Source organism: Amphiprion ocellaris, chromosome 4, assembly GCF_022539595.1.
Source record: "Amphiprion ocellaris isolate individual 3 ecotype Okinawa chromosome 4, ASM2253959v1, whole genome shotgun sequence".
NCBI classification, from domain to species: domain Eukaryota; kingdom Metazoa; phylum Chordata; class Actinopteri; family Pomacentridae; genus Amphiprion; species Amphiprion ocellaris.
The window spans coordinates 34,411,701-34,555,879 of NC_072769.1; the positions used below are offsets into that span (position 1 = coordinate 34,411,701).

General features: G+C 39.2%; 7 protein-coding genes and 1 long non-coding RNA gene across 17 annotated transcripts in view; 4 read left to right on the top strand and 4 right to left on the bottom strand.

The window, feature by feature from the left end:
- Positions 1–2,314: 2,314 nt before the first annotated feature.
- Positions 2,315–48,217, bottom strand: LOC111569983 (protein AF-17-like). Its single transcript, XM_023272491.3, has 20 exons — positions 47,709–48,217; positions 45,429–45,508; positions 45,250–45,304; positions 45,052–45,161; positions 39,455–39,558; positions 29,403–29,496; positions 29,009–29,119; positions 27,525–27,614; positions 27,211–27,361; positions 25,965–26,771; positions 23,998–24,197; positions 21,558–21,675; positions 21,245–21,311; positions 20,793–20,941; positions 13,995–14,195; positions 13,288–13,364; positions 11,490–11,860; positions 9,776–9,875; positions 7,361–7,573; positions 2,315–6,059 (listed from the first exon to the last, which is right to left on the bottom strand). Exons 1-20 carry the CDS (start codon positions 47,815–47,817, stop codon positions 6,024–6,026), a joined length of 3,243 nt encoding a protein of 1,080 aa, XP_023128259.2. The 5' UTR covers positions 47,818–48,217; the 3' UTR covers positions 2,315–6,023.
- An 895-nt stretch (positions 48,218–49,112) lies between these two features.
- On the bottom strand, positions 49,113–97,359 carry LOC111569990 (zinc finger protein Aiolos-like). Of its 3 annotated transcripts, XM_035949175.2 has the most exons (10): positions 97,159–97,357; positions 94,926–95,011; positions 65,228–65,294; positions 64,398–64,472; positions 64,042–64,152; positions 60,874–61,212; positions 57,035–57,202; positions 56,599–56,715; positions 55,729–55,839; positions 49,207–54,663 (listed from the first exon to the last, which is right to left on the bottom strand). In XM_035949175.2, the coding sequence occupies exons 4-10, from the start codon at positions 64,456–64,458 to the stop codon at positions 54,047–54,049; spliced, it is 1,524 nt and encodes a 507-aa protein (XP_035805068.2). In that variant the 5' UTR covers positions 64,459–64,472; positions 65,228–65,294; positions 94,926–95,011; positions 97,159–97,357; the 3' UTR covers positions 49,207–54,046. The 3 variants fall into 3 exon arrangements, with proteins under 3 accessions (XP_035805069.2, XP_035805068.2, XP_023128274.2); XM_023272506.3 differs by lacking the exons at positions 94,926–95,011; positions 97,159–97,357 and adding an exon at positions 65,442–65,721; XM_035949176.2 differs by lacking the exons at positions 64,042–64,152; positions 64,398–64,472; positions 65,228–65,294 and having other exon boundaries at positions 49,113–54,663; positions 97,159–97,359.
- Positions 71,032–92,226, top strand: LOC111569980 (insulin-like growth factor-binding protein 4). 4 transcript variants are annotated; one of them, XM_055009946.1, is made up of 4 exons: positions 71,032–72,067; positions 81,439–81,691; positions 83,648–83,773; positions 87,623–92,226. In XM_055009946.1, the coding sequence occupies exons 1-4, from the start codon at positions 71,710–71,712 to the stop codon at positions 87,684–87,686; spliced, it is 801 nt and encodes a 266-aa protein (XP_054865921.1). In that variant the 5' UTR covers positions 71,032–71,709; the 3' UTR covers positions 87,687–92,226. The 4 variants fall into 4 exon arrangements, with proteins under 4 accessions (XP_054865921.1, XP_054865923.1, XP_054865922.1 ...); XM_055009948.1 differs by having other exon boundaries at positions 71,034–72,067; positions 81,439–81,676; XM_055009947.1 differs by having other exon boundaries at positions 71,040–72,067; positions 81,442–81,691.
- On the top strand, positions 96,491–106,686 carry LOC111569984 (SWI/SNF-related matrix-associated actin-dependent regulator of chromatin subfamily E member 1). Of its 4 annotated transcripts, XM_055009944.1 has the most exons (12): positions 96,491–96,508; positions 96,613–96,681; positions 97,332–97,385; positions 97,677–97,720; positions 99,160–99,264; positions 100,136–100,216; positions 100,548–100,679; positions 100,895–101,066; positions 103,386–103,558; positions 103,676–103,777; positions 104,286–104,547; positions 105,482–106,686. In XM_055009944.1, the coding sequence occupies exons 3-12, from the start codon at positions 97,379–97,381 to the stop codon at positions 105,685–105,687; spliced, it is 1,284 nt and encodes a 427-aa protein (XP_054865919.1). In that variant the 5' UTR covers positions 96,491–96,508; positions 96,613–96,681; positions 97,332–97,378; the 3' UTR covers positions 105,688–106,686. The 4 variants fall into 4 exon arrangements, with proteins under 4 accessions (XP_054865919.1, XP_023128264.2, XP_023128265.2 ...); XM_023272496.3 differs by lacking the exon at positions 96,491–96,508 and having other exon boundaries at positions 96,515–96,681; positions 99,160–99,258; XM_023272497.3 differs by lacking the exons at positions 96,491–96,508; positions 100,548–100,679 and having other exon boundaries at positions 96,515–96,681.
- A 5,405-nt stretch (positions 106,687–112,091) lies between these two features.
- ccr7 (chemokine (C-C motif) receptor 7) lies at positions 112,092–116,105 on the top strand. Its single transcript, XM_023272502.3, has 3 exons — positions 112,092–112,169; positions 114,175–114,224; positions 114,471–116,105. The coding sequence occupies exons 1-3, from the start codon at positions 112,154–112,156 to the stop codon at positions 115,533–115,535; spliced, it is 1,131 nt and encodes a 376-aa protein (XP_023128270.1). The 5' UTR covers positions 112,092–112,153; the 3' UTR covers positions 115,536–116,105.
- Positions 116,106–120,090: 3,985 nt separating this feature from the next.
- On the bottom strand, positions 120,091–131,617 carry LOC129348633 (uncharacterized). Its single transcript, XR_008601256.1, has 3 exons — positions 131,481–131,617; positions 128,379–128,424; positions 120,091–120,215 (listed from the first exon to the last, which is right to left on the bottom strand). It is a non-coding gene; the product is annotated as an uncharacterized LOC129348633 (long non-coding RNA).
- LOC111569989 (tensin-4) lies at positions 120,273–136,496 on the top strand. Of its 2 annotated transcripts, none has more exons than XM_023272503.3 (12): positions 120,273–120,338; positions 121,811–122,072; positions 125,502–125,838; positions 126,904–127,313; positions 127,452–127,583; positions 130,740–130,832; positions 131,307–131,384; positions 131,497–131,559; positions 134,023–134,188; positions 134,304–134,372; positions 135,620–135,649; positions 135,743–136,496. In XM_023272503.3, the coding sequence occupies exons 2-12, from the start codon at positions 121,832–121,834 to the stop codon at positions 135,873–135,875; spliced, it is 1,752 nt and encodes a 583-aa protein (XP_023128271.2). In that variant the 5' UTR covers positions 120,273–120,338; positions 121,811–121,831; the 3' UTR covers positions 135,876–136,496. The 2 variants fall into 2 exon arrangements, with proteins under 2 accessions (XP_023128271.2, XP_023128272.2); XM_023272504.3 differs by having other exon boundaries at positions 120,284–120,338; positions 121,814–122,072.
- A 621-nt stretch (positions 136,497–137,117) lies between these two features.
- krt222 (keratin 222) overlaps positions 137,118–144,179 on the bottom strand; it is a 42,373-nt gene continuing 35,311 nt past the window's right edge. The window contains exon 12 of the mRNA XM_023272499.3: positions 137,118–140,650. Within this exon, the coding sequence (XP_023128267.2) occupies positions 140,437–140,650 (214 nt within the window). The 3' untranslated portion in view covers positions 137,118–140,436. The remainder of the gene's footprint in view (positions 140,651–144,179) is intronic.

Below are 144,179 nucleotides of genomic sequence, written 5' to 3' on the forward strand. Positions count from 1 at the left end.
ACCAGCTGTCGGAGTCCTTCAGTGTCTGTTGGTCCAATCAGCTGAAGGACTGAATTACTGAACTGAAAACTGATTAAAACAAGACAACGGACAGTAAAACTGTCTGTGGAAAATGTGCTGCTGCTCCACCGATAAATACCAACAAACTAAAACAAAACAAATGAAATGAAAAAGAAACAAAAATAACAAAAATAATCAAATACTCCTAGGATCAGCCAACATTCAGAAAAGCAAAACAACATGATAAAAAGAAAAACAACTAAATATAAAATGGACTGAATTCTATAAATAAATGGACTCAATTAAAAAACGAATTAAGGATGATACTTTGCAAATGTTAATTATACTAACAACAAATGAAATACTAGTACAACCAACACTACTACTTATAGGAATAATAGTTATACTACTACTACTATTAAAATAATAAAAATAACACAACTTTTATAACTAATAATAATAATGATGCTACAACTATTCATAATACTAATAAATAAAATACTACTAGTTAACACTAACTCTTACAATAATAACTATGCTACTACTAGTGTTAAAAATAATAATATTGACACTACTACCAACATTATCAATACTACTAATAAAAATATTACTACTAATGACAATAATGATACTAATACTACAGCAACAAATAATACCACCACCACAAATACTAACAACAATGAAAATACAATAACAGCAATGTTACTACTACTACTTTAACTACTACTAATGATAGTAATACTAATACTTTGAGTTTGCTTTTAAAAATCTCTCTGCATTTCACCATAGTTCAGCTTGAACAGGCTCCATAATAAAACCATAGATGCTGCATTCATATCTGCTCAGTTGAAGCCCCTGTAGACTCTTCCAGACTGTAGAAATAAAAACCTTGTACTCTCCAAATATGAGACCAACTTACCTCAGCAGCACTTCTTTTGATTTTCTCTTATCAGTAAATGATCAGTTCTGGTTAAAAGATGAGCCACTGTGACGCTGCAATGTAGCGTCAGGAGGGGGATTAAAACAATCGTTTATCATTCTGACTGAATGAATCTGATAATGAATTAATCCTCAGGCAAGTTGTGACTCCTTCCCCAGTACATGTATAATTGAGTTTCACTTTTTGCTGCAAACTGAGCCTCGTTTTTTTAGCCTGTATGTTTATAGTTTATAAAATTAGCTATGGTGAATTTAATATAAACTGTCACAAGCTATAATTACAACATCCAGAGCAAATTCTCGTTCTTGATCCTGACTGTGAGACAGTTTTCGTAATATTATGAGATAATGTACAATACTTTAATAGGACAGGAAGTCAAACAGTTCAGAACTCGACTGAGAATTTTGAGATTTTTGCGTATAAATTATAAAAAATAAACTGTTAGTGACTAATTCTGCTATCTTCATTTTCCAGAATGTAAATAAATATTTGATACATCCAAGGCGACTCTTCCGAACATCCACAATATTGTTCTGACAGATATTAGTTTCTGTATAAAATCATTCCATGAGCTGTAAGTCAATGAGTGAAATGTTTTTTCCACCTCATGTTGTCAGTCAAGTGTTCCGGTCTGTGATGGTTGTGTGTGGGAAAAGAACCTTTGTACACCCTCGTGTCTGGACGGCGTGGATCGATTACACCTGGTCGACGACTGAGCTCCAGATTCCCAGCTGGCACTCATGAAGAGCGATTAACCTGGAGCTCCAGACCTCCTTCCCGCCTTTGGATTGGTCCACCACCGTGACTCCTCCTCCCACAATCACTGCACATGTCCACATAACTGCAACCAAGCTCTTCGTCTGGGTGGCTGGTATTTGCGACTGGTGCCTCTGAGTTGTTGTTGTTGTTGTTGTTGTTGTGTGGTGGGTGTTACGGACAACTTCGAGCTTCCGTTGGCAGCTGCTGGTTTGGTGTGGAGATGGAGGCTCCAATCAGCAGTCTGCCAACTTAGGGAAGAAGCTATTCGTTATTTTGAGTATTTGTGAACCGTATGTCCAGTGTGTGTATTCAGAGGCACCAGGTTTGCTTAGTTCGTCTTTTTGCACTCTTTATATTAGTTTTTGTTACTCGTGGTGGATGTTGCTGATGTACTTGTTTGGCTATAGGGAGTTTAGTTACTTTGCTTGTGTTTAGATATAGAAACTCTGTTAGCCTTCGTTTTATGTTATATTCTGTTCTTTGATTTAGCAACACCCACCAATCTTGTGTTCTCTTGTCACCTTTATGTCCCATTTGCTACGAAACAATAAATTCATTTACCTGAACCAATAGGTTGGATCCTAACACAAGTCATTCAACATCAACGAGAAAATGTGAAACAACTCAGTAAAATACATTTATTGACAAAAAAGTCGTCTTAATTCGTCCTTTTAATTTTACACACAAAAATATCAAAATACTTTACAGGGCTTTTAATCTGAATATCGTCAAATTTGTTTCGATCAATTCTCTCAAACTAATACACTGTACAACGACAACGTGCTTGTCCTTTTCAAAAGTCAGTGCTCATTTCATTTAGTTTCTTTTAGTCAGGGAACAATGCATTTAAAATTATGCATAGTTATTACTTGGTATTTAGCAAATACATTTGAGAGACGTCACTGCATTTCATGCAATTCATATCCCGATATTTAAATCGCTCTCTGTCAGACCTCATTCTGAGTCAGGTGCTTAAATGTTGCAATACATAAAAGATACACAGTACGACATTCATAACATGGATTATCTTGGTTACCCAAACTTCAAAGCTTAAAAGAATGAATGTGTCTTTACACAAACATATTAAAGTATACAACTCGTATCCCAACAAAATTTGAAAAGGTACTAAAAAACGATTTACAAGCGGGCCCAAAGCGCCCCAGTGCAACATGAGAAAGAAACCGCTTCAGAAATCCTTCGCTCCTCAGTCCGACTCGTGGACGTGATCGAGTCTGGACCCGAGAGGTCCGTCAGTCACGCTCGGTGGACTGCAGACCTTCCACTCGGAGTCGGCTCATGTCTTTATCAACATATTCGACATTCCCCTTCTGTCGCTGCTACAGTATTTATAACCAGCTGGTGAGAGCTGCTCCAAGTTCCTTTCTGACGTCTACATGAGCTGCTAATAAAACAAACTAGAGATCACATGTGTGGGAGAAGGTCGCGTTCAAGATTGCAAATACAAAAGTGGGAAAATATATTGAAAAGGAAACTAAATAACCCGGAACTCTGGGGGAGAAGGATGAATTGGTGAATAACGTTTGTTAGTATAACTGAGGCTTCATCCACACGAATAAGTTTTTATTTTAAAACCGTTTTAATCATCTTAACACCAAAACCTGCTGGCTGGTTTAAAAGCAATTTATCTTTCAAAAAATGGCAAAATTAAATAATTTATCAGATTTCCAACGGTCCTTGAACTACTCATCAGTGATACTCTGTTCATCCGCAAAACTTTCTGAAATCTCAGCTTTAAATAGTGATATTTCATCAACATCACTTTAGTAAACATGCCTCATTATAATTTTAAATAAAATAAACAGTTTGCGCTAAGCAGAATCTGTAAAAAACAGAATTATTTTGCGCTCCTTAAGCCATTAATTACTCTGCTGTGACCAACAGTCACATGACAAAAATTTATAGCTCTTGGTTGAACTGCAGGCTGTGTGACAAATATGGAAACAAACTGATTTGTGGTATTATTATTATTATCATTGTATTATTTATTTTTATTATTATTAGTGTGGTATATCACATACCTATTTAGATCTAAGGGTGTTAATAACTAATTTGCTGTCTAATAACTCTATTTGCACAAAACTATGGTTGACTGTAATTGTGCAGTAAAACAGTTTTTTTAAAAACATATTTATAGTTGTACATAGAAGCTAAACATTTACTTTCCTTCTGGTTACTGTTGTTTAAATGCATGTGTGTTTTATGTTGTGTTACTACTTTGAGAGTAAAGAAATCTCCTTGTATCTGCTCACATACTTGACAAGCAAGCAGATTGTCATTATAATGGTAGTAAAAATGAAAACAGTCAATAGCAGAGCTGACATTTTTTTTCCAGTGTTGGTTACACCTGTGGAAACTTGTTGCACATGTCAATTTCTTTTTAAAAATTTTGGTCACTAAATAACCCAATTGTACTTTTGCTGTTTTTTATGATTTATGTCCTCATAACTGTCAATCTGCACAGAAAACTGTTTTAAGTCTTCTTTTCTTCTAGCCATGTTTGCTCTGCTTCCATAGAGGTGCAGGACTTTATATGCTGCTGAAAAATGAGCCCACAGTGAGTTTTATTTTTTAAAGTTCTAACACAACAAAGGCTGTGTGGATGCTTAGTTTATATGCAGCAGATCTATTTATTTAATTTATTTGATCAGGGACCATGCAATTAACACAGACAACATCTAATGTCTTGCATATAGAGTGTATAGCAGTAAGCTAATTTTCAACTCCCGTCCCTGGTTGGGCTTTTCAGTAAAAGTAGACAGAAGACCAACAACACTGATAAAAAAAACAGATGCGACGTATTTCAAAATAAAATCCTACTGGTGTGGATGTAGCCTGAGGGAGTGGAAGGAGAAGCTCCATGTTTGCAATTCACCGTCTTCCTTAGCACTGCGTTTCAAACACTGTTGCTGCAGCACTTTAACACCAGCTCACACCTCTCCTATGTGCAGGATTCACTTAAGATTCACTACAAGTCCTTGTTTCTCTGAAGCACAAACAACTAAAGAACATCCGAACACAAAAAAGTACAATAGAAAAATGCTTTGACACTTTAGTTACCACTATATTCACACATTTCAACTGTTTGAAATTATCAGTCTGCTATCAAAAGTATAAACGGGTTTCAGGAAGAGTGCTTCAGTTTAACTCCACGTACCCGAGATAAAAAACACTATCAAAGAAAGATGACGAGAGAGAAGAAGCCTTTGGGCTCGGGGTTTCTCTGTAAATCTAGCATCATTAAGGCATTATCTATCCAGTATTGCTAAAATAACAACTAGACATGAAAAGAATATCTATGTATGAAAGAAACATAAAAAACTGACACTTAGGACAGAGTGCAAAATACTCATAGAAATCAAAAACCTGTTAGTCCCTAGGGGCCTCTAGAAAGTACCGAGCATCCTTTAGAAGGTACTGTGACGATGGCTAATTTGCTCTGTTAGCTACTAACATGCAAAGTGCACACTTGTTTAGGAAAAAAAACCCATTTCTTACTTACAGTTTCCAAATGTTTGGTTTAGTCTGCTTAATCTCGATAGCAACTGGAAGGAAATAAAAGTCTGTAGAAACTCTAGTGATTAAACCTGCTGCTCTGATGATGCCTGTCTCGTTTAGGACGATTTTTTTTTTAACAAAAGCTGATACCTTGAAGTGAGACTTTTGGTGGGCGTTTCGTATCCAGTGAAGGCTGTCGTGGTAACAAAATGTCGACAAATAGTTGGCAGAAAGTCTGAGGTAAGAACTAGCTTAATGTAGAAATGCCACTAACCACACGTTAAAAAATGACAGCGTATTTATCCTTTTACATAGTAGGTGCCTGGAGAGGCTTAGAAGGATGAAATGCGGGGGTGAACACAAAGGGAAGACAAAATATCAAGGAAGACAGTTGAGGTTGCAAGAAGTGGCAGAAGTGTGGAAACTCTGGTTGGAGCCGAGGAGGGAAACTTCATGAAGCGCTCCAGAGTTCAACCTTCAAACCAAACGGCCGTCGCAGCTCCTGCAGGGAGCAGCTCCGGCTCCGCAGCCCCGCTGGTCTAGCTAACAAATTAGTGCAATTTAAGAAGAGACCACTTGAATTCATGCTCTCTGAAAGCTGCCTACGCAAAAAAATCCTATGAGAAGAACCTCTGATATCGAGAGAATTTCCAAAAACACGAGAAGCTTCACCTTGAGTCCATCCTGTTGTACATTCATAGAAGAGGCTGGAAGATGAAGGTGACAGAGAAGGAAAAAGTCGTGTGAGTTGACCTCAGTTCTTCAAGGCGGAGACTCATTTTTTTCATCTGAGCTGCTCCAGGATTCGTCACCCGTTCTTGTCTCCACCCTTTTCACCTGCAGCCTGAAAACAAAAGCAAAGGACAGTTCGAATTTCCAAAACTAAAAAAAAAAATGGGTGCACATGGAGCCCTGGACCTCCACACAAGAGCCGGTTGATAAAGGTTTATCATGGTGACGTGTTTTAAACATAATTTCTAATTTAAATTTAGTCATTTATAGATCCATACACGACATTTTACATTCATATATCAAATACTTTCAGAGATGAAACATTTTTTAATACTGCCTGTCGACCCACTTTCAGCAGGGTTTTTCACACACTGAAATTTGAGGATGTTTGAACAACAATATCTCAGAACTATTGAAGATAAAAAAAACGTTTTCACAGTTACTTCTCATCATGTCATTGGATCAGAATCTGCAATATTGCACAAAAAATTAAATAATCTCTGATAATGAGTGAGATGAAATATGGAAAAAACATTGATGCCAACATGAAAAGTCCCATCTTTAAGCACATTAATAAAAAACTGATAATGCAGAAGATAACTAGTGATATTTTCTGAACCATATGTAGCTGTATGTCACAATAGTAACTAACATGAAGGGATGAAATCACATTTCATCCCTTCATTCTAACTGTAAAAACAGAATTGTCAGACTTTCAATTTTCTGAAAGTCTTTGAATTTATCATGTGTGTCTTTTTAATGAGCTCACAATTGTGATTTTTCATCAAGTTCCCTTTATTCTACGTGTCATATTTAAAATCTGCTAAAAATAAACTTTTTGTTCGAACTAGAACGAAAACAAAAGAAAAAATTCTCCAATTCTCTGCTGAACCATGAAGGCATCGATGACAAAGCAGCTGTTAGGTGACAACAAACGGGAAACTTTTCAGCTGAACTGTTTATACAGAGCAGAGAGGAGACAAGTATAGAAGTAAAATATCTGTAGTATGTAGAACCACTAGTTTGTCCAGTTGTGGTAACGCCTGCGAGCATTTAACATTTTTTACTTATTGATTCCAATTTTTAAACATTTTTGTAAAACAAATAAAAACATTAGTTTTTTCTCGTTTTACTATAACTTCAGGGATTCTAACTGTGTCACGCTGCACATAGAACATTTCCGAGTTCTCTCTTTTTCGTGGTTGTCCTGTTTCCATAGAGATACAGGACTTCATATTGCAGTGAAAAATGAACTCACAGTGAAGAAAAATGTGCATAAAGCGTCCAAAAACAGTCAGAGGGTTAAAACAGACAGACTTTCCCGATGTTTTACGGTTTTATTCTTAGCTGTGCAGCACTCTGGCCTGTTGTTTCTAAACATGCTAATAAAACCAACCGTGCAGCGCTACTGACCCCGGGCTTGTGAAGTGCGTTGTCCTGCAGGCCGAACAGGCTTCCTCCTTGGCCTCCCTGCAGCGGTGAAGCCGTGGCCGAGGACAGCAGGTTGGGCGACTGGCCGATCAGGGGTGAGTTTGGGGTGGAGGTGAGAGCTCCGGTCAGGGTGAGGCGCTGCAGCTCCCTCTGTCTCTGCTGCTGCAGCATCTGGCAAACCACCACCTGCTGCTCCTGCACAACACACAGGGTTTCACACATTTCACTAGCTCATTTTAGTACATATAAAACAGAGATTTCTATTATTTCATTACATTAAAAACAAACATATTATTTTTGTTGTGTAATTTATTTGCATTTTTAAAATTTGTTAATTTTATTCTCTTTTACCGTTTATTTATTTACCTATTTATTTTATTTATTAATTACTACTATTATTATAATTATTTTAGCCTTGTGTTTATGGTTTTGCCCTCTATTTTCTTTTATTCCACTAGTTCCTTTCCCTTACTTGGATATGGCATTTTTGCTTCTTAACTGTTTTATCTGTTCTTGTATTAATTCATTTTGAAAATCTTTTATGATGTTTAACTCTATTTTCTCCACTTCTGTTGTTCAAAACATCTTCCTGAGTATCCCTGTTTTCTTTATCTGTCTGTAAAGCGCTTTATGAACTCTGTTTTTAAAGTTATTAATTATATTTAAGGATATGAGGTTCATTTGGGCTGAAATGTTTCAATCAGTGCCTTCAGGCTTTGACAACAGAGAACATCTCACTTTTTTTCTCATCAGTTTGAAAGCTAATGTTATATATTAGATTATTATATAAGATTATTCTATCTGAGAGTTACACTGAAAGCACATCTGGATTCCCTCACAGCTGTTTAATAAAAACCTTTCTGCAACTCAGGAAGCAGCTATACAGCTTCACCTCAGACACCTCTCGCCTTTTATAACTTCAAAAGGGAACATTTTCACCTCCTTTGTGTCTTGACTGAAGCACATCACAATGAAAACCTTCACAGTCACACGTACAACAAGCTGGTTTCTATGTTTACTTGGTGTCACTTTGTCTGACTGGTTTCAGCTGGAACAGAGCAGTTTGCAAGTCAAATGAAGGCGTCTGCTGCTGGAGAAGACTCTCTATGACTCATTTGTATTTTACAGCCTCTAGGTGTGATTCGTTGTAAACTGACAATACATTCAGTATCCCAGCATTACATTTTATATTCTAAATGCCACGTGTTCAGCTGTACGTTAGTGTTTTTCTTTGAACACGTTAGTTTGTATTAGAGGTAAAATCTAAACCTGGTCCGGCTTTGTTTTTACCCTCAACTATGACTATGAGCTTAGTTTATGGGTGTAAATTGAAGATTTCTATCAATTTATTCTGTGTCAGTTCAAACTGATTTCAGGAAATATGTTGCTGCACTGTCTCAGATTATGTTCAGAGTTCACTTATTTGTTATTTGGGAGCCAAAACTAAGTTCTGTAAAATGCGGTGGCTGAATTTTGAGAATTTTCTTTGATTTCAGACCTTTCTCTTCTATAAATTAATTTTAAGGATTCAATATCTTAAGAAATATAACTCTCCAAGCCGTGATTTTTTTTTAACAACACAGATTGAATTGTTTCCAGTAGATCCAAATGACTGAATGGCACCAGAAAAAGTCACACTTTTAATTTGTGGGCCTTTAAAAATGGAAAAAAGTGCTAAATGTTCAAACAAATATGCTATTGGGATCCCAGAAAGTTCCTGTAAGTGTATACAAATGGATGAATTCATATTTCCTACTAAAAATAAAGTCTTTGGTTGACATTTCATCTACTTTAGAGGCCTCTAACATCAGTAGAATTTGACGTTGAGCAAGTATGGGGAGGACAAAATGGTAATGTTGACTCGTGAGCAGGGCCACAAAAACTGGTATGTAAAGGGGTTCAAAATATTGCAATTAGATGTACAAAGTTAAAAGCTGCTTCTATGTTCTCTTCATGTTTAAATTTAACAGTGTAAGGTTTTTTGGCTTTACTGAATGTTCCCATACACGCACACATCACAATAAACGTCACGTTCTGAACTCTTCAAATGGGTTCCCATGTAAGAAGTTATTTAAGGGTGAAAATACAAAAATGTCTTGGTTTGACAATGCATGAAATGAAATGAAGGAAGTACAGCAATAACATGATGGCGATGCCTTCTGACATTACAGGATTTTGGTGAGAATTTACATTTTCTGTCCACAGCTGCATTTAACAGGTGAAGTGTTTGTTTTCTTGAATATTACAGACATAAAATGGTGAAAAAACAGATAGTCATACTGCAGAAGGAATACTTCAACTCATCAACTAATTAAAAGACCAGAATCTCAGAGAACCTATGAGAAAACACCTGAATGCAAAAGTGAGAAAAAGGAGTGATAAAGAGAGTGTAATTACAGGTGTGAAGTTCTGGGAGGTGAGGAACTGCTGGAGCTGCTGCTGCTGTTGCTGCTGCTCCAGAAGAAGCTGCTTCTGCTGCTCAGACAGGAGAGAAGACCTGAAAGAAACATCGACACACAGCCACATTATGAAGAAGTCAATGCAGAAACACAGTCTAAACACAGACCCAGAGACAGTGGCTACCAAAAGTAAACACCTGTAGCCCTCGAAACCCCAAAAACCACCAGCAGGTTCAATAATCATGTCTTAGTTTAAAAAAAAATGGCCAAATTACACCATCTGTCGGAATAAGAAAGTGTAAAAAGCAAGAAGAATCGTCTGATTTTCAACTTTCCAACAGTCCTTGAACAAAAGGTGACTTTTAGTTTTGTTGGGACAAACAACCAATTCTAAGCTAAAACCAACAGGATACTTAAACAAAAATCATAGGGTCTCATTACCTAGAAACTGTAAAAAATGTATGAAAAGAAGTATGAAAATATCCATAGTATGTAAAGCCCTGTAGAAAATGTTGGACACGTTAATTCCACTGATGTTTAACCCTCTGACCCAAAAAACTCACCAGTAGATTTGAAAGGCAGCTTATAAAAAATGGCAAAATTACTCCAGAAATGGACTAAAAATAATGAAACGTCGGATTTTCAACTTTCGAAAGTCCATGAATTTTCATGCATGTCCATTATAAGCTTAGTGATATTTCCATGAATTTACTTTATTCTATGATTTCTTTTTAAATTGGCAAAAAATAAACCCTTTATTCTTACCAGATTCTCTAAAAAACAAAAAAAAATCTGTGTTCTTCAGTGCAACCGTGAACTCATTAGTAACTCAGCTGTGACCAACAGCCCTGTGACAAAAACTGGAAAAGTGGAACATACTGCAACTAAATGCAGCGTGGGCCATAAATGGTGTCCATAAAAGCAAGTTGTATAGTGTTAAGGTGCAGAGTAAAGTGAAAAACGGTTGTAAAATGTCAAGAGTAAAATATCTATAGTGTGCAGAGCTAAAAATTTTTCCTGTGTTGGTATCATCTGTGAACACTTGTTGCACAAATTAACTCCTCAGTTTAAATTTTTATGTTGCAAATAAATAATTAAATGAATTTCACTTTTTTCAATTATATAGTTCATTCTAACGGTGTCATATTGCACAAAGGACATTTTTGAGTTCTCTCTCCTTTTTCATGGTTGTTCTATTTCCACAGAGGTGAAGGACTTTGTATTGCAGTGAAAAATGAGCCCACAATGAGTAAAAATGTCCATCCATCCATTCATTATCTATACACTGCTGAATTCTCATTAGGGTCGCGGGGGGCTGGAGTCTGTCCCAGCTGAGTGAGGGTGAAGGCAGGAGACACCTGGACAGGTAACAGTCTATCACAGGACTACACATAGAGACAAACAATCACTCTCACATTCACACCTACGGGCAATTTAGAATAATCAATTAATCTCAGCATATTTTTGGACTGTGGGAGGAAGCCGGAGTACCCGGAGAAAACCCACGCATGTACAGGGAGAACATGCAAACTCCATGCAGAAAGATCCCGGGAAAGCTGGGATGCGAACCGGAGATCTTCTAGCTGCAAGGCGAGCCTGAGTAAAAATGTGACATGAACTAAAAAAAAAAAAAAAAAGTAAAAAAACTATCTCCCAGACTTCTTGTGGTTCACAAGGCTGAACAGAGAAACTGATCTAAAGAAGGTACGTACGGGCTGACACTCTTGGGCAGCTGGAAGCCCTGAGCCAGGGCCTGGGGGTTGAGCGGTGGCGGCTGAGGCCTCAGAGCAGGAAGTGACGGCTGAGGAGGATTCTGCACCGGAGACTGGATCACGCCGTTCAGACCGCCCAGCACGCCATTCACGGTCAGCTGAGGACTTCCTGCGAGGGACGCCATGAGGCCGCCCACCACGGGCAGCGAGGAGCCGCCGGCCTGACTGATGCCCCCCAGACCGTCACTCAGACCTCGACTCAGGCCGTTGAGCAGCGGCTGGCCGAAGGAGGCGGGGCTCTGCTGGGGAGGAGGAGTGCTCTGGAAGGACAGCGAGGAGCTGCTGCGGGACGGACTGCCAGAGTGGAGCTCCTGAAGCAAACACAGGAGGAGGGATTGTTAGCTGCTTAGCTGGTTTTCATCTCTATTTATGTCTGAGCTTTTTATTGCACACCACTGGGTATCACTGTACTGATGACAACATCTGCACATTTCTTGGTGCAAAGAAGCTTAAAAAGCAACAACATATTCATTCCATCTCAAATCATTTTTTTAACAATTTTGACAATTTCTGCTCGACCATCTCTGATTTCCCTGAAGATACTTTCTAAGATAGTTTGTTTTACAAAATTTCCTGTCAAGCCACTTTTAGCTTGTTTTTTCGGGGATTAAAATGTTACGTTTCTGCTCAACCATCTCTGATTTGCTTGAAACTTGTCTGTAAGTTCAGATATTTATAACGGTATCTGTGAAATTTTATCTTCGATTATCAAATATTTGACCAGATTTTTCAATTGCCTGTCGACCCACTTTCAGCATGGTTTTTCAGAAAATAAAATTTGAGGCTTCTGCTCAACCACCTCTCTGATTTGCTAGAAACTTTTTTTTCCACGAACTAAAATATTTAAAATTGTCTGTTAAATTTTAGATCACCATATCAATTACTTTCTGATATGAAGATTTGTAAAAAATTGCCTATTGACCCACTTTCAGCAGGTATTTTTTTCACATATTGAAATTCAGGCTGTTTAAGCAACAACATCTCAGGAACTATTAAAGATAAAAGCCTGAAATTTTCACTGGTATTTCTTATCATGATATTGATTCAGAACCTGCAATACTGAACACATAGATCAAATAATCACTGATTATGGGTGACTTGAAATATGGAAAAATAACTGAAGGTGTCTTCTTCTGTCTACTGAACAGAAATGAAAAAACGGTAATTTTTGTTGATTTAAAAATAACTAACTGAGCAGGTATGGCAAGTTGTACCACAAAAACAAACAAACAAAAAAACGGTTGCTAGTCTGATCCAAGTAGGACAGACTTCTGGAGTTTTAAAATGGTTCTCCAAATCCAACTAAGAAAAACAGCAATAAGAAAATGATAACTTTTTTGTTAATGTGAGAACAAAGGTGGGACGTCTCTAGGTGGATAGTTATTTTTTTCAACTCAGGCACAATCAGAATTTTTTTGACCTTCTTGTCCAATATTGCAGATTATGAATGAACGACATGATGAGGAATAACTTCATAAGTCCTGAGATATTGTCATTTGAACGTAGCTTCAAATTTCAAGGTGCGAACAAATGTGCTGGAAGTGGGTCAACGGGCAACTTCAAAAAAACAAAACAGAAAATACTTTATATATCAGCAGCATTTTAAATATTCAGAGTCTATGATGAAAACATTTGTCTTGCAAAAGATGGTTGTGCAGAAGGCCCAAGAACATTTCAGATGGAATAATGCAGGTGTGTGTGGTGCGTTCAAGGTAAGACAGGATCTCCGGTTTCTCACCTCAGACGAGGTAACAAAGGAGGTGTCATTTAGGAAGCAGCTTTTGGACAGGGGGCTCTTATTGGTGCTCAGGGGGTCTAAAGAAACCAAAGGCAAAGTCACAGGTGAGAACTACGAAGTCTACGGCTGCACCTGCACGGACACAATTTCATCTTAAAATGTACAACTTCTGCTACGATTATACCTAATTTAGAGACTTCTCCAGTGTTTTAGGACCCTAAAACCGAGCTTTTTAGAAACACTGCTGACCATGTTTAGTTTGAAATGCCAAGGTTGTGTTTTAATTGGGCAAAATTACACCATTTATCAGAGCTAAGCTAGTTATTTTTGTTTGAAGGACAAAAAATAAACAAAAATTCAGATCAGAGGGTTAAACCAGACTGATGACAGATTTTTCAAACTAAAATGGAGTCAGAAATATTTCCAAAAGTCTTTGTTTTAAAACTCTACAGTAGTGTGGATGCAGCAGAAGTTACACATTTTAAAACAAAAACATAAAAACTGACTACTGTCACAACTGTCAGTACATACAGCATTTAACATCAATATATCATCTTAGCTGTGGTCTAATGAGCAGATTATACGATATCACAGTTTAGGACGGAGGGGAAGGAGGGACACGGATGTAAAGGAGCAGTTCTCTACATAGGAACAGTGAGTCCTACAGTTTGGATATGAAAGAGGACGGAGGAGGTGGAGAGTCTGACCTTGGCTGGACGACAGGAAGTTCATCTGGGCGGACATGTGCATGGAGCCCTGGGCGGAGTGAGCGTGAGGAGGGAAAGGCACGGCCAGCTCCGTGTTGAGCAGCTGCAGACGCTCCTTCTTGGCCGACAGGCTGAGGATCTGGTCCTGCAGACGCTGGTTCTCCTGCTGCAGAGAGTGAAGAGACTGGAGCATCTCCACGACTGCACCAGCAGAAAGACAAGAAGAAGGGATGCTTCAGGGCTTGTACAGGTTAGACGGGTCATCGAAATGATAAAATGTCCTCCACAACAGCAAGAAGATCATTTAAGTGCATTATATTTACACAAACTGTATGTCATTGTATAAAGCCACACAGCGCAAAATGGAAACAAAGATTTATATGTAAAGGGCTACATTTAGAGTAAAACTGGAAACTCCAACATGGCAAAAAATAAAGCAAGAAGAGGGCTTATTATGTAAGTTAGTAGTGCAACGCCAAATGAAATTCAAGTGTCTATAAAACCCCTTAACAAGGTGAAAAAGTTCAGTCTGTACATTAAACAAGGTCCAACATGACACTGGATATTTTACAAACACAGAGGTGCTAAAGCAACTCTTATTCTAGTAACTGTGCTATAGTTCTCTGACTTTAGTTGTAGCTTCGAATTCTATGTAAATATGACTGAATTCAGCTGTTTTAAACTTGTGTTTGGTGAGTTTGTCAGACAACGTTGTGGATATTAAATGAGGATTTTAGCGTTGCAGAGCAGCAACATGTTATCTTACAGAGTCACATTTCAGTCACTATTTCATTCTCGTTCTGTTGTCTGAAAACAGAAACAGATGAACCTGTAAATAGGAACAGTTTAATTGGGAGTTCATTAAAGTACAGTTTATTCAAGCGCAGGGAGCAGGAGAGAAGTTCAAGGATTTTAAGTTCCTCCTGTGTGTTTTCTCTTCAGGTGTTAGTCAGGCCCCAGATGAACTTTTTCACTGGTAGCACCGGTGAGACCAGCTGGTCACAGGGAAAACACATCACTTAGTAAACATCTGCTTTATTGATAGACTACATTTACCGATGTTCCCTAAACGCCCCACAGTGCAGTCTGCGGTAGATGCTGATTGGTCACTCAAACTGAGTGACTTTTTTCAACTTTTTTCTGAAACTACTTGAAATTTCAACTTGCACAATTAAAAAAAAAAAAAAAAAAAGCTCGCAAATGCAACCATCTTGATTTCCAAAAGCGAACCAGTTCAGTTTGGATTCACGAAGCAGACTTTTAAGATGGATCTTTTCTTTTTGATAAAGTTTATAGTTACAGCTCCTCAGGTGACCCCGAACATCCTTTACTTATGCTGCTTTTGGCCAGGATGCTAGGAAAGCTCCTGAAGTTTGTTTTATGACAGCTAAAACATCAAACGCTTAGATCTAAACAATAACATCAAGATTATCTGCACTATTATTTTTCTCAATAGTGCAATATTGGTTTTTGTATGTTGTGTAGAATTGAATTTCATGTGTAATATGTAATGCGCAATATTTCAGATTTTCATTTCTCAGGTGTAATATTTCATTTTCATGTACAAAACTGTCAATATTAAATTTACATCTCATTTTTCAGGTGCAATATTTCATTATCATGTGTAATACTACCTATTTCCTCAGCATAATTGCCAGCATTACTTTCTGTCTTTCTACTCGAGCTTTATTTTAGTTTACTTATTTTTATTTCAGCAATGTATCATACTTACATTAAATCACTTTTCTACGTTTTAGGCACTGCATTTCCTATCTTGCGTTATTTAGGGTTTTTTTCTGAGCAATATCTGGCATAAGACTTTCCTTGAGGATTAATAAAGTTTTATCTTATTTTATCTTATCTTTTGGGGCTTTTCGACCGACAGAACACCAGTTTGGCTGATCGCAAACAAAGTTGCTTGTTTTTCCCTGGCAAGAAGCAGATGTCTGTCGGACTGGAACAGGAATCACAACGGAAACGACAACCAACGAGGAAACTGGAGAGGAAATGTGTTGACTGGTCATCTGAAGAAGCTCAACTTTTACTGTGAATGTGGTCATCTGCTGAATTTCAGCAGAAGTTCAAAGGCTCTGCTTGAAAAGCAAATTGCTGCAGCTGAAATGTGCTGTTTGGCTTCAGGGCGTCTGGATCTGAACTGGTGCACAAACAGAAACCAAATGTTGGTCTCTCTCCTCGGACCTTTCTGCGGTTACAGGCCTCATCAACCTGTTTGGTGTTTATGTTTCGCCGTTTCTTGACGCTAATCTAGTGTTTTAAATCTCAGGAACATTTTACTGATGCTTCCTGTCTGATTTGTTCTGATGAAGCTCTTTGTAATCCTGGTTTTGAATTAATAAAGTTTTATTGATCTTCAGGTTAATGTTTAACTTTGTGTCGTTGCAGATTCTGAGGACATGACGCAGCATGCTGTGGTAAATACCTATGCTGGCAGACGCAGTCAGGTCGATGATGTTTCTATTCTAAAGTAGTATTTTGTGGTAATGACGGTTCAGTAGCAGCGATGTTTGCAACAGAAATACTGCATGTATTTTAGACGTATTCTAGTACATGCAGTAATCTAATCTTTAATTTCTTTGCTCTCCTGCCGTCTCAACCGGTCGAAGCAGACGTTCAACCTCTCTGAGTCTGGTTCTGTTGGAGGTCTAATGCTGTTAAAAGGAGTTTTTCCTCCCAACAGTCGCTCAGTGTTGCTCACACTGAACCTCACGTTGCTGGAAGTTGCTGATTTTATATGATTAGTGTGACTTAGTGTAAAGAGTTGAGGAGCTCCATTGAAACCTCATGAAATATCCATAAGATGTGGCAGATTTGAAGATTCGTACTGATAACAAGAGACATATGAAGACTAGAAAAGAGGGAAAAAGCAGATTTGTGTGCCTGAATGGTAAGGTCACTGGGTTTCCCCTTTAATTCAAACACTGGAGGGCTTTTTACTGTAAAACAATATCTATAATTCCATGTATATTTTATTGTATGTATCAGGATCAGGATAAATAAGTTACAGTAAATAACCACTAACAGGGGATATATCTGACGAAAGCAGACCCAGTAACCTGCACCGAGTTTTCTTTTAGTCCACTTGAAAAGGTCCTGCACCCCCACACAGGTGTTTTCAATTATTCTGGCAGTTCGGGCCCCTGCTCGGGTTGAAGCTGGGCAGAGTTATGCTGGAAAATATAAGAGGTCACAAAACTAAGGCTATGTCCTGAACCACTCCACATGTGCTGCCTTCTGCACTCAACTTGAAGCGACTTTATTCTTTATTACTTTTTTCCAAACATCCCACAATGCAAAGCTTTGAATTTGATTGATAACCTGCTAGTTTACTGTTAACTACAAATGATTGTGTGTACATCATGTGGAGAATAGTACTAAAAACAGTTCAACACTGCATCTGGACACTAATGTGCTTCAATATGGTGGGGTTTCACATACCTACAGAAAACCCTACATATTTAGTTTTATTAACTGTCCTAAATTATTTATCTCATAAAGAAACGTTTGTAACCCATTTTAATGCACAAGGTGCAATCAAGAAGTTCCTATAATAAGCAGAAATAGTGATTTTCTCTGATGACGCAGTCTCCTTGTGCAGCAACATCCTGCCCCTACTGCTCTTGTAATGCTTGAAACAATCTCTAGAAGTCCCTCTCTAATCACTTGCAGTGTAAATTAAAAATCTCACCATGGATTTTATATTTGCGTAGAGAGCAAGCACCAAATTCTCCCTGAAACTCACCCAATCCTTCATACCAAGGATCACTGCTGGTGATGAGGTCTACATCTGTGACTGCAAAAGCTTTTTAAGGTTTTGTGTAGTAATGCTGCTCAGAGCAGTAATTATATTTTCTGTAGAGGTAATGTGGGATGAGGTTTTTGCAAATCGGATGTTTTATCATCGGAGTACGATCACTTACATAAAGTAAGTTTGTCTGCCATCCCCAAATCACCAAATCCAGCTGCTCTGCTCTAAAAAGTGAAACTGATATTCTGAACGAGTTCAGATGATACTCTGAATTTCAGATTGAATTCATGAACTCAGCCACAGTTCAACAAACAGCTTCAGAATCCTGACTTTTAATCATTAGCCTATGTTTGTATAATTTAGTTCACTCTGTGTTCGGGCTGCTAGAAAACATAACAAACCTTGATAGTGATGAACTACGAGCTCAGCAGTCAATTATTTCCGCGTCTGTACGTGATGAACTTTTACTCAAAGTTTCAGCAGATCAGATTGATTGTGTTACTTTTGTAGCAACGAGGATTTTCTGCTTCAGCTGTAGTGAATTGAATCAGACCACTGACCATTCGTTCCCTGTGCATTGCTGCACAAAGCTGCTGACTGTTGGAGCTACAGACTCTGACAGAAAAAAAACTGTTTTGGATTTAGAAAGTGAAAGTGCATCATAGACATAAACATCAGACACGTGTCTTAATGATAAGATAAAATGTGCAACCCAATGTTCTTCTTAGGTTCTGAAGAACCATTAGTAGAACCGTTAACGTCTGAGCTCATCGATCCTCCAGTATTAAAACATTTTTGCCGTAGGCCTTGTTTAATACCTGGGCTCCATACCCATCCCTGTCAAGAAATGCCTATGAAAAGCAACAATTTTATTTATTTTCTGTTGAACTAGTATCCTTGTGCAGCAATGCCCTGCTCCCAGTGCTCCTGCCACGCTTCAAACACTCTCTGGAAGTCCAGTTCAGAGCACTTGCAGGTAGAAAAGCTTATTCTTGCCGTTAGTCAGCTTCGAGTGCCGTTTTTAAAATTTCAACACCAACAACAACAAAAAACATTTGAGCAACACTTTTATGGCAACTCAGACATAGCTGGCCCCGCTTGGCTGTTCAGTAACTTTGTGAAGAAATTAGACGTCCCTAATGACGTTCTGACACTAACCAGGGATCCACTCGACCAGGTTTCCTATCAAGTGTTACTGTGCAGCAGCACCAGTCTGCCAGTCAGGAATTCAATCCCATCTTCTAAATGCCTTCTAACCGATTTTCTATAGAGCTGAGGATGCGACGTGCCCAGCATCACAGCCACAGAGAACAAACACACTCCTCTTTCTGAAAGGTGCAGAGTGGAACAGCAGTAAACAGTCGCTGGTATGAAGTGAAACAGAGTACAGATAAATGCATTTAAGATGGAGAATGTGAAGGTATTTACTTGGACAGAGGATGGAATGGAGAGATGTAGAAAAATATACAATGCAGTTCAGCTCTATGAGGGCAGAGAGCGAAAGAAAGAAAGCAGAGTCTGATTTTAGGAGAAGCAAATATGGGAATAAAAAGAAATATGTGTGAGGCAAAACTGAAAACATTGACAGCGCTGGATGTGTTTAAGGAGAGATTAGAAAACAACTGTCAACTAATGATGTCCCCAGAGAAAATAAACTAAAACAGCACAAGCAACAAAGCTGCCTGAGCTGTGTTCAGTGTTGTCACAGCGTGTTATCCGTTGCTGTGCTATTTTTTGTCCTGAGGTACATTCATCATCTCTAAATAGAAGCACAGAGAGAACAGCAGCATGGAGGTAAACTGAATCCTGTGTACTGCAGCACTTTTCTACCCTTTGGGCCTAAAATGAAGGAACTTACAACTTCTCATCAAAGTGGGAAACTGTTTAACTAAAAGAGAGTTTTCTTTTCTCGTTACAGGAGAATGATTTTGACTGGCCTGATAGTCTTTTATAAGAGAATAATCAAGAAAAACATCCTGAATACTGTGTGGTACATATTTTTAGGACTTTAGTGTCCTTGTGGACTGGTCAATTGGTTGGTCCATGTGGCAATATATGACCAAATTCTCAATAGACCTCAGTACTTCCACATGAAGAAATACTCTAATTCAATAACCTTCCAGGATTTATCCATTATGTTTGGCCGTGAGACAAACAAACCAGCATGTTTTCACAACTTTGAACTGGCCCAACCTAATAGAAACTGTGAAGTTGAACTTATTTAACATTAAGTGAACATCCACTCAGAGTGGGATCCAAACTGACACCAAGTCTGACAGAGTTCTACGAATATTCTATGAACACAAGTAGCTTGTTTGCTCTGACTTTGTTATCGTTTCAATATAAGTCAGATAAAAATGATGAACCCCAAGTAGTCTCTGGGCATTTTCTGCTCTTGTCACATTTTTGCTCACTGTAGGCTCATTTTTTTTTTTTTTACTGTAATATGAAATACTGCACCTCTATATATGAAAAAAAAAACCATGAAGAAGGAGAGAGAACTCAGAAATGTCTTTTGTGCAGTAGGACAGTTATAATGTCATGAATCATAAAAAAGAAGAAAAAATATTTTGAATATTCCTTTCCAAAAATGGAAAAAAATCAATACGTACATTATTCCAAGTGCTCACATAAAATTAATTGAATGAAGTGATCTTGATGAGATATTAAGATTTTAACCTTAGATTTGGTTAATCTTCCCAATAGAACTGCACCTCATGCATGATTACTTCAGGGAACGTCAGAAAGTTGAACACCTGCTGATTCTTTCTGCTTTTACCATTCCTTGCTCTGATAAACGAAGTAACTTTGGTGATTTTTTTAAGAATAACATGCCTGTTGGTTGTATGAACAATTCATTTAGGCAAATAAGGTGAGCAGCTAGTGACTTCAGTGCATTTACAGATAATGTGCATTAACAGATATCGACCAAGACTTTGTTTGGTTCACTACAGCCCTACAAATTCTGTCCTGTGGCTCTCTGTTTTATACTTGGCTCTTTGGAAACCTCTGCTGTGTTGTACGTCACTCACTGTTGACTCCCATCTCTCCGTTGCCGTGTTTCTCCAGCAACAGCTCGATGTGGGAGCTGGCCGGCGGGACGTTCTCCGGCCGGGCTCGGACTCCAGCGCCGAGTCCGTCTCTCTGGTCGAACAGAAGGGGAAGACAGCTCATCGGCGACCTGAGCGTGGAGGAGGACAAAACCACCATGAAGTCAGCCAGCAGCAAGACGCGACAGATGGGAAAATACCAGCAGCACACTTCAGCTGTGGTTAGTCACTCTGGTTACCAGTTTGCTGGAAATGAAACTGACTTGACCACAGCCACGATAGTTTATCCAAGTCATCGTTCATATGATGGGTGAAAGATGAACCGTCATAACTGAAACTTACTCAGTCATCCTCATCAGCAAGAGAGTCCAACAATCACATTAAGGAATTTACGTAAAAAAAACACCAACAAAGATAAAAGAGTGAAGACTTACTGCGAGGAAAGACTCTCTCTTGGCGAGTTCCCCTGACAAGGGAAGCGACAGTCATCGAGGTCGGACTCTGACAACAGAGACAAACAGTCATAAATATATATATATATATATATATATATATATATGTATATGTATATGTATATGTATATGTATATATATATATATATATATATATATATATATATATATATATATATATATATATATATATATATATATATATCAGGAAATCTGACGTCAGTTTCTGAGAATATTTGTGTCAGTAGGAGTGTTTCCTGTGGAAATTTTAAACCATTCATCTGTGATGCTTCACCTGGCAGTGAGGTCTGGGCTTGGCTCAGTAGTGGCGGCAGTGTCGGGGCTGTGGACAGACAGCTGGCGAAAGGCTGAGAGGAGGTCAGACTGTAGGAGGCGCTGGAGCCTGGATGGACCTACGAGACAGTGAGCATCAACATCTGGCGACCAAAGAAAACATCTGGACAATGTGGGGACAAAACTGGTACAAAAATCCTGCTCTTTGTGCAACAAAAACACTTGTTTACTTCTGTTACAACCCACATATACAAGAAACAGCACAAGCATAAAGCAGGGTTTAGATTTATCCAGAGATTTTGGGAGTTATCAACACATTCAGCTTTCAAAATCATGTAAAGATTCAGTATTGGCTGCAACAGCAATCGATAAGCTTCCACCAGAATTTGCAAAGCCCAAGACTATACATGTAGTAGCTTGTTTTTCCTAATAAAACACACAATCATGTGCCAACACATGCAGAGATCAGATTAAGTTTTTTGGTAGAAAAGCTCCACACTGGCAGCCTTCCAGGATTAATCCATTATTATTGACAGCAGAAGGAACAAACTACCTGTGAACACTTCTGTGTTTTCACATCTCTGAACTCTCCCAACCTACAGGAGGCTGTTGGGTCTAAATTATTCTGAACATTTATTTAACTCTAAACTAACTGATTCCATGTCAGAGAAGTTGTCGGTGTGACTACATGTTGTTCCAAAAAGCTGAGTGTAAACTTTACAAGCAGCAGTTTGTGTATCACAGCTCAACAACCAACACGTCAGATCTAAAAACAGCAGCAAACTTGTCTGTTTTTAATCCTCAATAATTCTTGTGCTGCATCACCAGTTGATATATTTTTAAAAATTAAATGAATCTGTAGAGCTGTTCAGCTCCCAGTTTGCACTGATCATTTCAGTAGAAAATAACCAGGTAGCAATGATTTAATATGCTGCAAATGCTGGATTATTATGTTAATTTAGAATTCATTTGGACTAATAACGGTGGCAGATAAAGTAAAACTGTAAACACTTAGTTCATCTACCGATAACATGCAGTTGTTTTTCCCTGAAACCAACTGATTGGTTGAAGATGCGGTCCTTTGGTTCAATTTTTGGATATTACTGATTAATCTGCTTGTCATTTTCTTGATTTACTATTTGCTTTTGTGAGGAAAGAAGATCAGAAAATTTCTTTGCAGCAGACTGACTTGTTATGACAAGGAAAGGACTGGTGGAAATAATGACTAATCACTAAGCCACGAAGATGAACCAGGATGCAGAAAAAGCAAAACCTCCTCTGAGTGGAATGTAGCCATCATTAATACACTAATGCTGTGACAAGCAGGGAAAGCAGCTCTACTATTATTTCCCAGAGACCACGGACAACAAGCGGCTTAAAACCCAAATATTATAAATTAAGTCAACTGTCATATATGACAATCCAGAAAATGTTTGGCCTTTCTGCTTGCATTGTGATTTCATCACTTCCAGCTCTGTAATCGTGTGTTTATTATCAGGAATTCCAACAGTAAGTTTTAAACTTTTACCTTCAGAACCCCAAACACTTTCTGTTTTATATTTTTTGCTCGTGTCACATTTTTACTCACTGTGGGCTAATTATTTACTGCAATATAAAGTCCTGCACCTCTGTGGAAACAGAACAACCATGAAGAAGGACAGGAAACTTAGAAATGTCTTCTGTGTCGGTATGACAGCTAGAATGGCCTAAATCATCAAAAATTAAAAACAAAAGTTATATGTTTTTGTTAGTTTTCACAGGTGCTACCAATGCTGAAGAAAGTAATGGTGCCTCTACAAACTAGATATTTTACATTTTTAATGTAAACACAGCCTGCAGTTCAGCAGAATTTTTGTCATTTTACTGCTGGTTGCAGATGGGTCACTAATGGCTTCATGGTTGGGCTGAGAAGTGCAGAATTATTTGTTTTTTATTTTTTGCAAAATCTTGTTAGAAGATTATTTTCACTGAATTTTTTTTATTGCTACATGTAGAATAAACAGATTTTGATGGAATATCATGATTTCAAGCTTAGATTTGGATACTTTTCACAGATGAATAGTTCAAGTTTACTGTCTGTTCTATTTTTTAGGTTTTCTGAGTCACTAATGGCTTCAAGGTTGCGTCAAGGATGAGACTTTTCCTGATGAAACCGGAATACGCACATGAAAAGTTCAAGGACTGTTGGAAGGTTGAAAATCTGACAAATTTCCAGTTTTTACAGTTTCTGGCTCTGATATGTGCTGTAATTTGGCTTTTTTTTTTTTTTTTTTTTTTTTTTTTTTAAAAAAAGATAACCTGCTTTTTAAATCCAGTTGCGGGTTTTAGGGGTCCAGAAGGTTTAACAAAGTCACAAAATGTTCTAAAGCATCAAAAGGGTGTAGAAAGTTGTCCCAGATACAACCTTAATGCAGCCCAAACACTCCCTCTGTCTGAAGTACCTGTGTGTTGGAGACAGTGTTGATTGAGGGAAGCGACAGCGAGGAGACGTGGGATGGAATGAGTCCTGAGGAGAGCGGGGTGCTACACATGCTCCCTCCCAGGGACAAGGAGGTGCTGCAGACTCCTCCACCCAGAGACAGAGGGGTACTGCAGACACCCCCGCCCAGCGTGAGAGGGTCCTTGAGACTGGAGTAGATACCTGAGAGAGAAAAGACAAAGAAACGACAGAGAATCAAGGGGAAGGTAGGGCAGGAAATCTACTCTACACATAAAAAAAACCTCTATCTAGGATAAAATTTCTGCCTCACACAGATTAAATCAAAACTCAGAGACAGATCTGCTAAATATTCAAGATTTTCAACTCCTTGATTTCTGCATGATCACTGTTTTTGATAATGTGAGCTCAAAGATAGGATTTTTCATGGTGGCTTCAATTATATTTAATATTCCAAGTCAACCATAATCACAGATTATTTGATTTACTTGTCCAATATTGTGGATCCTGAATTAATATAATGATGAGGAAACACTACACTGACAGTGAAAATGTCAGGCTTTTATCTTTAATAGTTCATGAGATATTGTTGTTCAAACAGCCTCAAATTTTAATGAGCAAAAATGTAAATAAAAATAAAATAAAATGCTGAAAATGGGTCTAAGATCAAAAACAAAAAAGCAGCATAAAATATGGATATTTATGAAGAAAATTTAAATAAATATATGAAAGAACACGCATTTTATGAAATGTACTTCAGAGAATTTCATCTGTCAACCTAAAATTTCAAACCTTTATAAATATCCACATTTTATGTGGTAAAACGTGTAAAAATTTTCATGTAAATAAGATACTAGATTGTTTTTAAAAACTGCTGACAAGCAGTGAAAAAAACATATTAAATATACAATACAATAAAATATGTAAATAAAATAGATCATATTTTGTTAATCTAATATTCCAATAGACCAGATGTATCTATATTATCAAATAGTAGTAACGTATATACCTTGAAAAGCATTTAATACATCAAACTAAAATTTTACAAATATTTTTAAGCATATTTATTGCTATGAAAATTTCCAGCAATTGGTCTAAAAATGTTATGATTTGAGATTAAACTATCCTATATAAAGGGGGAAAAAGGTTTTACTTGATCCTACCTGAATCGTTGCTTTTAAGAAGCTTTTTGCTTTATTTTATCTATTATTGATCACAAATAAATCACTCTTAAGGCCTCATAGAGATTAAGAAAATTACTTAGATTTAAAAACTTCAAAATTGAATCTGCGAGAAATTGTACTCAAAGTGGATAAATGGACAATTAAAAAAATAAATTCAAAAGTATTAAATAAATCAAATTAAATTTTGCAAAATGCATTAATAAATATTCATATTTTATGGAATACAATTTTCAGGCAGATCAGACTGTTGAAGTGAAATAAAAAATCCTGACTTGAAGTTTTTTATTGATTTATATGATTTATTATAAATCATAGTCTAAGTTAAGTTTGCATCATTTTCAACAGTTTTTTCCTAAAAAATATCACCCAGACCCAGAAACGGATTATCAAAATTATTGGTGATTAACTTAATAGTTGAGCAGAAATCACCTAATTGTTGCAGCTCCATATGTAAACAGTGTTGAGCTCTTTATCTGTGTGAGCTTTTGGTTTATTTTTTCTATTACTGTCCGCAAAAAACACTGAGACAAATGCTTAAATACTTAGAGACAGACTTAGAAAATATTCTGGATTATAAATGCAGTGCAGCGAACAGGATTTGATTCGTTCTGCTTTACTTCTGCTATACTCTGACGCTCAGATAAGCTGCTGAGTGTCATGGAAACATTTCAACACTTCAGAGTCGACACCAAAGTGCAGACAGATAATGACGCAGTTTGTTTCCCACCACACAAACACACACAGGAAGCTCGAGGGCTACCACACACACATCTTCGCTCACACTCACCAGAGCCGAGCAGCGAGTTTCCGCGGCTCGTCGAAAAACTACCGGCAGAAGACGAGGAGAAGGAAGAGGAAGAGGTGGCGGCAGCGGCGGGCGGCAGCGAGGAGGGGAAGGCGGGGTGGGGGGGGATGGAGGACGGGCTCGTGTACAGCGAGGAGGTTAAAGATGGAGGAGGAGGAGGAGGCGGAGGCGCCGCCGTCGTGTGGTGATGATGGTGGTGATGCTCCTCGTCCCTCCTCTCGCGGTTCTTGCTTCCCTTAGGACGCCCCGGACCGTGGCGGCTCTTCTTGTTGCCACGGTGACGTCTCTCCCGGGGCAGCGGCGGGGGCGTGGCCTTGTCCTCAATGTCCGCCTCCTCCAGGATGGGCGGCGTGCTCAGCTGCTTGCAGAGAGACTTGGAGGGCTTGTAGTCGCCCGATGACGAGATCTTCCGGATCTTGCTGCTGCTGCCGAGACCCGACGACGACGTGATGCGCATGATGGAGCCGAATGTGGAGATGGTGACTTTGTTCTCAAAGGGGCTGGAGTTGCCATCGGATCGGTCGTGACTTTGCGATGCCGCTAGCGGTCCATCGGCGGGCGTCAACGCCGGCGGTTTGTGGTATTTACAGTCCTCCTCCTCTTCTTCTTCCTCCTCCTCCTCCTCTTTATCCTCCTCCTTCTCCTCATCCTCATGGACCGCCGGCCTCCGGTGACGCTCCTTGCGGTCCTCTCCACTGTGGTGGTCGTCGCCACCACGGTCATGGTCACGTTCGAGGCGGGAAGAAGCCGAAAACTGATGGAAATCCTGAGCAGAAGACAGGGAGCCGCCTGCAGGAAAAACACAAAGTTGTAGTCTAGGGATCGAATGAAATGGATTTATTGTTAGAGCATAAAGTGTTATTAACTATGATTTTCCAGACTCTGTTTCAGGTTAATCTGTGGCTGCCTTCTAACTTAGCTGCTAGCCATTAGAAGAACCTTAGCCAATAGAGAGAAGCTAATTTCCTGGTTTGTGGCAGCAGCTTGAGTTTCTTGTTCAGCTGTTGCTTGAGAGACATTTCTGAGACCACAGAGTGACGACAGAGAGAGAGAAGCAGTTGTATCAGACCTGAAGTAGTAGCATTTAATTGATCAATAAACAGATGAAAAAAATACTTTTAACTGGAAAAAGGCCAAATATCTGCCACAATGATCAGTCTGTGCCTACTGCAATCAAACACAGAAACATGTGAACATCACACTAAGGGTTTAATCTTTAATATGCTACCTGTGTTGAAGGGACTGGAGGAGCAGGAGGACGAGGAGCAGCTCTTGCCAGTACTTCCTGTCTTCTTACTTCGATGACCGTGACTGTGCGAGCTCAGTTTCTTGGACTTTCCCTCGCTGTCTTTGCTGCTGCTGTGGTGACTGGATGAAATCTGCCCCAGCCAAACCAAACCAAAATGACCAAACCTGACATTACTTGGCAAAAATGATCGCTTTCATAACAGTGACTGATGTGTCATGGCATCGGGAATTTTAACTTCCATCCCACAGCGGCCAGCATGTCCTGAGTCACACTGTGGGTTGGATGTTTTTTACCTTTTCTATGCTGCTTGACGTCACAGATGAACCCAGGCTGTCAGTAGACTTCTTGTGCCGCTCTTTTTGCCTGATTTTGTCCTTATGGCTCTGAAAACCAACAAATAAACATGGATCCGGTGTTAAATAGTCAAAGTGTGTACACACAGTTACAAAGGCTGGGTATCGTTTGAAGTTTTTTTAATACTCCTGCCAATTTAGCTATTTTAACACTAATGGCAAAAGTGCTTTTCAATACCCTCTGAACCCCAAAACCTGCCATTTGGTTTCATATTTTATGCTTGTTTTTTTAAATGTTCAAAATAACACAATTTATGGTTTTCAGATAGCTCAAGTGGTTGAGTGAGTGACCGATATACACAGTGGCTGAGGTTCGATTCCGGCTAACGGCCCTTTACTGCATGCCTTCCCCCTATTCTTCTCCCTAGTTTCATGTCTGACTCTCAACTGTGTTTATCAAATAAAGCCAACAAAACGACAAAAAAATAACTTAAAACAAAAAACAACAATTTATCAAAGTAAGAAACTGTAAAAAAAAAACTGATTGAACTGTCAGGTTTTCATCTGTCCAAAAGTCCTTGAACTTATCATGTATGACTTTTGCTTTTACTGGAAAAACAACAAAATCTAAGCTAAAATCAGAATATGCTATCAAAATCATTTTATTCTACGTGTCTTATTAAAAAATCACAAATAAACACCATTTAGATTTATCAGATTCTGTAAAAAACAAAAAATCTGCACTCTTTGAGGCAACTGTGATGCCAAATGTGACTCACCTGTGACCAACTGTCATGTGACAAAAATTCAGATATTTTTTGGCAATACTAGGATGAACTGCAGGCATTGTTTACATAGAGCAGATAGGAAACAAAGATGGGAGAAAATTAATAATTTAAGAACAAAAGCCCATCTATAATATGTAGAGCCATCATGCTTTTTCTGGTACTAACAACTCCTGTAGACACTTGGAAAAAAATGTGTGTGTTTTTATAAATATTAATTATCAAAGAACTTTAACCGTATTTATGATTATGACATTATAATTGTATTATCATGCAGACAAGACATTTTCAAGTTCTCTCTACTTCTAGTCATGATTGGGCTGTTTATATAGAGGTGTAGGACTTTAAACTGCAGTGAAAATTGAGTGCACTGTGAGTAAAAATGTGACAGGAGAGCAGAGGGGTAATCCATGAAAATAATCATTAGTTCCAGCCTTAATGACTAATGCTACATGCTGATTTGATTTATAAACATATGCACGTAACTCCTAAAATGTCTTGAATGTTGCAGCAGCAATTAACTGCAGGACGACTATCTGTACGATTTTCATAAAGGATGTGTACCTTACGCTAAAATAGATGAGAAAAGAAGCTTTGAAGCACCTTTCAAAGATGCTTCCTGGTCATTTCATTCATTGTTTCCAAAGCATAAAGGACTATTGGACCGCAACCCATGAATGCGTCCACACTCGTACTTACCTTCCTCTGTCTGTGGTGGTGATGCTGTTTTTCCTGCGACGGCGAGCTGGAGCGTCCCCTGGAGTGACTGAAGGAGCTGCTTGTATTTTCACTCGAGCGCAACTTCTTCTGCTGCAAAAACCAAAACAGGAAACGAAACCTTAACACTCGCTGGTTCAAACAAACAGTGTGACTTGTTTTTTTAGACTGCAAACAGCTAGCCCCGCTTAATTAGCAATAGTTTGGTTAATCCGCGAGTGTGAAAACAATGTGTCGGACTAGTTACTTATACGCAACAATTGCACAAAAACAATCAGTTTGTTGGTCAGCTAAACCAGTGATGTTAACTGTAAACTCCACCGTGGATTCAAAGGACACACATGAGAGTAGATTTGTTGTGGGTTTTTTTTTTTACCATTTTGTTGTAGTGATGCTTGCAGTAGCCACAATATTTCACGTTATCAGCTTCTGGGCCTTCCTCCTCACACAGCAGACCGGCCATCTGAGCACTGAGAAGAAACAGGAGAGCAAAGATTACAAAATACACACACACACACACACACACACACACACACACACACACACACACACACACACACACACACATACTTGTATTTCTTTCCCCGTGAGACCCCCTGACCAGGACCCTCCTCATGGGATCCACCCTTTCTGAATGGTCTAGAGACACCATTTTAACTCCTAAATTTTTTAAAAATTCCTGTGAGGTTGAAAATCACTTGAAACTTCAAACACTCTCACAAAAATTTTAGACCTGAAATTTTGTCCCCTCTGGGGTCCAGTCACCTCAGTCAGATTTGTAGCCCCCCATGGGGACTAGTAACTCCACCACCACCACTCAGTCATGTTACGTCTGTTAGCCTCACAGAAGCAGAGAGAAGCAGTTCTTCAGGTCTCCACTGATGGAACCAGAGAGAACAGCATCTCCTGTGACCATTAGAAGGATCATTCTTCTCTGTAAGGAAGTGTTACTGAACAAAAGACAGGCTTCTGAAATCAATCTGCTATGATTTTATTTTGTCCCCCATGTTACTCATAAGTAACCATGGTGATAAGTCAGCCATTTCACAACAACAGCTGAACTGAAAGGTACTTTAACAACACTAGATGGTTTAAGTACTATATATGTCCATACAGAGCTTTACAGTACTGTAACAACATCTCTTCAGTCCTCAACATGTCAACCAAACATGCACAATCAGTGCATACAGAGCTACACAGAACTGTAGAGAGAGGACAGACAGTGGAGAGGTGAGACAGTGGAGAGGACAGACAGCAGAAACAGCAGGGAGGAGAGACAGAGAAGAGAGACAGGAGAGGAGAGACAGAGAAGAGAAACAGAGGAGAAGAGAGACAGAGAAAAGAGAGAGAGGAGAGACAGCAGAGAGGAGAGACAGCAGAGAGTAAAGACAGAGGAGAAGAGACAGCAGAGGAGAGACAGAGGAGGAGACAGCAGAGAGACAGAGGAGAAGAGGAGAGACAGCAGAGAGGAGAGACAGCGGAAAGGACAGACAGCAGAGAGGAGAGACAGCAGAGAGGAGAGAGGACAGACAGCGGAGAGGACAGATAGCAGAGAGGACAGACAGTAGAGAGGACAGACAGTAGAAAGAGTAGAGAGGAGAGACAGCAGAGAGAAGAGACAGCAGAGAGGAGAGAGGACAGACAGCGGAGAGGACAGATAGCAGAGAGGACAGACAGTAGAGAGGACAGACAGTAGAAAGAGTAGAGAGGAGAGACAGCAGAGAGAAGAGACAGTAGAGAGGAGAGACAGCAGAAAGGAGAGACAGAGAAGAGACAGATGAGAGGAGAGACAACAGAGAGGAGAGACAGAGAAGAGGAGAGACAGCAGAGAGGTGAGACAACAGGGATATCGGAGAAGAGAGACAGCAGAGAGTAAAGACAGAGGAGAAGGAGAGAAAGAGGAGAGAGAGGAGAAGAGGAGAGACGTAGAGAGGAGAGACAGAGGAGAAGAGGAGAGACGGCAGAGAGGAGAGACAGCAGAGAGGAGAGACAGGAGGAGAGAGGGAGAGACAGGAGAAAAAAGGAGAGACAGTAGAGAGGAGAGACAGGAGAAAAAAGGAGAGACAGTAGAGAGGAGAGACAGTAGAGAGGAGAGACAGCAGAAAGGAGAGACAGAGAAGAGACAGATGAGAGGAGAGACAACAGAGAGGAGAGACAGAGAAGAGGAGAGACAGCAGAGAGGTGAGACAACAGGGACAGCGGAGAGGAGAGACAGCAGAGAGTAAAGACAGAGAAGAGACAGCAGAGAGGAGAGACAGGAGGAGACAGCAGTGAGGAGAGACAGAGGAGGAGGAGAGAAAGAGGAGAGAGAGGAGAAGAGGAGAGACCTAGAGCGGAGAGACAGAGGAGAAGAGGAGAGACAGCAGAGAGGAGAGACAGCAGAGAGGAGAGACAGAGGTTTAGAGGAGAGACAGCAGAGAGGAGAGACAGGAGAAGAGGAGAGACAGCAGAGAGGAGAGAGGGAGAGACAGGAGAAAAAAGGAGAGACAGTAGAGAGGAGAGACAGGAGAGAGGAGAGAGGACAGACAGCAGAGAGGAGAGAGGACAGACAGTGGAGAGGAGAGAGGCCAGACAGCGGAGAGGTGAGACAGTGGAGAGGACAGACAGCAGAGAGGACAGACAGCAGAGAGAGTAGAGAGGAGAGACAGCAGAGACAGCAGAGAGGAGAGACAGTAGAGAGGAGAGACAGGAGAGAGGAGAGAGGACAGACAGCAGAGAGGAGAGAGGACAGACAGTGGAGAGGTGAGACAGTGGAGAGGACAAACAGCAGAGAGTAGAGAGGAGAGACAGCAGAGACAGCAGAGAGGAGAGACAGTAGAGAGGAGAGACAGCAGAAAGTAGAGACAGAGAAGAGAGACAGATGAGAGGAGAGACAACAGAGAGGAGAGACAGAGAAAAGGAGAGACAGCAGAGAGGTGAGACAGCGGAAAGGACAGAGGAGAGACAGCAGAGAGAACAGACCGCAGAGAGGCGAGACAGTAGAGAGGAGAGACGACAGGGACAGTGGAGAGGAGAGACAGAGAAGAGGAGAGACAGCAGAGAGGAGAGACAGAGAAGAGAGACAGATGAGAGGAGAGACAGAGAAGAGGAGAGACAGCAGAGAGAAGAGACAACAGGGACAGCGGAGAGGAGAGACAGCAGAGAGGTGAGACAGCGGAAAGGACAGAGAGGAGAGACAGCAGAGAGGAGAGACAGCAGAGCGGAGTTGATGTCTGAGTGGATGCTGGTACACACTTCCTGACTTTTGCGGCACCGAGTCAGAGGTAAGGGAGAAACACACACCTATAGCGGGCCCCATGCCGACTATGGGGGATGGGCATGGTCGGCGTGGGGCCCGCTATAGGTGTGTGTTTCTCCCTTACCTCTGACTTGGTGCTGGTACACACCTTTACTGTCTAGTGGTCCCCATGGTGACTATATCATCCTCCACTTAGTAATGACATGGCAAAGCTGTGTTAAGTTGCTGTTAAGGAAAACTTAACATTTCCTGTTGGTATTCCTTCACAATAAAAGTGATCCATCAGGGAACAAGTGGGATACTTCAGTTATGAAGAAAGCAACAGGAAATGTGATGTTTATGACACTAACTTAGCAAAGCTTCATTACTGGTGCTTTACTTACGTTAAAATGGGTCTAGTTATGTAGTTTTTGGCCATTTTCTATTGTTTAATCTGCAGATCAAGTTAAATATTGCAGGAGATCATAGTGCAGTGGGGATGAGCTGTTAGATGAAGAGATGCATTAAGCAGATTCACACAGAACGTGACCAGTATTTTCAACGCGTCAAACAGGACTTATTAAATGGCCATACATGGAGTGGAAAAACGAACAACTGGCCAAAAAGGCAGTACACAAAGCACCTCATTGTTTAAAACATTGCAAGAGGAAGGATTAATGCAAACATTTTCTGAAAATATGAGTGGAGATATACTTCAGCACAGAAGCTATACTTCTCCAGTTGTGCAAGACAGTCAAAGGTAAAAACCATAGCCATAACTTCAAAGTTAATGTGGCTTTTCATGTCAGTAAATGCATGATGTATGACTTGGTGTGGATGAAATTTATTAACCAGTCAATCTTTTTACCATGTCTGAATGCCCTTCTGCCAGTGGCATGTCAGGACTCTCCTTGTTTACATGATATTCATCTTGACTTACAGTGTAAACTGTTAAAGCTGGCCTATTGAAAATATAAACCTCTTGTGGTTCTTCTTCACCACACCATCACTTTGTTCATAATCCCCCAAATTAACAACAATACACTGCCATTCCCAGAATGATTGTTCTGTTTGTCTTTTGATTGAAGACCTGCTAACTATTGTGCAAACTAATTTTCTGGTTGCTTCATTTAAATCTCGCAATCAAATGGAGTACACCAGTACACTGCTTATTGTCTCTTTGGTAAAGGACATGTTCTACTATTTGCCATTTTCATATTTGTGGTTGGAGAAAAGATTTCTTACTTCTATAACCTTCATCAATATGCCCAGCTTGTGTGTCCATTTGTATTTTTAATAGACTAGTTGACTGCGTACTTGTTTTTAGTAAGTGTTTGATATGAAAGTGTCATTCTCCATTAGCGTAACCATTTCAATTCACTTCAATTCAGTTTTATTCATATAGCGCAAATTACAGGTCAAATTGTATCAAGACGCTTTACAGAAACCATATGCCTGAACCCCCAGAGCAGTCCTAATGGGGCAGTGGCAAGAAAAAACTCCCTTTTAACAGGGAAAAAAACCTTGAGCAGAACCCGGCTCTTTATGTGGGGGGACCCATCTGCTGCTGGCCGGACGGGTTGAGGGGGACAGAAGAGGTAGAGGAAGCGAGGTAGAGGGGTAGAGGGAGAGAGGGAGAGGTAGATGTAGAGAGGTAGATGTAGAGAGGTAGAGAGGTAGAGGGGTAGAGGTAGAGAGGGAGAGGTAGAGGTAGAGAGAGAGAGGTAGAGGTGGAGAGGTAGAGGTAGAGGAAGAGAGGCAGAGAGGGAGAGGAAAGGGGAGAAGGGGGGGAGGGGAACAAGGAACATATAACATACAGTTGGATACATGTATGAATAGCTAGATGATACATACAAGGTACAAGCTAGCATTGAAATTGATTCATAGTTTACTGTTATGATGTATGACTTTGGCATTAAATATACAACGTATATAGCTGGTAAATAAAATTCAAGCAGTGCATATGTGTGTGAGCATATAATTTCAACTTCCATAACAAACCCACATTTGTGTTTAAGGAGCCTTTTTGAGAGGTCTGTAGTTGGTCATGTACTCTAGCTGTAATCAAGGTTAATTTTTACCAGAGCATTGTATTCAAAATCTGAAATGCTCTTCTTCCTGGTTGTCCTAATTGTCTGACATGCTCATACCCATAACATTATGACCCACACTCCTGTTTGAACAGCTAGGCCCTGTCCTTGTGGAGTTTGCTTCTGCTCAAGCTAAAGTAGCACATCTTGCCATTTCAAATAGATTTCTTCAGTTTGGCTCAGCATCCCAATCTAATGGAGTGAGTAAGATGCAGAGGTCCCACCACTATGTTCCATAATTAGACAATATTTTATAGGAACCAAAGACTTCACACCAGATTTCGGTAAACATTAGCAAAGTTACCATTGCAACCACAGCTGGCAGATGAAGGCTATGCTAGGTTGGTAGCAAAATTCAGAAACAACTCAAAAAATGTTCATGCTTCAGGGTTCCTTGCATAACGCTTACTGCACAGGAAAGGACAGGTAAATGCTACATGCAATTGAGGTTGGTAGCTGACTTGAAGTGAGCCAGAAGACCCTCATGCTAATGGTTAGAAATGTGATGCCCTCAAGTCCCTCCACTGCTGAAACAGCACACTGAAACACTGTTAGTGACTGATATCCTGGCATGGTTAATCAGATGATGATCAGCTGTGATAGAAATGAAGGATGGGACTGAGTCTGAGTCAGTCTGCAAACATATAGGAAATATGTGGGAAACAGGGCATAACTATGGCCTCCAACATCACATCAGACTAAGAAATTGGTCAAAAGGCAACAGAATCATTGCTGTTGTTCAGACAGTTACAAGTGTGACTCAAGCAGAGCCCTGTTAAAGTGGTACAGTTAATGAATCAGTGTAAAAGTTTAAAAATAAGTAAAGGAAAAGGCCAGGATATATCCAATTGCTTTTTTAAATCTCCCAGCTTAGTTTTTTGAGTGATTCACCTTTTCCTTTGACGTACTTTGATATACACTGTAGGTGACTATTGTTGACAGACACGCAGTGACATTGTACAAATACTGAATACTCAGTCAGGGAGGAGAAGGGCACAGAGGGCAGATTTTCTGTTTACTGCGAATTCAGTTTGTAGATATTGATATTATGTATTCCCAAAGGAGACACAGAGACGGATGCAGGTTTAGAGTTAATTACAAAAACCAAAAACTATAACTGAGGGAAAGCAGAGCTTAGTAGGAGATGGGGCAGTGGGCAAAATCCAGGGAGGAAAACTGGGTCTAATGAAGGTAGCTTCATTACCTATATGGAATTCACATTCAAGATACAATAAGACACAAAACAATGACTGTGTCTTATGGATTTAATGAGTGTGGGTTTGAGGCTGGCATGTGCTGCCATGTGCAGCCATGTGCTGTTTGGTGGCTTCTCCTTGCAACATTGGGTGAAAACCCTGCTGAGGCCTACAAGGCAGAAAGCAACAGTTTGAGTACAAGGATTAATTGATTGGACTTCATTTATAACTGAATGCCTGTAGAAGTGGGTGTGGGGCATTGTTTTGATAATGCATAAATTGAAAAGTGTGACATGACTCACCTGTCTTTTGTCACTGCAGGTGTTCCAGCCAAAGAGTCCCCATGGGCTGGAACATCTTTTTAAAGGTTCCGGGAGGAACCAAGTGTAGGTGAGGAGAGGGTGAGAAGAAATCTCTTCAGGTGATAAAATAAATGTATTGCTTGATGAGGATGTTGGTAGTCGTTTTTCGGAAATGCATATCCAGTTTTAATGTTTGTTATTATAGTTAAAATTAAAGACATTGCGTTTTTGGGAAATTCTTGTGTTTGATTATTTTGGTTAACCCTTATGTTGGTAGGCCTGAGGGGCTGATTAGGGGGATGCCTATAAAAGACTGGCAGTTGAGTGAGAGCGAGGAGAGAGGAAAGGAGCGACACAACACACCAGATAACCACCTTTGCTATTTGTGTTCTTTTAATGTGAATGTTGGTGAACAAATGCCAGGTTGACCTGCATCTTATCTCGCCTCAAGCCTCCTGTTTTATCCAACTGTAAAACAGTCATCCTAACACTGGGGTGTGATGGGGAAGCAGTCTGAGTGAGGATTTACAGAACTGGAGGTAATAGCAGGGCTACAAGCAGAAAGAAACACACGAGGAAAAGAAACTGAACAGATAGCATGAGTGGATTTACAATAAACTGGTGGAGAGCGGAGGGAGAGATTGGTCTTTAAACTGCAGGTGTTGGGAGTGGCAGTTAGTGAGGATGAGCTGCAGGTGTGTCAGGAGCATGTTAGCAGGCACTGTCAGCTGAAGATCAGGCATTAGACAGGAGAACAGGCTTAGAAATAGACATCACTCATGTCAACTGATATAGGAACATGAGAGATGTTGGCCATAAACTGACATAAATAGCATTTTTGTGAGACAGTGTTCTGTTGTTGACCTTTAATCTTTCAGACATTTGTGTTTTGTCATCATTAACAAATTAATTTGACGTGATCTCATAAAACAAAGCCAAAAACATGTTTTGTTAGGTCACAGTGACCTTGACCTTTGACCATCAAAATCTACTCAGTTCATCCTTGAGTCTATGTCAACATTTATGCCAAATTTGAAAGAATTCTCTCAAGCCTTTCTTGAAATATCTGACTATTAGGAATGAGCCTGACCTTTGACCTTCAGTGTTATACCTTGGATACATGTCATCACTTAATAATTTTATCTCAGTTGGTTTTGTTTAACGCTTTGTCATAATTAATGTGAATTCTTGAGTCATAGACAAAAACATGTTTTGACATCATTTGACCTTTGACCTTCAAAATCGAATCAGTTAATGTCCAAGTCTAAGTGGATGTTTAAATTCTTGAGGTGTGGCATAAATGTGAAGACATTCCCTCAGGACTTTCTTGAGGTATGACATTCACAGTTTGCCTTTAACTAGTACATTCATTATATTTGTAAAAAGGATTCATTGCAGTTCTTGTGAGCCAGGTTGCATCCTCTCTCCCATGTGAGTGACATGCTCACCCCTCATGTCACCTCAGCCAACAGCCAATAGGATGTTACGGCTATTGGTAGTGTATCTGACTGTAGTGGAGAGGAGACTGAAGCTGTGGGAGATACAGAGCTGCACAGAATATGCATGGAATGTGTTATATGTGAGGCAGTGCTCAATAAAGACGTCAAACTACAGTGGCATCTCCTCGTGTTTCTGACCGAACACATTGCAGTGGAACAGCACAACAACCATCCTAACATTGGATAGTGAGAAGATCCTAAAATCACTATGACAATATTTATATGAAAATATGTATTTATATTTACATATACATACTGCAAATAAAACGAATTGACTGCTATGACAGGATGCTATAGTGATTAAATTGATTCCTGAATTGATTTTAGGCAAAGTAATTCAATAACATTCGAGTTTAATCACTTGAAAATGCATAAATCTGTATGAAATATGAATTTTTTTGTCACACACACTTACACACACTCTCCGTTAATGGACCCCACGGATGCAAATTTACACACTGCAGTACCCACCAATGACCACTGGGGACGCTGTCCGACACACACTTTGTGTGAAGTCAGACTCCATGGGGTCCATTTTTTTTTTTCAAGAAAATTGCACCAGGCATGTCAGGAGGCCATTTTCTATTGATTGCAATGCTTGTGCCTGTGGGGCCCCGGTTTTGGGCCCCACGGGAAAAATTGGACCCCACGGCGTGAGTGATTTGTCAGGTTGTGGACCCCATCGAGATATAAATACAAACGCACACACACACACACACACACACACACACACACACACACACACACACACACACACACACCTGACAGCGACACCTGGATGTTGCCAAAGTCACCTGAGAGCTTTTGTCACTGATCGTGTGACCGGATGGATTAAATGTCAGATCTCTGCACATCACATTATTTAAAGTCAACTTTTATGTTGTAATGGAGACAAAATTAAAGCAAAAAGAAGAAAAGGAGCAGGAAAGAGAAAAGCAGTGCTGACAGGAGATTAAAAAATAGCCAACCGTGGACAGTACAGGTTGTTCTTAGTCGACATAATCAACGATGTTGATGCTGAAAGTGCAACAAGTACTTCATATTACCACAGAACAAAAAGGTGGTTTGTTCACTTCAGAGTTTCAGTTGGACCAATGGCAGCACAGTCACTCCTCTAGAAGATGCACCACCAGAGCAGACAAAACCAACTTAAGTGTTCTCTGATTTATTAGCAAGGAGAGCTTTTTCTTTTCTCACCCTTTGAAACCGAAAACCTGAAAGACAAGTTACCTTTTAAAAAACCTACACCATGTATCAGAACCACACTGTAAAACAGGCAAAATCACCAGGTTTTCTACTTTCTGACAGTCCTCGAACTACTCATGCGTAGCCAAGATAAAAATCACCGTATTTCATCAACATCACTATTTTACATGTCTTATTTGTTGGTAAAATAGTTGAAAAATGATTTAATAGAAAAACATTCTCAAGTGTCAGTCAACATGAATAATCTAAAGTCAGAATGCTTCTGAAACAATCTCACATCTTGGTCATGACACTCTGTCCTGCCTTAGTAACTCTCAAACACATTTTTTTGTTGGCTTTAACAGATAGACATAGTTGAGAGGCAGACAGGAAAGTAGGGCGAAGAATGGGGGAAGACATGCAGTAAAGGGCTGTGAGCTGGAATCCAAGTCAACTGGGATAGACTCCAGGCCCCCCACGACCCTAATGAGGATTAAGCGGTGTATAGATAATGGATGGATGTATGGATGATTAAAATCTTCTAAAATTGTCACCATACTGTCAATGGCACATCTTCTATACAACCATATCCTTTTGTGCTTTGCAGTTTTATAGGGTGGTTCATACAGGCTGAGCAATAAAAATGATTAGTCTGACTGATTTCAGATGTGTAGGTGACATAATACATAACTGATGAGTAAAACTGATTTACACTCTGAAATCTGAATATATTTCAGGCTTACTATTGTCTCAAATTAGCAGACTAGAGTCTAAATTTCTGTTTGTTTAAAAAAAGCAATCGAGAATAAACACAGAAGAGCAGGTCCCACTGACAAATAATGAAAATGTGAGACTGGCTGCAGAGAAATTAATTAATTTGGGTGAGCAGCAGGTGGATCCACAACAAACACACACATGTACGCTCTGTTTAACACTCACCAGGTGACGTGGAAAGCTTGTCTGCAGCCTTGTCGGTTGCAGGTCATGCAGGCTCCGCAGGCCGCCTTGCTCTCCCTGCCGTGGTCCTCGCAGATATAACACGTCTGGTAAGAGACGCAGGAACACATCCATCATTATTACTATCATTAACAACAGGTGCTGCATCGCTTTAACATCTGTTGCGATGGCGGCACGGGAAAAGTCGTAGCGCTCTTTAATGCGAGCGCAGCTGCATTGTAAAGGAAGCTTTTGCTTGCCGGGACAACAGATGAGGTTTTCAAACAGTTCCTCGAGCCGCTCTGTGCAGGAAAACTGTTGAGCAGATGTGTGAGGATGTTGTGATAGTGAAACTACACGAAAAGCTCACATTGATCTTCACTGACATGCATCTATACGCAGAAAATGGCCCTTTTTTTTTTTTTTTACCCTTCCTCAGCTTTCCCCAATGAGCAGGCAGGCTGGTGGGGGGCAGGAGAGGCCTAGCAACAGGTGCTGGACAAAGGAACAGCAGGCTCTTTACCTTTTCACTTCAGCCCTCTGCTTCGCCTTTTCTCTCCCTTTTCCTCTACTCCCCAACATCCCACTCGGCTCTGTGTGTCCCTCAGAGGAGGTAATGAAAGGCCGGAGACATAACTACACCAAGCATGCAAAAAAAAAAGAGGAAGGGTGGCTTCTCGAGTTTTCACTGTCCATTGTGATGCTGTCTCGGAATGCAGGCAGCAAAAATCTGGATGAATGGCTCCGACAGGGGAAAAGCTGCATGCAATTTACTGTAGCTGACACGGTAATATGAAACCGGGCACTCAAACACTCACACATGTACATTTGCATGCAGGCACGAACACACAGGGCATGTCGGCCCAATGAGCCCATGCATCTAATATTGATTTCTTTGTAATGTGCTTTGCTTTAATGCCGCATTCTGCGCACTCTCCTCAGCCGGCTATCGAAAGTCGACAAGAAGGAAGGTAATGAAGGTCTCACGACAGCTGATAAGCTTGAATCTAATCCGTGTCGTGTTTTGGAAAAAAGAATCAGCATTAGCGGAACATTTCAAAGCATTTCTGCATGTCTAAGCGTGACTATGTACACACTGAGGTCTGGTTTTCATTGTTGGACTCTGCATGAGGTCCCGTTATCTTTGTGTTTCATCAGCCAGCATGAAACTGCTTCACATGTCAACATGTCATTAGCCAGGATTCGTTCGTCATACGTGGAGATCACATGAAGAAACAGACCTGGAGATGTTTCCCTGTCGCAAACTTGGGAATTTTACTGCCGGGAGGAATTTTTGGTTCCTCTAAAGGGATTTTACACACCGCCAAGGTGATAAGAATTGAAAATAAAAACTGATATTTTATTTTTTGACCCTCTGAACCCCAAGCAGATTCTGGGAATTTTCTGTAACATTTTTACTCACTGTGGGATCTTTTTTCACTGCAATTTAAAGTCCTGTACATCTATGGAAACAGCACAAGTATGAAGGAGGAGAGAGAACTCAGAAGTGTTTTTGTGCAACGGGACACAGTTATAATCATAAATAAATCATGAAAAAAGAGAAAATGGAAGTTACATTTCTCAGCAAGTGTCACGGGTGTTGCCAATAGTGGAAAAATAGTATGGTTACATAAATCTTGTACTATTTACATTTTTAATTTGTTTCCACACTTCTCTGTGTAAACACAGCCTGCAGTTCAACAGAAAAGTTCCTGAATATTTAACAAATGAATGCTGGTACTGCTCAGTCACTCATCGCTCTTTGGCTGTATCAAAGTGAAGTTTTTTTCTTTTTTTTACAGAATCTGACTAAAGAAAATGTTTTGTTTGTGGCATTTTTTAAACTGATACTTTAAAATAAACAAATTAAAGCAAATGTTTGATTAAATATCACATTTTAAAGCTTAGATTTGGTATTTTTCCTGAGAACGTCACATCACAGATGAGCAGTTCAAAGACTGTAGAGAGTTGAAAACTGTGATTATTTTTTTTCAGTTTTTACAGTTTCCTGCTCTGATAAATGCTGTAATTCTAGTGTTTTTTTGTTTTTTTTTTACATACCATACCATTCCAACCCTCCAGTGGGTTTTTAGGTTCACAGGGTAAAAATACATTTATTCACTCAAGACCAACAGACACTTTTGTTCATTAAATGGTCAGAAATCACAGGAAAATGTAGATTTCTGTCAAATTTAAAAAAGAAAAAATTCTCATTGCCTTTACTGTACGCAGCAACTCCCCAATGGCCTGTTCTGAGCCTGGATTATTGTTCTTTTTTATTTTTTTTTACAATTACAAGATCAGGTTCCTCATAAAACATTACACACATAAACTAATGACAGTTTTCACTATAGATAATTTTTTGGATTAATCACTTGTCACTTTCCAGAGTTCAGACTGTTGGCTTGAACAACCAACAGACCAAACACTGAGAAGATTCGATTACAACCAGCGATTGTGTGGCGTTTCACCAGCTAGATGACTTCTAACTAATCACTTCAGCACCATTCAGTGCATCACAAAGGGTATTTTGTGTCCATGCTGATGGTAAACGTGCTTCTTTGCTGCCTCATCTACTTGTACTTCATCTGCAAATCTCCCACATTTCCCAGAAAGGCTTTCAGCAGCCTCCAGAGAGCAGGCGTGACCTTGCCACATTCAGCTCTGGGTTTGTACAGGACGTGTAGGTGGAGGGAGCAACGGGGATGTGAAGCAAAACTGGTTTTCCCGTTAAGGAAGAAGCCTGACTTGTGCAGTTTCCCGCGTGTCTTCAAGCTGCATTGCATCATGAATTTTTGAAGTTGTTGGTGGAGAAGTTGCAGTTTTGTTTTTTGTACTTTTTCTCAGTGCGGAATGGTTGATACTGAAAAGTCCCTTGTCTGATTTTTTTAAAGGCTTTCATTTTTAGTCCTCATTTAGGTGGAGAATTTCCATCTAGAAAGCTTTACTGTATCTACTTTGGAGTTAGATGTGATACAGCAAGAGGGCTGGTGCAATTTCAATATTGGTGCAGATATCGTAACTAGAATTACACAGAACACCTGACTTTATAAAGAATCCCTTTGCATTCACAAAATAGAACATTTTCACAGACAAATCACAAGATCTGGATCTGAGAAAAGCATCCACTGGGGTCACACTGTGGGCTATGAATTAAAAACCTCACTTTTAGCCTCTATTAGTTTACATTTTGGAAAATTGAACACGCTGAAGTAGCTGTTCAGTTAGGAGTCATAAACAGAAACTCCTGATACAAACTTTCACCTCTCATGCTGCTAGTGAAAGAATTTTCTCTTAATTATGAGATAAAGCACAACAGACTAACAGTAAACGAAGGGGAACAGTTCAAAACTTGCCTGAGAAAAATCTGTTTTTTTAAGATTTCTCCATTTTCAAAGCAATTCAGTGATAGACGTCACTAAATCCAGTGGTGCACAGTGAAAACAAAGGGAAAATATTTAATTCAGCATGTTTAATTTTCAAAAATTTACACAAATATATATAGCATCTAAGGCAACATTTGCTACAATTCGAGTAAAGCTTATATTTACACCATCGGCCCTGTTCTTTCAAGTAAACTGATGATTGATTCATCTTTCTGCATCAATAGGGATCTTGTAATTATAAGTAAGCTACAATTACAAGATAAGGCCTCGAAATAGTTTGTTCTCTTTTGTGAATGTGAGGCGATTCTGTATTTTTTGTAATTTTGTTCTACAGGAAAATAAAAAACATCTGAAAAATAAATGTATCTAAGTTATAGAATCACAAACAACTATAGGAAAAGGAGTTCTGCACAAAGAAAACAAAAGAGTAACTAAACATGAGTTTGAGCAAGCAGCTGGTTGCATTTTGTGGTATGTGATACTTACAAGACTTGTGCAGTGAGTATGTACAGTTTGGTTAATATCAGTCTCTGGCCAAAAAAAGGCAAGCATGAAGCCTTTCTTCAGACATTGTATATGAAACATTGCTGCTTCATCAATCTGTTAAAGTGACAGAACTCTGTAACAAATGATTTACTCTGATTAACTCAGACAGTTTTGACCTGCTGTTAGATCCTGATACGTCCGGTCTACATGTCACAATTCAGTTTATAATTGGAAGTAAATAACTGAGTTACTGCTATCGTTCCACATCCCTAAAAGCAGCATTTGACTCTCTTTGTAACTGCTTATACAGATACTGCTGCAGGTATTTAATAAACTCAGAGGAAAGACTCCTCAGCAGCTGGACGCAACAAACAAAACTTCAGCTCCTGTTAAGTTTCGTCATTTCAGTTTGCAATCAATTGTAGAGCAAAGTGAATAAGAATGGTGTTTTGTGATATTGGCAGCAAAGTGGGACATTTTTGGATCAATATCTGTGGTGAAATGTCAAAGAAATCTTCCCTAAATTGCTTTACACAAGTCAAAGTACTTTGTAATGTTGAGCATGCTTGTTAAAGTGACTGAATGCAGTTCAGAGTTGTGTTTAAAGTGAGAGGAAACTCTGACTAGTTCTGATCTCCCCTTTCAAACATGCACTCCTTTACACTAACTGATGGCATCTGAACATGTCGGCTTCTTGTCTGAATGAGCACCCAGTTCACTTTTCCCTAAAAGTTGCGACGGCTAACCCTTCAGATCGGAACTTGTAGCATTTCTGCATTGCTTTCAGACCTGCACAAGACTGAACTGCATGCAGTCACACCACTGGATGCACAAGATTCTGACAGTTGTGTCGAGTGATTTGGGAGGAATTTTTCCACATTTCAGCACCAGGGTCAAAATATAATTGAGAGACTTTTGAAGTCCATCGGATATATCTTGCATACATTTTTATTAAAAGTAAAAAAAACTCATGTTTTTATGTTCATTATGATCATGTCTTTACAAATTCGATCATTATTTATTATGGAAACAATCATTTATTAATAAAAAAATGACTGGATATCACTAAAATGTCAACTAAATAACTGTCCAAATTTAATAACAACCACCTTCTAATTAGCGAAATAATAATAAAACGAGCTGAGTCAGAAATAGTTTTGATTGTGTTCTTTTCATTAACTTGTGATAATCATGACAGATATATATTTTTTGTAATATGGAAAATAACAAATTGCATCTGTGTCAGAGAAATCACTTTCAACTAAGTTCCCCATTACAAAAACACCTCTCAAGGAAGTGTTAATTCTAAATCACATGACCTGCTCCACATGATGTCATTTCCTCCTGAAGAAAAGACTGGCAATACTCCAAGGCTTTCTGAGTTATTTAATATAAACTAGTGTGTGAGTCAAGTGTGGATTTATGGCATGTCAACAGGTTTACTACAATATCTTTATAAATAACTTTCAATTTCAATTTTACTCAACTGTATATATAACATTTTAGAAGAATCTTTTTCTAAAAATGCCATGTGGTGTTTGATCTTAGGCCTGTAAACTGCAAAAATGTCAACTATTATACCTGTCAGCTACGTTACAAAAAGTCCCGCAATTACATATTGACCCACCAATATTCATCCGAAAACATCACAGAGAGCAAAAGGTCACACCTGAAGCGCCAAAATCGTCTTTCAGGTGTTTTTAGCCAGCAGTACATATGTTTCAGTACCTTGATGTATCTCTCGTGTGGGACGTACTGCAGGATGATGGGCTCCATGGTGAGGACGTTGGCAAACTGCACCTCGGGAATGTAGAGCGCACAAACAACATGGGCCCAGCCTGGTTAAAAACAGTAACAACAGCACCGTGAGGCTCTCTACCAACGAAGCAGGAGCGAGAAAAGCACCGGACAAGATGCGACACTTACCTCCGCTGTCCGTCCTCTTGAGGGCGCCATCTTTGTGTGGACACAGCTCACATCTCTGGGGTTAACAGAGGACAGAGAAGAGCTGGAGGTGAGCGTCACACAGCAGGTGAGGCGGCAGTGGGTGGATCTGTGTTGTTGTGTCATGTCGTGTCGTGTTGTGTTTGTGTTGGCAAGCTCACCACTCGCGCCGCTCGCTCCTGTGACTCACACTTCCGACAAAACCACGGGCCGGTGGGCACCTGGACGATGCCGTAGCATGCTGGGACGCACAAAAACACACAATGCAGGTCGTTAGTTAACACAGGCACGGAGAGAATAGATCTACAGTGATTTATTTTTCTAAATTGATGTATTTACTTCAAATCGCGGATGTTGTGTCGTATGTAAAATATAACAAATCAGAAAAACGACACACACAATATAAGAAATTGGAGTAAAATACATTCAGTACAATTTAAAAAACTACTGACAACATAAGAGACACCTAGCTTATGTTGTGTTCTCAGTATTTTTTTTCTGATTTCATGTACTTTACACACATTTTTCATGTTGTGTAAGTCATTTTTCTAACTTAATGTTCTTTTCACGCATCTCATGCATTATCAGTTTTTTTAATTTAATATATTTTACACATATTTCTGCATTTTACACATTTCTTTTATATATTTTTTCTATAATTTCATACATATTACACGCATCTCTTAAGTTAATATTCAGTAGCTTTTTTTAAAACATACCATATTTTAAACACATTTCTCATGTTGTCAGTTTGTGCATATTTTTTCTGGAATTTAATATATTTTACACACATCTTATGTTGTCAGTATTTTTCTAATTTCATGTACTTTACACACATTTCTTATGTTGTATCAGCAATTGTCTTGAATTTTATGAATTTTACACATTTTTTTATATTGCATTGTCAGTATTTTTTGTATTATGTATTTTACACACATTTCTCATGTTGAGTTGTCAGTAATTTTCTAATTTAATGTATTTTACACAAATCCTTTATGTTTTCTGGTCAGTGGTTGTTAATTTTATTTAACATATTTTACACGTCTCTTATATTGCATGACTAGGCTTGTCAATTTTATGTATTTTAAACACATTTCTTATGTTGTGTCAGCATTTTTTTCTAATTTTATAAATCATTTTACACACACCTCTTACTTGTTAATCTGTAGCTTTTCTAATTTTATGTATTTTATATGCATCTTATATGTTGAGTTATCGGTAGTTTTTGAAATTCTGTTGTTTTTACACATTTCTTAGTTTGTGTCAGTATTTTTTTAGTTAATTTATTTTGTACACGTTTCATTTAGCGCTATTCAGCAGTTTTTTTCCAATGTAATGCGTTTTATAAACATTTTTCCTGTGATGCCAGTAGCTTTTAAAAAATTATTACGTTATTTTTTTCACATTTCTTATACTGTACAAGTATTTTAAAAAATATATACTTTTCATAAATCTCTGATGGGTTGATAGTAATTTTTCCAATTTTATTCCATATACATAGAATTAACACATTTCTTACGATGTTCTTCAGTTAATATATTTCAGACATAATCTAAAGCTGATATTCTATACTTTTTTCTAATTTAATGGGTTTTACACACATCTCATGTTCACTTATTAGTTATTTCCAATTTAATATATTTTATACACATTTCTTCTGTTGTATCAGGATTTTTTTTTAAATTGTATTTTTTGCACAGACCTCTACTGATGAGTCAATAGTTCTTATAATTTAATGACTTTTACACAGGTTCTTTAGGTGTCTATTCAGTGCTTATAATTTAATCTATTTTTACACACGTCTCCTCAGTGGAACATCTCAGCTGTCATCTGGTCATTTTAATTCATTTTGACATAAAGATTATATTTTAAAAACGAGCTCTCAGTTCGACCTGCAGTGTCAGCTCTCCACTAATCTGTCTTTATCACATTTCAGAGCACTTTCAGCAACAGAACGACACTGATTTCAGGGAAATGAGGATGAAAGCAGCGTGCAGGAAGAAATCTGCTGCAGCTTTGCCTTCAGAAATGTGATCTTCTGACTTCACTGCTCTGCTTTCAACTACAGCAACAAAGCGACCGGACACAAGAAGGTAACACCGTGTCCACACCACCGGGCCTCACCGGGCTGCCGCCTCTCTCACGGCGGATCGGAGCGGACCGGACCGGACCAGGCCGGGTCGGACGCGGCGCACCGGACGCACGGAGCCTCCGGCGCCATCCGGGGCTCCGTGTCACCGTGCGTGGCCCTCAATCATGTGTGCGCAGAGGAAACAACAAACAGCACGCCTACCTACCCCTCCCACACACACACACAAACACGCACGTAGACAGCGGCGAGCCTACCGAGCAGCCCTGCCGACCGAGCAGCGCCGCCGGCCGCCTCCAGCCCCCCGCAGCCGCCCCGGTAACAATCACCCGCTAACGGCGGCTAACGTTACCTTGGTGAACGGCGACGCTGCAGCCGTGTCCATCACAGTAAACCAGCGGGTTCTCAGCCCAGCCTCGCTCGTCTGAACACACGCAGCAGCCTCCGACCATTTCCCGCATGCTGTTCCCATATGAAGAAACGTATTTCCCCTCCCGGTGAACGGCTCAGACCTCGGCCAGGCCTGTCGGGGTCGCTCCGCTCCTCGCCGCCGCTCCGGGCATAGTCGTGGGCCGCGTCCGTCGCGCAGTTTTGGCGCAGCGGAGAGGCAGAAATCTCGGCGTGGGGTTAGTGGTGCTGCTGCTGCTACGTTTTTTTTTTCCGTGATGTCCTCCCCGTCCCCATAGAACCGATGCAGCGCGCATGCTCAGAGCTGCTCCTCTGGGTCGGAATAAAAGTCACAGCAAAAAAGGAGGAAACCAGTTTCTCTGCACCCTGCGCGCTTTCACACTCTGCTCAGCATTATAAACGCCTGCCAACATGAAAAAAACGACACATTTGCAGCAGTTTCCTGAATCAGGATCAGTAAAACATGTGGATCAGTCAGACCAAACCTCTGGCTGCATCAAGTCTATGTAAACAGCGCCACCTGCCGGCTGTCAACGCAACAACAGAGCAACAATTACAAGCTATTTCACCATCCGGAGTCCTGAGCTGCAGAGAAAAACATCCTCATTGTGAATGATGCACCTGCACTCTGATAAATGACTGCAGAAATACAACCAAATTCTAACAGCGGGGTCCTGATTTGAAGAAAAAGGGGTTGAAAAACTGAATTACTTGGCGCTTTTTTATGAAAATCGTGAAAATATCCTCAGTGTGAATGATTCACCTCCACTCTAATAAAAAATCTATAAAAATAAATTTGAACTCAAAGACATAAAAATCTAAGCCAAAAACAACAATAACCAATTTGGTGTTTTTGTTATATTTCAAAAATATATAGAGAAAAATCTGTAAAATATAAAGGAAATAAATACTTTAAAATAAAGAGGAAAAAAAATCACAAAATATCAGAAAATAAGCAGGGACACAGTGAGAATTGGAAAAAAGAGAAAGAAAAAAGCAGAACAGCTTTACGAAGCACAGTTTAAAACTGCAACTTGATTTAGGCAGATAAATTTTAAAAATGCAACATCTTTATATATATTTAAAACATCAGAAAAAAGTGAAATAAAGAAGAATAAAATGTAAAAAAAATAACGGAAAATGACCAAAGAAATATTACAAGCTATTTCACCATCCAGATTCTTAACCTAAAGTGAAAAACATCCTTAGTGTGAATGATGCATAAATAAATTACTATAAATGTACAACCAAACTAAAAAAAAAAGAAACTGACAGTGTGAATTAAACAAAAAAGACATTTTTTGCATAACAGCTTGAGTTTTTTTTAAGGCAGCTATATTCAAAATTCAATATTTTCTATATTTAAAAAATATGGGAAAAATGTTACATAAAAATGAAAAAAGAAAATAACCACAAATTATACGTCTACATCTTTAACTCATTTTCTTTATTAGTTTGCTGGAACACTCGCTGACTTTATGTAAAATTAATAATGTTATACTGCATTAATTTGCTGGTGAAACTGATTATCAGTGTTTGTTTTTCTGTCCACAAGCCATAAATATTCACAGAGGATATACTGTCACAGACGAGAAAAAAAATACATTTAAGAAGCTGCAGTCAGAGAATTTAGATGTTTTTCTCTCAAAAATATTGAGAATATTGAGAATTTGTGTAATTGTCGATGTAATTAATCATTACTGTAGCTGTAAATGACACTAGACAGAGAAAAGGAGCTGCATCACTTTTAAAATCTTACATTTTAAAATCTATTTCATTGGGAATCGTTTGTTTTTAAAAATAGATATCATATTTGCAAAAATACTGAATATCAGATCCAATAATTGGACAGGCTCCTGCAAAATACACATTTAGGTTTTCATTTTACTACACTTAAATCTACTGGGTATTTATATAAGTCAGTGCATTTGATATTGACATTTGATAGTGATAAAACTTTATTTGAATATTTAGACAAACAATGTCATAAAACTTGTAGAACAAAAAATAACTGTCTTACTCTAAGTCATTGATTGGCGAAGTTTCATGCTGGTATTTAAATTTTTTACCCATAGATTTTGATTTCTAAATATAAAAGTATGTAATTTTTACAATATGTAATATTTCTTTATTCATACTGTGATGTTTCAAATATGAAAAATGTTTCCTACCATGAAGTTTTTTGTCTACTTGTGGAAAGTCTCACAGTATTTTTACATGAATGGGTCAGTTACCGTAGTAAGGAGAATGGAGTCAGTTATGACAACAGAAATATTATTTTTCCATTCCTAACCACGACACTTTAATGTTTTTGTTGTGATTAATGGCTACGAGAGAAATGAAGATTTACTGCTGACAGAGATGAAGATCTGAGAAACCATAAATTATTTACATAAGAATTGCCACAGACAAAATAAGCAGTATAGGTAAGTATTCTTTCATCAAATATAATGAAACATAAATTACCCCACTCTATAGTGTTTGTTGCTGAAGCATCATGGTCACTTAAAAGTTAAATGTTATTTTCTCAGTTTTGTTTTTCTTCTGAGTCAGAAATCTTCACCAAACTTCATAGTTTTATTCTTGTTTATATTCTGAAGGGTGGTTTGTTCATATATCGTTCACACCTTCATTTATAGAATATTTTATTCCTAAAAACATGATGAAAGTTCATTTTGTTTTCTGGCTGCTGACAGTATTTTCTGATTTCTGGAACAATAAAAAGAGAAATTCCTTCTGGAAAACCTTTGATGCCAATAATTAAATCATCAACAACAACAACAACAACAACAGCAAAAAATATCTTTTCTGGAAGTAATAAACTAAGGAAGCTCTATGCTTCATGTCATCTATCCACAAATATCTTTTTTTGTACATTAAATCATCTCTAGATGCAGTAAAACATGGCATTTAAATCCAGTTTGTGTCCCTGATGCTGGTTTTATGACTCCAGCTCAAACTTTATTGATTCTTTCCAGTTAAATTACATCACTACAGATTTCATTCTGATGTCTGGCTGTCATGTAGACTGTTGTTCAGTCAGCAGATGTCACCAGAAGCATCTCATTCTGACTGGACTTGCGTCACAGACACTTTATGACTCCTGTCTAGTCTGACTGAGTAAACTGTCTGGGAGGGTGTTTTGTTTTTGATGGAAACAGGACTTCAGAAACATCTTTCTAGTCCCAATTACGACTCCTCTGCAAGTTTCTCTTGAGCTCAGAAGTGACAAATCAGAGAATATCCTCAGCATTTTTATCACCGACTTCGATTTCAGCTAAAAGTTTTACTTGAAATCATCAAGCTGCTCTTAAAGTTGGAAAAAGAAGAAGCACACTTGAGATGGATGACTGGGCTTTTTAACTTCACACATGAAGCTGCGATGACAGTTTGCCTAACAAGTGTCACTTCTGTTCAAACCCAAAGAGACAGAAAAGGGAACTGGGGCTGATGGAGAGGACCGATAGCGTGGTGGCAGCTGGATGGAGCTGAAACACCCTCCTCTGTGTGAAGGCAGCAGCGCGTAACCATCGTCCCTGCACTGTGGGCGAAGCGCATCCACTCATAATAACTAACTGAGCAGCTAGTCAGAAAACTTCACAGCAAAACTTCCCCCGATGCGCTCAGAGGAGGCAGATTTAGCCGTCGGCAGAGTTCAGAAATTCCCACAAACCCTTGATTTCTCCGTCACACAGATAAATTCCCATATCTGGATTTTTACTGGTATGCAGAATCTATTACGATCCATTCTATGGGTGATGTGAAAGTTAGGTGGGAGGAGTGAAACTACTGATCAAAACCATTTTGCATAATCTCTCATTCTTCTGTTTTCCAGCTAGAGAAATAATGATGACATCAAGCCATTGTTCATTTCACCTGACAGTCATCCTGCACTTTATTTTTAACCCTTCGCACCCCAAGTAGGTGTTTCTTTCTTTGCTCTTCTAACATTTTTACTCACTGTGGGCTAATTTTTCACTGTACAGTTGTGCTGTTGACTGCAAGGAGAAAGAGCTCAGAAAAGTCTTCTGAGCAGCCTGACCCAGTTGAAATGGCATAAATCATAAAAAAACTGTGTCAAAAATGGGGAAAAAAGCAGTACAACACAGTTAAAATGCCATAAGTTATACAAAAAACTGATTTGTTTGAACTATTTATTTTACAAAAATAAAAAAAAAAAGAATCAATATACAACATTTTTCCAATTGCCCACAGGTGTTACAAATACTAGAGAAATAGTAGCTCTACATACTATAGATGATTTTTAGTGAATGTTTAGATGAGACATGAAAAATGAAGTGATTTTGATGAAATATCACGATTTTAAGCTTAGATTTTTACAATTTTCAACACAAGGTTTCTGATGGAAGCGCACATCACAGATGAGTATTTCAAGGACCGTAGAAAAGTGGAAAATCCGCAGATTCTTTCTGTCTTTAGAGTTTCTGGCTCTAATAGGTGGTGTAATTGTAGCGATTTTTTTAAGAAGACAACATGCCTTTCAAAGCTGCTGGCGGGTTTTGGGTTTAACAAACAATTTCCTACAGCATAAAAATCCACTGTTATGCAGTTTGAAACTTCTTCCAGCAGGTGGATGCTGGTGTGAAAAGAGGTCCACTGACGTTTCTATTCACAGCATAAGAGGAAGAAACAGTGAGCTCTAATTCCTGTTAAGAAATTAAGAGAGACAGTCCCCAGAATGTACAATTTCCAAGTCAGTCGTGGTGTTCCTAATGACTTCATATCATTCTTCTCTGTTTCTGCTTTAATTTGTGCATTTTAAATGTATCAGTGTCACAAGCACCCAATTCTGCCTGTGCAGCAATAAGATTGAACTACTTGTTGAGTTCAGTTCTAATTTAAGGTTTTACACACTCTCAGGTACAGCAAGGTAACTCATTTCTAAGGAGACATACAGATTCACTCTGCTGACAACCTTAAACCTGTACATCCAACAATGGAGCAAAATACAATCCATAAATTAATACAAAATTTTCTGGCACTCAAATTACATGCTTATGTTCTATTAAAAAGGGTTACGCATCTGATTAATATGTTTTCAGAGTGAGATCAGGATATATTGTGAGTGTGAGAAAAAGTACCACCATGTCTGATGCTGCAGACAAAGTGGGCGAGAAGGAGGAGTATGGAAGGAGAAAGATCTGACGAGGTTAGTTCTGTTTCTCAGAACTCCAAGATGTGTTTGGCTTTAATAAACCTACCATAAATTGTTACAATGTGGATGATATCAAAGATAAAGATTGGCCAGATTTGGAAAAACTTTGAGATCACAAGACAAGTTATGTTGGCTTGAAATTACTGAAAATGGTGCCAGACTCAAAGGACGATAAATAAGTTTTAAAATCAAACCACATTTCTGTTTTACACAATATGCAAATTATTTATACGTTTCCTAAACTAGCAATAACACTTTTTGTTTGGCTTTAAGAGGACATTTTTGCTCTGATGTCTGTTTCTTATAGCAGTTTATTTCTTTGTCTGCTAAACATGTTGGTAGGAGGGTTTAATGTCATATAACAGCTTTGACCTGAACTTTACTTATATTTGCATCCCATTTGTCTCTGTTCTTCCTAAATATATTGCATTTTTGTGCTCACCTACACTTACATGTCTGCCGAAAAACGGTCATGCATTTCTACAGTGATATGTGGCAACAGTAAGTGAGCATAATATTCTGGAGTGTGAAACCAGCGCAGTGTGCAGAGTGAAGTGGCGTCTTTTGAAGCCATGACTTCTCTGAAAACCACAGCCTAAAAAGAGGCATGTGACCTTCTAGATAATAGGATTTTTTTCTTCTTCTTCTTTTTTTTTGTTCTACAGTCTTGAATTGGCAAGTGTTTTTCAGAGAAGCTAAACCTCTCGCAAGGGAGGGTTTGTTTTTACACCTTTACACCTTAGATAAAAAAGCGGTAGATACACAGCAAATGTTTTCTGCTATTTTGTTGAACATTTGACTGAATATGTGGCTTTGTGATACAAACATAGCAAGTACAAAGCTATATACATACATATATACATATGCATGAAAAAGAAGTAGAATTACTCCTGCATCAACACTTTACAGGCCATCTTTTCAGATGAGTACAATATGACTAATAACACTCAGATACCCGCCTCACTTTTATAACGCCTTCCTTACAAACACACACTGAAGACGCAGAGAGAGACCGCTGCTACTTCATGCTTTCATCCCTGATACTACTTATATGAGTACAACTGTGTGTACTGCCTGAGTTTTTGTGTGAGTGTAAGCGTGAATGTCTACTTCAGTTCTAGGCGGTGCTCGCCGCGGGCTATGTGGGAAGAGAACTCGTAACGGTCCCGGCTGCGGTGGCCGCAAACATTGCACTCCAGCGGGTCGCGGAAGCCGTGGCAGCCCATGTGGATGGTGAACATGACGTAGTCCAGGAAGATCACCCTGCAGTGTCCGCAGGGATACACGGCGCCCAGCAGCCCCCCCGCCTCCCCGTCACCCCGCATCACCCTCAAAGCCTCCAGAGGCGGCAGGGGGATGGGCTGCGGGTGAGGAACGCCGTTCTGGTGGTTCATTCCCCCCGCCAGGTGCCCTAAGCTGTACATGACGGGCATCTGAGAGCCGTCGGCGTGAAAGGAGTCCATGCTGAGGGGGGGTTGGGTGGCGGGGGGGAGACCCAGGAGTGGCATGCCCATCTTGTGGCCGTTGGTGAGGCTCATGGGGCTGTGGCTTAACGGGATCGGGTAGGACCGTTGGGAGGGAGGCGGGTCGCCATTTGTGAGGATGGGCTGCTGCTGGTGGTGGGCGTCGGGCCCCGGGGAGCCCGTCGGCGGAGGCTCCTTGACATCAGCCGGGTGGACCTGCTCCCTGTTGAAGCTCAGATCCAGGCAGATGCCGTTGTCGCCTAAACCAGACAAGAAAGCACTGAACAGGAAGACCACGTTCCACAGAAGAAGCAGCAGCAGCGCAGACGGAAAGCAGCAACACATGGAAAAGATCTAACGGGGCTCTGAGGGGTCTTCACGGCAGTGCTGAGAAACACGTGCATCCCCAAGGTGTAAAACCTGGAACACGGCTGGATTACAGGACAAAAGAGGCCTTCAAAGCTTGAAAGCATCCAGAGCCAGCAGCGGAGGACGAAGGGCTGAGAGGAAGCAGATGACACAAGGCCTCGAGTGCAGCTGCAGCTCAGAAGTATTGACAGAGACACCTGCTCACGTTTCTCGCCTCCCGCCTGTTCTCTCTCTCTGTGGTTACTTCTCTTTTCCCCTGTGGTTGTCATATTGAAAGAGTTCACTTCATTTGTCATCCTGATAGAGTCGTAGGAGTTTTTTTTTTCTTTCTGCCAATACACCCTCACACCGAGCAGCTTGAGGCTTGATTGCAAAACTATAACCCAAAGTTGGCCTTAACCAGAAAGGTGAGAGCCAGCTATTGAAAATGTGTGTGTGGCGTGTACGCCCATAAAGTTTGGGAAATGCCTGCCAAGTCAACCATTTACTGAAACTGCTATCTTTTGATCATCCAGGCAAATTATCTGAGCTTAAAATCAAAGCACACAAAAAGTGAGTAACTAAACTGAGAGGTTTCAAGTGCACGTTTCACTCTCTGCTCTCCTTTTTGTTTTAATGTATTCATGTAAATAACCATGCATGGTTACCAAATACCCACCTATGACACATTTCTTGCAGAGAATTTAGGTTAGCGGTGAGCACTCTGTGGTATGCAGGTATGAGGCAGGTGTTCTGCCTTCAATTCCCATTTGGCAAGAGATGGAGGAGAGCAAAGACAGACAGAAAGACAAGGAGCTCAGACAGACAGCTTCAAATAATCTGAAAAACATGAATTCTGTATAAAGGCCCAGCAAAAAGCAAAATCATTTCAAAAACACAGCAGCTATAGTCAGTAAATACATGGATGTTATTAAAAAGTGTTATCAGCTTGAGGTCTGATCCTCTGCTGCTCTTACCGGTGAACTTCTGCGGCATTGAACTCTTTCGTTTGGCGACGTTGCTGGCGAGCCGGTTGAGCAGCAGCGCCCGCTCGGTGCCCATCTGAGCCGTGGTTATGTGGCTGTCCTCTGCATGACAGGAAAACGTGAGTAAGTGCACAAAAGGAAATGAAGACCTCCTCTTTTGATCAAGCAGCGTCATCAGCGAAGCATTGAGCTGCAGCTGTCCACCTGTCGCAGCCTCTGAGGTTATAAAGTCAAAAAAAAAAACTCGCTAAACCCACCAGCTGCTTGAAATGGAGTCACACGAGATATTAATTTGAGATCAGACGCTCCTTTTGACCTGACTTCCTGGTTGTTTTTTAACTTCACCAGTGCAGGAGAGCAGACCACAGGATGAGGATGTGCTTCCTCACCACAGCATCACTCAAGGCACAAAACTTACGACATTTGGTGACCACAGAAACAGAGCATTGTCTGTGTTTTGCAATCATGCAACTGTCCCGTCGAGGTGTTTTTTCAGGGGGAGGTTATAAAATGGTGCATGTTTTTGTGTGTCTGCCTAAACTGGGCAGCCGGGCTGAAACATTTGCCCTACATGTCGGCTTCCCCTTTGCTGTTGCAGGCGCGAGAAGCGGTCCTCGCAGCGCTGAGCCTTCACACCACAGCAGCCATAACCTATTTAGCTGTAATGACGGGGTAGTAGCCATAAGCTCATTAATGTAATGAGGCTGTAAAAACAGGATCTGTTAGTACTAACAGCTCGAAGTGAGCTGTGTATGTGTTTGTGCAGACTGTGCAGCGCTCTGACACCTAAATGTGTGAAATGGAGTTTTGAAGATGTTCCTGCGCTTCGCATGAGAGTGTTGGTGCAGGAAGGTTGCTCACCTCTGTCGGTGGGACCTTTGCTCTGAATGTACACATGGCATCTCTCTCGGTGCTCTTCGAGTGAGCTGCGCTGCTTGTAGCTGCGGCTGCAATAGTTGCACTTGAAGGGCTTCTCCACTGTGAGCAGCAGTTTCAGTTAATCACTAACACATCAACAACATCAAAATACTTACAGCAGCTATTATCTCGATGGTTTCGTGCCAAACCGATGGTTATGTGTGTCTGCTGTAAAACACGTGCACTGAAAGTGAGTGAGTAAGTTTCCAGAGGTGTGTGAGTGAACTGTCATGTGTGATGTGTGGTGGGTGTTACTGGAAAAGCCATGCAGGCTGAGCACACCTCTGATTCAAAAGCAGTAAGAAACCAACCAACATGATACTGTACACAGGTGCATACAGTGTCAGTGCATTTGTGAGTGGATGTGGCAGGCTGGTACCAGAATGGGTGCGCAGGTGCCCGCTCAGAGCGTCGCGTCGGCGGCAGGCATAGCTACACATCGGGCATTTGAAAGGCTTCTCCCCGGAGTGCAGTTTGATGTGGCGAAGCAGGTTTCCCTTCTGGGTAAAGGAGGCCCCGCACTGACTGCAGTGGAATGGCCTCTCACCTGACAGAAAGGAGAAACAAAGAGAAAAAAACACAGTGTGACAAACAAGCCTGCATGTTTGTCTTCTGAACTCCCTGATATTGCAACATGTTTTGATTCTAATCATTGTGAATTATTTGTTGTTGCAGATTTACTGTGTTAGTTTGTGGTAAAAGAAGCACTCAGATCCTCAGTCATACTCCAGCAACTTTAATGTTTTTTTGGTATTTTCATGACTATTTTCATTGTAGATTCTCACTAAAGGCATCAAAACTATGAATGAACACATATGGAATTATGTAGTTAACAAAAAAGCGTGAAATAAGTAAAAACATGTTTTATATTTTAGATTCTTCAAAATATCCACCCTTTGCTTTGATTACTGCTTTGAACACTCTTGGCATTCTCTCCATGAGCTTCATGACGTAGTCACCTGAAATAGTTTTCCAACAGTCTTGAAGGAGTTCCCAGGGATGCTGAGCACTTGTTGGCCTTTTTGCCTTCACTCTGTGGTCCATCTCATCCCAACCCATCTGGATTGGGTTTAGGTCAGGTGACTGTGGAGGTCAGGTCATCTGACCTAAGCAGCACTCCATCACTCTCCTTCTTGGTCAAATAGCCCTTCCACAGCCTGGAGGTGTGTTTAGGTGAAACCCAAGATCTCAAATTTGGGCTGATCAGACCAAAGCACAGATTTCCACTGGTCTAACATCCATTCCTTGTGTTTCTTGGCCCAAATAAATCTCTTCTGCTTGTTGCTTTTCCTTAGTAGTGGTTTCTTAGCAGCTATTTGACCATAAAGGCCTGATTGGTCAGTCTCCTCTGAACAGCTGATGTAGAGATGTGTCGCTACTAGAACTCTGTGTGGCATTTATCTGGGCTCTAATCTGAGGTGCAGCAGAGGAGACTCTTGGTTTTCCTTTCCTCATATGAGCCAGTTTGGTCATAGCACTTGATGGTTGTTGCAACTGCACTTGGGGATACATTCAAAGTTTTTGCAATTTTCTGGACTAAAAGACTTTCAGTTCCTAAAGTAATGATGGACTGTCGTTTCTCTTTACTTAGCTGATTGGTTCTTGCCATAATATGGATTCTAACAGTTGTCAAATAGGGCTGTCAACTGTGGACCAACCTGACTTCTTCACAACACAACCGATGGTCCGAACCCCATCGAGAAAGCAAGAAATGCCACAAATTAACCTTGACAAGGCACAGCTGTGAAGTGAAAACCATTTCAGGAGACTACCTCATGAAACTCATGAAGAGAAGACCAAGGGTGTGCAAAGCAGTAATCAAAGCAAAGGGTGGCTACTTTGAGGAATCTAAAATATTTCACACTCTTTTGTTTCCCACATAATTCCACATGTTCATTCATAATTTTGATGCCTTCAGCGAGAATCTACAATGTAAAAGTCATGAAAATAAAGAAAGACCATTAAATGAGAAGGTGTGTCTAAACCTTTGACTGGTGTATGTGACCTCGTTCTATTATTAATATTAAAGCATCAGTGTGTCAGCAGCATGCTGCTATTGTAGCTGCTGTAGGTTTTAACTACTTTATATCCAGTTTTATAAACAGACAGCACATAAATCTGAGGGTTCCAAACATTATTAATAGGAGAGAAAAGCAGAAAAAAGTGTCTTTGATTATTGCTTAGGTATTGGATCATTGGAATCTTCACTGAAATTTATCCATGTGAGAAGTTTGAAGGGAAAAACTACATTGTTTTTAGTAGATTTTAACAAGTCATAGATATCTGAACTGCGAGCTGACTACACAGATTTCAGATGGAAGTTTGGACACTGCTGGTTTAATCTGTAATCATGAACTGTGTCAAATCTTCATCTCATAAAAGCTGTCAGATGAATGTAGTGGAGCAGAAAATACAATACATCCCTCTGAAATGTAGTGGAGTGAAAGGTCAAAGTATCATAACATGAAAACACTCAAGGAAAGAACCTAAAAATTGTACTTTAGTTCAGTATTTCCACCTCTGTCTATCGACTGTAGATTACAACTGACGTGATGTTCTTCATGAGTGCAAATTTTGCGATACTGCTGTAATTTTTTCCTTCCTTTAGTTGCCGTCTGGTTCCAAGTATTACAGTGATGTTGCAAAAAACACACAATCATTCACCATCTTTAAAAGGGGAACAAAACATCCACATTGATCGTCAGAAACCTAGAAAACGATGTTCCCACGGCTCAGACTGCACAAATGCCCCGATGTACTGTAAACTCAACTTCTGCTGTCAAAAACAGAATCGTGAGTTCCAACCGAAGGCGGAAAAATTCTGCTATTCAGCTTTACTCATCAGTAACAAGAAGCTGGGATGCAAATTTGTGTTTTAGTAGTAAAACAGCCACCACAGCTTGTCATTTTGAATTTAACGTGACTGAAACAGATGATCAGAGTGTTAATATATGGAATATGATAACTTCAGTATCTTCATTTCCTAAAACTCTGCTCTGTTAGTCACACTGAAGAGTGATGGAAGAAATGAGAAAGACGACGTTTTAAATACAGAATTTGTGGCTTGTTTTCACTGCTTATGACAGTTGTTATGTGTGCAGATGTGGCCAATGACAACTCGGTGGTAAATATGACAAACACCTCTGAACCTGAAATGGTTTCTGGGTGCTTTTTTTTTCCTGACACATTTTTTACTCACTGTGGTCTCATTTTTCACTGCAATATTAAAGTCCTACACCTCTATGGAAACAGAACAACCATGGTTATCAGTAGAAAGAACTCAGAAATGTCTTCTGTGCAGGATAACACATCTATAAAGCCATAAATCATAAAAAAAATCTCTAATTTGCAAACATTTAAAAAACTTGGATGCAGGTATTAATAATACTGGAAAAAATGTTCGCACTACACGCTGGAAATATGGGACTATTTGCGTTTTTCCATCCTCTACAAACTAGTAATTTTTTGTACCAATCTAAGGCTATTTCACTATGGTGAATGTATCTTCCAACTTGCTCCTCTGTATGCTGTTTTTCAGCCATGCTACATTTATTTTACTGATCAAATAAGTTAGATTTTCCTCTCAGTCTCTCTAATTTGTTTCTGTACTTGTCTCCTATCTGCTCTGCTCTAAATACTACTTGTGGCTTCTCAGTTGCACAGAGGTTTGAAATATTAAAAGGGCTTTTGAAATAGGATGATTTTAAGCTCATGTCTTGTTTTCACAGAACTACACGTCACACATGATCAGTTCAAGGACTGTCGCAAAGTAGAAAATGTAATGATTCTTTCAGTCTGCGGCTCTGAGAAAGGGTGATTTTTTTTTAAACATAACATGGGTTTCAAATCTGCAGGCAGGTTTCAGGATTCCGAGGGTCAGATGAGGGTTAGAGTGCATGAGATGAACACCCTGCTCTGCTCTGAATACGGTTTTCTGTAGGACTTACATTGCAGATCGATGTTGCTGGAATTATTATAATTCTTTGACCAATCTGTCAATGTGATCAAATCACACATTTGAACAGCAATAGAGGATATTTCACAACCTACTGCTGCACTGGTTAGGGCATGTGCGTCATATATGATGCAGATTTGCACATTGTTAATCGCCGAGTTCCACCCAGTCAGTACAATGAGCTCCCAGTGCTATAAACGCTGTGGTTGTTGCGCAATGGTAGCGTTTGAGGTCAGGTGTGTGGCCTGTGTGCCTGTGCTTACCCGTGTGGCTGCGCTTGTGCACTAGCAGTACGTTAATGCTGATGCAGGACAGGCCACAGATGTCACAGTTGAGTTTGCCTGGTGTCTGGATGCGAGGGGCCTCCGTCGCTGCTGTGTGGGCGTCTGTCAGGGCAGCGCTGTCATAACGAGAGTAGTCCACCAGCGACAGGTCCTGCGGCTCGTTCAGGGTTTCTCCCTCTTCATCCCCATCATCGTTGTCGTCCTCCATCCTCTCCTCGTCGAATCCCTCCTCCATGCCATCCTCGCTGCCTCCCTTTGCTTCCTCTTTGGGAACCATCTCACGTTCTTCCACCTCCTCTGCTTCGGTTTTCATCACACCTAAGCAGAGCGGAAGTAAAGGAGAATACATTTGGAGTGACATTTGACACATGTACAAACAACATGGACTGATGTACAGAGCAGCCTTCTCTTCCAAATAAGGAGCTAAATAAGCTCCACACCAAGCTAAATGTGAAAGCCACCGTTAAACCTTCGCTTCTACATTTGTGCCTAAAGCTGATATTAGTACTAAAACATCTCCAAAGTGTGGGTAGCTTAATTTGTCAGTGTCACAAAGAGATTCAGAAGATGTGTGCTCGAGATAAGGGGAAGGCATTTCCTCTGACTACACAGAAACTAGAACTAGGCCAGGAGAGAGAGACAGCTGGCGCCTCAGACAGACACCACCAATTCCTCATCTGCATTTAAAACTGATTTCACATTGATTAATCTGCACTCTCTCTCGGCCACTCTCTCAGGCAACTGAGTGCCAGTTCTACCATATGTCTACTACTACAAGTTTCCCTGATGTTTTTTGACATTTTTCTTACTCGCTGTTGGTCAAACTTCAGCATCATGCAGGATTTCTCCATGTGTATGCACATTTCTCGCCACAGCTGCAGAGTCCTGAGGCCTGATCTTGCAGGACCTCTCACCTAACCTCTTGCTAAGTGTTAATCAACCCCCAGCACACTCAGTTCCATCCAGAAACCACACTGTGGTCTTGGCGGTAACTGGTGATGAGCTGAAGAGCAGCGCCTTGTATTGTGGAAAGCGCTCAGAGGTGCTATGGAAACTTTGCACACGCAGAGCTCCGAGAGGCCTGATATAGAGTCCAGTGAACCGCAGGCTGTGCATTGAGATGCACATCAGGGTTTTAGGAACTGCACCTGCTGGGGTAGATGGGTGGCAGTCACAAATAAAGAGGAGAGCCGCTCTCATTTTTTTAAGTGACATACCAGAGCTACAAGTAAAAATGATAAAAATAACACTTTGCTGCAGTCTCCTGCGTACTCACATGCAAACATTACATTTTGGGTTTTCTATACCTTTTACTTCACTCTGCTTATGTGATCATAATGCACAATATGTGCATCAGTTCACACCTGCTTGTAGCATCTAGAGTTAGCCAGAGCATAAATACACAGTAATCAGTGTAAATATCAGATGCGTGCAATGTCCGTCAAAACATTCTACTTCTAAGACTTAGATAAAAATAGTGAAAGTACTTAAAAAACTTAAACTGTTCATCAGCTAAAATCCATATGAGGACATCCTTTTTTCTTCAATTCCTAGGTGATGCTTACTTTTTATATTTATTTGGTTCTATTAATTCGAAAGCGCTGGGACAAGTTAAAAATGCATCAAAAATCACAACTAAGATCTTAACAGGATATTTGACAATTTTTTTTTTTTTTTACAGCGCAATGAGGAAATATTGCATATAGTCATGGACTAAAACCAACATCGCACTGATGGTACATCTCTAAATGCAACCACAAACAATGACGAAAGCAGATTATATACTGAGAATTCTTTGCAAACTGCTTTGAAAACTGAATAAAACAATATGATGTGCAGAAGCGGCAAATTTAGGGATAACCAGTCTGTTCAGTTGGGTGAAATCCAAATGTCTCAGACTCTACTTCATCACTTGAAAACTCACTCTAGGCAAACATTAAAAACCTTTCATGCAGTCTGTTTTATTCTAATGGTTAACTAACTTTGATCTATAGGTTGAGAAAGTTCAACTGCACTTTGATTAAAGAAAAACTTCAGGTAAACACGCAAGTGCACATAAGCCCGGCTAGAGTAATCACAATAAAGTAACATTTTTGTGCTTTGTAGCAGCATCCTTCACTCTTTTTCCTGGAAGACTCCCGTTCACTGTCTGACCTGCAAACATACATTTATTTATGACAGTTCATTACATCACCACCTTCTTCAGGCAATGTTTTGTGACAAAGAGAAGCCATTTCAAGTAAGGGGTGGCTTTAACGCTTTACACATTCCCCATGTACTACAGGAAGACATAAATGACAAAACATCATTCTGCTGAATGACACTTTGTCAAGAATACACAGAAAGCTAGAAAACACACCGTATAGTCAAAATAGCATTTTGAATTGGTAAAACACTATGATGAGAATACCTAAAAATCTCCAAGGGCCAATCTGCATACAAAAATATATAGAACATCTTGCACACAGACATGAACCTGTAGGGATGCATTTACATGGCAAGTAAAAAACAGAAACCTCAACAATAAATACAAGCTCTTTCAATTTGCTCATAATACATACATATATACAACCAAATCCAAACTTAAAATTAAGTAATTTCATCAAAAACATTTCATCTTATAAGTCTCATTTAAAAATTTGCCAAGAAAACTCGCTTTGACCAGATTCTGGAAAAAAAAAAAAAATCTGCACTTCTTCGCTGCATTTCTTTGATCACTTGTGGGCACTTGGAAAAATGTTGTACATGTTGATTCCAGTTTTTTTTCAATATTTGTAAAATACATAATCAAAGATATTCAATTTTCACTTTTTCTCTCATTTTATGATTTATGTCATTCCAATTGTGCCATACAACACAGAAGGCATTTCTGAGTTCTCTCTCCTTCTTCGTGGTTGCGCTGTTTCCATAGAGGTGCAGGACTGCATTGAAAAATTCACCCAAAGTAAGTAAAAATGCGACAGGAGTAAAGAAATAAAACACACACCCTGTAGCTATTCGCAGATGAAAAAGTTACTGCACTGAGGTAAAGAGTATGAGCACAATGGCTAAACTGCATCATGGAAAGATGTCACAGATGTCAAGTGTTAGTGCCGATAAATGTTTATACATATGTTCTAGTATTTCTGTGTGTGTGGATAAACATACGTGGATCTGTGACACCTTCAGCACACTGAATTCCATTCTCACTGAATGAGTTATCCTCCTTCTCTTTTTCCTCCTCCTTTGGCTTCATGTCTGCAACATCAGCACAAGCATCTGCGAAAGCGACACATCGTGTATGAGCATAACTTATTATTTAACCCAAAAAAAGCATGAATAAGTCTTTTCTGCAACAATAATGGAGTATTAAAATCCATTCATCAACTGCAACCTGCACAAAATCCTCCTCATGTACGCCTATTAATACTTATAGTCTCGTATGCCCAGGCACTGTTTCAGGCAGGATGAAATGTGCGCAGCCTGATCACATACACTTTAACACCAAAGACATGAACACTCACTCAGACACTCCGTCCCGTCTCCCTCTGAGGATGCAAATTCTGGATGTTTGTCTGTGTTCATGATGAAAAAAAGCTCTGTGAAGAGGAATTAATGAGAGATATTTTGGAACCAGGTTGCTTTAAAGTCAGTAAAGTGTTTACGGAGCAGCTCACGTCAAACTTTAACTCAATAAAAAAAGGCGGGTTTACTGAAGACATACTTAATGACACATTTTCTTTGAGCTTCATACTAATAAAAGACCCCCCTTTACTATTTCTACAGAGCATGTGAGGAAATAGAAGCAACACTTGCACGCTGCTGTTCCTGTTGGTTGGACAGCGTGAAAAGAATTGTAAAAAAAAACAACAGTGGGTTAAAGCCCACGGTTGATTGCTCGACCCTGTGTCTACATTTAGCCTTATGAGAAAGAGATGATGTTCACTGCACATGTATTTCCTGCTGCGAGTGTGAAAGAGTTTTCCACTCCAGCAGCCAGAGAGACTCCAACACTTGTAGCCACAGTTTAAAAATGATATAAAAAATCACATAGTCCACTTTTTAAAGCTGTTTTAAACCGTTCTAATCAGTTTTCATTACATTTCTCAAAGTATGAATACTATTAAAATCAGTATTAACTGTAATCAGATGACTTAACAAAACAGTTAGTGTAGTTTTCATCTTTCAGAGAGCAGAAGTGATTAAAATGTAGCAATAGTAAAGTTTCCACATGGTTAAAATGAAATTGAGAAGCGCATGTCTACATGTTGCAGTTAATTCCAAGGTTCCTGTCTGGTTTCATGTTCTGCTAGAAGCTCTTGGTAAGTTTTCAGCAATGATGAGATGTTCTTACCTGCTCAGCACCCAGAGGAGAACTGATCTGGCAGCCGGAGATTCCACACTCCACCGCTGGACTTTCTCTGAATATGGAATATACGCAAAGTCACTACGGTGAATTTTGGACAGATCCCTTAAAGGAACAGGAACTCGTTCTGAATGAGGTGGAGCAACAAAGACCACAGAGCTCATGAGTCGCAGCAACAATGAGAATTTACATCTGCTCTCACCATTTTCCTGCTCAGAATGTATCAAACATCTCTTCACTGAATCTGAGCATGTAGAAACTGCGGCGATGCACATATATGAGTGAAACAAAGAACTGTCTGTGGGTTTGATATCACTTCAGGTGGTCCACATGGTGCCTGACTAGTTTCCATTTAAGGAGTTATAACTCCATCTTGTGGCCAAACTACAAATCCGCTGTTCAGTCCCACTTTTCTCTCCCAGTCACAAAATAAAGATCATTCCATCTCAAATTATCATAGTTTTAGAACAATTTCAGCTCGATCCTTGCTGATTGGCCCGAAAATTTTAAAGCATAAAAAAAAGATATGTATAATGAAATGTGTTATGTTTATTTTGCTATATTGAGTACTAGCCTTTTGTAATAGCCTGTTGACCAACTTTTGAGGGACAATACCTCAGGAACTGTTAAAGATAAAGAACTGGCATTTTTAGTGTTATTTCTTATCATGTCATTAAGCCATCCTGGAAAGTCCTATTTTTGAGCACATTAACAAAAAAAAAATGATGACGCAGAAGTCAACTAGTGATATTTTATGAACTATATGTAGCTACATGTCACAATAACACATTTGATCACAAAAATGAAAAACAATGTTGAAGTTTCGTAACTGATTGAGCAGGTATGACAAGTTGTACCAGAAAAACAAAAATATTGGTAGTCTGATAGCTCTGGAGTTTCAAAATGGAAACTGTAAGTACCTACCATGCAAATAAGGGCTGCTAAATGTTGAAAGAAATTAACTTAATTTGATTTAATCAGCAAAGTGGCTTGGTGGTTAAAACTTTCACCTTGCAGCTAGAACATCCCAGCCTTCCTGGGATCTTTCTGCATGGAGTTTGCATGTTCTCCCTGTACATGTCTGGGTTTTCTCCAGGTACTCCGGCTTTCTCCCACAGTCCAAAAACATGTTGGGATTAATTGGTGATTGTAAATTGTCCGTAGGTGTGAATATGAGAGTGATAGTTTGTCTCTATATGTATCCCTGTGACAGACTGGTGACCTGTCCAGGGTGTCCCCTGTCTTCACCCTACATCAGCTGGGATAGACTCCAGCCCCCCCCCACGACCCTAATGAGGATTAAGTGGTGTATAGATAATGGATGGATGGATGGATGATCAAATCAGTCAGTGAAGCCTTAAATTAGATCCAGACAAACTTTAAAACATATTGTTGCACAAAATAAGAACTAAGGATGTCACACCTGTTCCTTCTATTGAAAGACAAATTAGAAAAAGAACTTTTAACCTCATAAAATATAGGTTTTAATTTTCCCTTATATAATTTTAAGGCTGTTACCATCAGATTGTTCCATCCAAGCTGCAACCTTCAGAGATGGAAAATGAGTCCAACGCAGAGGTGCCAAAAACTGTAGTTTCTCAAATGTCGACATGAGGGTGACCCCAATCCCCATAGACCCCCATGTTAAAACGCCCAACAGCAGAAATAAACATGTTTACAGTCTGACACAAAAAATGATTTTGCTCACAGTAGCTAATTTCCTCAGTCATGATAACTGTTCAGAGGAATAATTTATTTATAACTCGCTAGTTTAAGTTGTACTGAGGCTTCAACTTCTGTGCAACTAAGGAGGTGTTTGCTTTGGATAACAGGCAGGTGAATGAAGTGTCACTTTTTTTGCTTCACTTTGATAACTGATTATATTTCTGCTCTTAAGCCCCAAAAGGAAATACTTCAGATGTCTTGCATGTCACTTGATATGAACTTCACAAACATTCAGTCAAACATATTTGGTGCTTTTTTTACCTTCACTGCAAGGTTTTTCTTTTGTGGGTTTGCACATTCGGAGGGAGGTCGGAGGGAGGTCTGAGCACAGCTATGGAAATACTTATTAGACCACATAATGTTTTCTTTACAAATTCAACACAACAGGCCTACAAGATCAATAATTATGGTAAAGATTTTACTTTAATAATTACCAACATAAAAAACGCTTACATTATGTATATAAATCTGATTTACTGATAGTAAAAATGTCAAAATTTGTCCATTTGCGCGTAAGCTGCATATGTAAAAACAACTGACTAAAAGTACAGAACTGCAAGATGATGACAAACATCTTGGTGCTTTACAATGAGGGACATAGTGAGAGAGCCATTGCTAGCCAGCTTCGAATCAACAGAAGCCTATTATATCTTTAGTTGTATTTTATCTTATGTTTATGTTTAGCCATATTCTACTTTTGCATTTTTTGTCTTGCTTCTTACATGCCTTATTTGTATGTAGCTGCTGTAGCATGTAAATTTCCCCAGTAAGGGATCAATAAGGTTTATGCCTTATTATTACATGCCTTCCCTCTGAGATTTAGTAGGCCCCATGTTAGAACAAGAACATGTTGAAGGGGTTATGCACTACCGTTCAAAAGTTTGGGGACGTCCAGACAATTTTACATTTTCCATGAAAACTCACTTTTATTTATGTGCCAACAAAATGGCACAAGGGTTTTCTAATCGTTAATGAGTCTTTCAACACCATTAGCTAACACAATGTAGGATTAGAACACAGGAGTGATGGTTGCTGGATATGTTCCTCTGTACCTCTATGGAGATATTCCATTAAAAATCAGCCGTTTCCAGCTACAATAGTCATTTACCACATTAACAATGTCTAGACTATATTTTTGATTAATTTAATGTTATCTTCATTGAAAAAAAACGCTTTTCTTTCAAGACCCCGAGGTACCCTCACCTATGGTCACGAGCTTTGGGTAGTGACCGAAAGAACAAGATCGCGGGTACAAGCGGCTGAAATGAGTTTCCTCCGCAGGGTGGCTGGGCTCTCCCTTAGAGATAGGGTGAGAAGCTCGGCCATCCGGGAGGATCTCAGAGTAGAGCCGCTGCTCCTCCGCGTAGAGAGGAGCCAGATGAGGTGGCTCGGGCATCTAATTAGGATGCCTCCTGGACGCCTCCCTGGTGAGGTGTTTAGGGCACGTCCCACTGGGAAGAGGCCCCGGGGAAGACCCAGGACACGCTGGAGAGACTATGTCTCCCAGCTGGCCTGGGAACGCCTTGGGGTCCCCCGGGAGGAGCTAGATGATGTGGCCGGGGAGAGGGAGGTCTGGGCTTCCCTCCTAAAGCTGCTGCCCCCGCGACCCAACCCGGATCAGCGGTAGAAGATGGATGGATGGATGGATGGATGGGCTTTTCTTTCAAAAATAAGGTAATTTCTTAGTGACCCCAAACTTTTGAACGGTAGTGTATATCTCATCTGGCCTAGGAACCACTTGGGATCCCCCAGAAAAAAAAGGGAAATGTTGGTGAGGAGAGGCCCTGCTTTGCCTGCTGCAACTGTGACCCAACTTTCGATTAAAAAAATCGACGGACAGAAGGATGTGAAAGGTTTCTGGAAGCACAGCATAAGATGCAGAATCAACAGGATGAATACAGCAAGAAAAACAGATTTATTTGAGTTGGGTGCCTGATTTTGGTTTGAAGACGGCTTCATTTTGGAAAGCTACCTTTAAAAGTCATCTCAATGTTCATGGTTTCACATCTAGACCAGTATTTCTGTCACTTTTTTTAAATCTATTTCTCAAATTTTCTTATCATTTATCTACTCTGGCTACCTAACAAAGGCAAAAAAAAAAATGCTGAAAAGCGCTTGTCAATGAAACATGACACACTCACATTCAGGCTCATTAGCACAGCCGGCATCTACAAAACAGCATTACTAACCACTGTTAACCTTTGAGTAACCACCCTGCGTCCCAGAAACCCCCTTTAAAAGCGCACACACACACACACACACACACACACACACACACACACACACACACACACACACACACACACACACACACACACACACACACACACACACACACACACACCAAACTTTTGAACGGTAGTGTATATCTCATCTGGCCTAGGAACCACTTGGGATCCCCCAGAAAAAAAAGGGAAATGTTGGTGAGGAGAGGCCCTGCTTTGCCTGCTGCAACTGTGACCCAACTTTCGATTAAAAAAATCGACGGACAGAAGGATGTGAAAGGTTTCTGGAAGCACAGCATAAGATGCAGAATCAACAGGATGAATACAGCAAGAAAAACAGATTTATTTGAGTTGGGTGCCTGATTTTGGTTTGAAGACGGCTTCATTTTGGAAAGCTACCTTTAAAAGTCATCTCAATGTTCATGGTTTCACATCTAGACCAGTATTTCTGTCACTTTTTTTTAATCTATTTCTCAAATTTTCTTATCATTTATCTACTCTGGCTACCTAACAAAGGCAAAAAAAAAATGCTGAAAAGCGCTTGTCAATGAAACATGACACACTCACATTCAGGCTCATTAGCACAGCCGGCATCTACAAAACAGCATTACTAACCACTGTTAACCTTTGAGTAACCACCCTGTGTCCCAGAAACCCCCTTTAAAAGCGCACACACACACACACACACACACACACACACACACACACACACACACAGTCAAACACCTCATAAATGACACATAATGAACCTGCTGGGACCAGTGAGCAGCTCCACTAACTACCAACTGCTTCAGTACATTGTTTTTACAGTCAGTCATCTCATTAAAGACATTTACTTAAAAGTGAACAGATGTTGTTTTCCTTTTTAAATCACAGGGTCTAATAAAAAAATACGGTCGCTGCCGCTCCGTGGACCGGATCTGTCTGTGCCATCGATAAGATGTTTTTCGGGAGGAACCAACACAAAGTGCAGCGCCCACCTGAGTGGTGCACGGCCTTCGCGAGGGCTTGGCTGCTGCCCATGGCCCGCCTATGGCAACCAGCCACCAGCCTGAAGAAAAAAGCTGAAAGAACGCACACTCACAAAGGCGTTACAATGCATGCTGGGTTTCCATGGCAAAATGGAGGCAAAGGAACACAGGAAAAAAAAAAAAGAAAAAAAGAAGCCATGATTCAAAACCTTAAAGGCTGGGTGGAGGGCATATCTGCTGCACACAGGCAAACATGAACAAAGCAGCGCGCCCGATTTACAGAGTCTTTCATGATCAGAAACACACGTATAATAAACTGCTGCGTTGTTAAAACATATCCCACCGGTGGGAGGCTTTTTTAGGACTGGCGGGGGTGGGGCAGCAGCGAGGAGGTGGGGGGGGTGTTAGACTGTCCATTTGCCTTTTATAGCTGCCCACTCCAGTTAGTAGCAAGAGAGGGAAAAAAGAGAAAGAGATCTGGGAGCCGGCATAATGGAAGTGGTGGAGGTGGGGGGAGAGACTGACCACTGGACAAACACATGCCGAGACCCTGTTGAAGGGAGCAGAGGTTGTTTTGTTGCTTGTTTTCGGCCCCTACAGGCACATTTTGGGTTTTTTAAGTGGAGCAGCGCGGATTTTTACTCGTTTTTTTTTTTTTTTTTTTTAAACTGTTTAATGTTGCAAGTCAATACACAAGAGTGACTGACATATGAAAGCCATATGCAGACCCAGGGAGAGAGAGGGAACTATTCTGTGCAAAGTGAGAAGGCGATTCAGCTGTTTTTTCAGTCGGTGCACTCAGGACTGAGAGAGGACAAGTGAGGGAGAGTGTATATAAGTTTCTGTGTCTGAGTGAGAGGCAAAGACAGAGGGAGACAGAGGCAGAGAGCTTTAGACTGGCTTTTCTCCGCTGTGCCTTTCAGCTCCTCTCTCACTGTAGAAAGAGGCGTGTCCATGGACCAGTATAAAGTCCAAGGAGAGCCACTCGTGTTGAGCCATTCTCAGCAGTGAGTCCTTTGCACTGCACACCGGCAGCAAGAGGAGGAAACTACAGCCGTGACTTAAAACGCTGCCTACTTTTTGATGACCTGCTTTGCATTTGGACACTTGTAAACCAGATTCTTTGGAAGGCGGGCGAGCCTCTGGACTCGGAGACAGAGCAAGGGCTCACCTGGTGGATATCCCTGCTGTTCATTCCACCGTAACAAAAAAAACTAGTTCTTATCACCACGACACTCGCCAGCTGAGCAGATCAAGAGGCAGGCTCCAGTTTCTGCGCTGTGAAACTGAATCAGAGGAACGGAGAGGCTAAGACAGCAGAGGCATTGTGTCCCTGCAATTGAAACACTAACCAGCTGAACATATCAAAGACTCTCCTGGACAAAGCGTTCCTCTCAAACCTCCTCTTGCTTGTCTTGTAAAAAAAAAAAAAAATCTGCTGCTGAGGTAGAAAGTGATCAAAAAAGCTGCACCACACTCAGAGGACAGAGGGAGGCTGAGGGGACCATACACCAGGGCAGAGGATTGTGTGCAGGTGCCGGGTGCTGCCATGGGTCGTGGAGGTGGCGTGGCAGCAGCTCCGTCTTGCTGGGGCCTGTGGGTGTTTGGTGCCCTGTCGCTGGCGGCGCTCTGCCTGTCGGACCAGGCCATCCGTTGCCCAGTGTGCTCCGAGGAGAGGCTGGCCAGCTGCCGCCTGCCGGAGGGCTGCGAGGAGACGGTGAAGGAGCCTGGCTGCGGCTGCTGTCCCACCTGCGCCCTGCCAAGAGGGGCGCACTGTGGCGTCTACTCGCCCCGATGTGGGACGGGCCTCCGCTGCTACCCGCCACGTGGCGTGGAGAGGCCACTGCACTCGCTGATGCATGGCCAGGGGGTCTGCACCGACGAGAGGGAGGTGGAGGAGAACTCAGGTGAGAGCGAGAGCACTTCAACTGTAGTTAGATTACTCTGAATAGGTCAGGATGCTCTGATTGAAACCTGGCGTGGCGTCTGCAGACCCACAGCCAGGACAGTATTTTCTGTCTCTGCAGCCTCGGCCTCACCTGAGCCGGGCAGAGTCAGAGCCGGTGAGGAGGGGTGTGACAATGTGCTGCTTGTTTACCCTAATCTCAGCTAAGCCCTGAAGCAGAGCATGCACACGCACCAGCTCCTGATGGGAGGGCGCACACAGTCGCTCTGCTGTCTTGCGACTGAGGCCTCGCTGTAAGTCGGAGAGCGGCATGGCGATGGCTGGGGTGGGCGTGTGTGCATCTGTCTGCAAGCGGGAACTAATGACGGCATTAGTTTCCTCATGTTAAACCGAGGTCCTGCAGGTAGTTGTGAAGTGCATTGTGGTGCAGCTGGAAATGTGAGAGTCTGTGTGTGTGTGTGTGTGTGTGTGTGTGTGTGTGTGTGTGTGTGTGTGTGTGTGTGTGTGTGTGTGTCCCAGGGAATGAGTGTGTGTGTTTGTAATGGGAGGAGGTAATAAAAGCTGCTGTATGAAATGACTGTAATGGAGCGTGGCCAGTCTAGGGCTATTAGAGCTCTCTGCAATCCACTCGGTGCTCTTTCATGGATACTGCTGTTCCTCCTGCTGCTGCTGCTGCTGTCTAAACCTTCTACTGCCCATGTCTCTATCTCGCTCTTCTGGCCCAGCTTCTGACTCTCCTCCTTGTTGCTGCATTCCTCTTGCAAAGAACAAAGTCTGTTTCCACTTTGACACAGTGGGACACCTTAAACTGGACGTCTTATCTGCATATCCAATTCCAGTTCACTGCTCTGACATGAACTTCTTTCTCATGATGAAATGTCTCTCCACAAAGGGAGTGGTGTTGATTTCCATTATGGCATATGAGACAATTGTTCTAATGTGTCGCAGACAAGGTTGTTCTTTCATTTGTTCCAGATTATCTATTATCTGGCCCGGCACTGCTTCTACCAAGCCCAGACAGTTACTGGTAATGGTAGTAGGCTATCTGCTAGCGCCAGAACACCAAAGAATTGGATCAGCTTTAGACAATATAGAACTCCCAGGGCGCTCATCTCCATTGCAGCATCTGTTTCCCCTGGCCGAGGGTGCACCCCACCTCCTCCCAGCCCTAACAAGCCTTCGAGCGCATCGCCCACCGCGTCCAGCTTCTTCATGAGGATGAGCTCATCGGCACTCTTGCTGCCAGAGCTGAAATTAGAGCCTTCTGCTCTCTGTACAAGGCCAGCATAGGTTAGGCCGGCACATAGCGTGACTGAATGGAATCAGAAAGAAGAAGAAAGCTGTTTTGAGCATGATAAAAACGGAGGGTTGGCTCAGCTTGGCCTGGTTCTGTCCACACCCGTCTCTCTCCCTGAACATTATTGCTGCTTTTCAGTCGGCCGCAGTGCACCGAGGGTCCTTCCATCAGGGCGGGGCGGCACTAGATGGAACATTTTGGAAAGTTCATAAGTTTTGTTTTTGGTGTTCTGTAATGTGAGCGCCTGAGTTTTGTTTGCCTCCACACTCCTTCTCACCCCCGGAGCCTGTCATAACAAAGCAGGGAAGCTCTGCCTGATAAATCTCACTGTAAATCAATTCTACTGGGCAGCGGCTCAGATCCGCTGTATAAGAATGTAAACCATAGCGGTGGAGACACAATCAGAAAGGCAGGGGGGAGAAGCAAAGAGCAACTCCAGTCACAAGCAGGAGATTTCCTTTGTGGCGCATTCACCGTACTTATGCATTATTAAACAAGGGGGTGCATCTCCTGAATACATGTCTGACACTGCCCCACTCCTAGCAACAGTGAACATGCTAGATAAAAATAGTAGAGGGTTTTTGAAAACCAAGAGAATTCATAATAAAAGGACCCTGGGATAGAGGCACATCCAAACACAACCGTTAGAAGGAATTTAGGGTGTAGAGGCTATTTACAGCCCTGCATCCTGACACTGCCGGAGAATACTCAAATCACAGTGGTTTTGTGCTGCCTTGAGTTCATTTTCAAGGCTGTAAATGAAAAAGTAGAGGGAAAAGTGAAACATTAAATAAAGCTGGCAAGAATTAGGAGCTCTCGGTCCATTTTCTTTGCTCGAAAACAGCATGTTTCCCTGTTCCTGAACTGAATTTCCATAGCAACAACAGGCACTATCTTGCATGTTATGTCAAGACAGCTTAGTGCTTCTTAATATCCCATTCTTAGAAATCCTGTCTATCTTAATACTTAGAATAAATCACGGTGCATGTGTTGGCGTCCGCTCCTACATTCCTGCCGAGGCTGCCCCGGTGTCGGGTATTCAGATGCTTCCCTCCGACAGTGAAACGGATATTATTTACAAACTGATACAGATGTCAGATATGAAAAGTCTTACACCTACAGGCACAGAGAGAGCTGCATGAATGAAGCCAGACTCTGTTCGACTATGCCCAATTTACTGTGACGCACACAGGTCTTTATGAAAGCAGCATGCTAACCTAGATTTCTGCTCCAGCCTGGGAGGGAGGACTCCTCGGCACGTTTTTGGGAGCCCAAACGAGAGAATTTTGGTCAGCAGATGTCCCGTAATGTTTGTGTGTTTGCTTTCTTTGGGTTGTGCGGTGCATTTGTACAGCTGGGGCTCTTGTGCAGGAGTAAATGTGATTAACTAATTGCCGCAGGGACCCCCTTCCAGAGCTGGAGCTGAGACACACACAAACAATCCAACTTTGTCCCGGCCATGACACATACTTTATCTGAGGGCAGAGGATCCTTGTGGGCTGGGATTTCAAATGCAACTCCACCTCAAGGTTACAAATAGACATTTTATCAAGAAGTGCACTCACATTATTTTTTTTCACTAAAATTAAAGCAATATTCTAGGTAATAAGTCACTGGTCATCAGAAATGCTGCCGTAATCGTCACCTCTGCACTCCAGACCTCGTTTCTGTATTTTAAAAAAAGAATATTCAACGTAAAACTGTGTAACCCAGAATAGTTTGACCTAATTCACTGCAGCTGCAGGTTTCCCTCTATTCAGAGATGGATTCATCACTCGTCGTAGCGTCGGTGCATCAGCACAGCCAGGATCACCCCTCGCTGTGACAGAATTCACAGCAAGTACACCTAGTAAACAATCAAGTAATCGCACAAGAAGTTGAATCTTGGAGCTGAGCTTAGTTGGACAAATTCAGATTCTGGCTTTTATCTAGATGAAAGATAGAATTCCTCCCTGAAAACAGCAGAAACTATGAATCTCAGAGGAGGCAGTGTACTCGTGTTTCACAGAACAATGCTTTGATCCGGAGATTTTCACAGGCTAAAGGATCATGTTTATCCTGATGACGATCCATCTGGAAGAGGTTCTCCTCCATCCCTTGCTCATATTTTGTCTCTGATCCACACCTGTATGTGTGTGTGTGTGTGTGTGTGTGTGTGTGTGTGTGTGTGTGTGTGTGTGTGTGTGTGTGTGTGTGTGTGTGTGTGTGTGTGTGTGTCATATCTGGCTTCTAATGTTTTCAGGCCCGAGGCTGAAGTATTACACAATTTTCAGCGAGTTAAGCCAAGCCAACAGAATTGTTAATAAGCCACTAGAAAGCTGCCGTTGCTAAGAGTGATAATGATTTTATACTTGGCTTCAGTTTCTGTGAACTTAGCTCAACAGGGGCATTAATGAGGAACATATTCTCCTCAGCAGAATCGAGAACATCTAAAAACGACATCATGCAATTTAGGATCCTAATTTCCCGATTTGCTCTTTGTAATTATTTCTGCCTTCTACGGTAAATTAACACTAAATCTGCTCTTTTTGGATTCAACATGTCATCTTTATGTATGCCTGTTTTGTCACAATTTATATGTTAGATGGGAAAAGTAGCTTCAGGCAGCAGCAGAGCAGATTCTACTTTCCTTCAGTTTTTTCCTTCGACAGACAACGCTTCAAAGAGGTTCTGAAGCTTTCATCGGCCTTGCCAATGGTCTGGAACGTTGTTCTTAAAACTGCATGAGGCTGCATCAGCTGATGATTAACTGATTCAAAGAAATCTTTTCCCTGGAAACCGGTGGTCTGACACTGATCCTCTGGCAGCATCCAATGTTGACTGAAAAAGAACTGGGGATTTTTGTAGTAAATGTGGATGACTTTTGAGCTCGCTACTGCCAGAGAAAATCTTAAAAACCCACTTTGGAGAAACTGCCTCCCCAAAAAACATTAACTGTTGTCAGTATACGGTAGTTTAAGCTATTAGTGTTAGTGAACAATGTTTATCTTTTGTTGTTGTGAGTTAAGTCTTAGATTTTATGGATTGATTGATGAAGTTAATCACAATCTTTGAACATAAATAGTGCTACAATGATTAATTAATTAGCCATCAGCTATTAAATAAGCCGACAGCTAATTTAAAAACTGATGAATTGGAGTGACTTTTTAAAGAAGAAAGAGTCACATTTCTGTGATTGAAGCTTCTTAATCAGAACATTTTATTGTTTCTTTTCTCTTATATGACAGCAAACTGAATATATTTGGGTTGTGGGCAAAACAAGTCATTTGCAGATATCACCTTGGCATAAGCTCTAGTTTCAGCCCTGGACATAAAAAAGCATAAATCAGTATGACAGAACAGAAATGATCCCGGTTGACAATGAAGCAATTAGGACAGATCAAATGCAGACAAACGGCTTGAATAAATCTCACATCAGAACCAATTTCTATTTCTGTTGCATTTTTGAAATCTAATCAACAGAAACTTTATTTAGAGGAGAAAAAACTCGTGATCAAGTCGGGGTTATTTTGGAAAAGGCACTTTGACAAACAAGCCTAATTCAGGTTGTTTGTTTCACCTAACTGGTGTTTTATGATTTCCAGATCAAGACTAACATCTGAATTTTTAAATGTTTTATATTTCAAAAGTGTAATATTTGGTCTCATTTGGTCATTTTTTTTTTTAACTGCCATGTTTTAATATATAAACATATGAGATTAGTAAATTGAACAAGCAATGTTTTACTGGTGTCTACTTTTTCAGTTTTTCTGTTTTTGTTAAAGTTTTCACATAAATTCAGTCAGAAATGTCCAGCTTCAACCAAATCCAGAAGCAATGTCTGACACAACCTGAAATTAACTTCTGCATCCCTGTGGTAAAATGATTTTTTAAACCACCTGAGGTCAGCAAAAACAATATTTTCAAGTATTTTATTCACTAGATTTTTTTAGGAATTGTGAATAAAATGTCCACAAATTTGGAAGTCACTGGAAGAAAAATAAGATTTCTGGTTTGAACTTGATTCAAACTCAGATTTACAGGTTGTTTCTATTATCCTGCCTTTATGAGTGCACTTCCCTGTTAAACATCACACAAATTATGCAATTACTTTTAAAAGGCTGCATCTCATGTTGTTGTACAAATGTTCCACATAATGGACTCTCTAAGCTAGTGGAAGAATAAACCACTGGAAAGTCCTCTGCCAATCGCACTGAGCATAACTAAATATTTATCTGAGGAGGATATTTGTCTTTGGGGTTTACAAGCTCGGCCCTAAAAGCCACTAACAGAGGAATCTGAAATCCGACGACCTCCTCATGTCACTGCTGTGCCGCTGGCGACGAGAAGGCAAACACATGAACAGACACATGCCTGGGCTGGACTTGTTATGATGTAGATTAAATGATGCAACCGCAATGAGCTGGACTGGAGGGTTTTTTTGTTTTGTTTTGGGCTTTTTTGTAAATGATGCTCCTCCGCACGTCGTCGCTGCTGTGACGACTACATTTGCAGCGGCTGACATGTGAAAACAAATATTTAAGTAAGAGCGACATTGAGCAAGCAATGTAGTTTGTTGCGTAACAGATTTCAAATCAAACAGAGCCAATCAGACAGCAAACAAAATACTGTGATGATGATTAACAGGGAGGAAATGAACTCTGTTTAAAGGATTCTGTTGAGTTTGCTTTACCACAGAAAGCAGGTGAAGGCCCGGTTCTGGGTATAATCATGTATTCCTTTATATTTGTTATGCACCTGTGGCTAAGAATGCTCTGCAGTGTGCTGGCACGGGGCTGACAATGCACTGCTGGAATTATGGTGTAAAACGCCAAGAGCTGGTGATACACATCAAATGAAACCACACAGAAAAGTGGCGACTTCCTCCGTGGAAAACAGCAGTGGTAGCAAACAGGACATGCCACCCCTGACCCACTTCTAAATCACTTTGGCTCACCCTGCTAAAAGAGAGGGGAATCGGAAAAGTGGCAGAAGAGGAGAGAGAGTTCAACTTGGAATGAAGGGAAGCAGCTGAGACCCGGTTGGCTTCTTGTGGAAGAAAGTGCTGATGAGCAAGGCTTAACAGCAACGAGACTAAAAATACAAACAGCCCAGAGACACACTTCCCCCCAACAGGCGAGCCAAGCCAAGCAAGATGACAAAGTCTAGAGAAACCCAGTCACCGTCCAGCTGCCACTCATCACCAGAAAAATCAACCAGGATGCTGAGAACTGCACTGTATGAAATGAATTTAAATGTAATTTATGAAACAATTTGCTATTAAATTACAGATAATAATTAGAAAAATCCAAGGAAAAAAGTATTAATTTACATATTAACCCTAAAAAAAGCTAAAAAAAATAAAACTTATAAATAGAAATAGAATTAGATAAAACATAATAAAATTTGCAAAATAAAAATAAGTAAATAATATCCACATCAAAACTATTCTTACAATGTTTACAAATGGTTATTCATAGTTTATGATACAAAAATTACTCATTTTTTACTATATTAAAATAATTAAATTATTAATTATTTAATAATTATCATATTCAATAATATTTTACACATAACTGTCATTTTTAAAAAAGTCTCTAGGTTTTTAAACTGCTATCATACATATTTTCTCTGTTTTGTTAAATTACAGATAATAATTAGTAAAATCACAAAAAGTCTAAATTTACATTTTTACTAAAAAAACAAGCAAATAGAATTAATAATAATTAATAAAAATGTATTAGATAAGAAACAATACATTAGTAAGTAAATAAGTAAATATAAATAAATAACATTCACATCTTTTTTAATATCTATTGTTGTTATTCATTCCTTTTTACCATAAATTACACTTTTTTCCGGTATTTAAGTAACCAACATATTAATTATTTATATTCAAACTATTATTTTACTGATATTTGGCATTGTTTGAAAGAAAGAAAATCTACATTAAGCATGGAAAATTGGAAAGTAACTTTTCAAATTATCGTTTTACAAATTTCCCCAGTTTTGTTAATTACAGATATCACTGAGTAAAAACACAGAAAAACATTATAAATTTACACGTTAACGTTTAAAACCAAAATTGTAAACAATGTCGACGTCAAAAATTTGTTTGACCTGAATATTACACAGTTTTTACTGCATTTAAATCACGAAAATATGCAATTATTTTACAGATATTTCTCGTCTGTTGAAAGAAACTTATGTACATTAAGTATTTCTTTTTACATTAGCAAATATTTCATTTCTTTACAACATTCAACCATAAAATTACATTATTTTTCAAACTTTATTTAAATATGCAAAATATATTATAATTTTACAGTTATCTTTACTTGAAAAAAAATGTACATCACTGACTGAAAATAGTAAATACCTTTTTTAGACTGCTATTTAACAGATATATGTTTACAATGTCTTAATATAAAATTACACCATTTGTTTAACTGTATATAAATCAGCAAATTGTTATTTCACACATTTTCCATGTTTTGTTAAATTACAGATAATACACAGTAAAACCAAAAAAAAAGTAATTTTGCTTTATAGTAATTAACATGCTACACATAAATCAGACGAAACTGTAAATAACATTGCATTCAAAAATCTGTTTACAATTTTACAAACGGTGATTCATTTCTTTTGACCATAAAATGAAGATATTTGTTGTTATTTGGAAGAAAAAATACCTTCATTAAGGAGTTTAAAAGAATTAAAGGATTATATTTTGTTATAAACAGTAATTGCTCTTTGAAAATGTGTGACTATTTTACAGATACTTGCTGTTTTTGTTTTTAAAAATGCATAGTTAGGACTGAAAACTGTAAATCTATGGTAAATGGTAATGGTAACATTTTTTGTTTTTCATGTTTTGTTAAATAACATTAATTTATATGTTGACTGTAAAAATCACACAAGCAAACGGCACATAATGTCCACTGTATCTGTATTTATACAAATGGTAATTTTTTCTTCTACAGTCTGTAACTGTAAAATAACACAGTTTTGATGTTTTAATCAGCTAAAAATATTATAATTTTACAAATCTTTGCTATCATTTTCAGTTTTTTTTTTTTTTTTTTTAACAATTTTGAAAGCAACATTAATGTATTGTAGGACTGCACCATTTTTAACGTAATTTTCTGCCAGATGTCCACCATTTATTTTTACTGGATGTTCTTAAAGTGTGCTGCTACAGAGAACTGGTGGTGGTATGTTTGCATTCATGCATTGCAAAGCTGTGAAAAGGCTGCAGGGATTATGGAGGCTACAAACCATTCCTCCAGTGTCTCTTTGCCAGCAGCAGTTAACTGAAAGCCTGGCAGTGACCTTTACAGTAACCAGAGCTCAGATCTGGTTCAGTGATCACAGTGAGAACAGCTTCAAAACTGCACTTTAAAGGGCTTTGATTCCAGCATTATGAGCACAAAGTACAAAACTGCTGCCAAGTCTTACAAGCCACAGGTGAAACGCAAGATGCACAAAGAAACACACGACTTTGATCCCTCATTTTGCCCATCTTACGCAACCACCACACATACAACCACTTGTGCCCACTTGTGACAGTGCAAATACCCTCTAACAACCTCCATCTGGCCCAGACTGGGGTTGTTGTGGAGGGGCGGAGAGCGAGTGGGAGGGGGGCATTTCCTGAGGAAGCAGCTGGGTGCCTGCAGGGCCACAGAGCTGCAGGATTATAGGGATGCAAGGGTGAATGTGGCACAGACCACGATGTACAGAGGGTGGCAGAACCGGGGTGGTATCGTTTTTTAAAAAACCTCCAGGGTTGCTGTGGTGTTGAGGAGCAGCAGGGCCAGAGCCGAGCTACACATTCACCCCCCCCACAACGAGAACAAGGCTCTGTGTCCTTGTGGTTAACCTGGCCTCATTTTTAGCCTACATTTCAGCAGCTGTAATGGCTGTATGTTGAAGGACAAGGATGGATGTTGCCCTAAATTATGCTTGTGTCATTAAATCGCTGTATTATTAGGTTGCAATGATAGTCATAAAACAAAACCTCTGTAAATTGTATTACAATGTGATCATGTTCACTGTGAATTTGAGGAACTAAAGCATGATTTCTTCTTGTTCAGCAGTTGACAGGCAGGAAGAGATCATCCTCGAACATCCGAACAACAGCAATATCCGGTGCAGTCCACAGGACAAGCGCTGCATACAGAAGACTTTGGCCCGACACCCTCCGAAATCCACAAATCAGAGAAACAACGCCGCCAGAGAGGACACCAAGGCGGTGCTGGTGGGAGACGTCTTATCAGTTTCACAGAAAACAACGAAACAAGGCAATCCCTGCTGCTGCACATGCCTCAGCAGGTGTTTCACATTAAGGTTTTATAGTTCCTAAGCCACAAGCACAACAGTCAGGTTATAAATTGTACAAATTGGTTATTTACTGACCGTAACATTTAATTGTGGTTTTGTGAAATAAAGTTCAGGTGCATATTGACATCAACATGCAATTTTAAGTTTTAACACTGGCAAGAGTGGGATCATAACATCCCTATTAATCAGTAACAGGCGCACCTTTTTTAGTGCGTTCATTTAACACAGAAATGTGTTAAATGAACAACCACTGATGCCACAGACTTCCACAAATAGACTAATCGGGGTCGCCCACCCAGGTAATTTTACCTCAACTAAAGTTTAGTTTTGGGAAAAGTATGCTTTTCATTTTTTGGTGTTTTGTGCAAAATGCAGTTGGCCTGGTCGAGCAGATTGATTAAAAAATCTGCCACAATGATGCATTCAATGCAATCATAAGTTAGCTTTTAAAGTCAAAGCCAACAATTTGCTGTGCTATTTGCGGATATTTACACAAACAATGTAGCTTTTAGGTGTGAAATTACCACTTCAGCAGCATGGTGATTGATGCTATGTTAAATAAAAGCGCAAGTTTAAAGTGTGGAGAAGTGAAAATAATGAATTAGGAATTGATAAATGTCTCTTTTCAGCAATTCCAAAATAATGTGCCTTGAAGATGATACAACACTCATCCACAAGATTAAAACCAGCTGTCTAATATTATGTAGGTACTGAAAACAGCTCTTTCACGTCAAGGCCCAGACTCCACAGACTGCTGAAGGCCTCCTGTGGTTTCAAGATGTTGACAGTAGAAGGTCTAGAAGATGCTAGGTGGAGCCTCTATGGATTGAACTTGTTTTTGCAGCCACAGAATCTCGATCGGCTTGAGATCTGGAGAATTTGGAGACCAAGTCGACACCTTAAATTCTTCGTCATGTTTCTCATTCCTGAACAATTTTGTTGTTTGCAGCGTATCAAGGAACATCATCCTGCTGAAAGGGGCCATTAGTGAATACTGCTGCCATGATTGGTGGAGATGGTCTGCAACAATGTTTTGGTGTCCAAGTAACATCGACATGAATGCAGGATTCAAGGTTTTCCAGCAGAACTTTGTCCACAGCGTCATACCGCCTCCACCAGTTGTCTTATTTCCATTCCATTGCCATCTCTTCTTCAGATAAAGCATGGTTTATCAGACCAGGTCCCCCTCTTCCATCGATCCATGGTCCAGTTCTGATGTCCACTGTAGGAGCTTTAAGTAGTGGACAGAAGTCAGTATGGACGCTCTGACCAGTCTGCAGCTGCACAACAAGCTGTGATGTTTTCCATCGTAGTAGCATGAAGTTTTTCAGCAGCTTGTGCTGTAGCAGCTCTTCTGAGGGACTGATTCTATCAACAAGTATCAATGGGCCTTGGGCATCCATGACTCTGTCTCTGGTTCAACAGCTGCCCTTCCTTGGACCACTTTTGGTAACCACTGCACGGCAGGAACACCCTACAACATCTGCTGTTTTTGAGATGTTCTGATTCCATTCTCCAGCCAAAACAATTTGTCAGAGTCTCTCATATTCTCAACACGCGGAACATTTTTCCTGCTTCCAACAATAACTTCCACAACTGGCTGTTCACCTGCTGCCTGATATATCTCACAGACAACAACACAATCAGTGATATACTCTAATGTGGCTGATCGTATGGTAGCAGGTTCAGCAGGTTACTTGTAATTTGTCAGTAATCAGAACAGAATACAAAAGCATAAAGGAATTTGAAATCATATTATCATTATTGTTCAATACTTTTCTAGGCAAACTGAAATGATAACTTAAAACAGCTTACTTTAACAACAGAGCTAAACTTTCTTGTGATTTTCTCCTCCCTTTTGAAAATTAAAGACAATTATTTTGCACAAATGCATGAATCTGTAACAGGACCTTGGCTGATGTACAAACATCACATCAGGACTTGTTTCTTATGTTTTCACAGGCTCCGTGTCGCGCCGAGCTACAAAGAGCGCTCGACAGATTGGCATCAAATACCCGCACACATGACGATCTCTTCACAATCCCCATACCAAACTGTGACAAGAATGGAGACTTCCACGCTAAACAGGTCTGTTACTATAAGTACAAACTCAGTACACTGTAAAAAAAAACAAAGTACAAAAAAATATGTAAAAAGTGGTGGAATACTGTAATGTTCAGTTCAGACGTTTCTCTGCAGTACCACCGTGTAAATCAATCAGTCAAACAAAAAAACTAAAATGGTGACAATTAGAGCAAATATCTATAAATTAACTATATTTTTGGCTGATTTAAATACAGTCAACTTGTGTAATTTTAAGAGCACATATTGTTAAAATTTTACTGGATATTTTCTGTAATGTAACAAAACAGGAAAAATCTGTAAAACAACAGTCATAAAATGATTTAGCTATTTTTTTCAAATATCTGTACAATAACAATGTTTTTGCTGTTTTTAATGTAAAAATAGTGTTATTTTATAGATAAATATTGTAAAAGGGTGACAATACCATTTTAAAAACACAGATTATTGTTAATTGACTGTTATCATGTTAATAATTTTATTCTGTGACTAAATATTGTCAGTAATATAGCAAAACAGGGAAAATTAATAAAATAACAATTAAAAATATTAGATTTTTATGAGTCTATAAAAATATATTTGTATTTTTTTTGTATAACAGTAGATAACTGTAAAATATTTGTATTATTAAAGTTTAAAAAATACTGTCAAATGTGGTAAAAGAGCAAATTAGCATTTGTAAAAATACAGAAGTGAACATTATTTACAGTCAGCATGTAAAATAATATATTTTTGTGATTTGTATGAGGCATGATTTATAAAATAACAATTTAGAAAATGATTTAGCAATTTTGAACTTTTATTATATATTTTTAAACAATGACCATGTTTATTTTTTTAATGTAGACATTATTTAATTTTAGCCATTTTTTTCAGAGTTAACACTATTGTTATTAATACTATTATTCTGTAATTTTACTAGATACTATCTGTAATTGAACAAATCAGGATAATAGCAGGAAACTGTTAAAAATTACAGCTAAAGACAGTTAAAAATTTTCTTTTTTTTTTTTTTTTTACAGCGTGTGAGCTTTACTAAAACACTCAGCCAACCACTATTTGGCCATGTCTGCTGGTGAACTGTGAATCTCTATTATTCAGCCAATACAAATAAAAATTCCTATCTTCTGTTTCAGACTCCATCAGCAATCTGCAGGCCAACACACAAAACACAGCCGCAGCCGATGACATATTGTCTTACTAGTTCAAGATAAACACAAAACTGTCTCCAAGCAGACTATCATGCTAATGCCAAGACCTTATTTTTCTAAGCTCACATGGAAAGTGATTTACTTTTAGAAGTCAAGACTTTGTGCGTAAAGCGGTTTCCCTTAAACTGTGGGACAATAATCACTTTATTGCAGTGATGGATGCAATTAGCTTTTGGATGCTGTTGCCTTTTTCTCTCGTTATTCTGCTTTTGCAAGATTGTGCAAACATGCAGATAATCAGTGAAAAACACAGATAAGGCTTCACATGCAATCACAGCAGCAGATGTAGAGGCAGTGATAAAAGCAAAGCTGTGCTGAGGCACCAGTCATCAAACATCTGAGTTGTGTAACGTGGTTAAAGTATCTCTGCTCGGATTCACAGGCATCTGTTTACTGTTTAACTAAAACTGCACATTGATAAAACCTGTTGGGAAGTAAAGCACAGGTCATTAGGGGCAACTGGGAATCATTTCATGGCAGGGCTGCTCTCAGATTGTTAATTGCTCTGTCTTGGACCCTTTTAGAAGCTAAATCATTATGGGGGGATGGGGGGGGAGTGCAAACGCATGCAATAAATTTTGTATTCGGGGAATTGTTAAAAGCCTGCAGGTGAAACGTTTGGAGATTTGAACCAAATAATTCAATTACTTGAAATATTGCTGGCAGTTTTCTTAGGGAGACTTTAAAAGACAGCTTGATATTTATTTTAAAAGGAAGTCAGAAATATTTTTTCATGCGGTCTGGTGCGAAAATATTACATTTGACCACTGATTCTGGAGCTTTAAAACAAAGAAAATATCTTTAAAAGAAAGCCTGATCTTGTGCCCTATCCGCATTCATTTAGAGTTTGTGTTCACCTGATTATTTTGAGTCCCATTTTCCTACTGGTTTAACCCTGTTTGGCTCTTTAGCTGCCAAATGCTCCACTGTGTCCACCTTTGATAACAGTGAGAGTGGGCTAAAACAATAAAGTTCAGGGTAAAGGTAGAAAACCAAAACATTTTTCTTCACCGTGGGCTAAATTTTCACTGCAACATTGAAGTGCTGCACCTCTATGGAAGCACCACAAAAGTAGAACGAAAATTCAGATATGTTACAAAAATTGGAAAAAACTGGAATCAACATGTACAACATTTTTCCAAATGCCCACACGCCCATGTGATTCTACATACCACAGGTTCAGCTAAAAACTCACTGAATTTCTGTCATGTCATTTTTGGTTACAACTGAGTCACTAATGGCTTCAAGATTGTGCAGAATGGCAAAGAACTGTATATTTTTTGTAGAATCAGCTTAATGCAAATGTAAAGTTTTAAGTGAAACATGTGGAATAAATTGATTTCGATTAAATATTATGATTTTAAGCTTGGATTTGGTTCAGTTTCCTGACTGAACAGCACGTCGCACTGTTGGAAAGTTGAATATCCGATGAAAAGTCACAGAACATTTGTCACTTAGCTGTTGGTTGCAGGTATAGGCTTCACAGACAAACCATGAAGCACAGAATCCGATTGGTGCAAATGATTTATTTTGGGGGATTTTATGAATGAGACATATAGAACAAAATGATTCTGAATAAATATCCTGATTTCATAACTTAGATTTAGTTACATTTCCTGACCAAATGGCATGTCACAGATGAGTAGTTTAAGCAGAAGTGAAAAGTTGAAAATCTAACAATTTCTTTGACATTTTTGGTACAGTGTCTAACTCTAGTAAATGGTGTCATTTAGCACAAAAAAAACAAAAAAAACATAACACGCCTTTCAAACACGTTAGCGGATTTGTGGTCCTATATAATATGATTTTCTGCCAGATCATTTTAATTTTCCTTGTTGAAACCGCACATTCCACAAGCGTACTTTCCACTCCAATGAAAGGTGGAAATCTGACCTTTTTTTCAGTTTTTACAGTTTCTTGGTCTGGTAAATGATACCAGTTAAAGATAACATGGTAACAGACTTTGGGGTTCAGAGAATAAATTCGATAAACTCTGATTTTCTGCTTGATGATGTTAATTTTTCCTATTAAAATAGCATGTCCCATATGAGTAGTTTTAGCACCAACAGAAAGGTGAAAAATTGGACAGTTTTTTCTGTTTTTGTGGCTCTGATAAATGGTGGGTTTTTTGTACCAAACATTCCTTTTAAGCCTGCCAGATACAGAGGGTTAGTTTGTCTACCTTAATATTACGATTTGTTCCTTAATCATCTTCATTCTTCCACGAGTAGTTCAAGAACCGTCAGAAAGGTATAAATCTGACATGTTTTTCTGTTTTTACAGTTTCTGGCCCAGATAAATGGTGTCATTTAGCCACTTTTTTTAAAGATAACATGTCTTTTGAACTTGGTAGCAGATTTGTGGACCCATATATTATGATTTTCTGCTTAATCATGTTTATTTTTCCTGATGGAACTGCATGCCCAAAATAAGTAGTTGAAGCACTGCTGGAAAGGGGAAAATCTGACTTTTTTTTTTTTTTTTTTTTGGCGATATATAACATATATGAGTAACAGTACAATTTTGATGTCTGTTTTTTTAACATAACATTCCTTTATAACCTGTCAGCAGGTTTTAGGGTTCAGATGGTTAAAGCTGCTGTTACAAAGCTTGAATAATTTATTTATCCTCTTTATGCCTGCAGTGCCATCCTGCTCGTGACGGCCAGCGGGGAAAGTGCTGGTGTGTGGATCAGAAGACGGGGATGAGGCTGCCGGGGCCGCTGGAGCTTCGAGGGGATCTGGACTGCCACCAATTAATGACAGCAACCCTGAGGGACTGAGGATAGAGGCAGTAGCGGTGCAGGACCAGCTGAATCCTAGTGGTGCTCATTAGTAGAACTACATGACTAAAGGACTTCATCCTTAGGCCTCACTCTACCTGAGGCCAACGGTACTTGAGCTTGTGCAACAAAAAAGAAACCATTGAATTGAGTTCTTTTGCTATTTTTGTTTCTGCGTGTGAGAGTGTGTGATCCGAATCTTCTGAGCACTTGTTGTGTTTTGTTTTCTACAATGTGAACTTCAGGCTGATGGTCTTTAGACACATACGCTTTAAAGTACCAGGTGGCAGACAGAAAAAAAACACACTTCCAGTTGTAGTTGTGATCTTTGTAAGAATGCAGAGTGTGTTGTTTTCTCTAATGTAACTTCAGTGTAGTTCTTTAAAAAAAAAAAAAATGACAAGAAAATGTATCCACTCCACCCAATAATCAAACCAGGAGCTGTTAGTCTTATTCTTTCTGGAGATGCATCAGGACAATCCAGAGATGCTCCATCAAAGGATTGTGCACTCGTTTTTCAAACAATTTATGTGGCTCTTTATTCTACTGTTGTATATTTCGTAAACCCCATCCGTCTGGTAAGTAGGTTAAAGCAAACCATAAAATGTGTTTGCGCAAAGTCTAGTTAAGGGACAACAACCAGAGTAGCAATATAAGATGAAACAATGAAAAAAGAAGAAGCAGGGTTTACAAAGGAATGCAAGAACCACACCCTCATCCCCCCATTCCATGTTGAGTTACCGAATGATAAGCCATAGCTTTTCACACCATGGAGACCAAAGTGAAAAGTGAGATTAGTCTGAAAAACTGTATCTTTGCAACCCAGAATAGATTTGCTTCATCAACCCGTGGTTCACTCTGCACCCCTCTCTCTTTGCCAACTCTCTTGCATGAAGGACTGGCAGCGTAGCTGGGCTAGAAACTCTGTACACTGCTGATAGGATAATCCTGTTTCTCCAGCTAGTGCTAAGATGCCAGTATGACTCTCGTGTTTGTATGAATATGCTTTGACGTACAGGATTTCTCTCCAAACAGACTGCTTGGCAGAACTTTGGTGGTGCTACATATTGATTGTGCCAAAATACAAAACAACAACAAAAAAAAGGCTTCTGCACTTTTTGTGCATTGCTTAGGTTTGAAAGTGGAGCATCAGCAAGTGTAAGAATCACCTTCAATGTTCTCATCCACATATAAACATCCCATATTAGCTTTGCACTATCACTGCAGCACACTGGCAGAATGTTTCCATGGCCAGGCGTGATGTGTTTTAAATATAGACGCAGAGTGTAAAAACTTTTAATGATTAAGCTTCTGGCAGCCAACCAACTTCTAGCTATCATGGTGTGGCTGTAAAGATAACACGATGATAATGAGGAAACCAGGAATTCCTCTGTTAATCTCACACAGCTAGTTATCAGCCATCTGTAGATCATCATAATATTAACTGAAGGAGTGTATTAACAGTGACATAGCTACTCAAATACATACTTTAGACACTGTGGTTGGAGGCTGGTGGTGTTCTGGTGAGTCCTGAGTTGCAGATTTAAGCTGTATGGAGAAGCTGCTTTATCTGCTCCACCTTTGGTTATTGTTGACTCAAGAAAAGATTACTGGTGTCAGTGGCACCACAGAGAAGAGGCAATAAGCAAAGTAGCATCATGGCATTAGTGTGTCAAGTGCAGTGTAGTGATATCAGAGATGCTGAAAAGAAAAATAGTCATTTACTCTCATACAATAGATTGCTGGCTCCACCATCTGATTTTACCTCGACATCATAGAAGTCTTAAATTTGAGTATTAGAGCCCAAGAAACTGAGGGTACATCCACACGAATACGTTTTCATTTTAAAATGTCTAACTTCTGCTACGTTTAGCTAGCGTCCACACATTTCTGGCATTTAGAAATCCTAAAACAGAGAGTTATGCAAACTCTAAGGTTGTGTTTAAGTCTAAACTGACAAAAAAAGAAGACTTTTGGAAGCAATGTTGCAGACACCCATGTTTGCTATTTGATTAATCGTCACTACGTGTTCTCTCCTGATTCATCAAGCTCCGCTCACACGACAGGAAGAAAACAAAGACGTCAGTTCTGACAAGCAGTGGTTAATTTAATTCAATACGGATAATGAAAAACAGGCATTGTCTCTGGTAGTGTCTGTTGTGCAGTTCAGGAACTCCTCTAGTCTTACTTTTGACCATTCTTTCTCTTCCTTTGTAGTATTTTCAGCAACTGAGCAACCAGCCGCCTGCCTCATGTTAACATCGGCACCCACATATCCAATGTATGTTCATGAGACACGCCTTTTCAAGCATGTTATAAAAAACAAACTGAAATAGTTGCAAAATGCTTGTGTGGACAGGTATTGTTGTTGTTTCAAAATTCCGTTCTAAAATAAAAATGTGGTAGTGTGTTTCTTCAGCAAATCTGATTTAATTGCAGAAGCTTGCGTTTCTCTAATTTGCTTATCATCCCATTCAGTACAACATACAGCCTTCAAAGGGGTGTACTATGAAGCAAGATTAATGCTATCGCGAGGTGTGCAGAGCGTAAATCCAGAGTTTTTAATGTCCCAAAGGTGAATCTCTTTCAGTCTGTCAGATGATCATGGTAACTGATGCTGTTCAGGGTTTGGGATATAAATCCGCTGTAAGCAGTGTCTCTCTTTCACCGATTGTTTTCCAGATGATTCTCTCTGAGCGATACAGATTCTCAGCTATGGTTTCAGCTACAAACATATTGAGTTGTATGCATTGTGTTGCCATGATAACCTACATGCATTCAGCTGGTGATGCCACAAATGCAAAATTATGTCTATATGCTTGATCCCGATTTGATGCCAAGTCCGTTTTACACTGTTGAAATTGCAACAAATTTTCAATCAATAATATTAATTTCACTTTGATTTGGTCAAAAGTGACTTTCATGTTTCCTTCATTATGGGTCAATGTCAGACCAAAATGCACTTCTTGATGTTTAAATGTATAGCTCTAATGTGAAGATGTCATGTTAGAAATAAGTGGCTACATTGAGAGTCACTGAGCGCTAAAATAAATATAGTAGCTTAAAATAATGAACAGATTTCTACCAGTGTTCCTCTCTGGCTTTATTTGCAGTATGGTGTTGCTTTTCAGTCATTATAAATTGAATATCCTTCATAGCTCTTAATTATAGCATCCTGCTCCTCTTTATCGAAGTCGGCAACACATGACTGGTCTGTTTTCTAAGTCAAATGAACCATCAAACATCTTCTTTTATGTGACCGTGTGCAGAATCTGGTGAAGAAAACCTGGTTAACAAAGAAACCACCATTATCTCTGTTTGTGGTTTTAGGTTTTGTTGAGCCAGATAACACAAAGAAAGCCTGTATATGTTAAACTTGCTTCATAGTACAGCCCTCCTTCTGTTGCTCTCTCCCAGTAATCTCATCCCAGCTAACTCCAAACAGCTGCCACAAAACAAATCTGATAAATTTTCTCTCGTCTTCATTTTTTTAAAATTACTTGAGGGCTTGTTTTAGATTTAGTTACACTCACAACATTCTAATTTAAAAAATACCTAGACTTACACTTTGTAATGATGTAATGATGATTGAAGGTGACTTCTTTTCTTGTCTCTGTGTTAGTTGAGTTGTTCTGTAATATATAGTACCAAACGTTTGGTCCCTAGTTATTAATGAAACTGCAAACTGTAAGGAATTTTATCCAATCACTGAGGCTCAGTTTATACTAAGACAGTGTTTGTGCAGTTTTAATTGTCAGTAACAAAGAACTGTATCCAAAGGAAGTTCACCAAAACACAGACAGACAGACAGACAGACAGACAGACAGACAGACAGACAGACAGACAGACAGACAGACGGTGGTGGAGAATCGTTGCGACAGCTAAAAATATCAAACACCAAATATCCTAAAAATCGCTCCAAAGACTTCAAGCACAAAGACGTCAATACTCATTCAGTGAACTGCATGCGCACAAAGAACGTTCCAGCAGATTCCTATCTTGTAATTCATCAACTAATGAAGTGTAACTAAACACATTTCGAACAGTCTTAATCTTTGAGAGAGATGGCAAACAGTTTTGGCTTTGATTTCGTAAAGAAAAGCCTTCTAACTACATAAATGGTGTACTTAAGCTATAGTGAGCTGCTTGATCTCTAACTTTGCTGTACTGAACTGTAATTACGTTTCTCCAGAATAGACTGTTCCTTGTTTGCATTTGATATTATCTGTTAATGTGTAGAAGATATGAAGTAATGTTTGCATGCATACGGACGGACTGGGGTTGGAAGCAGCTGGAAACAGCTGTGCGTATCTTGTCCACAACAGGATTGTTATACTCAAACACTGAAGTGATCAAAAAACTGAAATATAGAGTTTCAATCAATGAAATAATCAGTTACATTGTAAATGTTTACCTGATGAAAATGTACACATTGTAATACATCAATTAAAACACTTTAGAAACTACGGTGTCGCTGGTGTGATTATTAGTGAAGGTAGCAGCAGTACTTTGGCTTATTTAGTACAAAATGTCAAAAATATAGATTTCTTATGTCCCAATTTCTTCAGGAGCTTGTATCACATGGACAAAAATGTAGAAAATGACAAAATGAGTTATATTTGACAGTTTGTTTAAAAGTTCTGCAGTCCAAGCAGTTTCTGTTTTTTTTTTTTTTTAACTCACTATGGGCTCATCTTGAACTGTAATATAAAGTCCTGCATCTCTATGGAAACAGCACAACAAAGGCTAGAAGTAGAGAGAACTTGAAGATGTTTTCTGTGCAGTCTAACACAATTATGATCACAGAAATCTTTTTTTTTTTTTAAAAAGGAACAAAAATGGACTCTGAATATTTACAGAAATTGAAAAAAATGGAATCAACATGTAAAACATTTTCTCTTACAGGTGTTACCTCTGGTACTGAACTAAACAAAAACTGCGGTTCTACATCCTATAGACTTACGTTTTTAATTTGTTTCTATACTTGTCTCCCCTCTGCTACGTATGTGAACCTGCAGTTCAGCCGAATAGCTTCTGAATTTTGTCACGTGGATGTTGGTTGCAACTGAGTCAGGACTTTATAGAGAAATTCAGAATTTGTTGTTTTTTTTCATACAAAATCTGTGTCATACAAACAGTGTCTTTTTGGCAAATACTTAAATCAGACGTGTAGAATAAAGTCATTTGGTTTTAGATTTGGTTAAGTTTTCTGACTACACACTGTTAAGTTATATATTCAACAAATCTATCTGTTTCTATAGTTTCTGGCTGTGATAAAAGTTGTTTTTTTCATCTGCATTTTTAAAATGATAACATGGCTTTCATGGCTTGGTTTTGGGGTTCAGAGGGTTAAACACATTTTTAAAATTGCTATCTGTCATAAATTCTTGCCTACATTACACACTGCTTCATTTAATCTTTATTAGTTTAGTGTATTAGCGTATTTAGTTTTGACTTTAAGAGGCTCATTTGAGCATTTGATTTAGGGTTGTCATGACATCCGACTTTCACAACATGATTTTCACAAAGAATTCAGGATAAATATATCATCACTATAAAAAATTGGGAAAAAATACAATTATATTAATGCGACTACTCAAATTTAGCTTTAAATTTGTTTATTGTTTGGTCCTTTCTCCATTTTTTGGTAGATTAATTCCACTTTAAAAACAAATGTATGGAGGTGGAGACCATGATGGTAGTGTATATTGTACCAGATGGTAGTGGAGTATTATGATGTTATCATATGTGCATAATTAACATTAAATTAAGATCTAATTTCTTAAATATCACAGTTATAGTCTATTTAGTATATTTGCTGTTTCAGTTCAATTTTCTGCTAAATATTTTGGTCACAAAATAACTTGAATGTCTAAATTTGAGATCTTTATCTAAAATGCAGGTTTATGTGCACCAGTCAGCCACAGCATTAAAACCATCAGCCTGGTATTGTGCAGGCCCTTTCTGCTCCACCAAAACAGCTCAGGGCAAAGACACAGGACCTCTGGAGGTGTCCTGTAGGTTCTGGTGTCAAGGTTTTGGGTCAAAGCCTCAATGGATCTGACTGTTCTTGTGTATCCCACAGATGCTTGATTGGATTGGAATCTGTGGACTTTGGAGGCCAGGTTGACACATTAGTCTTTATCACGTTCGTGAAGTTGTTTCTGAGTGTTTTTTGTGGCATGTTTGGGTGCACTGTCCTCCTGGGGGAAGCTGCCATTGTCCGGGAATGTCGTTGCAATGAGGGGCGTTGTGCTCGGTCTGCAACAAAGCCGGTGCTCTTGGAAAAAACCCACGCAGGCACCGTGAGAACATGTAAACTCCACATGAAGAGGCTGCAGGTTTGAACCCACAACGATCTCACACTGCACCACTCCTTTACGTGAAACACTGTCTAGATTTTTATACAATTTTCAATTTACTTCAGTTTATTGTCAGACTGTAGTTGTGGCAGCAGATAGGAGAAGTGATGATGTGTGACTATTTCTAAATACTTCCATGTGATTTGTTAGACACAGTACAGCGTTGTCCACCTTTGAGCTCCAAATCAGCATAAAGCAGCGACAGATACAGTGCCAAATTGAAACAGCAGATAAACGCTTGCAGGTGTATGACTTCATAATGAGCTGGGATGCACTTTACACACATCTCAAGTTACAATGTTCAGCATGTGCACAAAGGCTTCCTCCTTTTTTCATCAAATGCTAAAAAAGGTTGAATTTGTGTGCATTTATGAAACCAAAAAAACCCTAGGCGGTGTCTTTATTTTTCGCATCTTAATCCACTACAGTACGTTCCCCTAAGCCTGAGCTGATCAGACAGACAGGTTAACGATAATACTTGAGGCAGTTGTGCAAGAAATACCTCTGGAAAGATACATCATAATAATCTGAGTGCAGCAGTTTCTAAAAATACCTCCACCATCCACCACCAGAGTAAACTTTCAAGTCTGCTTAGTTCCACTGCCTGAGTCTATTTTGGAGAGCTCTACTGGCTTAAGAGCTGAGTCTGGATCTGCATTACGAGAACAGCTTTCTGGGTTTTCCTCTGGCTGATTTTAGAAATATCACAGGCCCTGTTGTGCCTCTGGGCATCCACAATCCCACAGCTGTGCCTGGGAGGCCCTGCACAGTAGCTTACAGCAGGCATGTGACCTCCACCTTACCTCCAGTCCGTCGCAGGTGTCCGACGCCAAACAACGTCCTTACGTGGAATCCGCTCCTCTCTTCCATTCAGCTTCGTGGCCATCCCCTGGTGAATGAAAATAAGGTGAGGCACCACACCTGGAGATGGGACCACAACAGTGTCTGAATGCATATCGCGCAGCCTGCAGGTCAAGCAGAAGTAAAATAAGCTCTCAAGTGTGCAGTGTAAACAGAAAGCAACGGGGACACAGTGAACACAATCAATTAACAGATCCACAACAAGAGCTATTCGGGCTGAATGGGCAGAGATGTAGGCTAAATCCTGCAGGCTTTGGCTTGTTATCTTTAGGGAACACACTATTACAACTATTGACCTGGGCGGCTTTCAAACAATGTGAACAAGAATGCAAAGTATTTCAGTTCTAACAACAAAGGGAGCAGGACAACCTCGATTTTCTCTAAAGCTTATAGCCTGTGAAGCGTGTATAATGCAACTTACGGTACGGTGACATAATAAATCATTCCGCCTTTTTTTATGTGATGATCTGAGTTTATTACCTTTTAGAATTACTGCTCTAAAAATATCCAAAGGAAGCTCAGGATAGGTTGGGTTTCTCACAGTATTTTTTTTAAATTTTCACCTTACTATATGTGAAGTGCATTGAGATAAAATGTGTTGTAAATTGGCTTAAATAAATTGAACTAAAAAGAGCATCTGTACTGAAATTGCACATTTTTGTGATGAATTTATGTATGTTTTGATTAAAATCTTAGCTTTAATCAGTACATAAAGACTGGTTCTGTCCTGCCATCTACAAATTAGAAACCAAGGCCCAAAAACACTGCTGACCACCTTATCCACAACTTCATTTTCAGTCCCACCTGGACTACTGCAACTTATTATTCACCTTTTCTGAACAATATTGCAGTTTACAGCTGGTTTCAGAACTCAGCAGAAAGGACACGAGTCTAGTCCTGGCTGAATTATACTGGCAGCAGATTTGTTCAATTTAAGATTCAGTCAGTGACTTTTATATCTGTGCATTATCTGGTTTGACACTTTTGAACTTTTAACCCCTTATTTTGCACATGCTGCTGTTAAAAGTCCAACAAAACCAGCTTTAATAAAAGAAGGAACGTGCTTTTACTGTTTTAGCCCCAATGCTTTGGAACAAACTCCACTTTTTCAATCGGAACAGCAGTCAGTACTTCAGTTCGTAACACTTTAAAAACATAATTTTAGCTCTTTTCCAAAGTTTTACTGTCTATATTAATGTTGTATTGTCATATTTGAATGTTTTTCTAATGCTTAGTGTGTTTCAATCTTTTAAAAAGCACCTTATAGACATGGATATTATTATTATTGTTAATTTATCAGGTCAGCGGTGAAGGTCAGCTTTCTGCTTCTGTGCAAATCAGGGGACTTCATCATGCTACTGATGTATTATATTATGAAGCATATGCAAAATAAAGCAGCTCTGTGTCACTGTGTGAATGAATCCTGGAGGAGAAAAATGCGTCCCTGCTGCCACATCAATAAGCGAGAGGCTGCAGCACTGACAGCTGAGGGCGACGAGCATCAGCATCGAGCCAAGGCACAGCTGTAATAAGGAGAGGGTGGGGGTGCAATTCTGGAAGATTCTGCAGGAATCACTCGAGTGGACCCCATTTCATTCGTTTATTGTGGGGACTCTTTCTCTCTGCCAGGTGCTGTAGCCCTCCCTGTTAAAAAGCCACAACGCACACACTGTGGTGGGGAACAAAAGGTGTTTTAGGGTGAGTCTTCTGCCCGTCACTTTAGCTCGTCACCGTCTGAATCTATGGGAATTTATATAACCTCCGTTGACGCTGCATGCTAATATCTCAGCTGTCATTTTCTTTTTATTGAGGTGGCTAAGCTAGAAGCTAGCTAATCCAATTGAGCTCATGAACTAGCCACATAGCATCGATTATCTACTACAGTAGCGCTAAACTTTAATTAACCACAATTAAAAGTTAGCTCACGTATTATGTATTGCTGTCTTTTGCAGCAGAAAAGTCAACCTAGCAGTGAATGATCTAAGCTAGCATTAACGGCTAATAGATGCTAACGTTAGCATACTAGCTAGCCAGCTAACTGACAGCTCGTTTTTTAGCAGTCAACCACCAGTGCTTGTCACCTACTATCATGTTCAAATACTCATATATCATAACAAAACATTCAGTGGCACCGATATTATTTATTTTACTGATACCCATCAAGCTACAACCTACCAGTCTGTACAAACTGCCAGCTTCGAGCTAACGTCGATGCTAGTGAGCCGTAGCCTGCCTGGTTAACTGACAGTCATAATCGGCATCTCTTTGTTTTGTGCTTTGTATGACCCTCCGTGTCCAGCACAGTTGATCTCATCGGTTTTTCCTGCTTTAAAATGTGCTCATTTCAGATCCAATGACCGGCACAGACTGATACCTCCTCCTGCTCACTGCTAAAATGTCAAGTAAGGAGCTGGGGGTGTTTTAGCTACCTGTGTGGTTGGGATGTTGATATTAAAATGCATGTTGAGTTACGAGTCCTGCTGTTTTAGCAAATGCGTGTCAAGTGATATAGCAATACTGCAATGCCAGAGTTGTAATTAACAGATAATTCCAGCTAGTGTGTTAACGATGTAGTAAGAATGCACAAAATATTGCAGTTTTGCAGTATTGGAGTGTTAAACTTGAATGAAGATGGAGGTCTGCATCACTGCACTGACACTGATGTTTTATTTGGCTTTTTTCTTCCACAACAGAGAGACCATCCTATGCTCCTCCACCTCCCCCTGCCCCAACAACTGTAAGTATTTCTAAGTGTAGCGCCACTGAAATGACTTTATTTTAGTGCAGTTTATGAATTATAAACAAATGGGTGCATTCCAGTATCAGTACTACTATACATATGTAGCAGGGCAGAAAAAGATCTAGTGCACCTCAATACATAGCACGCCAAATGCCAAAAATACCAGGCTGTCCTATTACATCTGACCAGACTCTTCAGTTTGTTAGCCAGCATACTTTCCATGCCATTGTGACCCATAATCCACTACAGTTTCATCACGGTGTCTTGTGCAAGTATAAAAAAGCTTGAGACACTTATTTTGCACTACAGGCTGCAACAATCCAAGCCTAAGGCGCAATATTGTGACAAAGCAGTATGTTCTAGTTGTATGATAGTGCATGAAACAGTACTTAGTTTGTAAGAGCAGCTTACATACTTGAAAAGAAAAAGTATGGGATTTAGAAGCATTTTTAGTTGAATCTGCAGCCCCTATTAAAATAAAATCAGATGAAATGACCACAGTAACAGAGAGAATCACAGTATGGTATTTGTCATTTACACGAGATAAGACAACGCACCAAGTGATGTGTAATGCAGTAATAAACAAAATACTAAATCTGTTTTATTTATGATTACTTGAACACTGAATATTCAGTTGAACGATAATGTAACAACCACGTTACCAACAGACACACAATAAAAATATCCTGACACCTCAAATCAACTGCGATGCAACAAATGATTTCATAAACTGTGACTTTATGTCTGAAGTAAAGAAAATTACACAGTGTGACTTTCCATTAGAGCCTGAGCCAGACTGATTAGACTAAAGTATTTAATGAAGGTTCTGGCACTGTTGGAGGCACTCATATGGATCCTGCTGAATATCATTAATCAAATCTTTTAGTGTTTGTTTTTATTGCAGTGAAGTTTATTATTATTACATTTAAGTTTGTCGCTTAATGGATATTAATGACAAAGGTGTTTGGGGATTTTGGTTCACATAATCATGTCTTTTGTGCTCTGTGATGTTTTTGGGCCAGTATTGGTGCTGAAATGCGGAAAAAGCCTTCCCAGAATTGTTTCACACAACCTGACTTCTGCGTGTCTATCTTTTAATGTGACTCATTGGAAGTTATACGGTACTAGGTTTAGACCTTTATGGAAAAGTGACCAGCATCATTGTTTAGACATGAAGCAGACAGATTCAGTTACTACAGATTAACAAAAAGGAGTCTGAAAAGGGCTTCAGTCACAGACTGATGTGCTGACACACCACTGCTTCTGGGATGATTATTTTCTTATAGCCCCAGCATGATGCAAGTTTATTTTGCATTTTCTCGGCTTCTTTCATTGGTGCCTTTGATTTTTCGTTGTTGTTTTGTTTTAGGCTTTCCCCTATTCCTCCTTTTATGTCATTTTCTCATTCGTGTTTCTGTCTCATTTGTTTTCATCAGCAAATGCCCAACACTACCGGGTTTGTGGGGTACAACCCATACAGCCATCTGGCCTACAACAACTACAGACTGGGAGGGAGCCAAAGCAGCAACAGTCGGGTAACGGTATGAATAATAACATAGAAAATACAAGGTGGCTGAAAATATAAGGCACACCCGAAAGGAGAAATTTCTGAGTTGAGTTTCACACAACAGTCGGCTTGCTTAGCTGGATTAAGACACTGCAGAAGCCTGTGTAAGCATTAATAGCATTTCAGCTTTTCACGAGATAGACCTTTGCTTTGTTCAGAGAAAATGAGATTCAATGTATTTTTGCATTTCCACTGCTCAGAAAACAGATGCTGCAGAACAGTCAGTGTGCAAGGCATAACTCGCTCCATTAGTGAGACTGAATTTGAACTACATATCATTCCAAACTCCCTCTGCTGCCTCCATCACAGTGCAGACTGGCTCAGAGTCCATCTGTGTCTGTTCAAATACCACCTGCCTTTCAAAGTCTGCATTTCTGACAGCCATGTTAAGTAACCCATGCCATCAGTGTTGCCATGGCATTACAGACTCGCTGCTCGGCATGGCTCTGGCTGCTGAGCAGTAATTTAGTCGCTGCATGCAAGCTGTGGTTGGCTGACTCTGATAATGGCATTATGTCTCGCAGTGGGCAAATCTCAGCTTAAGTGAGATTTTTGTGTTTTTTTTCACAGTCAGCGCTATTCCATTGTAAACTGTGGGGTTTCTGACTAATATATGGCCTCAAACTGTCACTAATTAAATCAGGTCAACTGAAATTCAACTGAATTGCTTTGCATCTTGTATCTGATTCTCACTTTTTTGATAGCTTTCTGTTTTTTTTGCATAACCACACATTTGCATGTATTTTCACAAGCCTCAGCTAAGCTTAGCAGCAGTGTATTGTTTGGTTTCCTGGACCCTCAAGAGCAGCCATCCCTCAAGGTGACTTTTTTTCTTTCTTTATCAGAATTCCTCTGGAATAAATATCCCAAAGCCACCCAAGCCACCCGATAAGCCACTGATGCCATACATGAGATATAGTCGAAAGGTAAGTCCACAGTGTGTAATTGCTGCCTTTTGCATCATCATGTGCTCTGTTGCTAGGCAGGGATGCTTTGATTTTTAAGATATTCTATAAGCTCAGAGTAAGTGAGATGAGCATTTTGTTTCTGTCTAATAGTTGTTTATTGAGGTAGGTGTGAAGCGAAATTAAACCAAGACTTAGCTAGGACTGTTCACATCACGTAGTGGGATTTATCAGCTTGGAGATGGAGCTTAAAGCACACGGCCTCCTCTGGTTTGTGACCTCTCTGCAAAGAGATAACCACGTATAGCCCCTCCAACCCAACCCCACACCCATGTCTGGTTCTCATCACCAGGTTTGGGATCAAGTAAAAGCCTCCAATCCTGATCTGAAGCTATGGGAAATTGGGAAGATAATCGGTGGCATGTGGAGGGACCTCACTGATGAGGAGAAACAGGATTATTTGAATGACTACGAAGCAGAGAAGGTTGGTTGTTTTACCAGTGGTGTTTATGGGGTTTTTCTGATGGGTGACCAGTAGATGTGTCCCCAACACTTGTGGGTCCCTCCAGTCATCATTCCTTTCTGTCTAACAGTCCCTCTTTCCTAATCTTGTCATAGCTGATAGAAACAAGGATCCACATTTTGTGTCTGCTTGCCTCCGCTGTTTCCTCGTCATTCCTGTCATTTTTTCCACTGTAGATTGAGTATAATGAGAGCATGAAGGCCTATCACAACTCGCCAGCCTACCTGGCCTACGTCAATGCAAAAAGCCGGGCTGAGGCAGCTCTGGAAGAGGAGAGTCGCCAGAGGCAGTCCAGGCTGGACAAGGGCGAGCCTTATATGAGTATCCAGCCAGCAGAGGATCCAGATGGTAAGGCCACTCAGCTAAATGCTTTGTCTCCCAAGGTTTAGAACACTGTGACAGAGCTGTAATTATTGTAGCGCGACCACACAGAGCTGCCAGTCCGCACACCCAGAGAATGTGTTATCTTTTTCCCTCCTCCTACACTGCTGCAGCCATACACATTATTGGTAAAAGCTACCTATGAAAATGCAGTTTCTGCTTTTCAAGCTGAAAGGGGGACAAAATTTGTCTTTGTTTTTGAGCAAGTGTTTACATTTTGTAGGTATTCCTGGCATTGGTTAAGACATAATTGCAAAATTTACATTCTTTTCTCTGTTGTTTTAAAGACTGACGCACAAGCATGCTAGACACACAAGCCAGAAGAAGACGTTTGAGCTACACCCACCTCAAGGAAATGATACTTTTCTGGGGTCTGGCTGGGCTACAGTAGAAGATAATGATGTACAGGAAAACTGCAGATAAAACAGTTGCTATTTAGAAACACCCCAGACCATAAAAATGTCAAAGCTGCTGTCCCAGTGGGTTATGTTCTCAAAAGACTGCACGTACAGCAACGATTAAATAAGATTTAGCTCACCGGGTGGCTACATACTCAGAGATTTTGCTTTATTAATAAAGTCTTTCAGAAATTCTAACCAGCTTTTCATGTTCTGTTCCTATCAGTGTCGAAACAGCCCACAGAGACAGAACATCAACAAAATCATAGATCAAAGTTTGCTTTAAAATGTGTTTGTGAAGGGACTGTGTGGTTTGCAATGTTTAAGGAAGTGCTGTGGTTTTAGATTAAACCTGTAATGCAAAATACCTCAACAACAGTCAGCATGCAGAGGAACAGTGTTGAAAAATATCCCACAGTACCAGACAGTCATGAGACTCATTTATGCTGAATTTGTGAATGTAAGATACGCCTCAGTCTCTCACACCACCTGCAGAACGTATGCCTGTTTCCTGTTGTGGTGTCTGAGCACCTCTGAAACTTTCAACATGGCACATGAGATTCAGTTCAGCTCTCATGGAAAGTTTCAATAGTGCCCACATGTGTGGTCAGTGGGGAAAAGTTGAGGTGATGCCCAGCACGAGCAAAGTTCTGCCACAACAAAGCCAAAAGAAGTACCATCTTTTTGTTGTTGAACAGTGGTGCCAAATAGAAAAATTAGCAGGCAACCAAATGGCAAATACTTTGGAGCATTTTTATTTAACCCTCTGAACTAAAAGCAACTTCTGGGTTTTGTTTTTTTTTTTGCTCCAGTCACATTTTTACTCATTGCGGGCTCATTTTTCTCTGCAATAAAAAGTAGAGAGAGCTCAGAAAGTCTTAGGTGCAGAAAGAGACAATTATGATGCACAAACATCCTTAAAAAAGACAAAACAAAACTTGAATTTCTCTGATTATTAATGTTGCAAAATGAAAAACACTGGAATCAACTTGTACAGCATTTTTCCCACAGGTGCCCACAGGTGTTACTGATTCTAGATAAAAATGTGACTCCAAATACTATGGAAAAAATTGCTCATAATTGCTTTTACAACCTCTACAAAAATTTTAAACTGAAATTTGGTAAATTTTCCTAACACAACCACACAGTACACATTGATTAGTTGCCCTGGGGTTCACAGGGTTAACAAAGTAGAGCACAGCTGTATACAAACACTTTCCTCCCCATACATTCTAACAAACGAAGTGCAAGTAGAAACACATCATAATCATGGATCACAAATTGAGGCAGATTTAAAAGGACTGTAGGTCTGTGGTTTTGTCCTAAGTACATGTGCAAACATAAATGACAATAATAGCAAAATATAAGTCCAATTTGATTCCATCTGGATTTAATTCTTCATGACCGCAGAGTGTGGAAAAAGTCCCTAGATTTGATTATTGTCTTAAGGCTCTGTATTTGGATTTTACCTTACTGCCCCATCATTCTGTATTTAAAGGAGGCACAGGAGTATACATTTAAGACAAAGAAGAACATTTGCTGATGAATGAAAATTGCAGACTACATCTTGAAACATCTGTCCACATACTGCGGGTTATAATTAACTGCTTGTCCCATTCACCTAACAAAAACGGCTCTCCTTTGCCTAAGGATGTGTTTTGACATAATGGCATATACTTAACTCTAACTCTGTATAAATATTGAGCAATATCCCCCTTATGTTTACAGTGTCTTGATGCAGCAGGATTTGTGTTATTTTGTTTTGTAACATTTGTGCTGTCACAGTTTGCTGTTGCTTCTGCGTAAAAAATCTCTGCCTTCTGACAGGTGGATGAAAATATTATTCCTCCAGGAAGTGTAACGACTCAGATGTTTTTCTTATCTTCAGATTACGACGACGGGTTTTCTATAAAGCATTCAGCCGCGGCTCGTTTCCAACGCAACCACCGTCTGATCAGCGAGATCCTCAGTGAGAGTGTCGTCCCAGATGTGCGCTCGGTTGTTACTACCGCTCGTATGCAGGTCCTTAAACGCCAGGTCCAGTCTCTGATGGTGCATCAGGTAGGATCCAGTTTCCATCTTTGAGTCCTCACATAATGGATTCATCTAACATTGACAGCTTTGTTTTTATTGGCTTATTAAGTAATAACTGTGGTGCCTGTGTGTCTCGTGTCGCAGAGAAAATTGGAGGCAGAGTTGCTTCAGATTGAAGACCGCCACCAGGACAAGAAAAGAAAATTCATTGAAGCCACAGAGTCGTTCACAAATGAGCTCAAAAGGGTAAGGCATCTTTTACATTAAATTTGGTCATTGCTTACTTGCACGCAAGCTTCGTTTTGCATGTAGTGTGCAACGCTGGGTTTGTGCCAGTCTCCATCTGCCTTGCAGCCACCAGCTGTGGTTAACTCCATCCACATGTTCTGGCAATCATATAGCTGTCATCATTTACAATTTGTAGCCCCATAATAACTGTTGTTTTACGATGCAGCTCTGTGCAGGAGAGTGCAGTGTCCAGTTTTCACAACAGGCGGCGCCATTTATCCTTTACAACTTCAAACACAATCCATTCACTGACTGGCACACAGCATTTTCAAGACTGAACATGTCTCCTGCTGGAAAAGAACAGCTTGTTCAGTTATATAATTTTATTACTCTCCAGTATATTGTTACTGACTTACACCTGTACATGCATGTTCAGAAGAAAAACATTCTAATAATGAGGCCAATGAGTACGTGTTCAAGAAAGAGTGCAGAAATAAATATTTCTCCTATGTACTGTGTTTTTTAGCTGTGCTGCATGAAGGTGGAAGTGGACATGGAGAAGATCTCTGCAGAAATCGCTGCAGCAGAAGAGGCAGCACGCAAACGGATGGCAGAACGTGAGAAGGATGCAGGAGACCGAGGTGCAAGGGAGGCCCCCACATGTGTCTTAGCAGAGGAAGAAAAACACATTTGTGCAACACATGGCAACAAGCCCCAGCAAAATTCTCTCAGCGAAAGCAGCAACAAGGAAGGCGAGGACACAGAGTCCAACAACACAGATACACCAGGTGAGCCGCGCTGGGCTAAGATGTCAGTTTGATCTGGAACTCAAATGAATCCAAATAAATATAGGCTGTGTGCGGAGATGCCAGAATAACATTTAGCAGGTTTCACATTCAAAAAATATCCTGAAAAATGTGAACAAAGGACAAAGTTTACCATTACATCCCGTCAGTCACACAGACTGTGAAAGTCAGCAGCAACCGAAAGTGTTTCAATTAATAGAGTTGGATAACCACTGACACAAGATAATGATTTTACAGATCCATTAGCAGACTGTAACAGCCCTCAATGTCCAACAATGACTGGAATTATTCAGTTCTTCAAGGATACTCCAATGTCAATCCATACAGTAGAGAAACCAATCAGACTTCATTTATATAGCACTTTTTATAGAAATAAAAAATATATTACCAAGTGCTGAACAGAAATAAAAATGCAATGAAATGGTACAAACAACCCCCCTCCCACAAAGTCATGTAATACATAAAGGACTCTAAGGTACAGGGATTGAGGAACTGAGAAAAGGCTTTCATATATAGCACGTACAGGAAACACAAGGTGAGATAAAATGAAATAAAAAGAGATAGATAGATAAATAAACAAAATGAAATTAAATATCTATTATTAAAGTAGAGATAGACAGAGAGATAGAAATAGAAGTAAAAAATTATAAAATCTGAATAAAAAGATAAAAAAATTAAGTAATAAACTGTACATTAAATAGACTGAAATATGTGAATAAGTGAATAAATAGATATCAGTAAATAGAATTAGTTCTAATAGAAGTAATAAATTAATAAAATCCACCAAATCAATGAAAAGCCTGACTACAAAGGTAGGTCTTGAGTTTGCCTTTAAAAATATCAACAGAAACAAAAAGTAATCACAGGAAACAAAACAAAATGCATCCAATTTTTCATCTTGTTTTTTGCAATTCAGGGAAGCCGAAAGCCTCAGAGGAGCTCGAGGTTCACCCTGGCAGCGAGGTGGGCGTCTCTGAGGACAAGGAGAGCGTCCCAGAGGGAGCCATGGAGGAGGGAACCAGCGACAGCAACACAGGCTCAGAAACCACTTCTGCTCAAACGGAAGACGCCACGACCAGCGAGCCTTCGGAGGGGCCGAGCAGAGCCAGAGCAGCCCACTGAGCCCAACAGCAGACTGACTGTGAGCTGTTCGGCTGCGATCTACTCTGCTGGTCTCTGATATGATCCTCCGATTACAGATATTGCACAGATTCATCTCAAAGCATACGAGGAGCATTCAGATGGGCTCGACGTTAACAAGCCTAAAGCTCACAGAAACGCGCTGAATATATGAAAAATCTGCACTTGAAGCCGACAAAGCAATGATCCTGTCAAAAGTTCCATGGCTGCTAAAATGTGCCACAAAAGCCCATGTGAAAGCACTATATTTTCTCCACATTGCCATTTGGAAGAATCCATACAGGCCCTCTTCAGCACATATTGATACATATCGCTCGCACTAAGTCTGGCAGATACCAGATCGAATTAAGACTGGCTGTATGAAAAAAGTCCGTCACATGAAACAAACATTGCTCAGTGTTATATTTAACTTTGTCCTTTGTATTGTAGTGTCATTGTTGCTTTTATTGTTACTTTTGCATGTTGCAGTTTTTTAAAAATGAGTTGTGAAGAGTGGAGCTAGGTGACCATCTCCTCGGCAGGAGAATATTTGTTTACTCTCTGTATCAGTATTACAGTGACAGTATTGTCTCAGGAGTTTGTAGTCATTAGTAGTAGTTATTTTTGTTATTTATTATCAGCATTTTTATTATACTTGTGTATTGGGTGCTCTGGGCACGGCTCAGTCCACCTCTAAGTATATCACACGATCATCAATGCTGTACAATGCTCGACTACCAGTGTTCTCAAGTTTGCTAGCTGTCAATCAAATCAAAAGCAGTACGCTTAGAACATTTCTGTGTTACGATCAATATTGCCGTTTTCAGCAGGAAAACTTTTAAATGTACCGTAATTGTGTACACAGTGTAACGAGGTTTGCTTAAACATGGATTTTCATGTTATCGTAAAACAGCTTGAAGAACAGTCATAAACATGCAGTCTTAAAATGAATTTCCTTTTTTGCATATTTATACCAATAAACTTTTCTACCCTGGAAAGAAATTCTTACTGCAGTTGTTTTGGAAGAATGTTTGGTGCAAAAATGTTTATCCTTAATGGAAATCACGGCTGCATGACATTGGAAAAAACACTGCCATATTTTACCTTTCTACAATATAAAAAACAACAAATAATTTTACACAACATATTTTCACTGTTTTGTTACAAGTTATATAAACGTATTTATTTAATTTACAAGGTAACTGCAAAAAAAAAAAGGTCCAATACTGTCACGTCAAAATTCTGTATTTTTATAAAATGGTAATTTCTTGTACAACATTTGACCATAATACTATGCTAATCTCTGGTATTTTACAGAATTTAAAGCACAAAAAACATGAAATAAATTATAGATATTAATATATATAATACAAGTATTTGCTGTTATTTGAAAGAAAAAATCTGTATATTAAGGATTGGAAAATGGTAAATAAATTTTAACTGTTATCTTATAGATGATGTGAAGCTCAGGTGTAAATTCAATAAGATTATTGCAGCTGCCAGATTGACTGCAATGTTTTGTTTTTTTTTTAAATTGTGCACAAGTCACGAATCTGGAAACACTTGAGGAAGGTCAATAATACACTATATACTAAATAAAAAATGATGATTAATATATATAATTGACCGCTAGCAAATGTCATCAGGGCTTGGACAAATACATTTAGAGAGCTCAGAGTAAAATGCCACGGTTAACTGTCAAATGCCTTCTTAAAATCTCAAAACACATCTCTGACAACACCGCTTTCATCAAGATAAGTTTTGACTCGTTCAGCATGAAACAGTTGGCCGTTTCTGTGGAATTATACTTTTGGAAACTGCAGTGGGTGTAAAGTAAATTCCCCGTTTTTTTTAATTGAGACAATAGTTTCACGGACTACTTTTTCTGCAATTTATTTGGAAGGATACTACTGGATGTATTATTTCATCTGATTTAAAAACTTGGGGTCAATACTGCATTTTTCTAAGAAAAATGAACATGGGAGGTCGTTACTGATAGATTAGTCCACATGTGACATCTGTTTTAAACTTGTGGCTTGTATTTTTCACACAGCTCTGAGATGGCAACTTAATAAATAGAACTACAATTGTTAATCAATTAGTTGCCAACTAATTAAACACATTGGTAAATGAAACTGACTATTTTAAAAACTGATTAATGTGACTAAGAAAAAAAAGAATACTCTGATTCCAGCTTTTTAAGTGTCAGTGTTTTCTGGTTTCTTTCCTCCTCTGTGACCGTAAGCTGTACATCTTTGGGTTGTGGAAAAAGCTATTTGGGACATTTTTCATAATTTTCTGATATTTTATAAACCAAACAACCGATTGATTAATTGGGAAAATAGTCCAAAGACTAATCATCAGCCTGGGAAATAATCATCAGTTGTAGCTTTATTGAGAAAAATAGGTGGATGATGAATGTGTGAATCAAGCAACCAGATGTGAATCTTCTGTAAGTAAGCTCAATAAGGAAGACTTGTTCGCTTGTATTCCTCTCTGTGAATGTGGGTTATTCCTGCTGTTCTTCGTCACTTCTGTTTTCCCACATGGTCAAAATCTCATCTCGGTGTCACGACTCTCGTTCAATAATCTATTTGCCCAAGCTCTCTAAACCAATCAGCCCAAGAACCCAATGTTCTGCTGGGAAACATTGGGTCCTAGTATTCATGTGTCTGTTCCTTTGACACATGAATGTTGCAGATCAAGAGGCTCCAGTATGGCAGCAGTCTCCTCCAGCAGGACGGTGAGCCTCACCACACTGTAAAAACTGCTCAGGAATGCCTGTAGGAACACGACAAAGAGCCCAAGACGTTGATATAGCCTTCAAACTCCCAGATGCCAATCTGACGGAGCATCCATGGATTGTGCTGACGCAAGCCTATTCGACAGAGGTCCCACTCTGTGATCCACCAGCCTTAAAGGATCTTCTGCTAACATCCCAGTGCCCAACATCACAGGAGGTCAAGTGTCCCGACAGGTCAGAGTGGTTTTGGTGTCACGAGGGGGACCTGGTTTCAAAGGGCCCATATGGTTATAATCCATTTTTAATGTGCTTTATTATAAACATGGAGGTGTAAAGAAAAACTGTTATGACATTCACTTCTTCCATTCCTTAACTCCTCTCACAACTAGTGATCCTCAAGCTTTACAAGACAGTTAGAATTTGATCCAGGTGCTGCCTAACACCTAACTGACAGTCGTCTACCTCAAATTTTTTATGACTCCGCCCACTCACCACTTACAAGTGACCCATTCATGACAAGAAAAGCACTCAGAGCGCAGTGCCAAGGCTGCTCAGTCGTAGGATTTCCCACGGATGAAACCTATAAAAAATTTGTGGTCCGCAGCGGTCGATTTGTAGTAGGATCGCAATCATGTGATCGTCAGCTGACGTAGTTTGACTTGTTGCCATAGTTACAGTGACGCCGTGCTGCTATCTCGCAATGATACAGAAATCTTTAACAAATCCGTGGATCCAGACTATAAGCCGCATCACTGCCAAAATCTAATCATTTGGTCCTTGTGTCATTTCTGACCTTCCCTGAAAATTTCATCCAAATCCGTTCCGTTTTTGAGTAATGTTACGAACAGACAAACCAACATCGATCGTCACATAACTCCACTGTGTTCCTTGGCAGAGTACTAAGCAGCTGCCTCTCAGTCCACTTGCTTTATTTACTTACTACCGCTGTTTCTGAAAACTTCAATATGTCTTAGCAATGAGCAAAAGTCACCAAACGTTCTGCTGTTGGCTGAAAGAGTGAACACAAAAGTCTCACTGCACTCCCAGCATCCGAGGAGCTGAACGCCCACTGGATTACTCACAACATGCCACCAAAATATGTCACTACAAAAGTAACAAAATCGATAGCGTTAGCATATTGTATTGCTAATGTGGCTAACATTACCGTTGATGTTCTGTCTACCACTCAGAGCTCCGTGGAAACTGTAACACTGAGGGACATTCAGTGATGGTGGAAACTTTAATTAATGTGTTACTGTGTTTTCATGTCATTATGCTTCAGTTCAACCTAAACTCAGCTGCATTTTACGTTAGCTTCTCTCCTGCTGTCTGTGCTCTCATAACCTGCATTTTAATACAACTGAATGCCCAATAAAGCTGTTCTTATTCATATATTTTTCTCTTTCTGTTGTCAGACAGCAGAACGAGTGTGAAAGAGTGATGGAAACTAAGTCTATTCAGACTACGTAATAACCAGCAGTCACTTCAGAGTAATTTCCAAGCTCAAAATCACCCGACGAACTCACCAAACACAAGTTAAAAACAATGGCTGTACTGAAAATTCAGAGGTATTTCCATGTCAAATGAACGCCCAGATAGAAAGAAGCAATAGAAAGTCCCGCTATCAGCACCTGTGCAATCAGTTGTTTTGCTGTGAGTTGACAGTTTTCTTCCTGGAGTGGGCAGAGCCAGCAGCAGATCATTGGTTTTCAGAGCAAAACAGCCTGTTTACAACAGCCCTAAAAGCAGGAGTTATACAGTCACAGTGAGATGAGCCATCTCTGTAGTATTTTGAGCTGAAAAATTGAAAGACACATTCTGAGGAGATATGGGACTTCCATAAATTTGCTGAAAAGATGCACAAAACAAGGCCTTTAATAGCGCTGCTGATCAGTGTTGAGGTAGCTGAACAGATTAGTTGTGAGCTTGTGTAGCAGTAACAAATGCAATACTATCACAGTGGCTCTTTGAGGGCAACGTTCCTTTTTGTAGTTGAAATATTTCAAAACAACTGACCTTGCATCTCTTTTTCTAACCAAATCTTTCATTTTAATGTTCACGTGTGAATCCTGCATGTCAACAGACTCTGTATCTTTTAAATAAAGATAAGAAAGTGTCTCCAAAAATCTTATAATCAGAGTAAATCATGTTCTATCTAACAGTAGGTTAGTTGTGGGAATAAAGAACCATGTGAGTTTTCCTTTTTTGTATTAAGCAGACTACAAAGTTTTAGCATGATGTGTTGAACAAGATTTGTCTTAACACTGCATCGTCAGTGCTGAAATTATATGTAAAGCAGCCCAAGCAGAGATTATTAAGAATATGAAGTTACAGTGCACACATGCTTAATTTAAAACATATACAAATAGTGTTTTTAGTGGCATACTGTAAAACTATTCTTCAAAACCACTGATATAAGCGGTCATGGTGCATAAATGAATACAAAACAAGTGTGCTGGTATGCAGAGGTTGTATCTGGCATACAGTATGCTTGCAAACTTGTCCTTTGCACAGTACAGGTAAGGGAAGTGGGTAAGATGACAGGGAATTGTTCTGATTTCCTGTTTTCAGTAAAGAACTTGCAGTCCTGAGAGCTCAGTTGTACTTGCGACAAAATTCAGCGTCCCTCAATGGGGGAATGCCACAGACCTGAAAGGAGATTTACGCATTATGAGTAATATTTTAATTGGTTTCAGCTTCACCGAAGATGGCATAATGATCAGATTTGACCGTGCTTCAGTTTAACACTGAAAGAGGAGCTCTGCATTGCAACCTGTCATGTTTTGTACCGTGCGGTTTTGCATAGACTCGAGTGAAAGCTCAAACCACAACCGCAGAGATACAGGTGTGCAAAAGCTTGTGCAGATCTCTGTTAAAGGGCAACTCTGCAGGGCCTCAAGTGCTGTCCGGCGACATAAGAATCACTGATGATTTTGTGTTCTGGATGCACAAAACACAAGACTCACTTTTTTCATAAGAAAAGCAAGCTGTGTAGCAAACTTTTTTTTTTTTTTTTTAACTAACTACTACATCTTATCAAGTCAAAACTGATGAGAGAACTGTCAGATTAGTATCTACTGGCTGCAATGTGTGGCTTTCAACAATCACAGTGTCGCTATGTAGCAGATAGTAATCGTTTCCTCTGAAATAACTAATTTGCATATGATTCATGCAACACTTTACACCTCAACAGCTGCTACTTTTCAGGTTGTTCATTTCTATGGAAAAATAAGAGGTCGCTACTAAGTGAAAACTGATCTAAACCACCAAATACTCCCAAATGACACAGAAAATCTTTACATTACTTTAAATGAAAGGACACCGAATTTCCTTTCTGGGGTTATTAAAGTATTTCTATTTTAATGTTACACCGTAAAATAGGCACTTTGCGGTGTTTTAATCTGCTCAAAATACAAATAAAAAAAGGGATTTTGAAGCTAACAACAAGATGTGGCTTTGACTCAGTGGTATAATATTCTAAAGCCATTATATTAATTACATTGCCTTTTATTGTACTAATCATTTAAAGAAGGAAGGTATTTTTTGTGCATATTTTAGTTGGAGTCTGTGGTTTTCTGAGCTTCTCACATGATAGTTGAGGGCTGTGGAGAAAAAATAGTTTCAGTAAGGCAGGTTTTTTTTTTTGTCATTTCAGCAAGGGGAAACCACCATCAAATACAGACATTCATCTTGTTCGTGGCTTCACCTGCATCGCTTTCAGTCAACATGATTGCAGTCAGCGGTAAGTACCTTATCATATTTTACCTTACAGTTAAAAGGATGTTGTGTGTGCTGTGGTGAATAAATGCATGTAGAAAGAAAACAATACACCAAAATGATAAAAACTTGAGTAGTAATTAAAGATAATGACACTCTGTGAACTTATAAGGAAGAGATAACGCTGTATAGCTGCATGTTAAACAATGGAAATCCAGTGACTGCACACAGTGTAGCGACACGTGTTTTGTGAGTTTGATTTCATGCAAACTTGTTGTCTTAATCACTGCTAAATGAAAATAGTTGCTACTACTAATGGTAGCGATTCACAGAATGGCACTATTTTCAATCAGATTTATGTTTTATCTCACTTGCAGCATGGGTTAGTGAATTTTTATGAATTTTGTTAATATCAAATTCTCTGACTAATGGCACAGTCGCTATTAAAATGGAATAAATCACATTTAACAGTCAATCAGTTACGTCATGTTTTATGAATAATGACTGAAAGCTTTTGCAAAAAATAAGGAACTAAGTAAGCTTTATTGATGAGCACACTACTACTGGTTGGACAGGATGTTTCTCACTTCTAAGAACAGACAACACGTAATCTAAAAACAGTCGGCTCACACTTAAAGGCAAAAAAAAAAACAAGGTTAAAAGATCAGTTTAAATGTTGAAAAGTGATCAAGTACCTCTACACTTAAGTGTACTTGAGTTACTTTAGTATTTTAATTTCCTGCTATTTTATACTCTTACTCTACTACAACTCAGAGGAAGATATTGTACTTTTCACTCCACTATATTTATTTGAAAACTCTTCAGATTGAGTTTACTGTTATAAAATATTATCAGTAAATAAAATAAGATGTGATAGTACGATTAAGATGAAACTTTATTGATCCCTCAGGGGAAAATGTCAAAATATCCGGCAGATATAAAGGACTTAAATCGCCTTTACCTGATGCAACTTTAAAGTGATGAACACATTAATGCATTGATAATTATAATCCAACAATTAAATATACATTATTCATCTGCATAATGAGTACTTTTACATTTAGTACTTTAAGTATTTTGTGACGTTCATGTTTTTGTACTTTAACTTATATATAAATGCCTGACTTTCACCTGTTACTGAATGCTTCTATACAGTAAAAACTACTTTCTGTGGTTTTGGCACCTTTAGAGAAGTACAACAACCGAGTATTTCTTCACCAAGTAATAAGGAGTACTACCCAACATGTACAGATGGTTGTATAAAATCATGTTTGAGTCTGTCTCGGATCTTTGGGAAAAAGTAATCCTGAATAACGTAAGGACATCACAGCCTAAGTTTGGAGACTAAATATTTACGAGTTGATATTATTGAAGTTTAAGAAGAATTCTAACAAAAAATCAACACAAATCACTTAATTGGTCATTTTGTTAATCTCTAAAAATACTAGCGGTAGAATGTAGATCAGTATATTTGCTCAAATACTGTAATTACAGACAAATTTGATGTTCTTCTACTTCAGTGAAGTCTTTCTTTTCATGCCACTTTCTATTTTTATTCCACCACATCTCAGAGTGGAAATATTGTATTTTTCAATTTGGAATCTGGGCAGTTGTGATTGCTTTTCTCACAATTTATTTTTCTTTTTTTCAGATTTTTCAGAAACAACCAATTAATAAACTAAATAAATACGCAGGTTAATCATTAAGATGTATACAAAAATGATCAATATTAACATCACTACTACCAGCTACAATACTGGAATCATGCTTTTACATAAATACATGAGTAATAATATTCTAGTTATATAAGGTAAAAAAAGGTATGGCAGTTACGGGAACATTTTTCTGTATTTAGTACGTTTGTTGTACATTTTCTTGATTGCTCTTAAATGTTTATGAAGCAACATTTGAAATAAAGGACTTTTACTTGTGACAGAGTAATTTTACAGTGTAATGTCAGTACTTGTAAAAATAAAGGATAAGAATACTTGCTACACCACTTCTAAAGATTCTCTCCATTTGTTTTTCAGATCTCCAAAGCCTTCTGCCAACTGTGCTGATCTGGTTTGTTAACTTCAAGGTAAGAGAATCACACGACTTGATTAAAGTTGTAAATACGTATGCAATTAAAGACACAATATGTTTCCACACTGAGGGATAAATATCAGGTAACTAACCACAACCTTCTTCTCAAGAGCAGCGTTTCCTCTGAGGATGTGGTTGTGAAGGTGCACCAAAAAGAAAAATATGTCAGAGTGGGCAGGAAAAAGATGGTAGTTTAACCTTGTTGTAGAAGTAATTCTAACTTGCTTTTATTTGATTACAGTCCTGCTTGTCTGAAGATAGAGAAAATGCAACCACGGAGTACACAGAGTACAGCTTCCCCAGTCCGGATTATGACGAGTTTCCGACGCTCTGTGAGAAAGGATCCAACCGGAAGTTCCGCCTCTGGTTCATGCCCACCTTCTTCTCCGTCATCTGCCTGCTGGGTCTGACAGGAAACCTTCTGGTCATCCTCACCGTCTTCTTCTTCAAGCGGCTCAAGACCATGACGGATGTCTACCTGCTCAACCTGTCCTTCGCAGACCTGCTCCTGGCCCTGTCGTTGCCCTTCTGGGCGGCCAATTCCACGACCGAGTGGGTTCTGGGCCTTCCACTGTGCAAAGCCATGCACACCATCTACAAGGTGAGCTTCTACAGCAGCATGTTCCTCCTCTCCTTCATCAGTGTGGACCGCTACTTCGCCATCTCCAAAGCTGTCTCAGCCCACCGCCGCCGATCTCAGGCAGTGTTTTTCAGCAAGGTGTCATCGGCAGTCATCTGGGTGATGGCGCTGATCTTCTCCATACCTGAGATGGTGTACACCAACATCAACAACAAGACCTGCACCCCGTTTTCCAGCAATAGCGACCCACTTCGAGTCGGCATCCAGTCGAGCCAGATTGTCGTGGCTTTCATCCTGCCTCTCCTGGTCATGAGTCTCTGTTACAGCAGCATCGTCAAGACGCTCTGCCAAGCTCGTAACTTTCAGCGGAATAAGGCCATCAAAGTGATCCTCGCTGTGGTCAGCGTCTTTCTGGTCTGCCAGGTTCCGTATAACATCGTTCTGTTCTGGACCACGATTTTAACAGCAAAAGGTGGAACAGAAGATTGCAATTATGAGAACGGCCTCCTCTACGCCACCGACGTTACCCAGTGTATCGCGCTACTGAGATGCTGCCTGAACCCGTTCGTCTACGCCTTCATCGGGGTGAAGTTTCGTCACGACCTGCTGAAGCTGCTGAAGGACTTGGGCTGCATGAGTCAGGAGAGGTTCTTCAAGTACACCTGCGGCAGGAGGAGGAGCTCTGGAGCCACAGACACCGAAACGACCACCACATTCTCCCCTTAAATCCGTTTCAGACCAAACCACGTCACGGACTGTTGAACATTTGGACTAATGTCTGAAAAAATGCATACATTTCACTTGTAAATAGCAGAAGTTATCATTGAAATTCAAATCTTGTTGTTTTTTTTTTATCCTAACAAGGCTTTGGTTATGTTTTTTTTCATTTACTACAGTGTAGAGTGTTTCAAGGAAGTCTTTGTGTTAATAAAAAAGTTTTTTGACCCTTATAAAATGCACCAAACTGTGTCCATTAAAGTACCAGAACAAACCACAGTTCTGTACCCCCACTGTGCTTTTTTTCTGCATTGTATGCGATTGGCAGTATTTTATGATATTCATAGAAGATAAAAATCACTGGGGCTGAAAAATGCTGCATTAAAAGCATAAGTGTTACTTCAAAATGTGTAATCTTGCTTCTCTAAACTTGTTAAATTTTTAGATATGTCGCTCAGCGGCTTCCAAAATGACACTTCGTTTTAAAAAGAAATTATTAAATTTTGCAAAAATGATGCAACAAAAACAAAACTTGGCTGCTGCACACATTTATGTACAATAAATACATTTATATCTAAATGTGCGTGTGTAATTTTTCTTTCTAAGTAACCAAGCAAACATATAGTTCATCGTTGGTTAAGCAGAATAAAATATTCGCAATGATTACATTTAAAACATTGGTGCTCACCCTCTGGACCCCAAAATTCTCTGGAAGGTTTGAAAGGCATGTTATCTTTAAAAAAAACACACAATTTAACAGAGCCAGTAACACAAAGAGACAGAAAAAATGTTTGGATTTTCACATTTTCAACGCTCCTTGAGCTACTTATCTGGTAAATCTAAGTTGAAAATTGTGATAATGAATTAAAATCACATTATTTAACATTTCTCATTTAAAAATTTCCCAAAAATAAATAGTTTGTACAAACCAGACTCTGTAAAGAGCAGCTCTATCATCGGGACTGAAATTGAAACTATTCAGCAGATGTGAGAATTCTGTGTAAACGTCAGTCATTTCTGGCAAATCCCACACATCCACTCCCACACAGCAGCTTCCATACCCTGGAGGGGAATCAGCAGAGCACTTTCATGTACAGGCTTATTTCTCTTCTGCATTGGCTGATGCATATATATATATATATATATATATATATATATATATATATATATATATATATATATATATATATATATATATATATATATATATATATATATATATATATATATATGGCATATGGCATATGATCTATCTATCTGTCTGTCTGTCTGTCTGTCTGTCTGTCTGTCTATCAGCGACCAAAGGCCAAAACGACACCATTTATCAGCGCCAGAAACTGGTAAAAACAGGAAGAAGCATGGGATATTTAGCTTTCCAATAGTCCTCGAACAAATCATGTGCAAAATGTTCAGAAAATTATCCAAATACAAGCTTCAAATTGTGACATTTCACCAAATTCAATGAAGAACTCACTCCCCAAAAAACATAACGGCCTAATGTGAACATACATAATTCCTGCAAAGCTAAATAAGTTCAATTAAAACATACCAGATATATGCATTAAATGCATCAAGGTTAAAGGAACACTGTTTCACTGTGTTTGGCTGGGCAGACAGATTAAAACATTTTGGGAAGAAGTCAGAGCTATATGTGAGAAGATTATTTCAAAAAGAACTTCACTGGACCCGACATTGTTTCTACTTGGTCTGTATCCAAAACAACATAGTTATGGTTTCATAAAAATGAACAGATCTTAATGAAGGTCAACTTTCTGAAAGCTAAAAAAGTTATAGCTCTGTTCTGGAGAAAAAAAACAACTGACAAACCAACTACTACACAATGGATAAGAGAAATGATGTCAAGCCTTCCACTGGAGAGAGTGTCTTAGATACTGAAGGACAAAAAGGAAGAACATGAGGAAGTTATAAACCATGTAAAAGAGCTGGACCTGGAGGGTTATGCTGAGGAATAGATTTGATGTAGGCCATGCAGATTTTGTAGAGAATATGTCTGGAAGACCTCTTGGGATAACAAATGTGAATTACCATCGGCTAGTTGAGAGGAGCAGTTCATTGTTTGTTGAACTGCTTTGTTCTTTCTCATAGTTATGTTTTCTCTGTGTGTATATTTGTTCAAGAAAATAAAGATACTGTTGAAAAAAAATGCTTGAAAAATAATCTATGTCAATTAAACAGATTCTGTAAAATACAAAAAGTTTACACTTCTCAGCACAACAAAACAGCCACTAGTGACTCAGCTGTGACCAACATTCACATGACAAAAATTCAGGTCGGCTGAACTGCAGGCTGTGTTAACACAAAGGAGAAAAGAGACAAGTATGGAATAAATAAAAAATGTAGGCTGTAAAATATCTATAGTATGTACAGCTGCCTTTTTTCTAGCATAAGGTCCACAAATAAATCCTCTGAATCCCAAAACCTACCAACAGGTTTGAAAGGTAGAAGTCTCTTAAAAATCACCAAAATTACACAATTTATTGGCCAGTAACTAAAAACAGAAAGGAACGGTTGACTTTGAGCTTTTAGATGGTCTTTAATCTAAGCGTGTGAATTAGAGCTATTGAACAAATCTAAGGTTGAAATCATATTTCATCCAAATCACTTTATTCTACATGATTCATTCGTTTAAAAAAACAACAAAAAAAAACCCAGTTCATAGGATCCACACAACTGCTGCAGAAATTGAGTCATCAGAATTTTACAGAAGTTGGTTTTACGTTTCAAAAATTAAAGCAGAAGTTTCTAAGTCTGTATAGCTGGCAATGTTGGTGGTGATGAGCTAAGATGCTGTAAATTCTGTAGAATCCTGCTGGGATTTATCAGCGTAATCAAAAAGTCCCTACATGCAATAACAATACTTCCGATGAGTGGAAGGACTAGAGCAAACTGTTGGAAAAATACGTGAGCTGGTGCAAAATATTTAAGTAACAGCTACTGAAGATCCTGTATAACTAGTTCTGTGAGCATGTACAAAATAGAATACTGGAGGTTTGTCATATCAGGCTGTATGATGAATATATGGTGAATTTTACGTTGTTAGTGATGATATTATAGAGGGAAAGACTGCCAACTGATTAGACCCAAATAGCTGTTTCTTTTTCATGGCCACTTAGAAGGACCTAATTTGTCGACTGTTCTACGAATCTAGTTCTACATATCAAGACTTTATTTGTGTACATAAAGCCTGAGACCCCAGTCAGAGATAATGGTGGTTTCAAGTTTCTTTTTTAAACAGGCCTTCTTTTTCAAAATCTGAGCATACTCACTGTGACTCTTCTTTCACTCAAAATGAACCAGTTGTGTGCCACCTACTTCAGTCAACAGGTTATTATAATAAAAAGGTATAAGGAATGTGACTTTTATTCTGGTTAAAAGCTGGTCGCTTCTACTCCAAATACAATGCAAGAGAGCAATGCTGGTAGAAAAAAAGCTAGTTGTGTAAGTTCATATATTTCTTTTAACATTCACTGTACTCTGAATACAGTTGCTTAACAACTAACGTGACGGTTTCACATTAGAGCTTTAAAATTTTTCATTATCATTCAATTAAACATGATATTTAGGAAGTGCATTGAAGTCTGACACTGTCCCGTAATGGAAGATACATGGAAATCATTGTTTTTTTATCATCTGATTTGATTTTTTATGGTCTATTTTTTTTATCATCTAATAGATTTTTAAAAATTTAATTGATTTAAATTGTCCTTTTATTCTCTTTTTACCCTTTATTCATTCACTTATTTATGTATTAATTTCATTCTATTACTACTTTTAGTATTACTTTCTAGTCTCAATTCCTTTTCCTTACTTGGATATGGCACTTTTGATTCTTTTATTATTGTATCTGATGGTGTATTGATTCATTCCGAAAACCTTTGAACTTGTAAAACTGTCTGCCACTTTTGCCTCTCTGGTTATTGTTATATCTAAATATTGTCTGTGATAAATAACAATGGAGTACTCAATCTTCTAATCTGTATTATATTAGCTGCAGTACCAGCAGTGAAAAACAATTAGGAAAAAGTCTAAAAACATATTTACACGTTTTCTGTGTCACCAAATGAATACATGCAGGTTTCCGTGTACAGCTCAACAGGCTTGCAGATTTTCCCTTAGCTGCGGGTTTGACAAACAGTCACACTCACATTCACACGTGCTAACCACCAAGCCACTGTGCAGTCCTTCAACAAATATGACACAAAAATACTTCTGGAATATGCTGTGTACTCTAGCTTTGACCCTTAAACAAAGCAGGGCATATTTAAAGACTCAAAGAAGTTTTTCTGAAGCTATTTGATACTGAAAGCATGACTGACACAATGGAACAATGCAGGCGTGCCAGTGCTTCCTTGGAAATATCAAGAAGGTAATATACCTGGAAGACATTAGGGCTAATGTGTCAGGAAATACTGTCACCTGCATTCATCACATGCAACGTTCGAGTGTTTCTAGCCTAAAACACCCCCAGGGGATTATGTTTTCTTCTTGTATTTCTCATCATACTACCGTGGAAGTAATTATGAGTGATTGCATATCCAACTCACCACGGTGTAGATCTGGTTTTATGTTAAGGAAAATCATGCCTCCAGTCATATACTTCGCACTGCCAATATGACATCATCAGCTGCTGTCACAGGGATGTGTGCTCCTGGCTGCTGATTGGCTCATCTGGAAAAGGGTTGGGTAATCATTAATAAAAGCATGAAACACACGAGCTGTAAAGCACAGAACAGACTGAGAGTAAAGCAGCCTGAAGACAGAAGAATCATCAAAGAAATAGAAGAATATCAGGTAAGATGAATTTTCTTTATCTTAAGATATATTAAAGAATATACAGGATATTCTCTACAAGTAAAATAGGCATGAACAGTCAATTACTAGTGCAGCAGGTCATAGCAGGGGCACCATATTGTAGTTTAATTTAATCTTCTGAGATGAAATAATATTTGAATATCTCAAAAGCTGCAGTACAGGTCACATGCTAGTTGTTTTTCATGTACTTTGTCACTAAACCTTTGTAGGATTGGATTATCTGAGTCTTCCAAAAGATTTCCATCTTCAGTCCACTTTCCAAAATATTAAAGTTTTTGCTGTTTTATCAAAACACTAGAGAAGCCATAGCAACCATCAGTCACCTGGCTGACTCACGGAGCACCACGCCTTGTCTGAAATGCAGAGAGAATGAGCTGATCCTCCCTCGCATTGCTTCACTAACAGCTATTCATGCTGATATCAGCACTGGAATATAACATTTACTCAGCCTGTGTCACTGTTCTCTGAGTGGTTTTCAAACATGTTGCAAGACTCAGCTACAAATGAATACTGACTGATTTGGACACACAATGTTTGTTTTCTTAATAACAACTTTAAGAAAGTTAGTCACTGAAGTGCAGCGAACGTTAGAATACTGGGAACACGCTTCACAGTGATGAAGTAACCGAATACATGACAACATAGTGCTAGGGTTTTTTCCTGCAAGGAGGAATTTTTGGCAAGTTCCCAAAGAGGTTTTAGCCAACATCAAGGAAAATCACCAGGACCAAAGTGACATAAAAAAAAAAAAAGAAAAACACATTTACATATTTTTAATCAGTTTTGTTAATTGAAGCTTCATTTACTCATGTCTATTAGATATTTTTGTTTATTAAATGCTCAGCCCCAATTTAATTGCTATAGGGCTGCAACTACACAGAAACTCTGATTTTCATTGTTGATTAATCTGCTGATTATTTTCTCAAATTAATCAGTTACTTGTGAGATCTAGAAAGTGTGAGATAATAGTGAAAAATGTTGACCAGCATTTGTCTTGTTTTGGCCACAAGCCAAAAATATTCAGTTTGCTGTCTAAGAGGAAAAAAGAATCAAAAGAATCAGAGAATCTAGGCATTTTTTCGGTTAAAAAATATTTAAAACAGTTTATCTATTGTGAAAATACTTGTCAGTTAAATATTGTTTAACTTCTATTTGTTGGCAAGGAATCAAATAATTGCTGCAGCTCTAAATTGCAATAACAAACCACTTTAGTTTAAGTCTTGCTAAATGTAACAGCTACAAATTCAAATTTAAGCTGTTGTTTGCTAACATTGATCAAAAAACACCAATTAAAAACTTGCAGTAGGTGTTTATGTGTGGTGCATTACAGTTGCCATAACAGATTCATTTTCCACTGTGGGAAAAAAGCTGTTACAATAGGTGTGTTTTGCAAAGAGGAGAAAAGCGAGGCTGTGATTACAGTAACTGATCTCTCTGCTTTGTGTTTCCAGAAGACAGTGACTTCTAATAACATGATGCCTGCAACTGAAGGCATGTCCCATATGATACCCAACCACGTCTTGAGAGTGGGTCAAACTATCCGCTTGGACCCAGCGCCGGACACAGGAGTCAGTCAGCATCCCAGCGGTCACCATGACGACCCTGACCTTGAAATTTCCCTCGAAAATCTCAACCAGCTCATCATGGATCTGGATCCGACATTTGAACCCATCCGGGTCAACAAAAGTTCTTCGAGCATCAGCCGACCTGCAGGTACAGCATGACTATAAAAATATTTCATACTGAGGCCTGCTTTTGTTTCATCACTATTCAAACTTAAGTTGCTGTATTACTATTCTTTCTGCCCGAAACTGAAATTTTTTCTTGCCATTTTTTTGTTCCTGTCACATTTTTACACGATTTTTCACTGCAGTGTAAAATACTGCACCTCTATGGAAACAGCACAACTATGGATAGAAGTAGAAAAAAGTAAAAAATGAGTTTTGTGCAGTAGGATGCAGTTAGAAGCACAGAAATTAGAAAATAAATGCAATAGTATAAAATAATAATAAAAAATTATTTTTAAAAATAGTTATTTTCTAAAAATTGATAAAATGTAAAATCAACACCCAACATTTCAAATGCCCAAGGATGTTACCATAAACGGGAAAATAAATGGTAACCATACATACTATTGCTTTTTTCATTGTTTACATTTTAATATGTTAATACACTTGTCTCCTGACTGCTCTGTACACACACAGCCTGCAGTTCAGCCAGGTGCCAGGGACAGCAGAAGCTTTAGTTTTTTCTACTGAATCTGGTTACCGTAAGAATTAGATTTTTGCACATTTTTAAGCAAGACATGCAGAATAAAGGGATTTTGATGAAATATTAAACTTTGATTTAAGTAATTTTCCCAATGGAACGACATATCACAGATGAATAGTTCAAAGATCGTCGGAAAGTTTAAAACTCAAGGATTTTTTTCAATTTTTTTCAGTTTTGATTGGTGATTTTTAAAGATGCAACATGCCTTTCAAACTCACAGCTTTGGGGTTTAGATGGTTACATAGTGAGACCAATGTTGTAACTCAATTTTACATAATTCAAGCCAACTGAAACACTCAGTGGTTGTTTAAGCTTGCCCATTAATCAATGTATACTGTGCTGTTCAGGCATGCATGCTGTGGTTTGAGTGTCATCAGGCCAGTGTAATTATTTCACCACACCTTGTACATTTTGTCTGACCGAAGGTTTACACTGTTGTGTCTGTGTTTTCCAAATTAATGATGTCTTTACATGATCATGGGGTAAAACTCCATCACGTTTTAAATCTATCACACAGTGGGCACTGAACTGAAGCTTGACTTACCTGACAAATTAAATATTTGCAATTACATATTGTTCTGACTGAAAAGCATGAGCACAGTGTCAATAAAGTGCAACTCAGTCTGGCCTCCAAACTACAGAGGTGTGCCACAGAGCATACTAAAATCATAGTCACCCCTGTAAATAAACAGCATAGACAGCCTGGGGCTTTGGAAATTTACCCGCCCTTCAGGTAGATCATTTTAGTATTTTTAATCGTGTGGTAATTACACCTAAGCTGTTCTGCCTACACGGCTGCCACACCCTGCACATGCTGGGCTGCAGACGGAAAAGTATCAGGGTGTTACAGCAGTGTCTTCACTCAGACCCGCTCGCATCAGAAAGTGCGTACAAGTGTCAAGAAAGCATACAGATGGATTTCCTGTTGCTCATCTTAACAGATGTTGGGTCGAAGGTTTATGAAACCGAACGCTGAGTTTGAAGGAAATCAAGCAACAGTGAAGAGAACACAGCCTGCTTGAACATTCATTTGATGCCGTGTTGATTGGAACTCCCTCAGTATATATAGTGAATATAGTTTTACTCTTTAGCAACACCACTTCCCAAAGCTTCTACCTACACTCTGGCAGATTTTGATTTGTGCAAACACTAGTCATGGTTATGTAACTTCGATTGCAGAAGCCACCCGTCTGGCTCACACGCTGACCACAGACTTCGGTGTTTTCCTAAGGGCGTAAACTCAAATCCACACAATGAGGCAGGAACATCCTCAAGTGCACAAGAACAAGCTGAGACTTCTCCAAGTGTTTCGGTATCTCCACAACAGCAGACACTGAGAGCTTTTAGTTTGGGAGGAATGAGCTGCTCTGTGCAAGCAGGCACCTGCAGAACAAATATGAAGGTCTTTATCCTGGGTCTGTCTGTGTTTGCATGCAGAGGCCAAGCCCATGTTGTTTCCAGACTCAGATGAGTCTGGAAACATGCAGGGCTTTTACCACTGATCAGTTTGATCTTTCATGACATAAAAATATGTTTAAAAATGGTGTAATACTGTAACATTCAAAGACTACCAGTAAACAGTAATTATATGTACACAGTTATTAACATACAGTACCAGTCAAAAGTTTGGACACACCTTCTCATTTAATGTTTTTTCTTTATTTTCATGACTATTTATATTGTAGATTCTCACTAAAGGCATCAAAACTATGAATGAACACATATGGAATTATGTTGTACACAAAAAAGTGTGAAATAAGTCAAAACATGTTTCATATTCTTCAAAATAGTCGCCCTTTACTTTGATTACTCTTTGAACACTCTTGGCATTCTGTCCATGAGCTTCATGAGGTAGTCACCTGAAATGGTTTTCCAACAGTCTTGAAGGAGTTCCCAGAGATGCTGAGCACTTGTTGGTCCTTTTTGCATTCCCTCTGCAGTCCATCTCATCCCAAAGCATCTTCATTGGGTTTAGGTCAGGTGACTGTGGAGGCCAGGTCATCTGACACAGCACTCCATCACTCTCCTTCTTGGTCAGATAGTCCTTCCACAGCCTGGAGGTGTGTTTGGGGTCATTGTCCTGTTGAAAAATAAATGATGGTCCAACTAAACACAAACCTGATGGGATGGCATGTTGCTGCAGGATGCCGTGGTAGCCATGCTGCTTCAGTTTGCTTTCAATTTATAATAAATCCCCAACAGTGTCACCAGCAAAGTACTCCCACACCATCACACCTCCTTCTCCATGCTTCACGGTGGGAACCATGCATGTAGAGACCATCCGGTCACCTTTTCTGCGTCGCACAAAGACATGGTGGGTGGAACCAAAGATCTCAGATTTGGACTCATCAGACCAAAGCCCAGATCTCCACTGGTCTAATGTCCATTCCTGATGTTTCTTGGCCCAAACAAATCTCTTCTGCTTGTTGCTTTTGCTTAGCAAGTTATTTCACAACTGTTTGCCTGCTACATAACTACATATATCTTGCTTCATAGCTTTGATGTCTTCAGTATTTATCTACAATGTAGAAAGCATTAAAAATAAAGAAAAAAAAACATTCAATAAGAAGGTAGCTAGGTTTTATCTGAAATTCAGCAAAACAGGGAAAATATGTAAAAACAACAGTTAGAAATCGACAATATCTGTTTAGTAATTACATTTGCAGTAGATCTAAAAACAGTTTTAAAAAAGGCTTATGTTATGGTCACACGCGCTTAAAAAATGTATTCATATTTTCAAAAAAAATTGCTTTTGATTACCTTTTCTTGTTTCAGGTTTACATGTAAATGAACACTTTTTTCTGTGACACATTAATTTTTACAGTACATTTACTGGAATATTTTAGTTTTGCAAACACTTTCTTTCCTCAGACACCTTGTCCTCAGATGAAGACGCCTCCCCCTGTGTGCTGGTTTCTAGAGGATGTGCTCCCAGTTCCTCACCCACAGTGGTCCCATCAGTGTCACCCAGTATACCCATCCCCTCACACAGCAGTATCAGCTGCAGCCCCCACGGCTCGCTGGTATTTTCCAGCTCCCCGACGTCCTCGCTGCCTCCACTGCCGTGTGGAAGCGCCCCCAGAAGACATCCATCTACGAAGCAGGACTGTTCCCCGGGATCCCTGCGCTTGTCAACCTCCAACAGAAACAGCGTCATCTCGCTGCTGTCCACGTCTACGTGCTCAGACACCAGCTACATCCTTGGCAGGTAAAACTCACAGCTTAAAGCAAGGCCTGCTATTGGACAAGGATAAAATGTGCATCTTAGCCATGCATGAAAATAAAAAAATCTAATCTATCCGTTACAAAAACACAACTGACGCCATTTTTAGTCAGTTTACAACCTAGGAAGAAGGTGTCTACTACTAACATGACAAAAATGGGTGCAGCACTGTTGTGTTTCAGTTGGGTTGCATCAAATTTGGCAGAGAACTTTTAGAACAGGTTCAATAACATTATTGTCAAAGACTTTTTGTTAAATTCATAATTTTTTTCTACATGTCCCAATTCAAAATTCACCATAAATGAACCTTTAGCTTTAACCACATTATAAAAAAAACTAAAAATTCTGTACTCTTTGACGTAAACATGAAGCCATTAGTGACTCAGTTGCTACCAACAGTCAAACGACAAAAATTCTGGTTCTTTTTGGCTGAAGTGCAGACTGTGTTTATACCAAAAAGAGAGAAGATAAGTATAGAGATAAATTAAAAATGTAAGTATACAATATCTATAGTCTAATAGAGTTAATTTTTTTTCAATTTTGGAAAAAAAAAGTATTTTTAATTTTTTAAATTATGATTTATGACACTGTAAACATAGTTTTCTAAGTCCTCTCTCTCTCTGGTCATAGCTGTACTGTTTCCAGGTGCAGGACTTTATATTGCAGTGAAAATGACTCCATGAAAACTTTTTGGTTTTCAGAGGGTTAATTAGGCAGAAGTAAAAAAAATTGTGACTTTTGTTGTAGTTTTTCAGATCTCACTCTGACCTGGTGTTGAGGATAAAATAACTTTTAGCAGTACAAAATTCTCCCAAGTGTCTCTCATCCAGAGTTGTTCATTTGGTGCTCACAGTTTTGCAGCTGTTATCGACTAAAGTTGAAATTATAGTTTAAAAATATAGAATAATGCTTAATGGGTTAAAGGCAGACCAGACACAACACATGAAGGGGACTTACTGGACTGATATTCCTTTGTGATTTTGCAGTGGAATGACAGTCTGAACTAATACTAAACTGAATTGTCAACATTTGCTTTTCCTCTGTGCACAGCAACTTGTCCTTGGCCGGTGAAGACGCCGACTCTCCAGAGTCCATCCTTTCTTACACTCCAGGTTCCTTCAGCGACGGGTCAAGGTCGAGGCCGTTTGATATCTGCACCAGCCCAGAAAAACCTCCACTGACGAAGCGAGGGCATCTACAGGAGCTCCACAGTAAAGGAGTCCACAGCAGCCCGGCTTCACTCTCTGGGTCACTGACTGATATCCCTGTCCTGCTGGTCAACGGAGCACCACAACCGGATCATCTTCCACAAATCGACCTGATACCCACTGTCCCAGCTGCCAAACCTAGGACGAGCAGCTCAGGTTTCCAAGCTTGTTTTAAAGGCAGCCAACCATCGATGAAGTTTGTCATGGACACTTCAAAGTTTTGGTTCCGCCCACATTTGAGCAGAGCAGAAGGTGAGACTCTCGAACATCTCTCACATCAGCACTGAGGTTATTTCCCTGTCTATCGTCTGGTGTTTTAGTTTCCCTGCAGGCATGTAGGACAAGACCGAGCAAATTCTGACTGTCTCTGTTCTGTTTTCTTTATTCTAGCTGAAGCCCTGATAAAAGATAAAGAAGCAGGAACGTTTGTGGTGAGAGACAGCACCTCCTACAGAGGCAGCTTTGGTTTGGCCATGAAGGTGGACCAGTCACCCACCAGTTCCACTCCTGATGCCTACCCAGGTGAGCTTCAAATGCGGGATCAACCGTTGTGGGTTTTGGGGCTGATACCAAGTCGATAACCAATATTTGGAAGTGATATACATTTAAATGCATTGCAACATCAGAGAACCTGTCATTCAAAACTAGACTTCTTCACTAATAAGTGTGACTGTAGAGGAGTGATTAAATTAGGACACTCTCCTCCGCTTATGAGAGATTGATCAGTTTGTCTCCTGCAGTTATGTCTGCTGTTCTTTTCTATTTCCTTAATCCTCCACTGTTCTATCACTTTTATTACCGAGTAAGGCCCATATCTTAAAGTATTATTAATGATTGTTTTGCAGACTCTGTGGTTTCCTTCTAACTTAGCCGCTAGCCATTAGTGTATATTTAGCTACTGTGAGAGCAGCTCGTTTCGCGGTTTGCGGCAAAGGCTTGCAAGTCTTGTTCAGTTTCTGCAGTCTCTGCTTGAGAAACATTTCTGAGACCTTAGAGTGACTACAGATGGAGAAAGGAGGCTGCATCGGACCTGAAGTAGGTCATTTAATTTATCAATAATCAGTCATTCAAAATACCGACACAGTAACCGGAAAAATGCCAAACATCAGCCCCGATAAGTAGTCTACCCCTACTTCTACTCATCATTGCACTACTGCTTCTGAATCATATGCTATTCTTAAAAATGTCACCACGGTGTTTGGTCAGATACAGGAAACAGAACGTCCACAAGGTGGCGCAATCACAGACAAACAACAGTGCAGCTCTGAACGTCATCTGTCTATACCAGAGACCTGAAAGTCTCGAGGAACAACTTACTCAACTCTGCTGATGTGATGAGGCACGTCTGACGACATCCAGCAATCTGTGGCGAGGCAGGAGACAGTGCTGTTAGTTTTTTCCAGCCACAGTTTACCTTGTGTAAACACAAAAGAAAACCAGCTGTTTATGGCGCTGTTACCAATCAAAGAGGGAAAAATGGACCTCACTCACTAAACTGTTTGGAGGCTTACATCATTTGCAGATTTGTATTTTTTACAACCCGTTCAGGAATGCGGGATATGAAAGACGTGAGGCTAAGAGACCATTTGAACATGCTGGCTTACAGATATCCTGCTGCTCTTATAGATATTTCTGTCATCAGATGATTTCAAAAAAGCAAGTGAGAATTTATTACAATATGTGTGCATGTGGGTCAGAACGGGGTAAAAATATGAAAGTAGATAGATTTCAGACACCAAAATAATGATTTACTATTGAGTGGTTGGTGGATTTAAACATTTGTCCGTCAGTGGTTGGAAGATGTAACTAAAATGTTAAAAAAAAAAATTCTCTCAGGATTTGCCCAGACAAAATAAAGCTGTCACAGATCAAACCTTCACACAGCAGAAAAATGAAGTCCAACAAACTAGACAGGCTTCCAAGAAATAACAGAACCGTCATCAGCAGAGATCACACCTTTTGTCTGCAGAATCAGAAACTTTTCTTGGATGCTGCCTACATTTTTCCATTCCACCAGACTCTTAGTTGCCATTCTTTCTCAACTCTCTCCTATTAAGCTCTGGCAAACTAGCCATTGTTGATGTAAAACAGTACTAATATTACCAATGCACCAGTGTGGGAACATCACCGAAGAAACCAGATTGATTGGCGTTGATTGGCACAGATGCTCATTAATGTCTAGAAGCTAAGTTAAGCAAAGATAAGATTTTAGATAAGACGAAATTTTTATGCCAGAATACAAAATTAACTTACCTTGATAACAAAATTACATAACATGAAAATAAATGCACTGACCAATAGAAAAGCAAGAAGGTTTAAGTACAATACATTACAATAAATAAAAATTGTCAACTAAAACACGAGTAGAATACAAAGTGAGACGTAATACTGGCAATGACTGCGCTCGTAAAGCGATGTTGCCCATTATAAGGAAATACTGCAAATATAATTGAAATATTTCACATGACACTGAAAGCAATAATTAAAGAAAGCAGCTCAAGAATAAAAGAATATTAGAAGGATGTAAGCTTTTGCACATGAGAGGGACTAAAATTTGACAAAAGAACCATCAGAAACTTGTGAAAACACTAGAGGTCATAAGGTAAAAAAAAGTGAAATACTGATTTTGAAGGTTGAATAATTTTGCCTTTGTGCCATTTGGTAAACTCAGTATCATTCCTTTTTGATTTTCCATTTTTAGTTGGCATGTTTCTACAGAAATGTATTCACATCACTAGAATGTCTTGCATGCTAAGGGGATTTGAATAACTTTCATTGCAACTATATTAAATTAAACAGAATTTACAAGAGAGATATCCTTATCACTAGCAGATGAGGTGATAAAGATGAGGTGGAAAGAAGTGGGTTTTTTTGCGATTTTGCTGTTCAGGATTAGGGCTATTTTACAAAAGTATTACAAGAATAAGTTCATGAATCCTGTTTTATTTTGGTTGGCTATTTAAATGAGGTTTGTTTTGGCAAGACTCATAGAAAAAAGAATGGCTGAGTAACACTACCCTGTATCCCTCATATTTTACTATTTACATTTTCAATTTGTTTCCATACTTGTCTCCTCTCTGCTCTGCATAAACACTGCCTTCAGTTTAGCCAAAAAGTCCCAGATTTTTTTGGTCACATGACTGCTAGTTACAGCTGAGTCACTAATGGATTCTCAGTTGCTCAACTGCTCTAGGGAGTGCAGAATTTTATAATTATTTTGCAGAAACTAGTTACTGCAAAAGGTTTCATTTTGCCAAATTTTTAAATGAGATGTGTAGAATAAAGTGATTTAAAAAAAAAAAAAAAACATTGTGATTTTAAGCTTAGATTTAGTTAATTTTGGATAAACACATGATAAGTTCTTTGCTTATACAGTTTTCAGCTCTAATAAATGATGCACCTTGGTGATCTATAACATACCTTTAAAACCTGTTGACAGGTTTTGGGGTTCAGACAGTAAATTTGTGGACCTATATATTAAGATTTACTGCTTGATCATCTTAAATTTTGCCGTTTAGTGTATCGTAACCTTTTCCGTCTGGGAACCATGTGAAATCATGTAATGAAAGAACTTCTGATGCCTCTTTATGGTTTCACTTTCATGTGTCACTGTCCTACATTGTACATTATTTTCACTGACTGAATCGTTTTCTTACATTTGGCCTTTTGTCTAAACAGGAGAGAGCAGTTCAGACCTTATCAGACACTTCCTTATTGAATCATCAGCAAAGGGCGTCCGCCTCAAGGGCTCTTCTCAGGAACCGTACTTTGGTAAGTCGAGTAATTAATTTCCCTTAAAACTCACTGAAAGTTCACTCGCCCACTCAATCTTAAAGCACCTCAGACACCTTCTGAGTCAGTCATGTGTGGGTGTTCAGCAATTGTTCTCAGGTATGAGTTCATCAGGTGTGTTCTTACACCCACTGATCCATTCACAGCGTTTATTGTGGCTCCTCTCCTTCTTATCTGACATGTTGACATAAAGGCATGGAAGACGAGACGCGTGCACTGCTGCCGCCGATTTCACAGAAGTCTATCTCTAATGATATTGCATTACTAAGATATGGAAGAATGGGACTGAGCCCAGAAATATGTGTGCTGAATAATATCTGCTCAACCCAACTCATCATGACATATCTATCTGGAATATTTAAACCTAGATCAGTGATAAACTTTAACCTTTTGTGATCTAGAAAAAGATACTAAAAATAACCTGTTAATTGTGTAAATCTAATGTCTTTACAGGTAGTCTCTCTGCCCTGGTCTACCAACACACTATTTCTGCTTATGCTTTGCCGTGCAGATTACTGCTCCACTCCCAAGGTGACTCAGCCTTTACTGCTAGACATGCTTTTATTTTGTTTAAGACTGTGTGAAAGACAGAAAGAAGGAATACAAGTTGAAAAATGAAAACCTCACCTCGTTTCCTACACAGATCTGGAAACAACAGAGGAGAAGACAAATGAAAAGGCAGCATCTGAGGACAACAAAAAAATAGGTGAGTTAAGGTAACAGCCAGAGAATCGGCATGTATATATGTGTATATTATATTAAAATATAAAAAAACAAACTAGAGAAGTTTCGTGGTAACATCTGTTTCCTATATATATGTATATAACCTCATATATATATATATATATATATATATATATATATATATATATATATATATAATATATATATATATATATATATATATATATATATATATATATATATATATATATGAGTTTATATATAATCTTTCTAAATGAAGAGCAAAGAAAGAAGCAAATGAAAACTAGCAGAAGTTGCTAATAGCATTGGGTTAAGAGATGAAAACAGTCAACAACTGTTCAACCCAACCAACAAAATCAGCATTAAACTACTGTAAATTATATATCTGCACTTATTTTTACCTGTCCCGTGGTCAAACACATCGTTTTTTTGCAGTTATGTAGTAATAGCTGACTGTACCTTGTTTGGGATAAGCTGCTTGCTAACAGAGGAAAGCTAATTATAGCTAAAAGCTAGCTATGAGTCTTTAAGCTCTTCTAGGAAAGTTCCAGCAAGTTTTCAATGAGAAATACCTTCACTGGTTTAAAGCATATTGTCTATACTTATCTGTAAGTATGTATCTTCAAGTTAATATAATGAGAAATATGCAGGTGTCTCTTTCACTGCTGTTTTCTCTTCATGTTAGCTTTTTGAGTCAACAATACAACCTTTAATTTATTGCCATTTTCCTGATCATAGCAGGAAAATGACACACAAAAATATCCATACCGTTACTAAAGTTGACTGTTAGCCATTTAGGTGTACCCGTACTGACGTTAAGGTATTTTTCTGGTCAATATAAGATTCTTAATTGGGGTGTGAGAGATAAATTTAGCTTTAGCTAAATCGAGCTAGTTTGTGCAATTTATGTATAGTAGCATCCATTCAGGCTGGGAGCTAAATGTCGCTTTGTCTAAAATTAAATTAGTTCCCCCACCTAAGAGGTCATTTAAAAATACGTACCCTTGTTCTGGGGCTATTTCCACAATCCTTATAGACTCTTCTGACAACCAGGGAGGAAAAACTGCTCCGTCTCGTTGGTAGGAAAGACATTTTTAACTCGTTTCTGAAGTTGCAGCAGTCGACGGCCGCCATCTTTGTTTTGACCGGAAGCGCGCATTGTTGTAGTGAGTGAATGTACTTAGTTACTTTCAGAGTTGGAAAGTAACAGATTACATATACTCAGGATTATGTAATCAGACAACAAAAGTGGATAACTATACATTATGTATCTACTGCTATACTATATAATAAATCATTTTTGTGGCAGCATCATTTTTTGTAAGATAATGTGATGTAACAGACTACATTTCTAAATAATCTGACTGGTTATTTTCCGATGATGCCAACCAGACAACCTTGAAATTCACAGCCAACAAGCTAAAATATTTGACTTCCTTTCAAGTCGCTAAAAGTATCACAAATACAAGTTAGTTTATTTAAATTAATTAAAATATTTTTAAAAAGTGAGGAAATGCATTTGTCCAATTTTAAAAGATTTATTTATTGTGATTTTACACACAATGTAAAATTTTAAAAAATAAATTAAAAAATAGTAAAATACAAAAATATGTATAATTTACGTGTCTAATATAAAATACCAGTTAAAACCCAATAACTGTAAATATGACCCCCCAATTTTTTTAAAGAAAATATTCTTGACACAAAATGTTTCTTAAATTACATTCACAATTTTTGTATTTACATTTATTAAATGTATTTAAAAAGTTTTATTTTAATGGATGGAACTGTTAAACTGAAGTGTAATACTGTAAACAAATTTCTGATACTAAATACAATTAATGGCAATTAACAGAAAAAGATGTATTGGTTCTGTAATTTTACACAGATTTTTTGTAAAAGTTTATCAGTCAATAAATATTAAAATGCAAAAATAAAATAAAAAACAAAAACAAGATCAAAACACTTTTAATTTAATGTAAAATTAAATATTTAATTTTCTTTATATAATATGACTGTATTTTATTGGACGGTTATTGTATATTGTTTAGCAGTGGGTGGGGAATAAGATGTAGGGGATGGAATGATGTTATGTAGGAGGAGCTGGACAGTCTTAAAGTCTTAAAATCTTATGTGCCAGCTCGTTACACATTAATATCTTATAATAAAAAGGGAGAAACAAACACACCACTCCTGTTTCTAACTCTCTCCTCTCCTTTCCAAAAGCAGTAAAGCAATAATAGCAAACCTGCTGTCACTCCTGAGGATAAATTTTAAATTATATTGCAGCTTAATTGCATATATTCTGATGAAAGCAGACCTGAGCAGTGGAAGTGATGAAACCCAGCTGCAGTTAAATAAACATGACCCAGGAGGGAAGTTAAAGGAGGCTTCATTTGTTTTATTACCTGTTTAATGTGCTTTTAATCAGTAATTCTGATCCCAGTGTTTGTGTTTTGTGCAGCCTGTAACTTTGTGTACTTGAACGCCGTCCCCACTGAGATGCTGACGGGACCGTGTGCAGTTCAGAGAGCCGTGACCTCCACGCTCCAACAGTCCTCCATGTCACCCACCATCGTCAACATGAAGGTGTCTCTGAAGGGCGTCACACTTACAGACATCAAGAGAAAGTAAGGAGAGATGCAACTTCTCACCTGCTGCTGAGGTTTTCCTGACAGTACACAACATGGTGGACAGATCTGTGGTTTCACCTGCTGCTTTTCTTTTTGTTTCATCTCTTCGCAGGCTCTTTTTCAGACGCCATTATCCTGCTCACCTGCTCAGCTACGGCGGCGAGGACCCAGACAAGAGGCTGTGAGTGTACAAGTGAATCATCTGTATGGAAAAAATATTGTGTTCACTGTGTTTACATTCTCTGCATGCAAAGAGCTCAGAAATTAGGTCAGCTTTTCTGTGAACAGGGTTAACCACACCATGAAAAAAAGAAAAATCCTGTTTTAAAAAAAAAAAAGTGAAAATGTGGCAGCAAATGTGCCACAAAATATCTTTAAAAATAGGTGAAATACTGTGACATTCAAAAACTGTTAACAAATGTTGAAAATAACAGTAAATATCTTTAAGACATATATATGTTTAGCTGATACAAATACAGTAAATCAGTGAAATTTTTGTAATGTTTTTGATGAGGATGCTATTTTCCGTTTTTTTATAGTTTTTTTTTTACAGTCATCATGTAAATATATATTTTTTTCAGATTTTACTAGATATTATCTGTATTTTAACAAAATGGGAAAAATCTGTAAAATAACTGTTAATACATTTTGTATCATTTTTCTAACTTTTACATATAATATTTTTCTGTCAAATAACAGTGAATATCTGTAAAATAAATAAATACGTTTTTTCTGATTCAATTACAGTAAAAAAATTGTGTAACTTAGAAGATAGATATTTTTTAGAAGACATTATTCACAGTTTTCTCCATTTTTATCAACAGTCGACGTGTAAATTTATTTTTTAAAATATGATTTCACTAGATCTTATCTGCAATGTCACAAAATGGAAAATCTGTAAAATAACTGCAGAAAGTTATCTACCATTTTAAAAATTCTAACACATAAAAATGATCTGTTTTGTTAAAATACAGACAGTAAAATCATACAAACACAATAAAAAAACAGGTCAAAATCCTAAATAATCTTTATTTTTACTTTTTTGGTTGCATCGTTTGACTGTAAAATTACGCCTTTTTTCTTTACTGTATTTAAAAATGCAAAAAAAAGTTTTACAGGCTTTAGAAGTTAAAAAAAAAATGTATATTCGGGCTTGATAACAGGCCAAAACTGTACATAACGTTCACATGAAAAATCTGTATTTTTAAAAATAATAATTCTTTCTTTCACAAAGTTTGACAAAAAAATTACAGTCCGTATTGAACAATAGCAAATGTATATATATATTTTTCAGATATTTGCAATTATTTTCATAGTTTTCTACAGTTTTCTTTCATCTTGATTAACTTTTATTTTTTAATGGGCTTTCTGATGTACAGTTGTTACTTGTCTGCAGGAAACATTATCTAATGTTTATTTCTCTCACAGGTGGATGAAAGGTTCAAGTTTTGCTCCAAGGTGAGCTACACTTTATGTCTTTGATACTTAAAAATCATATTCTACATCTTAAGTGACTTTTTCACAATTTAATCAAATTTATTGTCCCAAAAGGATGTTTGGCTTTGTGGCGAAAGGCATCGAGGCCGGCACGGAGAACGTTTGCCACGTCTTTGCAGAATATGACCCTCTGCAGCCCTGCAACAAAGTCTGCGACGTTATTCAAGCTGCCATCACCAAACCATAGACCCATAAGGACTTCACATACTCGAGTTCTCACGTAAACTGACCCACATGGAGGTTATTGCGAGCGAGTTGCTGTGTCTGCAGGATACAACAAAACCCTGATGCAGACCTCAGTGTGCAGCTGCCAGACCTGCTCTGTGTTCAGTTCATATTCAACATGTGAAGATACACAGAACTGAGCAGCTATCAAACGAGAGCAAAACACAAAACATCTGCTGCAACCCCGCTACATCTGAGAGGGAAATCTTTTCATTTCGCTACATTTATCTGACAAATTAAGACTTTTGCACACAAGGCATATGAAGAACTTAGAAAACATAAAGAACGACCCAACAAGTGCAGCTCAAACACCGGAATTGGCACAAAACGGATATCGATCATTTGGAGCACTGTTTTCTTTTTTCAGCCGCATTTAATAAAGGGAGCAGTTGAATTCATGATGAAAATAAGCATTAAATAGTTCAAAATGAGCTCCATTTCAAACACATTGATGCATTGACTGCTTTTAGTGTTGTATTCGTACTTTCACCTCAGAAATAGATGCAAATACTTCATCTACCACTAATAAATAACATGTAACCAGCTTGTAAATATGCTAGAACCATCATGCTATATATATATATATATATATATATATATATATATATATATATATATATATATACATATATATATATATATATATATACTGCCAACAAGATGATGTTAATATAAAATGTTTGTGATGAAACTGTTAGCACCTTATTTTATGTTTAAGCCCTTGTAAGCCATTTAATTAGTCTTTTATCTTCATGTACAGTGATTCCCATCTATGCAACTGATGTTATAAATTACATTTATGAGGGAATCTGAAGGTTCTTGAAGAAAAACAGATGAAACATTGGTACGTCCGTTCATTTCAATGCAGAAACTTTGCCCGCATCTGTATAGATCTGAATGTATTTATGATACTGCACTGTAACAAATGTCTTCTCTGTATATTCAAGTTGTATTTTTATTATTTTTATGATGAAAAATAAAGTTGTTGACTTGTTGAACTTTTTTGTGTGTTTAAAAGAAAGAGAGAGAGCGAGAGAGAGAGAGAGAAACGGCATAGAAGTGTGAAAAACAGTTTGTATCTTCAGTTTCACATCAAAGTCGAACTGGAAACTAAAGGAAGACGGTGTGGTTGATTCACTCTGTGTCTAAGAGCTAATCTGAATGAGCTTATCGGGGTAAACATCTAACAGAAAACACACCAGGCTGCACGTAATTCATATTTTTTATTTGAAATGATAAATTTTTAGATAAAGGCGTAATGCTTCATTCTGAAGTTACAGAGCTCTCAAAATGAAGAGTGTGCTTTCTGAAGCAAAGCAAAAAACAAGCACAGAACTGCATAGTTAATATATTTAAATATTCTGAGGGACCCAAATGCAAACACTCAGCGGTCCGCTCTTCAATTCTTTGGTGCCAACTCAAAACTCCGCATAAAAACTCTCAGACTGAGGTGTAACAGGTAGAATCTGTTACACAACCCGAGTGGAGCGTTGCAGGAACACTGCAGTGTTAAACAATTTACAAATGCTGCCCTCCTCTGGTCTAGACGGGGAATGGAAGTTCTCTGAGAAACGGTGAGAGTTAAAAGCCTCACTGCTGATATTAGATCACAGTGAGCAAAGTACAGTGTAGCCTACATTATAAGATTTAAATATTTATTTTATTTTCTCCATGTAGAGAATTTAATGCAATGACAAAAGACCCTTTAAAGAACTCTGGATGTCTGTCAGTGCTGATATTTTTCTAGGTGCTGTATGAGTCTGCAGTGCAAAGCGTTTAGGGACTGTAGGAAAATTACTGGGATGTTGAAGGAGGTTTTAACATGTTTTTACAGCCTCCCTAAAATACTTCTTGTAAAATAGCTGCATCAATTTCATTCTAATAAATAAAAGTGCACAAATAATATAGTGTACTCTAACTTCAGGATCCCGTATTATTCTTTTCTTGGGTTCGTTCTTTCCTTCAGTGTGAAATAGGTACTTTTTTGTACATGTTAAAGGTCTGCAAACTTATAAATTCAAACAGAGTTATTCTCTCTCACAGAAAGGTCTGCTTCTAACATCATCTACAACATCTAACTTCATATTTCTTTTATCTACATCGCCTTAAAACACTTTTGCATAACTCCTGCTAGCAGCTAATGTGGCTTAAACAGAGAATTAGCAGTTTCCTCCCATTATTTCCTCACTAGAGCCGCTTCTGTTCGAGCTACGCCTCCTTGCCTTCACTTATAAATCTGTGATAATGGTACATAAACAGCTCTGCCTCGCTTTTAGTAACCAATCAAAGCAGACTGGGCTTTTCAGGGCCTAAATGGAGCTAAAGAGCTAAAAATGGAGACCGAGAAGGTGCGGCAATGTGCAGTATGAGAAAAATAATGTCTTTCAGGCATTAAAACATGTACATATATTCTAGCGGACCCCAAAATCAAAATCATAAAGCTCTTAATGTGCAAATATTAGCTCTATAAAGTGGAAAGCTCTTTGTCGCCATCTATGGTGAAGAACTGTAACTGCAGGTGTCTTTTTTGACCTACGGTAATTTCCCAAACAATGGCTGCATTCTAAATCACACACTTCTACATTTTACTGTCAGTATATACTGCAGCTACCTTCACAACGTACATGCTGTTTCATGCAGTTTCCATATAATTGGGACAAACTATGTTGTCATAATGTTGCACCTTAAACTTCGACCATCGCAGTCTGTAGAGTGACATCATCTGTCAATGCTCTCTATGCAACTTCATGGTGGGTCGGAAAGGCCAGAAAGGTTTGCTGCCTTGCAAACTGCTGAGCTAAACGTTGTGTGTCCAACCAAAGGGCTTTTTATAGCTGATGATGTAAGATTTTTCTGCAGAGACACCAAATATTTAAACCACTTTTTCACCGGAGATGCTTTGGATCTCCTGATGCAGGATATCTGCAGCAGTAACTGCACATACTGATTAAATGCTGACTGCTGTTTGCTTGGTAGATCCATGGTGAATAAAATGTTCCTCTAAACACTAGCTTTCATGTTAAAATTTCAGCACTCCAGAGATGTCATCTGGTACAAACATGGATACTAAGAGAGCAGCAGTAATAGCTTCTCCTACACTTTTGTTTAGTTGATTTTCAGCTTTTGTACAACTAGAAAGTGATGGCTGGGTAAAGTAGTATCTGCACTTCATTATCATTCTGCTATAAGGGAAAAACTCCGCGGCTTGTTTGTATTTGTTTAAACTAATCACAACCATAATGGGCAGAGTAAAGCCCAGGATGCAGCAACGGTGCTCCTACAAAGAACGACAAGGGAAAACAGCACTTACCTTAAAACAGATAATTCACCAAAAAACTAGCGACCCCGCCTTTCTGCACAATCCAAATCCTGTACAAAACATAAACTGTTCAGTGTGTTAGGTTGCTAAACGACCAATTGTTGGCTTATACCCACAATCTACATCTGGTGAGTTGACAAAAATCAACGACGACAAGCGCAGCATTTTATCCAACGTTCAACATTTCTCAACTTGAGTGTCTGTTCCAGTGACAACAGTTGAAAAATGTCCAACTTTGGGTAGAACGTTGCACACATCACTGTTTATTTTTTCCAGCAGTCCAATCACAATGGAGGAGGGACGGGACCAATACTACATCAACCAACCCTGACAACCTAGTTGACAGTTTTTACCTGTTATCAAACATGCAGCATGGGAAAAAAATGTCCAGTGCCTTGTCACCCTGCCGGTGTTTTTAGCTTAGTGTAACAGCATTCTCATTGCAAACACCTGAAAAACACTTTAGCAGACATACTCAATAAGTCTGTCGACACTCTCTGACAGAAAGCTGTGATCTGGCATGAGAATATGGTCAACGACACCCTGTTTGTAAAGCCTTTAAAATATCTTCATTAGTGGCTCAGAGCTTCAATCACCATAGAGAGAGACTTAACAGACATCGATTTAAATAAAAATCCTCAAGACTGCCATCTTAAATGTTAAAATCAGATGTTAAATTAATAAGTCTGTTATTTTAGCAATTTTTTAAAATACATTTTAGCTCTGCTTTCTGTTGAATCCTAATAATTTTCATACAGTCCCTTAAAGAAAATCTGTCAAAAAAATGAAAAATAAAAATCCACCCTTCAAGTTTTCACAGCAGCTTTTAGTGCTATGTATCTGCCTTTTAACCTCCATGTTTGCCTCCTGCACCAAGTGTCAACCAGGATTAAATGCTGTAGTTAAGCAGAGTCATTATTGATGGCAATAATAATAATCTCTTGATGGTGGTAAGAGACACTTTTACTTCATCTAGAATGATGACGCAGAAATACATATTAAATTATTATCCTCTGTGTTGCGATGAACGCAAGTCTCTCTATAAAAACGGCCACCACAAAAGCCTGAAGCTCATCCTGCCCGAGTGTGACGAGAAGCTGTGATGCAAAGTTCAGTGAAAGTTGCGATTAGAGGATGTTAATATCAGCAGATGTTGTTTCCACATCTTTTTGTTACCACCAACAAACTGGGGTTGACTCTGAGTTTACGGTGTGATGGTGGGGATGCTGCGAGATCGCTTCATGATGAGACGCACCTCCACGTCGGGGAGGCTGTCCTGCTTCGTCTGGGCGCATCCTTCGTCCGCCGCCGCCATGTGCAGGTCGAAGCGCAGCGACACCGACTTCTTCCTCAGCTTAGGATTCCCTCTGAAGAAGGAGCCCTCCCACTGCTTTATCACCTTGTCGATCTTCTCCGTCCTGGTGAAAGAGGTCAGACGTCGAGGCAGTAAAAAGGTTAGGATGTTACTTCGTGCACAGAATATTTTAAAAACACTAAGTCTTTACTCTGCTTGTATATTTAAAACTTGCTTACATGTCTCCTGTTTGTACATGCATGTGTCATTTATAGCATTTTTATTTTTCTGGTTGGTAGATTCATAGAGACTCCAGGGGGCAGCAAGAGAGAACATTTAGATGCTGAAATATAAGAGCTTAGACATGGCCTGGAATAATAGATATGTATGTTTCAGCACCGGGCTGTACAGTGGCGTAGTGGTTAGCGCTTTCGCCTTGCAGCAAGAAGATCCCTGGTTCGCGTCCCGGCTTTCCCGGGATCTTTCTGCATGGAGTTTGCATGTTCTCCCTGTGCATGCGTGGGTTTTCTCCGGGTACTCCGGCTTCCTCCCACAGTCCAAAAATATGCTGAGGTTAATTGATTATTCTAAATTGCCTGTAGGTGTGAATGTGAGAGTGCTTGTTTGTCTATATATGTAGCCCTGTGACAGACTGGTGACCTGTCCAGGGTGTCCCCTGCCTTCACCTGAGTCAGCTGGGATAGACTCCAGCCCCCCCGCGACCCTAGTGAGGATTAAGCGGTGTATAGATAATGGATGGATGGATGTTTCAGCACATACAAGTAATAGGTGATAACATCCAACCAGTCTGACAGTAAATAGGCTCATGGAGGTTGTGGCTCTCAGAGTTGAACTACATTCAAAATGATGCAAGTCTGCCACAAAAATCAGGACGCTGCCTCTGCAGAAGAGGCAAAATTCTATTTTTAAGTGTGTCACTGCACAAACGTGACAATCCTGCAGGTTGTGGAGTCCAGAAAAAGAGTCACAAATCCGTTTAAAATCCAACATACACCATGTGAGACGTTCTTGTTTATGCTAGACCTTAACTCTGTGAACCCCCAAACTGCTGACAGGTTTGAAAGGCATGTCATCTTTAAAAACAAATCGACAAAATTACACTACTTGTCAGTGCCAGAAACTGTAAAAACAGAAAAAAATATTGAATATTCTGCTTTCCAACAGTCCTTGAACTAATCATGTCTAATACAGATTTCTGTCAGGAAAATGATCAAAATCTAAGCTTTAAATCGTGATATTTCATCAGAATCATTTTATAATCATAATAATATAATCATAATGTCTCTTCTAAATATTTGCCAAAATAAATAAATAATATATAGTTGCCAGTAGGCAGATTCTATTCTATATAAACTGTGAAGCCATTAGTGACTCAGCTCTGACCAACAGTCGTGATAAAATAAATATCAGTTGAACTGCAGGCTGTGTTTACACAGAGCAGAGATTACACAAGTACAGAAACAAATTTAGAAGTAAGTCGTAAAATATCTATAATACGTAGAGTTGTATGTTTTTCCAGTGTTGGTAAAACCTGTAGACACTTAGAAAAATGTAGTAGAGGTAATTCCAGATTTTTACTCTTTTTTTTTTTTGCAAATTAAAGAGTCAAAGAAATTACCACTTTCATTTTTTTCCTTCTGTGATTCATGCCGGCTGCACAGTGGCTTGGTGGTTAGCATCGCCACCTTGCAGCTAGAACATCGCATCCTGGCCTGGGCCTGGGATCTGCAAGGAGTTTGCATGTTCCCCCTGTGCATCCGTGGGTTTTCTCCGGGTTCTCTGGCTTCCTCCAGCAGTCCAAAGACATGCTGAGGTTAATTAGTGATTCTAAATTGCCCGTAGGTATGAATGTGAGTGTGCTTGTTTGTCTGTATATGTAGCTCTGTCCGGGTGTAACCTGCCTTCGTCCTACATCAACTAGGATAGACTCCAGCCCCCCGCAACCCTAATGAGGATGAAGCGGTGTATAGATAATGGATGGATGGATGATTTATGTCATTATAATGGTTTAATATTGCACAGTTCTCTCTTCTTTGTTCTGTTTCCATCGAGGTGCAGAACTTTATATTGTGGTGAAAATGAACCCACAGTGAGTGGAAAACATGACAGGACCAAAAAACATTCAGAAACTGCTTGGAGTTCACAGGGTTAAAGCAGCAAAGACTGATTTTTTGGCCACCTGAGAGCATCGTAAAAAGCTGAAGATTGAGCCATAAGGCCAAGAGATTATCATCACTACTAATTGTGATCTGACTCACAAATGTCCCCAAAGATGTAGTTGAACATTAGCTCAAAGGGAAATATTAGCTTTTAATGTTGATTTAGAATTAATTCAGGCTAGTAAGGCTGCAGGTGGAGTCACTCAGGGCTCCGTGGAACATTTAGGTCATCTATAGATAACATGCTGATTTTGTTTTCACTACAGCCTTAGTATCAGACCTATTTACTGGAACAAACTGCCTGCTGCAACTGGAAACAAGCCTGCTCAAAGTGGTGAGCATTTCACGAGCTGCAGGGTCGAACAAATCAGCTGAAATGTTCTAAAAGGCTGTGTAAAATCAGGTGAAATGGGAGTCAGGTGATGACTGTCTGTAGGTACAACGCTACGACAGACATCTTGTCATTTTGGTCATTAGTAAAACGGAAGTGCAGCTTTAATGAGTAGTAAGGAGTCCATACATGTTGTTCTAGACTGCTATGCTATTAGACCCCCAGCTTGGCCTGTGAGGGTTTTCTAATGGTTTGGGAAACGTTCAGCTGGCTAACACCAGGCCGATCAATAACTGCAGACAGATGGCCTCCCTCACTGGACCGTTTCCAGCCAGGTAATGCTTTCTGACAGAGAGAGAATCATCCAGGAAAGATTCAAGGAACGTTTTGTGGAAATAATTTCAGCAGCTTGGCTAACAGAGTCACTTGATATCAAAAAAGTATCAATCAAGTGACAGGGATTTACAGTAAAGCCAGAAATCTGCTCCATCACATCTGAGCTAATGATCTGAGCTCATACTTGAAATGTAATTTATTTGGGACTAATTCTGAGGTATCTGATTTGAGATGGAATAATCTACATGTTGAATATTGCAGATTCTGAATCAATGGCATGATAATAAATAACATATAACTTCAACATATACTTCAATAACAGTGAAGATTTCTGGTTTTTGTCTTTAATAGTTCCAGAAATATTGTCATTAAGAGTTCAATCTGTAAAACACTTCACGACACACGTCAGTCCATCAGTCAGTCAGTCAGTCAGTCAGTCAGTCAGTCAGTCAGTCAGTCAGTCAGTCAGTCAGTCAGTCAGTCAGTCCATCAGTCAGTCAGTCAGTCAGTCAGTCAGTCAGTCAGTCCGTCCAAGAGATAAACATACTGTGTTTGGTTTCATTTTAATTATTTATTCGGTGTTATTTCAGAGCTGTGATCACCATAGATGGGGAACAATTGGATTTCTACATTTAAGAAATGAACTGAAAGTAACTTCTAAAGGTATTTGGCCTCTGACCTCTCCTGGACAATGAAACTCAACACCACCCCTTGGGAGGAACACATCCATGATTGGTCAGATGCTGATTTGAATTTGGCTCCAAAATTTTCTATTAAAAAAAAGTCACTGGAATGCAACTGGGCTT

Coding starts and splice junctions, on each gene's coding strand:
- LOC111569983 (XM_023272491.3), bottom strand. CDS start 47,817: ATGCGGGAAATGGTCGGAGGCTGCTGCGTGTGTTCAGACGAGCGAGGC. Junction 39,559..45,051: donor CACACGAGAGATACATCAAG/GTACTGAAACAT, acceptor GTCTCTTACCAG/ACGTGTTATATCTGCGAGGA. Junction 21,312..21,557: donor AGCCCAGACCTCACTGCCAG/GTGAAGCATCAC, acceptor CTCTGTTGTCAG/AGTCCGACCTCGATGACTGT.
- LOC111569990 (XM_035949175.2), bottom strand. CDS start 64,458: ATGAACACAGACAAACATCCAGAATTTGCATCCTCAGAGGGAGACGGG. Junction 61,213..64,041: donor TGAAGGTGTCACAGATCCAC/GTATGTTTATCC, acceptor CGCTCTGCTTAG/GTGTGATGAAAACCGAAGCA. Junction 55,840..56,598: donor CAAAGGTCCCACCGACAGAG/GTGAGCAACCTT, acceptor CCTGTCATGCAG/AGGACAGCCACATAACCACG.
- LOC111569980 (XM_055009946.1), top strand. CDS start 71,710: ATGGGTCGTGGAGGTGGCGTGGCAGCAGCTCCGTCTTGCTGGGGCCTG. Junction 72,068..81,438: donor GGAGGTGGAGGAGAACTCAG/GTGAGAGCGAGA, acceptor CTTCTTGTTCAG/CAGTTGACAGGCAGGAAGAG. Junction 83,774..87,622: donor GAGACTTCCACGCTAAACAG/GTCTGTTACTAT, acceptor TTATGCCTGCAG/TGCCATCCTGCTCGTGACGG.
- LOC111569984 (XM_055009944.1), top strand. Junction 100,680..100,894: donor ATGACTACGAAGCAGAGAAG/GTTGGTTGTTTT, acceptor TTTCCACTGTAG/ATTGAGTATAATGAGAGCAT. Junction 103,559..103,675: donor AGTCTCTGATGGTGCATCAG/GTAGGATCCAGT, acceptor CTCGTGTCGCAG/AGAAAATTGGAGGCAGAGTT.
- ccr7 (XM_023272502.3), top strand. Junction 114,225..114,470: donor TCTGGTTTGTTAACTTCAAG/GTAAGAGAATCA, acceptor ATTTGATTACAG/TCCTGCTTGTCTGAAGATAG.
- LOC111569989 (XM_023272503.3), top strand. CDS start 121,832: ATGATGCCTGCAACTGAAGGCATGTCCCATATGATACCCAACCACGTC. Junction 122,073..125,501: donor GAGCATCAGCCGACCTGCAG/GTACAGCATGAC, acceptor TTCTTTCCTCAG/ACACCTTGTCCTCAGATGAA. Junction 125,839..126,903: donor ACCAGCTACATCCTTGGCAG/GTAAAACTCACA, acceptor CTCTGTGCACAG/CAACTTGTCCTTGGCCGGTG.